The 118,385-nt window shown below is 42.5% G+C and overlaps 2 protein-coding genes and 1 non-coding gene across 4 annotated transcripts; 2 read left to right on the forward strand and 1 right to left on the reverse strand.

Annotated features, from left to right (window-relative positions):
- The first annotated feature begins 2,418 nt into the window (after positions 1-2,418).
- EXPH5 (exophilin 5) lies at positions 2,419-81,644 on the forward strand. Of its 2 annotated transcripts, XM_004585212.3 has the most exons (7): positions 2,419-2,757; positions 49,706-49,866; positions 52,891-53,053; positions 66,525-66,573; positions 68,068-68,070; positions 73,883-74,018; positions 76,387-81,644. In XM_004585212.3, exons 1-7 carry the CDS (start codon positions 2,639-2,641, stop codon positions 81,618-81,620), a joined length of 5,865 nt encoding a protein of 1,954 aa, XP_004585269.2. In that variant the 5' UTR covers positions 2,419-2,638; the 3' UTR covers positions 81,621-81,644. The 2 variants fall into 2 exon arrangements, with proteins under 2 accessions (XP_004585269.2, XP_058519930.1); XM_058663947.1 differs by lacking the exons at positions 2,419-2,757; positions 49,706-49,866; positions 52,891-53,053; positions 68,068-68,070 and adding an exon at positions 53,862-54,066.
- Positions 81,645-86,126: 4,482 nt separating this feature from the next.
- POGLUT3 (protein O-glucosyltransferase 3) lies at positions 86,127-108,089 on the forward strand. Its single transcript, XM_012926969.3, has 8 exons — positions 86,127-86,412; positions 95,335-95,532; positions 97,873-98,159; positions 100,682-100,898; positions 102,302-102,498; positions 104,310-104,504; positions 106,033-106,137; positions 107,459-108,089. Exons 1-8 carry the CDS (start codon positions 86,205-86,207, stop codon positions 107,582-107,584), a joined length of 1,533 nt encoding a protein of 510 aa, XP_012782423.2. The 5' UTR covers positions 86,127-86,204; the 3' UTR covers positions 107,585-108,089.
- On the reverse strand, positions 105,095-105,201 carry LOC118759556 (U6 spliceosomal RNA). The gene has a single exon (XR_009245379.1). It is a non-coding gene; the product is annotated as a U6 spliceosomal RNA (small nuclear RNA).
- Positions 108,090-118,385: the final 10,296 nt, after the last annotated feature.

A 118,385-nucleotide genomic window follows, 5' to 3' on the forward strand; every position in this document is an offset into this window, starting at 1 on the left:
CCAGCTCCGGCTCCTGACTCCAGCTTCCTGCTAATGAAAATCCTAAGAAGTAGCAGTGACCCCTGTTTTGGGCCTTTGAAGAATGACTCCCTAGAGTAGATATTCCTTTCTTTCCCCCTCTTTCCTGTCTTTCTCTCTCTAATCAAATAAAATTAACTTTTTGAATTTCTGAAAAACAAACCCTTTAATTGTGTCTTATTGCTTGCACAATGAAATCCAGATTGTTTAGCGTGGCAATCACAGTCACATTTTAGCCCTACTCATCATATGCCATATATGCTGGCCAGGGTATTCCTAATACTCTTTCTCATCATTGTCCCCCACAAGGAGCCTTTTCTAGAATTTTTGACGCATCACCTCCCTCATGAAATACTAATACCACAGGTGTGATGTGCATCTGTCTAGGTGTTGTGTATCTGTGTTCTATGCATACAAAGAGTGACATTTTGCACCTACTGAGAAGGTATGCTCCTACCAAAACAAATTACTTATTAAGTCCTAAATGTAGCCCTAGTTTTCCTACCTTCCAATTGTTGCTCCCCTCTGGTCATTGGTCAGAGTCCTCAATGGGCTATAAGATTCCCAGTGTGTGTTTTTGCTACTCTACAGTTTCCCCTTGCCTCCAAATAGACCCTACATCTCTTCTCACCACTTGTTACTCCCTCTTCTTGACATGTGATCTGTCCTGTGGCAACCTACACAGAGCATCCTCCCCCTAGCTTCACCTCACTGTGACTAACTTCCTGTCTGTGCTGCCACAGGATTGTCCTTATTCCTTACCATGTTCTTTTCGTTATATCATCTTTCCTCTATTGTGTTACCTCTTCCTAGGCTGTAAGCCTCCTAAAGACAAGGACCGTGTTGTTCACATTGCACAATGCCTTGATTTCATCATCACCTGCAGATCTTTGTTTGAAATCAATTCACTGATACACTGGAAACTTAAGAGATGTTGCCAGTGTCCATATGAAAAAGCCAATCATGTAGGCTGAATCAATGATCACACTGGGAAAATTGGATAGCATACACAAAACACAACCCCTAGCCATCGTCAACACAATTGATAAAGGAGCTCTATCTGTGGTACAGCATTGATGAGCAGAAATGGGTCCTGCTTCACATAAATAACAGATACTCACAGAATGCTATTTGAGTGGCCACTTGCCCAAACCTGCCCTAAATTATCATGATCACGACCAGGGCCATGAGGTCAAAACCTAGCTTTTATTCATTCATTAATTTCCATCATGTTTTTGTTACAGACGTGCCATGGAAAGAGATCCTATAGGTGGAGGCACCTCCTAATTGTTAGCAATCATCACCCTCACATGGGAAATGATGAAATTAAGCAACACTGCAGGAAAGTCCGTCTGACGAGTTATTTTTTTTTTATCTATTTTATTGTTTTGTTGTTGACAATCTTTACATAGTTAATTACAGTTAAAGGAAAAAGAAGGAAAAAAAAGAAAAAAAAAGGTTCAGGGGGATAGGGAAGTGGGTAATGCTATTATGTCCATATTGTTTCCATCATGTATCTGAGGTAAAGGGGGATATTGAGGGAGAAGCCCCACCCGGTTTCCCGCCCACTGACGAGTTATTTTATGTAGGGAGTGAACCCAGGAGAAATAACACATTTTCGGAAAACCCCTTGATAATTTTTCAAATGTGTATAAAGGAATGTCTTTGGAAATTTCCATGATAATTTGTTTCATCATGGAGTCACTGACTTTCTAGGAAAACCTGTCTGAAGCTTCATAAGATTAAATTTGCTATTGTCAGGAGATTAAGTATTTGAAAGTGTTACGTGTTTTACTTCTCTGATGCAGTCTGTCAAAATTATAAAATAGTACAGTAGATCTCTATTAGGTTTTCTATCATCCTGTGTCTAGGAATTGTCTTGTAAAATATAAATGGTGGTGGTGGGATTGTTTTCTAAAATTTGAGACTTTCGTGTAATAAAGGGTGTCTGAAGGATGGGAGACTTGGCAAATAATTCATTTCCAAGGATCTCCTAATTCCGTCGCTGTGGTCTGGTCAGTGTACAGACGTGGCAGTGTAATGCATTCCGCCCTTCCTGGTCTTCCTAGTAGGGCAATCCTTAAGGCAGTTCTAAGGCTCCTATTTGCAATTCTACTTCCTATTGGTTCTTAGTTATTGAAAGAGAGGATTAGTCGTGGATCTCTTTCCTCTTCACTCTTTCTAATAGTGAAGCTCAAGTTCTAAGAGCAAACAGCAACCGCCAAAGCAAATACTTCGGGGTCAGCACTCCAGCCTTGGTCTCACTTGGAGGCAAAGTTATGTACTGTGCAGGCTTGTTTGCTTAACCAGTCAGATGCCGGGGGGCGGGGCGCGGGGACCCGCCCCCCTTTGAAGGGGATTGGTTCCTGGCTCCCCTGAGTGGTTTATTTTGCTTCTCGGTTGGACGGGTTGAGAGAAACATATCATTAAGGTGTTGTCAAAATGAGCCCCGTCCGTGTGGGTTGTTTCCTAGGTTTGTAGTTTTAGATTTTCAAAGAGGCGGACTTCTAATTGGCTTTGGGACAAGTTCCTGATACTAGTCTTTTACACCTTGGAAAAAAATGCCGTCGTAACAAGAAGCGCCAAGCAGCTTAAGTGTAAGCCATACACAGTAAAGAAAATGACGAAAGTTCCTCAGGGAGTTGATTTGAGTTTCTTAAATGAGGAAGAAGCCAGGAAGATCCTTCAGGTGCTGGAAAGAAATGAGGAGCTGCAAAGGGCAGAGAAGGACAGGATCAGGTACAGAACAAATTCCTTTCTTCTCTCCCCTGGGCCTGGATCCAGGAAGGTCTCGGGTCGACGGATGCCCTGGAGCGGGTGGTGCGCGGCGCCGACGCGGGGAAGCCGCCCGAGGGCTCGGCCTCGCGAGGCTGTGGAGGTTGCACCTCAGGATGAGGAAACGTGCGTGGAGGATCTTCTCCAAGGTCGTTGCGAGGTTTGCTCGGCGCTGTCTCTGGGCGGCATCCCAGCCGCGCTCGGCTGCGCCTTCGGGGTCGCGCGGGCCGGGGGCGTTCCCGGCGCGTGGGTCGCGCGCGGCTGCTCGGCGCCAAGGCGGGCTGCAGGGGGCGCTGAGCGCGGTGGGCCGGCGGCGCTGCGCCCTGGGGCGGCTCGGGAGTCCGGGTGCCCGCACTCCTGCCTGACAGACACACATTTCCCTCAACCCAGGAGACGGTCGGGGGTGCCCCCTCACGGGCAGCTGGCTAAACGTCTTCGCAGCCCACAGGCGGGAACGTGAGGAATTCGTTAAGTAGGCTGTGGATGAGTAGGACTTGAACTGGGATGGCTGAGTGTTTGTGTGGTGCTGTGGGAAGGAAGTTTCTGTGGAATTTCACCCTTGACTTTGCTTTAAGGGTTGTTGGTGAGGGATATTTTACTAGAGGGGAGAGGAGGGAGGGGAAGTATGGAGGTAATTATCTGGGATATTAATAAAGCAGGTTTTCTGCGGGGTGTGGTGGGTGAATTGAGGGTACCCCTTCTCCTGTCTTGGAATCAGGCCTATCCAGTATCTTCCGTAGGTCACTGTGAAAGGAATTCTGGGTACCATTCAAAGGCCACAATGTATGGCACAGGTTGGAATTTAGAAAACCATTTAATTGATGATGAACTGCATGGTGATAGTAGTTTTGAGTTCCCAGATTCATGAAAAAGGGAGCTAAATTTATTTTGGAGAAAAAAAAAAACAGTTTGAAATCCATGCAGAGTTTGTTCAGAATTCAATTTCCTTGAACTTTTTGAACTCCCCTCAGATATTCCATTACAGTAAGAAGCTGGTTGTTCCAGGTGAATGTTATTGGATGTGACTTTTGTCTGACTAGGACGGGCCTTCGTAAGGATGCATTGTGTGACTGAGGAATTTGAGGGGAGGATTAAAAAATAAGGAGAGAAGGGCCTTAACACAAAGGCTGGGTTGGCTAATCCACCTCCAAGCTCCAGGATCTCATATGAGAGCCAATTCATGTTCCACTTCCCATTCAGCTCCCTGCCTGTGGCCTGGAAAAGCAGCGGTACATGACCCAAAGCTTTGGGACCCTGCACCCTGGCTCCTGGCTCCTGGCTTTGGGTCAGCTCAACTCTAGCCATTGTGGCCATTTGGGGAGTGATCCTGTGGGTTTAAGCTCTTTCTGTCTGTCTCTCCTCTCCATGTAGCTGCCTTTCCAATTAAGATAAATAAATCTTTTAAGTAAGATCACAATAAAGAGAAGAAGGGAAGCTTCCTTGTAGGATGATATCAGCTTGGCTTACCAGTGGCCTCTTAAGGGTAGTGATAGAAGTTAATTTCACACAAGGGGAATTTCACTTTTTGTATTTTATCTGTTGTTTGCCTTGCTTTGCTGTATCAGCTCATGGGGCCCACTTCAGTTTACCTTAGAGGGACTGGATCTACTGTCAGTGGCAAAGGCCCCTGGACGAGGTGTCATAAGGAAGGCTAGGAACACTGTGTGGTTTCATGGCCCTGAGATCTTAACTGAGGAGTCCACAGGAAAATCTCTAAGGCTAAGACAAAATCAACACTGTAGCCAACTGTTAAAAGTCATTTATTACTTAAATAATTTGAAAAACAGAGCCATGAAAATATGAAAGTCATGTAAAGGCAATAGATGCTCAGACCAAATGCCCAGAGCAGTGCTCACTAGTACTTTCCGTCAGAACAATTCCTGGCATCCATTATCAAATACCCGTATTTGGATAACGGCCTCTGGCATCGCTGTGCTTTCCTGCTGCAGGAGGCTCACGGGCATAGATTTCAGAAGCAGATACCAGCCTGCAGCAAGGGCCTGTTCCCTTGGCTGCCTCTTGGGCTCCTCCTCTCAGTGTGTATGATCATCATATTTTGCAAATCAAAGCCCAGGAATGTGACTGACAGCTCAAGAGTGTGGTTTCAGAGATAGTTTAGTAGCTTCCCTGAGAAACTCAGAAGGCTCTTGTGGTACGTTGAGGAGCAGCCCTCTTGGCAAGCACAAGAAGGGACCAAATAGGGAAGCCTGGAGAATTCACCAGTGAGAAACAACTGATGTGTCCGGTTGTATCCATGAACAGACTTGTGGCATCTACAAACAATTAAGAAGAAATATCCTAATATGTACAAGTGGAGACGTGCAGTGGCACGCAGGGCCACAGACGTCCAGGGGTGGATGTTGAAGAGTTCTGATGTTCTTTGAGGATGACAGTGGCTCCTGGGCACACAGAACTGGTCTCTGATCTGTCCTCATTTGTATCAGGCCTGTCTGGCTCCAGCTTTCTCAGAAAGTATTTGTATTCAATAGAATCATTACTGTTGCTAGTATATAGTTCATTTGAATTTTTAAGAAAAGCACCAAGATTTGGGCTGAGACTGTGGCATAGCGAGAGAAGCTTCTGCCTGTGACCCTGTCGTCCCATATGGACACAGTTCATGTCCTGGTTGTTCCACTTCCCATCCAGCTTCCTAGTTGTGGCCTGGGAAAGCTGCAGAGAATGGCTGAAGTCCTGGGGTACCTGCGCATTCGTGGGAGACCCAGAGAAGCTCCTGTCTTTGGACCAGCCCAGCTCTAGCCACTGCAGCCATCTGGGGAGTGAATCAGTGAAAGGATAATCTTTTTCTCTGTAACTCTTTCAAATAAAAAATTAAAAAAAAAACACTAAGGTTCAAATTGAGAAATAGATAAGAGATAGAAATAAATCTTCACATTAGAATTTATCAAACAGTGAATAAAACAGATGGGAAATGTTTCTACTCACAGTAGTAAATGAAGTTGAAGTAACCTCCAGATGCTACGTTGTCCCTTTAAAAATAACAGAAGAAAACTGTTGGAAGGTGTGGAATGAAATGAATGGTATCTGAATGTTCTTAGTGATGCTATGAATTGACTGCAAATCTCTGACTCTTGACCCACTTGTCTGGTACTTGGATGTTTCTCATTACTTAGGAGACTGAGGTGGGGGCGATGTCCACATCAGCGTTTATTCAGTGCTGCCCTTTCACATAATAATAGTAATTATTGTGGCAATAATAGCAGCTAATGTTTATTGAGTCTTTACTGTGGACAAGTGATGGGATAAGCATGTTATACAGACTTCATTAATCCTCCCAATAACCTTGTTAGACACATACTATAATTCACATTTCACAGAGAAAGAAAAAACTGACAAAGATAGAGGATCTTTGCCAAGTTAGACATCTGAGTCAGAACTCAAAACCTGGTCCATCTCAAAATGTCTTCTCATCACCATGGAGGAATTCTCACAGCTGTTCCTGCGGGGATATTATTTCAGCTTTTTACAGAAGAGAAGCTAGAATTTTGCAAGATTAAGGATCTTGCCCAAGGTCACACAGCTCATAAGGGCAAACTAGAATTTCAATCCTAGATTTACCTGTCTCTAAAACCTGCATACTTTCCATATATAGAAGGATGAGGATATTCAGAAAGTTTATGGCAAATGGAATGGAAAGACGTTTCTTTTGGTGCAAAATATTTTTAAGCCCATGCATAATTTTTACATGATTTGCTCATTTTCTGTAACCTTTTTAGCACTCTCATGTCCAAACATATACATGTGTATATTAAACTCATATACACATACTTGTAGATATATGTGTGTAATCTGAAAAGCCTCCTTTTTTTATGTCTTTGAAAACCTAAGATCTCTCCTCCCCCTTTCCTCGATGATTGGAACTCTGAATTAGAAAAGTTTGAAAGATTACACACGTATCACTCATCAGCTCACAAAAGAGATGCCAGTAAGCAAAAAAAATGTTTATTTGTCCTGTTGCACTGCACTTGCAGAGTGTAAGAAGTTGCAGTGCCTGACATAGTGAAGTTTGAAAATGGAGTGGCTACATCAGCTTTACTCAATGTCAAGATTGCTCAGGAGGGTTTTCAAGAATTTACTTGTTCCTGATAGATTTCCACTAGTGTCCTTGAGCTGTCACAGAGTTCTGAAGGGGACATTGTATATCAAAGTGATCAGTAGCCATTGGAAACAGTAGCATCTTGCAGAGATTAAAAATCAGATATCCAAACCTCCTGTCTTTCTTATGCTTTCTGCCAGGTTTCTCCTCTTCTTAGCCTGTAAAATGTGCCTTTAGCTAATAGCATGTCAAGAGGTTTCAAAGACATTATGATCTGGACTTGTATTATGTGCCAGACACAGTGCTGGCCCCGAGAATACAGCAGTGAATAAAGGGACTGCTCCAAAGAGCTTCAGTCCTTGGTGGTACAACCTTGTGAGATGAAGGAATGCCTAGAACAATGCCTGGGTTCTGTAGGCCTACTCAATAGGCTTGAGTGTTCTGCTGTAAAGTAAGATATTCGATTGACATCAGAATTTCTGAGGTGTCTGCACTTTCTAGTAACACATAGAATAGTTGATGCCTTCCTGGTGGGGGGAGAATCTTCTCTCACATGTGTTCTCCCTGTGGTTTTTCCGTCATCCGCAGTACACACAGGACTCTTGTAGGAACATACCGCCATAGCCCAAATTCAGGAAGCGATATTCTTTTGGGGCATTGTGACATTATACCTCTTTTAGCATTTAAACCCATATCTGAAATAATTTTAAAGTCTTTCATATGTTTTTTTAAAAAGATTTTTATCTATTTTTACTGTAAAGTCAGATAAACAGAGAGGAGAAACAGAGGAAGATCTTCTGATGATTCACTCCCCAAGTGACCGTAACGGATGGAAATGTGCCAGTCCAAAACCAGGAGCCTAGAACCTCTTCCAGGTCTCCCATGTGGGTGCAGGGTTCCAAGGCTTTGGGCCATCCTCCACTGCTTCCCCAGACCACAAGGAGGGAGCTGGATGGGAATTGGGGCTGCCACATGGAATAGGATCCCAGCGCGTGCAAGAAAAGGACTTTAGGCTACCATGCCAGGCCCTCATATCTGTTTTTTATCCTCATCCTAGACCTGATAAAACAATGCACTTTCATCTTATTTTTTGAGACTAATAAGAAAAACTATAATAATAACTAGTTTGTTGAGTACTTGCTGCGTAAATGATTAGCAGAATCTCATTTAACTCTCACAATGAACTGTTGAGTTAAAGGATATTTTCTTTCTCTTTTTTTCTTAAGATTTACTTATTTTTATTGAAAAAGCAGATTTACAAAAAGAATGAGATAGAAAGATCTTCCATCTGCTGGTTCACTCCGCAAGTGGCTGCAATGGCCAGAACTGAGCTAGTCTAAAACTAAGAACCAGGAGCTCCTTCTGGGTCTCCCATGTGGGTTCAGGGTCCCAAAGGCCTTGGGCCATCTCTGTTGCTTTCCCAGGCCACAAGCAGGGAGCTGGATGGGAAGTGGAGCAGCTGGGACATGAACTGGCACCCATTTGGGATGTCAGCACCTGGAGGTGGAGGATTAGCCAACAGAGCCAATGCATTGTCATGGTTTATCTTTCTTCCGCGGGGTGGGAGGGGTGGGGAAACAAAACAAAACAAAAAAGCTTACAGAGGATGGGTGCCTTTTTTGAGATGCTACTTCTATAGGCTTTAGGTTGCGTGTGTGTGAGGGGGTGGACATTGACACATAAACATTGTGCAGGACCACCTTCCACAGTACAAAACAGTTAAGGTCACATCTCTTGGGTGACTGTTTCAGCTGCAACATGACCAGGATAACATCTCTTCACTTTGAAATTCTTCCTATCTTCTTAGATCCTGAAAATAGAGGACATACAACTTTAAGTGGTTGTATGCTCCCTGTTAAGTGATTCTAAGTGGTTGATGCTGCTGTTAAGGACAAAAGCATAGTGGATATCTGGGAACAACCTGGAGTATCTACTCACATAAGATAAGTTTCTGGTGACTGTTTATATTTTAAAGATCCATCTATTAGGATACTAAAATGTTTATCTTTTGGGAGTGATACCAAGGGGTTTCAATCCTTTTTCTACTAGTGTATTATTATAGTTATCAGTTTTTTTTAAAGTAATGATCACTGTTTCTTTTGATCAGAAATATAAAATGTTTAACTATTTTTTATCATCATAAATATGTTTTAGAAAATAATCTCTTTTAAACGGATGCCTAAATGTTTTTGAACCATTGTTCTTTTCCTTATCACAATAACCTGTACATCGATAAATTGGTTCATTGTATACCAACCTTGGTTGTTGTGGGCAAGGATTATCTGTGGCAACCTCACACTTACAAGGTCCTCAACTCCTAGTTAAATGAAGCTTGAGTTACTGTTGTGTAGGGAATACATGCTAAGGGAAAGAAAGTTCTGGAGAACCATGTGAAGAACAAAAGATCAGATACTATCCTAATTAGCATGCCCAATGTTAAACCTGAGGTCCAGGAAGGTCCCAGGGAGCTCAGGCTCAGGTTAGTAAGGAATTGTTCCCTGCCCTGTGAACACACTCACTGAAGCAGGTGGCTCAGAGCCTTGCTGAAGCACTGACGCACACTGGGGATGCTCTCCTCCCGCTGGAGTCGGGTCTGGCTTTTTGCAGTTCTTTACTGCCCAGCTAAAGACACTCAGGAGACACAGGCTCACCCTCTTCTGCTCAGGAATGTGTCCTTATTGACAGTGCCAATGACCCCACTCAGAGGTTGCACTTCAGATATTAACTTGGCATACCACAGGAGCCAGCTTCCTCATTCTACTGTGCGGTAGGCTTTCTGATGACTGCTGTGATCCAATCCCTAGCCCCAACAAAAGGGGGTGATTTTTTTTATTGATTTCATATTTTGCCTTCTTTTCCACATAAAAACATGCATTTAACAGCAGTTGAAGGAGGAAAGGGGGTGAAGCAGAGTTCTCGCTCCACAGTGCCTGTCCTGCTCTCATCCCTGTGGCTTTATCTTTTCATAAATGTACAAATGAAAGCACAAATAATGATCTTTGTAGACCAGTCTCTGTGACTCAGAAAAAATACCTTTGAGATACATCCAAGTTGTTATATCCATAATTTATAACTTTATATCTCTGAGTGTATCAATAAGCCATGACTAATCCGCTGGCTTGAATTGTTTCCAGGTTTGGGTGGTATTGACTAGAGCTATTATAAATATCTGCATAGATTTTTGTGTGAATGTAAGGCTTTTTTAAAATTAGGAAATGAATGGCTTGATCACATTCTCAAATTTAGAAGGAACAGCCAAACCTTTTCTTCAGTGGTTATACCATTTTACATTTGTACCAGCAATATATGGAAGTTTCAGATTTCTGTCAGCTATTTGGGCAGCTGCAGCTTCCTGTTCACAGTGTGGATCTGATTTCTTACCTGATAATGACCTATTTATCAAATATGGTGCCTTCCTGAGGCTTCACATGATATTTTCTATTTTTTTATTGGTTTTCTTGTTTTCTTCAAGAGGTAAAGAAAGAGGTGGGATGGGAAAAGGAGAAAGAGAGAGAGAAAGAGAATGAATATCTCCCCTATGCTGGTTCAAATGCGCATGACAGCCAGGGCTGAGCCAGGCTGAAAGTCAGAGACCAGAACTCCATCCAGGTCTCCTGTATATGACGTGGAGCCTCAAGGATTTAAACTACTGCCTACAACCTCCAAAAGTGCACATTAGCAGGGAACTGAAATCAGGAGCAAAGGAGCTAGGACTCAACCGGGCTCTCTGATATGGGATCTGGGCATCCCAAGTGGCAGCTTTACCACTGGGCCAAATGTTCTCCCGTCTTTGGTTTCTGGAGAAGATTGCATAACAATGGTGTTACAGAGTCTCCTTTAAGTCTTTTGTAAAATTCTGTGGCATAGTGTGTTAAGCCTCTGCCTGTGGTACTGGCATCCCATGTGTATTCTGGCTGCTCCACTTCTCATCCAGCTTTCTACTTATAGTCTGGGAAAGTAGTGGAGGATGGCTCAAGTCCTTGGGACCTTGCACCATGTGGGAGACCTGGAAGAGGCTTCTGACTTCTGATTTAAAACAAGCCCAGTTGTGGCTGTTCTGACCATTTGGGGAAATGAACCAGCAGATGGAGGAACTTCTGTATCTCTCCTTTTCTAAAAATAAATCTTTAAAAATAACTAAATAGTCTGTAAAATTCACTGGGAAACTGCATGGAACTGGAAGTGAAGGGTTTTTGGTTTTGTTCTCTTTTTTGGAGTTTTTTTTTTTTTTAAAGAAAGTTTTAAACCCTGAATTCAATTGCTTTGGTAGATATAGGTTTTTTAAGCTTCTCATGATGGGTGGGTTTTATTTTTGAGAAATTAATCTATTTTATCTAAGCCTTCAAGTTATTTGCACAAAATTATTGCAGTAAGTTTATGGCAGAGTGCATTTAGTTAGACCTTGTGTTTGTGATTATTCTGATCATTTCTGTCATTTAAGTATTTTGTTTACTTGGGGCATTTACACTTAATGCACTTTTTTGGGTTTAAAGTTGTCATTTTATTTGTTTTGTTTATCTTTTTTTTTTTTTTAATCCATTTTCCCTCTCCTGCTGATGCACCTGGGAAAGCAGTAGAGGATTGCCAAAGCCCTTGGGCCTCTGCAGTCCTGTGGGAATTCTGGTTAGAGCTGATACTCCTGGCTTCAGCCTGGTCCAGCCCTGGCCATCAGAGCCATTTGGATAGTGAACTAGTGGACAGACATCGTACTCTGTGTCTCTCCTTATCTGTAACTCTTCTTTCAAATAGAGAAAGAAAGTCATCATTTAAAAAGATAGTTCAAGAAGAGGGAAGTCTATCAAACAGTCCTCTGTGTGAGCTCCATATCTGTAAAATTCAATCAGAAATATTCAAATAAAGATATTCACAGATAAAATTGCTTCTGTATTAAACATTTAGTACATTTACAATTTTTATTCCATAATAATCCATTATAATAATTATTTACACAGCATTCCCATTGTAGTAGGTGTAACAATTCATAAATAATTAAACCTATATAAGAGGATTTCCAGAGGACTTGAACACTTTTTTCATGTCTAACAACCTTTGGATTTCATTGTTTGAAAATTGTCTGTTTATGTCCTTTGCTTATATTTTAATTGGGTTGTTTGTTTTGCTGTTGTTAAGTTTCTGGTGTTGTTTGTAAATGCTGGATATTAGTACTCTATCTGTCAAGTGATTTGTGAATATTTTCTCCCATTCTGTTGGTTATCACTTCACTTCACTGACCGTTTCTCTTGCAGTACAGGTAATTTTTAGGTTGATGTAATCCTGTTTGCTTATTTTTGCTTTAATTGCTTGTGCTTTTGAGGTCCTCTCTGAGAAGTCTTTGCTCACTCCTCTATCTTTCGGGGTGTTTCCGAGGTTTTCCTCTAGTAACTTGTTGGTGTCAAGTTCTAGGTTTAGATCTTTGATCCACTTACAGTTGATTTTTGTATGAGATGAAAGGTAGGCATTTTGTTTCTTACTTTGGCAAGTGTATCTCCAATTTTCCCAAACACCGTTTATTAAAAAGACTATCTTTTCGCCTTGGGTTGAACTCGATCACTGGTCAAAAAATCAATTGACTATAGATATGAGTTTGCTGTGGCAAGAATGACCTATATATAGAAATCAATAAATAAACATTACTGGTGGAGATGCAGAGATAAAGGTACCCTACACTATTTTTTGGTACGAATGTAAACTAGTGTAACCGCTGTGGAAGTCATATGGAGATTACTCTGACAACTGGAAATAGGTCTACATATGACCCAGCCTTCCTACTTTTGGGAATATAGTCAAATGAAACGAAATCTACATATGAGGTATCTGCAACCCCTTGTTTATAGCAGTGCAATTTGTAATAGCTAAGAGATAGAAACAACCCAGATGCTTTCAACAGTTAAATGGATAAAGAAAATGTGGTGCATTTATTCCCTGGAGTATTATTCAGCCATAAAAAAAATGAATTCTTACATTGCAACAGAATGGACCTTGTTGGGAACCATTGTGCTTAATGAAATTAGTCAATTCCAAAAGGGCAAATAAAATGTTCTCTGTGATTTGCAACAGCTGATACACAGAACACACACACACATACACACACGCTTGCTCACACAAAATACAAGGGGGGATGATTCCTTATACATGAAAACCTGTATTGCAGGGGAAAATAAATAAACAAATAAATAAATAAATAAATAATATATATATATAAAGGTATACAAGGGGATTTGCATAGGTTGTATAGGATATATATGTATATGTATATAAAAGTTATATATATAGTTATAGATATTTAGTTTTATATATATCTATATATATATAGTTATATTACACACACCATTTTGTGTAAGGAATTTGAGCATCTTCAGAGTTTGTTATCTGCTGGAAGTTCTGAAACCAGATGGTGAGGGACAACTGCGCCTCTGCAGTTCGCCCTTTCAGTGGATTTTTCTCCATTCGGGGTGTTGTAAGATGCCTCCTGGGATTGCTTCCCTTCCATCTTAAGAACTTCCTTTACTCTTTTCCTGCAAAGGGTTGTTGCCAAAAATTTCTGTTTTTCTTCATGCAAGATCATCTTTGTTCCCTCTTCATTCCATAAGGATGTTTTCATAGAATTCAGGGTGGAAGTTTCCTTTCTCTTAGCACTTTGCAGTGGTGCCCTCATGAGCCACGCTCTGTGCTCTGCTTGGACTGTTCAGCCCCCTGGGGTGCCCCTTTCATTCAGCAGTCCTCTAATGGGAGAAGGAATGAGAGATAAAACAAAAGTTATATGCCACCCCCTCTCTGGGACCACGGCCCCTAGGGGAAGGTTCCTTTCTGTCGTGGTTACAGTGTAGATGGGCGCATGCTCCTGCTGCCCTGCTGCCAGGAAACCCTGTCCCAGTGCCTCAGTCCTGCATTAGAGAGCTTTTCTGAGGGCACTTTCCACTCACACCAGTGCAGCTGTAGGCTTTGACGGCCCTCTCTCCACACAAAGGCATAACAGGATAGATGAGGTTAACTGAGCTCTGCTTCAGTGGCCCTTTGTCTTCTTGCACACTTGCCTGCTGTTATTTGCTTGCCAGGCTCCTCAGACAAGTGCTTTGTGCACTTCTGTTCAGGCTTTATGGCTACATTCACTAGGAGAGATGGGGTAAAAGCATTTACTCTGTTATACCTAGAAGTAACGCTCCCTGCATTTACTTTTCCAAAAAATATATTTTTATTGAGGGGAAATTAGCAGAACACAAAAATATCTACTTTCTTAATGACGTAAGCTTCTGTTCAATTTTTACTATTTTCCTTTTTAAAAAAGATTTATTTATTTTTTATTGCCAAGTCACATATACAGAGAAGAGGAGAGACAGAGAGGAAGATCTTGCGTCAACGATTCACTCCCCAAGTGGCCGCAACGGTCGGTGTTGCGCCGGTCTGAAGCCAGGAGCCAGGAGTCAGGAGCCAGGAGCTTCCTCCAGGTCTCCCATGCAGGTGCAGGAACCCAAGGCTTTGGGCCGTCCTCCACTGCTTTCCCAGGCCATAAGCAGGGAGCTGGATGGGAAGCGGGACCGCCGGGATTAGAACTGGCGCGCAGATGGGATCCCACCTCTTTCAAGGCGAGGACTTTAGTCTCTAGGCCACCATGCCAGGCCCCCTACTTTCCTTTTATTTGAAACGTAGAGAGAAATCAGAAAGGTAGAGCTGTTATGCACTATTTTGCTCCCCAGATATTCAACACAGTCAGAACTGAACCTGACAAATTTCAAACTGAGTCTCTGACATGGGTGGTTGGGACCCGAGCACTTGGGCCCTCACCTGCTGCCTCCCAGGATATACGTTAATGGGAACCTGAATGGAAAGCAGAAGAACCACAACTCAAAACAGTGCATGTTGATATGGACACACTAAGCAGAGACTTAACTGCTGCACCAAACACCCAGCCCAGAATTATGCACTTTATAGTGCACAGTTTAGCGTATTCACAATGTTGTACAGTTGCTGTCTCTGTACCAAAGTGTTCTCATCATCTTGAAACAGAACTGATTAAATAGTCACTTCCCATTCCCATGTCCCTCTAACTGCTGCTGACAACCACTCATCTGCTTGTTGTCTCTGTGGATTTACCTATTCTAGCTATTTCTTACATGTAATCATTTCAACATAACATTTGTGTCTGGCTTCTAATTAGCATAACGTTTTTTGAGGGGCACCAACATTATAGCATAAAACAATACTTTGCTCTTTTTACGGCTGAATAATATTCAAATGTGTATATATACACATTTTATGTACACACACACACACACACATATATATATATACATGCAATTTGTTTATCTACTTATCTTTTGGTATATATTTGGCTGTTGTGAATAATACAGCTGTGAACATTTATCCACAAGTCTATGAATGCTTGTTCTCACTTTTTTTGAATCTATATCCAAGAATGGAATTTCTAGGACATTTGCTAATTCTTTTTAAATTTTTAAGGAATGGTCTACGTGTTTCCCTCACACCCACTTTTAACACAGTTGTGGTTAAACTGTCTACATTTTTGTCTGTTACTTATGTGGCATCATAACAAAAATAATTCCTTGCACCAGCCCAGTGTGGTAGTCTAGTGGCTAAAGTCCTTGCCTTGCATGTGCCAGGATCCTATATGGGCACCAGTTCATATCCTGGTAGCTCTGCTTCCCATCCAGCTCCCTGCTTGTGGCCTGGGAAAGCAGTGGAGGACAGCCCAGAGCCTTGGGACCCTGCACTCATGAGGGAGACCCAGAAGAAGATCCGGTCTCCTGGCTTCAGAGCAGTGTAGCTCTGGCTGTTGCAGCCGCTTAGGGAGTAAATCAACGGATGGAAGATCGTCCTCTCTGTCTCTCCTCTTCTCTGTATATCTGACTTTGCAATAAAAATAAAATAAATCTTTCAAAAAATAATCCCTTCAAATTAAGCACACCTATACAATCTTACTTTTGTGGTGACATACAACTCTATTGGATACATGACTGGTCTAACTAGTCCATTGTTTTAGCCACTTTTATTTCTCCTTATTCTATTTGTTTCTTATTAATGTGTTACATAACACTGTGAAAAAACTTTGTGTTTACATCATTAATTCAATTTTTATTTTAAAAATATATTTTTATTTTGAATTTGGAATTATGTGGTACAAATTCATATAGGCTGGGATCCCTTCCCCCCAGACTCTCACCCCCAGACAGATTTTTCCCATTTTACTACAATGGTGTAGTCCTTCTTAAGCAATCATAATTCTATCAGTGTTCTCCTAGGGTAAATTTCAGAAAAGTAGAATGATTTGCTTAACTAATATAAATATTTTGTGAATTCTTGATACATGGTATCAGTGTGGAGATTGTTTTACCATTCCCTTCCCATCAGTGGATGGTGAGTGCTATTAGTGAACTTTTAAAGAATTCTGTCCAGTCTGTATTTGATTTCATTTCTAAAACTGTAGTTACACTGAACTTTGAGTGAGCTGGATAGGAAGTGGAGCAGCCAGGATACGAACAGGCACCTGTATGCCAGCTGGCAGGTAGAGGATTAGCCAGTTAAGCTGTCACATTGGCTGTAAGCTGTAGCATCTTTTGGGCATAGACCCGAGAGTGGATATGCCCTGATTTATCTTGAAAGTAAAAGCTTTCCTGGATGCCCTACCTTCATGTATGTTGGCCAGAACCCTGTGCCTACCTGGGAGAAAGCAGAATGGTTCTAAAGTACTGATTGCGCTCCAGGCACTGGCATGTACACTGCTGTTCATAGCACAACCAGGATGGAAAAGAGCTGGGTGAGACATTCTAGAAGGCAACCAACACTGACACAATCATGGGGTGGCTTTTGTTCCTATTTTACTTAAATGTTTCCCTATACATTAAGAAATTTACTTATATACTTCATTGTGTATAATTTTTCAGTTTTTAGCTGGCATTTAGCTTCTATTTATTTGAAAAATAAGCTTTCTTCATTTTTATGGGGTAAAATGGAGTTTTTTAGTCATTTCCTTTAAAAAAATATTTTACTTGAAAGGCAGAGAAGTGGCAGATAAAAGCAGAAGGAGAAATGTTCCATTTACTGGTTAACTCCCCGAATGCCCACGACAGCCAAGGTGAAGTCAGGTGCCTGGAGGCAAGAACTCGGTCTGGGTCTTCCACGTGGATGGTAGCTATCTGAGTTATCAACTGTTGTCTCCTAAAGTCTATGTTAGCAGAAAACTGAAGTTAGGAGCAGAGCTGGGGTTCAAACCCAGAAACTTCAGTATGGGATGCTAGCATTCCAAGCAGCATCTTAGCTGCTAGATCAAATGCCTGCTGCACCTTTTGTTTTTAAGATTAGAAAGTTTTCACCTATAGGCTAGATTAAACTCACTTCTGATTTTCAGAATCTCTTCTAAACTCTGTAGCTTTTAAAAATTCATCCAGTATGTATTTTGTCTGTAAGTTGGGATACTTCTATAAATTATTTTTTTTCCCAAGCAGCTAGCTAATTGTCCTGGTACAATCTGCTCCTACTGTCTATAAAATGCAGTAACCACTCCCCTTATTTATTTCTGTTGCATCAATGGCCAGTGATGTACAATAACCTGCTCCCACCAACTGTGACTTTTTTCCATAGTTGCAGATATGCAAGGCAAGCCATGGTCTGAAAATATTAAAGGGAAAATCCCAGAAAATACCAATTCATAAGCTTTAAATAGTGTGCAATCCCAAGTAGCCTGATGAACTCTTGTGCTGTTCAGCTCCATCTCCCCTGGGTTGTGAATTATCCCTTTTCCATTGCATCCACAGCATATTAGCTTCCCATTAACCACCAGGTGTCCCTCTCATTTATCAGGTCAACTATGGTGCTGTGGTAGTGCAAGTGACCCTTATGTTATAACGTCACTCCATGGCATGCTGCCTGCACGTTCACCACATTTCACTCATCACATAGGCACCGTGTTAATTCACATCATTACAATATGATAATATTTTGAGGCAGATCATATTTATAAAATTTTTATTATAATACATTCATAATTATTCTATTTTGTTGTTAATATCTTACTGTCCCTAATTTGGTAAATTAAGCTTTATCATAAGCATAAATATATAGAAAAAAATATGTAGAATTTAGTACTGTCTACCATTTCTGGTATCCATTGGGAGTCATGGAATGCTTCCTCCATGAGTAAGGGAGACTACTCTGATTCCTTGACGGAAAAGACTGAAACAACCAAACTGTAATGACAAAAAGGAATTGGTGAGGCAACTTTCATGGAATTTCAAGGAAAAGGCTTTGTGTAGGGAATTGTGACTTCTAGGCCTTTCACAGTAGGCATAGTTAAAATATCACCTCTCAGGTTCTCCCCTCTTTCCATTTCCTGGGCCAAGTGGCAAACAGACCTACATTCTCATTTTGACGTCTCCATCAGGTGACTTGAATATCATTTCAGTCTGCTTTTACGGCAGGCAAACCCATGTGCTGGGTGTTGTGATACTTGGTTTTCATCCATGGTTCCGGTTCGTAATTCCCTTTCGGACAGGCTATAGAAGCTAGAATTCATCGAGGCAAGTTATCGAGATCCTGATCTACCAACCCACATGCTCCCACCACCTCAAAGCTGTTGACCATGAAAAAAATTGTCTCATTGTCCTTGAGCGATAGTTGATGTCTCTTTCCTCATGCCTGCAAGCAGAGAAGGCTGAAGAATCAGGACAGACCCTGCTGAGTACTCATCTCCAGTCTATAAAGCATCAGACAGATGACTTTAGTCCAATCACAATAGGACTATGCTTATGTGAGGGAGCCTCCATAAAAGCTTTGCTTGTGGCCTGGGAAAGCAGTGGAAGATGGTCCAAAGCCTTGGGACCCTGCACCTGTGTGAGATACCTAGAAGAAACTCATAGCTCCTGGCTTCAGATCAACTCAGCTCTGACTATTGCAGCCACTTGGGGAGTGAATCAGTGGACAGAAGGTCTTTCTGTCTCTCCTTCTCTCTGTAAATCTGATCTGCTAAAAACTAAAAAAAAAAAAAAAAAAAAAAAAAAAATCTGATCTGCCTTTCCAATAAAAGTAAATAAATTTAAAATAATAATAATAAATATTTGACACGCTCAAAAGGCTACTGGGCAGCTGTTGAACAGGAAGTTCCTGGAGGGCACATATGCTGGAAAAGAGAATGCAGGTTCAGAGGCCCTTCCCACACACGTGGCCTATACATCACTTCATTGTAATGTCCCCTTATAATAGACACATAAAGGAAATTAAGGCTCTCCCTGAGATCAGGAAGCTGCTTGAGCAAATGAGTTAAACACAAAAAGGGGTTATGGGAACTTGGATAGATCACAAGCACAGCTCATCGGGGGCTTGCAGCTGGCATCTAGAGATGGGGGCAGAGGAGTGGTCTTGGGGACTGAGCCCTTAGCTTGGGCCATCTAATGCTATCTGCAGGTGGAGAATTGAAGTTGAGCCTGCCAGCTGGGGAGGGAGATAAGATCACTGCTTTTGGCATCCCAGAAGTCTGGTTTATTGCTGTAGTGTGAGAACTAGGGAGATACTGTGAGTTTCTTCACCAGAGTTGCTCCAGGTTTTTAAAGTTGATTTCCTTTGAAGATTATTTAATCAGGCAGCTAAGCAACTAACAGGATTACTAGACAAGCATCCAGATAAGAAAGAAACTTCTCCTGGGGAGGTGAGCTGTCAGGGATTATTATCTGTGCTTCAGCGAGGGTCGTGCCAGGAAGCTATAAATGATCTGTATGTAAAACAGAATTCAATGCAGTGAATTGGTTACAAGGTGATTTAAAAAAAAAAAAAAAAAGGCAGAGAAATCCATCAGAGACAGTGTGGCATACCAGAGATTTTCAGCCCCGGGAAGTCTCTACCGCCCCTAGGCTGGGAGCAGTAGAGAGCTATTAACTGGCAGGAGGTGGGTGAGGAGCTGGGGAGAGCCCTCACTTGTGGCACTGTCCAATTCCATGCTAGTAACTGTTTAACATCAGCTTGCAACAATGCCAAATATTTACCAGTCTGCCCTTGTGAGCCGCACAAGTGAGCTCTAGCATACCACTAACTGGAGAGACTTAGAGGAACTATTGGTGTTACTCAAGGCAGTAGTCTGGGATATTGTGAGAGAAATCAGAACCCTGGCAGGTTCACTGGGGATTTAGTGATGTGGGAGAGACAGACATTTCCAGAAGTTATGAATGACACAGAGGAAGCAGGAGGAAAGCCCTGACTTTTCCCTTCCTCTCATCTTCTAATGTCCCATCAGTCCCTGGAAAAACTCTATTGAAAACCTCTGGCCAGTTTGAGCCTGGAACATGCCACCTGCAAAGGTCTCTCCCAGTAGCACAGAACAATGATAGCTTGTCTCCTTCTCTTTCCCTCCCATCCCTGCCATTCCCTAGAGTCTGTATTTCTCACTGTTCAGTCTTACATTGTCAAGGCTCTGCTTCTCTTTTGAAGATTCTCATGAATTTTCCTGTCCATGATCGATTTTCCGTGCCTTTTCTTTGGTCTTTTACCACTTCTCTCCTTGTTCTGCAACTGTTCAGAGTTGCCAGCTTCTGTAGTCTTGCTTCTATCTAGATATCTTCCTGGAAGGACAGGAATCAGACTCTGGGATGTGCACTGTCCTAGGTCTTCAGTAGGTGAGGACAAGTCTCACCTGGGGATCCTTTAGAAAGAGAGGATTTTGCAGAGATTAATGCTGGGCGAATTGGAATTTGAGGATGTGGGAAACCTAGAGGTCTCTAGAAACCAGCCTCTCATTCTGTTTTCCCCTGTTAGGATGACTGCCTACTTCCTGCTGCTGCATTCTTTTTTTTTTTTTTTACTTTTTTTTTTATTAATTATTATGCATTATGTGACAGTTTCATAGGCTCTGGGAATCCCCCCACCCCTCCCCACGCCCCTCCCCCCTGGTGGATTCCTCCACCTTGGTGCAGTATTACAGTTCAAATTCAATCAAGATTCTTTCCTTGCAAACATAAACCAAACATAGAGTCCAGCTACTTATTGTCCAGATGGGTTGAACAGTTTCTTGGGGAGACCATTTCTGGTCCAAAGTTAGAGCTGGTAGAATATCATCCCAGTCAATTAAGAGTCCCAATATAACATTAACAGCAATTTGTAACATTATGGAATTGACATGGTTTTGCGTAACCAGTATGTTAAAAAAAATAAAAAACAAGTTCTTAACCACAACTTATGATTTGCTCATTGACATTTCAATTTTTGTTTGTATACAGGACCGGCTGCTATATACCTTAAAATGGCTATAAGGTACCATTCAGCTGTCTCGTGTCTATTTCATTTTAGTATTTAGCCATTTGTTGTGTTGAAGTATAATTTTACTGATCTTGGCAGATTTTAGGATAATCTAGACTGGCTTGTAACTCTAACAAGACATTTGTCAACAATTAAGGTGCAGAAGATTTTTTTTGGGTGGGGTGGGGTGTGCAGGAAAGTCCCCAACACCACGGTGAAGAGTGACTAATCTTCGTGTCCCACCCAGCGAGGCAGGAGCAAATCCATGCCAGCTCTTTCCTGTCAGATTCCAAGCTCTACTTTTTGTTGTTTGTCTATTTATTTTAGATTTTTTTAGTTTGTATGATTGTTTGCTATGAGGGGTTTTCGGAGCGATCCTGATGGTCATTGCAAGGGAGGGTGGGGGTCCAGAGTTGGAGCCAGGCCCGGACCAGAGAAAGCTCTCCTCCCTGGTCCCGAAGGACGTTTATTGTTCTTCTGTTTCTGCGGACCGCTCAGGGCTTTGCTGCTGCATTCTTGAACTGCCTTATTCTCCCTGGCCCAGATTCTGATGGCCATCATGCAAGGCCTCTTAACATATGTCTAGCCAGCCTGCAAAGAGACTGCCCTATGAGCAGAGCTCCCAGGGGAAAACTTTCTAAGCCAGAACTATGGGCCATCTAACTCACATAATGTACTGTGGACACTGTAGGCACCAGGATCTCCCATCCAGGAGGAGTTGTGCACATGCTTTTTCTCGACTTGCTTTGCTTTCCTCTTAGTGTGCCCATGTGTGCAGTAGAGATAATCACACATTTGATGTCTGCCTGGTATCTGTAATCTGAGGCCACAGTCTATGCTGAGATGGAGGTCCTGAGCCATAGCTGAAATTACACCCCTTCCCCTGGGGAATTCTGGAAACTCCCAATGCCTGCCTCACCCCAAGACATTCCTGCCTAATTGCTCTGTGACCGGGTTGCAATTGATACTAAGGGATCCCATCCTGGCTACCTGGGCACTTGGGTCACTGGCTTGCACTGTGGCATCTATCCTATAGTCCACTGCTTGGCATGAGTTGGGGAAAGTGTGAGGTCCTGGCAAAGCACCATGGAGAAGCCTATGCCCAGCATCATGGAATGGACTTGACTGCTAGTACTTTCCCACTTTAAAATAGCTTGACAGGATCAAAGGCACCTTCTGCCCTGGAGCTGTTTAGTCTGGCAACTGGAAGACTCACTTCTTACTTTTTGTTTTTGTTTTGTTCTACTGCCCAGGCGAGTGTGGGTTGCCATTAACATAAATGCTGTAATACCCACAAGCTGATGAGGACTTGGCCTTGTGGATGGCTTTCTTTGAAGTCCACTGGAGTTGTAAGCACATTGGGTGGCTACCTTCAATGCCTGTTTTCATAATTACTTCAAGAATTTGATGCGAGGTCCTTGTCTTCCTTCTCAATGCCATAAGGGCATGTAAAATGACTCTTGGCGTTAGGCATATTTGAGGGTAGATCTAAGGTGCTGGCTGAATTACTACATTTGCATTTGGGCTTAGATTTGAAGCTCCTCAATGTCCCCAGTAGTACTAGTAGAGGGGATTTTGACAACAGACCTGTATTAATGTGTCAGGGAGTTGTGGCTACCTCTTTGCCATGTCTGTCCACTTCCCAGAGTCTCTTCCTCCTTAGGGACCTGTTTTCTCCTATTTTTAGCAATCCTCCTCCTCACCTCCCCAAAGCACATTCTGTTGTAGGTTCCACAGAAGGCAACTTGATAGGCCAATAAATTAGGTCATGGCTATCCACAGCTGTTTAATGGCTTGCACTGGCATCCTGGCAAAATCCTTTAAGAGATTTATGAGTAACATACTCCCTCCAGGGTAGCTGTCTCCACCTTCAAAGCCATACCAGACCCCACCCTCACCTGACTTTGCCCAACTCTTTGTACACCCGCTCTGAACAACGGCTCCAGCTTGCTTCCCAGCTTTCTTTCCACTTCCTTCATGTGTTAGCTTTAATTTTTTGTATGTATTCAAAGGGAAACACACAAATACACACACACAAACAAAGTTTGTGCCAATCCACTGACTCATATTTCAAATGCCCACAATGAACCAGGCCAAAGCTAAAAACTCAATCCAGGTTTCCCGCATGCATAGCAGGAACACAGCTAATAGCGCCATCGCCACTACACCCTGGAGTCTGCATTATCCGGAAGCTGAAGTCACAGGCGGAGCTGGGCATTGGAGGCAGGCACTCCAAAGAAGGACACAAAGTTAACTGGCACTTTGATATGCCTAAGTCATGTGTCATCTCTCTCATCATGTGTGAACCCCTCAGAGTCTTAAGGAAAGCTCACAGGAACAAAACAATTACATCAATGTGAATTTTGGGTTGAAAGTAATTTAATCTGTCTAACAACCAACTTACAAAACATTGTAAATGCCACAATTTCCAAGTAATGCTGCAAGAAAACAGCAGCTTTATCCCTGAAGGGGTAAATCTACTGTCCTGTTCCCAGCTTACCTGAGCTGCATGAGAGGCCGTTGGCACTCACAGGTGACAATCCCTGAAGATACATAATCTACACCTTCACCAGGCCTGGGTCCTTTTGAGAGATCAGCCAAGTTCTGGCTAATTCTTTGGCTTGGATCTGTCTTCCTTCCTGGAAGACAGGTAGTCATCAGGACCCTTTTTTTTTTTAAACTATAACTCAGCCAACCATGAAAATTAAGTGTCAGGATCAGCATTGCAATTTTGCCTTTCTCTCATGGAGCCACCAAGTATGACCAACTCCTCTTTTTCTAACATTTTGCAGCTTCCTTTGGGATCTATCCCTGCTGTAGTGTTTCATTGCATTGGGTTCTCTGTGGTCTCTAGAACAAGGACAGACTATACTGCATGGCATGATTCAACAACACTTCTGTCCAGAGCAAATATTCATCTACTTGGTTGAGATGTTGTTATGCCAGAGATGCAGAAGTACTGCCTAGAATCTTTCAGTGTAGTGAGGGAGATGCAGTTAAAAAGTCTATTCAGCATACTAGAGCAGATGATATGACAGGGACAAGAACGGAGGTCACTTAACCCATGTAAAGTCTCAGAGGATATTTGCTAAAGAAAGTGACAGATGAACTAAGGGTTTTTTTTTAAATATATATTTTTTTATCTACTTGAAAGGCATGTCTGCTGAAGGAGAGAGAGAGAGATCTTCCATCCACTGGCTCATTCCCCAGATGCCCACAACAGCAAGACTGGACCAAACAAAGGCCAGGAGCCAGGAACATAATCCAGGAGTTCCACCTGGTGGCAGGGGCCCAGCACTGAGTCATCACCTGCTGCCTTTCAGGGTGCATCAGCAGGACTGGAAGCAAAGGCTCCAGATTCATACTGTGACTCTGGTTTAAGTCCAGTCTGCTCACTTTATTATTTTTTTCAGTTCTTTTTTTGCATTTTTAAGTTATTATTTCCATGATATGGCTTTGTAGGTATAGGGATTCTCTTCTCCACTGCCTCTTCCTTCCCCCCTTCTCCCATACTCAGCATTTTATCCCTATTATAATAACAGTATAGTCCTTCAGGAACAGTCACAAGTCCAACATTCTGCTATCATGTCATTGTAGGTATAGACAATGGTAGAAAATCTGATATCATATCTGATATCATATCGTCAAGGTATATTTAACAGTTTCATTGGGAGTCCTCTTTTTAGACTGGATTAAAGATGCATACAGCAATCTATCTTCAATTCCTAGTCAGCATTATACATCTATGAAAATGTATGTATATACATGGTTACTTATGTATCCATTTGTTTTGTGTTTTGCATGAACTTTGTCTTATATCAGAAAAAAACATAAGGTATTTGTCCTTTTGGGATTGACTTATTTCACTGAACATAATGGTCTCTAGTTGGGACCATTTTTGTTGTGAATGGTAGAATTTTATTCTTTTTAGTGGCTGATTAGTATTTCATGGAGTAGATACACCAGTTTCTTTGTCCATTCTTTTTTCTTTCTTTTTAAAGATTTATTTGGTTTTATTGGAAAGGCAGATCAGATTTACAGAGAGGAGAGACAGAGAGAAAGATCTTCCATCTGCTAGTTCACTCCCCAAGTGGCCACAATGGTTAGAGCTAAGCTGATCCGAAGCCAGGAGCAAGTAGCTTCTTCCAGGCCTCCCACGTGAGTGCAGGGTACCAAGACTTTGGACCATCCTCTACTGTTTTTCCAGGCCACCAGCAGGGAGCTGGATGAGCAATGGAGCAACTGGGACATTAACCAGCATCCACATGGGATGCTGGAACTTGCAAGGTGGGGATTTAACCATTGGGCCGTTGCACTGGGCCCTATCCATTTCTCTTTTGATAAGCATTTGGGTTGTTCCTATGTCTTCGCCATTGTGGATTGTGCTGATATAAATACAGAACTGAAGGTCACTTTCTCACATGAAAATTTCACTTGCTTTGTATGTATTCCCAGTGGGATAGCTGCTTGAAATAGTAGGTAAATTTTTTCTTGTCAGCACTCTATACTGACTTCCATAGTTGCTACACTAACGTACATTCCCACCAACAGTGGAGTACGGTACCTTTCCCTTACATCCATGCCAAAAGGTGTTTTTAATAGATTTCCAAGTATAGGCCACTTTCACTGAAGTTAGATGCAACCTCAGTGTGGTTTTCATTTGTATTTCCCTGACAGCTAGGGAACCTAAGCATTTTTCATATGTCTATTAGACGTTTGAATTTATTCTTTTGAAAAATGTCTGCTCATTTTCTTTTCCTATTTCTTCATAGGGTTGTTTGTTTTGCTGTTGTTGAGTTCCTGAAGCTCTTTGTAAATCTTTTTTTTTTTAAAGATTTATTTATTTTATTACAAAGTCAGATATACAGAGAGGAGGAGAGACAGAGAGGAAGATCTTCCGTCCGATGATTCACTCCCCAAGTGAGCTGCAACGGGCCGGTATGCGCCAATCCGATGCCGGGAACCAGGAACCTCTTCCAGGTCTCCCACACGGGTGCAGTGTCCCAAAGCTTTGGGCCGTCCTCAACTGCTTTCCCAGGCCACAAGCAGGGAGCTGGATGGGAAGTGGAGCTGCTGGGATTAGAACCGGCGCCCATATGGGATCCCGGGGCATTCAAGGCGAGCACTTTAGCCGCTAGGCCACGCCGCCGGGCCCAGCTCTTTGTAAATCTTGACTGTTAGTCCCTATCTGTTGTGTAATGTGCAAAGATTTTCTCTCATTTGGTTGGTTGCTTCTTCACTTCATTGAGCATTTCTTTTGCTGTACAGAATCTTATTAGTTTGTTTAGTTCCATTTGTTTATTGTGGCTTTGACTGTCTGTGCTTTTTGGTGACTTTTCTAAGAATTTCTACAATGCCTGTACCTTACAGAGTGATTCCTATGTTTTCCTCCAATAGTGTAATGATTTCTTGGTATCATCATTGATCAATTTAGAGTTGATTTTTGTATAAAGTGACAGCTGAGGGGGTCTTGCTTCTTACTTCTGCAGGTTGATGTCTAATTGCCTCAGCAGCATTTGTTGAAGAGACCAGATTTTTCCCTGGGTTATTTTCAATTATATTGTTAATATCAGTTGGTTGTACATAGGTGGGCCCACTTTTGCAGTTTCTATTTTGTTCTACTGATCTTTGTTTCTGTACCAGTACCAGACTGTTTTGCTTACCACTGTCCTGTAGTATGTCCTATGATCTGGAATTGTAATTTCACCAGCTTTGTTTTTATTCTTCAGGTCTCTTGCACCTCCAGATGAGTTTTTGTATCATCTTTTCTGTTTCTGAGAAGAATGTTAGGATTTTGATTGTGATTGCATTGAATCTGTATAATACTTTCAATACTATAGATTTTGATGATGTTGATTCTGCCAGTCCAGGAACACAGTAAATTTGCACCACTTTAGATCCAGAACCCTGTTAATATGGCCCAAGTATTTTAATCCCTCTACCAAAGTAGGAGTCCTGGAAGAAGCTCCTGGTTCCTGGCTTTGGCCTGGCCCAGCTCCATGGCATTGATACAATTTTGGGAGTGAACCAGCAGATGTTTCTAACTGTTCCTTTTAAATAGATAGTTTCTGGGAAATGTGATACAGGCATCCCAAGTGGTCGGTCAGCACTCCTCCCACTAAACTAAATCTTGAAGGAGGCAAGGGATAAGCAGAAATGGGATGAATGCTCCAAGTAGAGTGAACACCATTCCATAAGGCAGGAGGATGAGTGTGGTGAGATTCGGGTGTTGTTGGCACTGGATATCACTAGAATAGTAAGTGTGAGCAAGACAAACAAGGGGGTTAAAGGCCTGTGTACCATCCTGAGGACCCTGGGGGTCTAGACAAAGCAGAAGGCAAGCGGAAGTTGTTCAGGGTAGTTAGGGCAGTAGTGACAACTTAGTTGCTTCTTGGGTGGGTGGAGAGCTCTGGATGCAGGGTGAAGCCTGAATTAAAGGAAGGCTGTAGTTAGAAGCTGACTGTGTTCTCTAAAGGTTGTGTGGGAACCTTGAATTCCACTGCAGAATGTGGTGAAGAGGAACCTAACAGGAGGTGATTAGCCCTTGCAGGCGAGTTACTGTTGCCATCATGGGCATGCATTTTCTAGACCGGTCTTGTTAGGGATTTGGGACCCTCTCGTTCTCTTACTTGCTTTTCACACTTTCTTGCTCTCCCTTCTTTTGTGTCAAGATTAGCACAATACGAAAGTCCTTCCAGGTCCTCCTAGACAGGTTCCAGGACCAGGAGAAATTAATTCGTTTATAAGTTACACAATCTGTTAGCGTAGATTTATTAGAACAACACAAAACAAACTAAAACAGAGGCTTTTGACTGGGGACAAACAAATGGTAAGATTCAAGAAACACTTTGAAAGTCAAATTAGCAGGACTTTGTGGCTGACTGATTGGAGGAGGCAGTAGCAAAGAGACTTGATATGGTGCTCATTTCCAGCTTTGTTGCATTGGATGTACTACTTACATCAACATTAGTGAGTCCCCTTGGACTGTGTTCTGTGAGTCCAGGGCCAGATAATATGAATTAGAAGGACATACACTTCTCCATCAGCTTTTACACACTCAGATACATTGTCTCTTGGTGACCATTACTTCTTAGCAATTGAGGTCAAGTTTTAAGCCTGGGACCAGGATTGGGGATGCAGGGAGCACTGGGCAGATTTCAAAACAGAATGCTGGCAAGGAAATTGGAATGTGTTCCCTAGCTCCAGATGGCCTGGTGAAGGACTTCTTGGGGAAAGATTGGAAGCAGCCACCTGATGGTAGAGGAGAGAACTGATTGGCCCATGGGAACCACACACCAGCAAGCCTGGCAAATAGCCTGCCAGACAGCAGGTGTCCTGTGAGCCAGAGGAACTGCAGGTGCTCTCATTTCCTCCATCAGCTTTGGACTTTTGTCAGCACTTTCATCTCTCTTCTAAGCAAAAACCTTTAAGGCCAACTGATCATGGAGATACCTACTCCGCATCTCAAAAATAAAAGCAAATAGCAAAACACAGCATTTCAAGGAGCTGTTTGTGCTCGCTGGAGCCTCAACAAGCTGACTTTTCAGAGCACCCTGCCTTTGGTACAAGTCAGTAGAGAGGCATTTCACCTTCAGTGAAGGGGGATCATCCCAGGGCACTGTGGATCTTGATCTTGAACCTTATCTGGAACCACCGAGGACAGAGGCAAAGCTAGCACTGTACTGTGTGCCCACCTGCACTCACCAGGTAAGCTCCGTGTACCGGAGAGGGCCCTGGAAGACCATCTGGCCTTCATATTCCAGCTGCTGGTTCAAAGCAACAAGGCTGTGAGCTATTATTTCCAGGGTGATTATAAAGGAAGGAGATACCCCTTTGCAGGCTTCTCATGATGTGAATGTACTTAAATAAATCCCAATATTTGGGAGTATTAATTTAATTTATACTAAATTTATACTAAGATAAGAGACAGATACTTTGAAGACCTACTGTTTTAATTTAAGGGCTGTGCAATTTGCTCTGGTAAATGCAAAGTGTAAGAGCCAGATATTTATAATCTATTTGGAAGGACTGGACATGGAAATTCAAATAATGTTCAAGGATGCATGACTAAGTGCCTGATGTGTGGCAAGGCAGGAGTGAAATCGGTTTTGAAATGAGAGAGTGATGGTTTCCTAGCCTTATTAAGAAAGTGTTTGTACAAGGGGGGCTTTGAAGTATAGAAGGGTGTGGATGCCAGGAAGGTGGAAAGGGGAGAATAACTTTTCAGTTACGGATTATTAACTCTTCCTTTGAACCTACTGTACAGAAACACACGCTAAGGCCGATTTTTGTGACTAATTTACAAGTTTTTATGTGGTATTAATCCTATCCTTTATGTTTTTAAAGCAAAAATCTTAGGTTTCCAGTATATAATCTATTAGGTATTACTTTGTATCACAAATATCTTGCAGATATCATCTTCCTTCAGTCAGTCCTACATTTCCTAGTGTCTGCATATCACCCTTACAAATTTTAATGCTTATCATTGTTGAATGAGACTCTTCCACTCAGAATGCCTTTTTACGACCGTTTAGCTAAGTGCCAACACTGAACCAATGAGACGAAGAATGTATAAAAAGACAAGCAAAATAGAAACTCGGAAGATGGCCCAGAAAGCACAGCAAAGAATTTGTAATGCTTGGCACATAGGATGTAGATGAGGGAGTGGTGGGAAATAAGTCAAAATAGGTAAGCATGGGCTGGTTGTGAAGAGTTGAGTTTTATAGGCGAGGAAAATGAGACACAGGAAAGTTATTTGATTAGCCAAGTAATAAAGGGATTAGAGCCTGCCCCTGATCATCTCCATCATCCAGACCCAACACCCACACGTAAGTGCAGCCAGTGACTTTTTGCTCCCACGCAAGTCTGGGGCTGGGAGAAGATGAAGATAGAGATACAGACTATCTATGACACCTTTGTCTGTACAATTAGGCTACATGATACCTCTCTTTGTAGTTATCCCTGCAATCTGAACAGAGACAAGAGCAAGAAGAAGCAAACAAAGAAAATTAGGCATAGTGAAGGCAGCATTCATAGTGAAGTCATCTGTGATAGGCTGGCATGGCCAAGCTGAAACCCCAGTTGGTGCTGTGTAGAGCAGCCTGTGAGCTATGTTCTAAAACAGATGCCAAGAGTTACCAGGTCTGCCATGATTCTGGCTCTTAGACCTTCACAAACCCAACATTTTCAATGATACCTGGGTTAAAATTGTAAGCAAGGGGACCAACATGGTGGTGTAGTAAGCTAATCCTCTACCCTGTGGTGCTGGCATCTCACATGGGCACTGGTTCATGTCCTGACTGCTCCACTTCTGATCCAGCTCTATGTTTATGACCTGGGAAAGCAGAGGAGGATGGCCCAAGTCCTTGGTCTCCTACACCCATGTGGGAGCCCCAGAAGAAACTTCTGGCTCCCAGCTTTGGATCAGTGCAGCTCTGGTTGTCGTGGCCATTTGGAGACTGAACCAGCCGATAGAAGACCTCTCTCTATTTCTCATTCTCTCTATATAAAATCTGTCTTTCAAATAAAAATAAACAAATCTTTAGAAAAATCATAAGCACAGATGTTGAGCGGTTAAGTCATAAAACTAAACATATCCAATAAACAAAGGAAATAATGTTCAAATTCTCTCGTAATCTCAGAAATGCCCCCCAGTAATCCAAATCTGCTTTTTGCCCGTCAGATTAGCAAAGGCCGAAAATTTTCTTAGCTAATAGTGGTAAGGAGGTGGGTAAAGAGAGCTTCATCGAGGCAAAAAAAAAATGGTACAGCCTTTCCACAGAATAATTTCGTGACATATTTCATAAATCATTAAAACATATTCATCCTTTGGCCTTAAAATTGCATTTCAGGAAAATTTCTTCTAAGATATTAATCAGAGATATGCATGATGCCTGTTATTAACTATGTTTATTTCAACATTATGATGAAAAATTAGGAATAATTCTTATCCAACAGATGGAATGAGATATACATGTGAGTCTCTCATACTATAAAGCTACAATGGGAGAATGTTGATGAAGCACAGCATTCTGACTACAATGCTAAATGGGCAACCAAAGCTACACAACAGTGTGTATAGTGGAAGAGCATTTTTAACAATGTGTATATGTGAAACTGGCATGTTGAGCAAGTAGGAGTAATAAAGTATGGGGATAATATGAAAGTACCTTTAGTTTTGTCTCCTACCATCTCTTTTAACTCCACTGGAGAAAAACAAGGGCAATCCGATGACTTTATGCTCACACAAGAGAATAGAAGTCCTTTGGTCCCTTTAAGACATAAAACACAGTCTTGTTTCAATGGGATAATTAGAACGTCTGGGCCCAGATTAATTCCAGCTTATTCAGAGGAAGCAGCTGCTTGGTCTTGTACAGTTGCCACTTGCTCAACGAGACGTCTGAAACAGCAAGGAGCAATTTGATCCTCTTTTTCCCCATTCATCTCTCCCTTGCTACACCAGTGGTGGTAGGTTTCGTTCATTCCAGGGTTCAGGTGGAGGGGAGCAGAGGCTTGGGTGTGAATGGGAGGTGTGTGCTGGAGCTCTTGAGCTTGGTTGGAATGTCACTGGGGGAAGGCCCTGGAGCTGCATGATTTCCTCTTGCAGCCCTTTGGAAAGCCCGCAGTAGACCTCTCTTTGCTTTCTGCTAGGAATCCAGTGATTCACTCACAATTGCTTTCTTGTAGGGTCTCTTTAACCCAGCTCTTTTTGCCATGAACTAAGAATACGCCATGCCTCCTCACCCTCTTTGTCCATGGAAAACACATGTAGTGTTTGCCCTTGGAACCCTGGAAGTGGGGATGGGTTGCCAGCAGGCTAATGCACTTAACCACAGGGGAATCTTCTTGCCTGCCCCTGGTCTCCCAAACTCAAACTTCCCAGGTGGGAGTTGGACACTGCTCTCTCTTCCCCCAACCCTGATGTGGAAACGTGATTTAGTTCTTCTAGTAGTACAGCCGAGCTCTCCATCTCCACTCATCTTGAACCAGTGTTACTAAGGGACTTAGCAGAGAGCTTTAGGTCTTGTTTTTGTCTATTTTAAGCTTTTTTTTTTTAAATGTTTAGTTTTTTGTTTGAAAGGTATGGTTATAGAAAAACAGGGAAAGACAAAGAGTTCTTCTCTCTTCTGATTTCCTCCCCAAATAGCCAAAACAGCCAGGGCTGGGCCAGGCTGAAGCCAGCACCAGGAGGTCAGGAGCTTCATCCGAGTCCCCCAGGGGCTCAAAGACTTGAGCCATCATCCACTGCCCCTCTAGGCAAATTAGCAGACAGCTGGACAAGAAGTGGAGCAGCCAGAACTCACACCAGCGCCTGCATGGAAGGCCAGCACTGCTAACAACATTTAACTCACATGCCACAACACCAGCATGGGGTTGGTTTGTTTTTATAAATTCTACCAAGTGAGTTTTCCTGGCTGATCTTCTCACAATGCACTTTGACATCAGGCATCTCTTGCTTTCCTTCCTCAGCTAAAACCAAGAGAGGCAGAGCCCCAGTCCTGTTTTCCCAGATTTTAAAATCCTAGGTTAACAAATGCTTGCACATCAGTGGTGGGGATTGTGAGTTACATTATTTCTTGAAGCTTTTCTGTAATTTCCAAGTCTTTTGCATTGAGTATACAATTATTTCATAGCCATTTTGTAGTGGCAAAACAAACTCAGCTTTGTTGACATTTGTAATTTCCTGCCCCTTATGCACACACTTCTCCACACTGCTTATGACTGGATGTTTGGTTAACGCTATTTCAGGTGACGAGGCACATCACTCGTGTGCGCAAGTCACGGATGACACTTCGTCACAGGGGTACACTGGGGAAGCAAGGAAACGTGGGACTCAACCTCAGCCCTTCACAGGCAACAGGTCAGAATAGTCTCATCAACTGAGCTGATAGTCACCAGCTTTGTGACTCCATTCCTTGGCTTCCCCATCGCCATGGGTGACATACTCCTTGTGATTTTTCTGTCTGCCCCAGTGTTTCTGCCTCTTCACTCTTCACAAGTCTTGTGGCTTCTGCTCAATGTCTTGTTCCTGTATGTCACACAGACTGTCACTTTAGCCTATCTTGCTTGTCCTCATGATTTCAAAACATGACAAGAAGAAAGAGGTAATTAAATTGTTAATCACTCTCTAAAACACAGCGTTACCACTGGGCAGCGTTCTTGCACATGTTTAGCATTTAGGTCAAGCATGATTTCCCAGTTTAGTTGGTTAAGGCCAAGAATAGCAAAGAACTTTGGATTCCTTTACTAAAAATACAGCAACTACCCATGAACACTTTATTGTGAGTGAGATAGGCTCCCCATACGTTATGAGCTTCCTGTGTGCCAGAGAAAAATTCTTTTTCCAGACAGATCCATGGCTTAATTCATTTGTTCTGTGGCTTAATTGAGTTCTATTTTGGGGTGTGAGTGAAGATAAGAGAGGTGCCAGAATGACTTAAATCAGGAAGCAGGGATCAGGAACAGATTTCTTTTTTTTTCCCCCAGATATTTATTTATTTATTTATTTATTTATGAATAGTCTTTTTTTTTTTTATTAGAAAGTCAGATACACAGAGAGGAAGATCTTCCATTTGTTGATTCACTTCCCAAGCGGCTGCAACTGCTGGAGCTGAGCTGATCCAAAGCCAGGAGCCAGGAGCCTCTTCTGGGTCTCCCACATGGGTGCAGGGTCCCAAGGCTTTGGAATGTCCTTGACTGCCTTCCCAGGCCACAAGCAGGGAGCTGGATGGGAAGATGGGCTTCTGGGATATGAACCAGTGCCCATATAGGATCCCAGCATGCTCAAGGCGAGGACTTCAGCTGCTAGGCTACTGTGCCAGGCTCTAACCCAGACATTTCTTAATCCTACCTAAAAGAAAACAGCTTTGCAAAAAGAGCCAAGTGATTCAAAACTAAATGGATAAAAGCTTTTAAAATCTGAAGTAATTGTTTATAAATACACCACACCCACATACGCATACCAGGTGAATAGTTCTTTTCATTTCCATTTTTCTTTTGTAGTGTTCATCTGGGATTGTGGCTTGCTTGTGCGGAGGTTTCTACTTATTTTTGAGAAATGTCTTATTGTTTCCCAGTTGAGTACAATTGTTCCATACCTATTCTTGATGCTCTGAGATATCGTCATTCAAAGTACATAATATTCTCTGAAGCCGCATTATCAATTGTCAAGTATAACAAAGCTTCATTTAAGCCTTTTCTACAAAAACTCAGTGAACTCTCATCATGAGGTGCACAATGCATTATGAAGAGTAATCACAGATTTTGTTCACTGTTGTGATTGAGAAAGAATTAATATACGAAAATCTGGAAGTTAAAGCATAGCAAATATTAAAAATACATAACAAAGTCAAGCTTCCATAAATATGCTACATAGTCTGAATAGACACCTAGAAGTGTCCCATCAGCATTGTTTAATCTCATTCCACCCCAGGTGCATATTTTATGAAAGATTCAGACTAGGAGTGCTTCTGAGGAGGATGTTTTAGTAAATTCTTGTTAAAACTAAAGACAATTTAATCGGGTCTTCTGAATGAGTTAGTATTATCAGGAAACCATATTTGCCAAGTAATAGCTCCATTATTTCATTTTGCACAAGGCTCCAAGGAGGAAATGTTCAAAGGAGACCCCTGGAAATGTGATTATGTAGGCTCTTTGAGTGAGGTGCGATGGCTTGTGGGGTCAAGTGGCTTGTCAATAAATGGAGATCAGATTTGGAAAAGACCAAAGCCATATACCTAACACGTACTTCAAGGACAGACACTTTTTGAACACATACTACAAACTGCTATCAACAGCCAGCTTTCTTTAACCCAGGTGTGACTTTTAGGAGCCACAGAGAATTTTCTTAGCATTCTGTGCCCTACAGCAAAGAATGGATAGTTTTCTGACGTCTGTCTTTCTTTCCTCCTGACTTGCATGTTTGATCAGTGTATATGGGTGGAACAGGAGGAGAGAGAGAAAGAGATTTCTTACATTCTTTCTGCAACAAGAAATTCTTTCAAACTGAGGTTAATTTCAGAATGTTATATAATGAAGTGATTTTCTGGGTTCTAAAGATTTCATGAAACAGAAGATGAATTAGTGAGTATGATTAATTGTAAGTTTAATCACAGTTTGACAAGTGAAAATAATGTAGATTTGTAAACTTTATGCCTGGGATTCAGAATGAGCTTATGAAGTATCATTTTCCTTTAACCTTGTCAGATTGGCTAGCCTCCTCTTTTTATGTTGTGTGGCAGGACAGCTTTGAGGATAAATATTAAATCATGTGACTCTAGGGAAAAACCATACTTTGCATTCTTATCAATGAAAGTAAATGAATGATACAGTAGATATTCTTGTATTCAGTTCCATATTGTTTCCTAACTCTTCCAGTCATGTAGAGAATGAGGACAGGATTTAAGATGTAGTTGTCATTGGAAAGAAGCCATGTCTAATATATTAAACAAGTTCAACATGTTAAGGTCATACAGTCTATGCATGAGAAGTTTGTAGGCTCTTACCCCCCTCGCCGGTGTGCTGACAACAGCCCTACAGGAGGCATTCTGTCCAGTTCCACAGCTCTGAGAAGCTTCCCTGTGCTTGTAGAATCCTAACAATCAACTTGTATTCACTTGCCTTACTATTGTCAGTGGAAGATGTCTGAATATCTGTACAAAGGCAAGGGGCTAGCAAGTGGTGTAGTGGGGTAAACTGCCACCTATGACACCAGCATCCTATACAGATGCTGGTTCAAGTCCTGGCAACTTTATTTCCTACTCAGCTCCCTGCTAATATGCCTAGGAAAAGCACCAGAAGATGGCCCAATTGCTTGGGCCCCAGACACGCCTGAAAGGAACCAGGATGGATCTCCTAGATGCTTGATTCAGTCGATCTCAGTTCTAGCTGCTGCAATCATTTAGGGATCTCTCTCCCAAACAAATAAATATACCAGAAGGTGGGATGCAAAAGCTAGAGACTCTCTTTTTAATCTCTTATATCATTTGTTGGTTTACTAAGCAAATATTTATGAATTGCTTGCTGTGTGTTCAGGGATTTTAACACTTGACTTAGGGATCTGAAAATCTGGTGATAGGACAACCAGCATGAAAAAAATGGTTAATACTCAGCTAAGGAGGGTTTTTCCAGGAAAATTTGGAATAATTCAGGCTGTGGGAAATAATCTGGAAATAACCATACTCATTCAACAAAAGGGGTCTGAATCAAGATAGAAACCTAGCTCTTCTCCTACCACTTTGCAACCTCTGGCAAGCTCATTCATTTAGGCCTTTTAATCAAAATATTTACAATGTTCTTAGTAAGTGTACAGACCAAACTGTGGCACCCAACAGTGCATTCAACACAGGTAAAGGCCTGTCCAGTGAGCCTTACCCAGCCTGCTCCTCCATCTTAACTCTGCTTTCCAGGCTATTAGTGAACACTGACAATGCACAGTTTAGTTTTCTCATAATCACACCATTGATTTAAGTGCAATGTAGAGATCCAAGAGAACTTGTGTTGGGCATAAGTCAAACAATAGATGTTTTTTTAATTTCTTTATAGGAAAAAGGTCTAATTGTTATTCTCTTTAATGCCATTGACCTCTGTTGTGTGGGGATAGTGATAACAATTTCCACCTCACTATTCCTTCTTTACCAACTTTATCACCATTGTGTGCATTTTCTAAATCCCAATTTGTATTGGTTGGGTAGGGAGTTAGCAAGGGTCAAAGCTGCTGAGAGGTTTCCAACAGTCTTTGCACCTTAGCCATGCACTATTAAAAAACCCCACCCTCTTCCATGCCAGTTAAGCACACTCCCTTTCCCATGATGCATTTCAGTGTCTCCTATCATTTGCATAATCATAAAGATCAGGGGCAGTGTTGAATAAGTCTAAATTTAATTCATCTTCTCAATATTGTAATTTTTACCTCAGTAAAGTGTGAGATAGCTACCTTTACAAAACTTCCTGTGAAGATTAAATGAGTTGTATGTGTAATGATATCTGACCCAGTATGAGTGCTGTGTAAATATTAGCTGTGGTTAGTTTTCCAGACTTCTCCCTATGCAAAAATTACATCTGTCACTTATGTCAGGGATTGATTTATTTGCTTCACAACGGTGGGATAAGTTTGTATAACTTATTCATTATTCCAAAAGCAGACCAAATATAAACTGGATGGACTGCAAGTCAGGAACCAAGCTGGGTACCGCAGGCATGTGAAGATGCAGATGGCACAGTTCCTCCTTGTCAAGGAGCAGATAGCTTCATTGCACCGAAAACAGGTACATGACAGGCAATTCAATGTGGTTTGGTAAACCTGGAGTTGATGCAGGGTGATTTTCAGGATGGTTCTGGTAGAAGGTATAATTGGATTCAAAGAGCTCAGATAAACTTACCAAGAGAAAAGTGCTGTGATGGCTGCAAGAAAACTTGAATCTAAATTCTAGACTTTTCAACAATACCTTCTTTAGGGTGACTGTTGACAAAGGGTTTCAGTTTTTGTTGTCTAAACCAGTGTGTCTATTATGCATCCTTGTTACTTAGATGATTTAGTGTGTCCTTCTGATATGAATTTGTGTGACATGAAAATAAACATCCATGAAGGATACAATGGTCAGTTTTTAAAACATCGGGAAGGCGGTCTTTTATCCTGCAGTGTGCGGTCTCCATCGCAGCTCTTTGAGGAATTTAAAGTGGGCTTTAGGGCTTTATTACCTAGTTTCCTGAAGGACGGTGTTGTGACTTTTCAGAGCTCTGAAATGTCATTGCTATTTCTTGCTTTAGTTTATCCCCTTTATCTGAGCTCCCTTCCTCCAGACTTCACTTCTCTCTGTGGCTTTTCACTCTACTCTTTTCAAAAGAATACAAGTGCCTCCCACCCATATACCTACTTACTTTTTCTAATTTTTTTCTTTTTTTTTTTTAATATTCATTTATTCATTAATTACATTGCATTACATGACACAATTTCATAGGTACTGGGATTCCCCCCCCCTTCACCCCAACCCTTCCCCCATCATGAATTCCTTCACCTTGATGCATAACCACAGCTCAAGTTCCGTTGAGATTCCCTAATTAAAAGTTTACACCATACAGAGTCCAGCATCCCACTTGTCCAGTTCAAGTTCAACGGCCTCTTAGGGAGGCCCTCTCAGGTTTGTAGGTACTTTTTCTAATTTTTAAAAAAAGATTTATTTTATTTTTATAGAAAAGTCAGATATACAGAGAGAAGGAGAGACAGATCTTCTGTCTGCTGATTCACTCCCGATCTGAAACCAGGAGCTGGGAGCTGGGAGCTGGGAGCCTCCTAACAGGGAGGGGCAAGAATTGGAAAAGTGGACCCAGCGCGGTAGCCTAGTGGCTAAAGTCCTCACCTTGCATGCGCCGGTTCTAATCCTGGTGGCCCTGCTTCCCATCCAACTCCCTGCTTGTGGCCTGGGAAGGCAGTCGAGGATGGCCAAAAGCCTTGGGTTCCTTCACCCATATGAGAGATCCTGAGGAAGTTCCTGGCTTCGGCTCAGCGCAGCTCTGGCCATTGTGATCACTTGGAGAATGAATCATCCGATGGAGTATCTTCCTCTCTGTCTCTCTTCCTCTCTGTATATCTGACTTTGCAATTAAAAAAAAAACAAAACAAACAAAAACAAAAGAGCAGAGGCCTCCCCTCCCTGTGCCCAGTACGGTTGTCTAGTGGCTAAAGCCTTGCATGTGCCAGGCTTCATTTCGGCTCAGCTCAGCCCACTGCGGCCACTGCAGGAGTGAACCAGTGGACTGAGGTCTATTTCCCCCTTCTACCTGTAAATCTGACTTTCCAATATAAATTAATAAATCCTTAAATAAGAAAAGCAGAAGGGAGAGGAGAGGCTAGGCTCTGATACAATAGAACTGCCATTGTGCCACAAGGCTTCTGTTGCCTTTTTTCTGTCTTTTCCTGGCTGAGAACTCTCAGTAGTTTCTCTGAACGAGGTCAGAACTGTATGTCTGGAAGCATTACCTTTTCTGGAGCAGGAACCTGAAAGAAGCCAACTAACCCTTCCTAGGCATGGGGAGTCACCTCTGGGACTTAAGGGATACATTATGTATTAGCCCTGAGCCTTAGGCTCAAGCTCTGACTCCGGACACGGTTCACGTCCAGTGCTTTCCATTTGTGTTTGTGTTGTAGTTGCTGGGCAATGGGAAACAAAAATACGTTTGAATGCCTGCATGGGAGGAAAAGTTCAACCTGATTGATCGCCTGTAGGTAGGGTCGCAAAATCCACACAATCAGTATAGGGGAAAATTTTTTTCACCGATTACTGAACCTGTGACACAAAGACAGTGCCAGGGTTGGTTTGGGTGATATTTGGCAAGAGGTTCTGGAAACCTAGAATAGGGGGTTGATAAGGATTAGGCTGCTTAGCTGCCTGGAAAGTAGTACAAGGTGTAATATGATGGTCATGTATAGAAAGACCAGAAGTGAAAAAAAAATGGTGTACAGAAGGCAAGGAAGTGAGAAAGGCAGAAGAAAAATCAGTGAGAAGACAAAAAAAGAGTCGAACAGTGCCAAGAGGAATTGATGCCCTCAGTAAGAAGACCTGATAAAAGAATATTTGGGATTTTGCTGACAAGAAAACAGAAGCTTCAATTTCTGTGTTTTCAGTCTTAGCAAACGTATTTCCTTTCAAATGTTGTAAAGTGGTTTTCTCTTCAGTTGTATTTTGGATTATCACTGCCACCTGTGTAACTGTTAAGTTTCTATCAATCACTTGCATTGCATATTAGTGAGGTTCCTATTCCCAGAGGCTGTGATAGAAAGGAGGGACTCAGAATCAGACACAGGAGTTCACATCCCAGTTCAAGGGCTGCTTGTTTCAAGGACCTGCAGGGTTATCAGACACACCCATATTGAATCCCATAAGTAGGAGGAGCTCAATAGCTGTTGTCATTATTTTTCATTGTTACAATTTCGCCTGAAGATAGGAAACTTGAGCAGATGATGTCTTCAATCCTCTTTCAGCTTCATGAGAGTTCTCAGTGATTTAAATGTTATGAAGAATGCTGAGTTTTCTTGGCCGTTGATTTATAAATCAAAAGATACCATCAATGTATTTTCATGTAATATCCAGTTTTATAATTGTACACTACAAACTGTTCTAAAACTTGAAGGATGAGGATAATATCTATGTTAGTCTGTGGGACAGCCATTTGCACAGATGGTTTGTGTGGGATCACTCATCTGCCTCCAGCAGTCTATGCTCAGCAGGGTCTTGTGGTCTAAGATGACTTCAGCCACATGTGTGCACAGTTGTGGTATCCCTCAGTTGGTGAGCCTGCCTCTGTGAATGATCTTGATTATAGACGTTATAAGCTGGAGGAGGGAAAGAATAGATAAGAAAGCTTATGTTAAACTGACAGCTTTGGACTAAACCAAGAAAGAAGAGGAAAAAAAAGACTCCATATTCCTTTCAGTGCATTGGAGGGTAGTCATCAGGCAGTGTGGTGTCCTACATACAGGGCCAGCCCGCTGAGAGGCCACATCACAACACTGCCCATCTTCGTGTTGTCCTGCCTTTCTTGACTATAGCTACTGTAGCATCAACTTCAGCAATTCATGCTTTCTTCTCCCCAAATTTTTGTTACAAATTACCCTGCCTTCTTTGTGGGCATTTTCAAATGCCATGTGACTGACAGCTAGGGCATCTGCCCCAAGGATCAGTCCTTTTGATTCTGGGAATCATCTGTAAGTACTGAATGGAAGAATCCTTTAGATTTCCGAGACTTAAGCAAGCACAAGGCCAGCCCAGATTCCAGGAGAGGTGAAAAGACCCTGCCTCTCCATGGGGGGAATGGCAACGTTAGCCTGTGGAGGAGAGTATCTTCTGGGATGAGGGGAATCGTACAGGCCTTCTTCAGTCCGTCCACCATATTGCCTAGCTCTCGGTTACAAACAGAAAAATAAAGCAAAGAATTAAGTATTGGGCCAAGATCGTCCAGCTGGAAGCAGTCACTCCTCCAGTTCTATCTGATGGTAACTCAAGAATGACACATGGTTTGATTAGAAGAGAGCAGATAAATGTGACTCAAAAAGAGGTGATGAAGAGACAGCTATCATTTACTAAGGGCATTCTAGATGGATAGTACATAATTAATTAGTCATGAAAATAAAGGTGAGGACAAAGACTCAGATTAAAGACAGAGAAGGTGACTAGCAAAGTTCAGCAAAGGTGCAATGGGGGAGCACCACGAATGGGGAGAGGTTAGGATCTAGAACTGAAGGCTGAATTAAGAAGGAAGAAATCCACTGAATTCAGGAGGTGAAACTCAGGGGAGTGATACGTCCAGACAGAGCTAGGTTGGAATCCAAACCAGAATTCCTGTGAAGGAAGAAAGGACATCTGGACTTGGAACAGATGGCTGGGCCCATGGCCTGGTTAGAAGAGACCTAATTTTGTTTAGTCAAGCTAGCCAGCCCGGGGGCGAAGGAAATTAAAAGTGTAGACAGTAGTCTCTTTTGATATGTTGAGTCAAACTGGACTAATTAAGCACGCAGGCTGCATCCTAGTCATTTGCCGGTTTGCGTGTCATTTTTACCCCAAGGTTCTTGTCTTTGTCTTCAATTGGACGGTATACTCTACCTGGCTGGCTGAGTATGTAGCAAACCTACATGTGTGAAGAAGAGCCTTTGCAGGCTGCTTATGAGCTTAGCTGGATTCCACTTGGTAACAAATATTCCTGTCAAATCGAGGCTACCTGTGAAGTAAAATACTATTCTCAAGATGCACAGACATCACTGTGCCCTCGCTTTTATCTTCAGAAGGTCTTTTACTATTGAACTTAGTTGATACATTATTTTATTCGTCTGAAAGGTAGAGCCACGGAAAGAGAAAGACATGGAGATCTTTGCTTCACTGGTTCACTTCCCATACAGCTAAAACAGCCTGGATAGGGCAAGGCGGAAGCCAGGAACCAGGAGCCTCTGCCAGGTCTCCCACATGGATGCACAGACCTGACACCCAAGTCATCTTCCTCCACTGAAAGGAGGGGAGCAGCCAGGACCCACACCAGTGCCTACATGGATGCCAGCACCAAAGGCATTGGCCTCAACCCCAACCCCCAGTGATATTTTCAGTAAATGAGTGAGGTAAACTCACTGATTTAAAAATCACTGTGTTCTTTTTCAATAGAAGAAGCTCAGTCAAGCATTATAAATATGCAAGTTGTTCTTTATAGTACACAGAGCGGTTGGGTGTGTAAGGTGAAGAAGACAAGGTGCAATGTTTAGATTCTCATAGCATAATTTCCCCTTTTCAGCCACTTACTTCACAGGCCGGAGCTGCTATTTTTTTCTTCCTTAGTAGTAGTAAGCACAGTGCCATTGAAAACCATCTGAATGTTGAGTTTTCTATCTCCTAACTGTATATTTTCTTTTTACTTATTTATTTTATTTTTATTGGACAGTCAGATATACAGAGAGGAGAGACAGAGAGGAAGATCTTCTGTCCGGTGAATCACTCCCCAAGTGACTGCAACGGCCGGTGCTGCGCTGATCCGAAGCCAGGAGCCAAGAGCTCTTCCAGGTCTCCCACACGGGTGCAGGGTCCCAAGTCTTTGGGCTGTCCTTGACTGCTTTCTCAGGCCACAAGCAGGGAGCTGGATGGAAGGTGGAGCTGCTGGGATTAGAACCGACAACCATATGGGATCCTGGCGCATGCAACGTGAGGACTTTAACCACTACGCTATCACGCCGGGCCCCTGACTGTATATTTTCACCTATTTTTCTGACGGCCACCCCAGGATCATTCTTAAAATGTGTCTGCTTTAAAAGCTTCCGAATTTCTTCAGAATCTTGTTCTCCACATGTATCTGCATATCACAGCTATCTTGATTTTATTTCTCACTGCCTCTGGGAAATAAAAATTAGTATTAAACATCCCTCCAGATTATGTTTTACCTACTCTAGCCTAAGCCAGATGATTTTATCAAAATGGGGAACCACACTGTGGCACAGTAGCAGCTTAAGCTGCCATCTGTGACTCAAGCATCCCCTGTGGGTGCTGGTTTGAGTCCCAGACTGCTCCATTTCCCATTCAGCTCCCTGCTAATAATGCACCTCAGAAAGCAGCAAAAGATGGCTCAGGTATTTGGACCCCTACATCCACATTATTGGGCTACAAAGATGAAGCTTCTGGCTCCTGGGCTCAACCTGGCCCACCCCTGGCAGTTCCAGCTATTTGAGAGTGAACCAACAAATGGAAGGGTGTGTGTGTGTGTGTTTCTCCTCCCTCTGTAACTCTGCCCTTCACATAAATCAACAGATCTTTAGAAAATAGCTTTAATCAAGCATTTAAAACGGATAAGAAAAATAGAGAATTGCTGTTTTTTTTATTAAACATGTCTCATGGTAATAAAAATGTCAGGCACTGATTTATACAAAGCATACTGTTGCCAAAACACAAAGTGTAATTGCTAAACAGACATATGGGAAAGTATTCAAACCGCACTATTTATCAAATGACGGTAGCATGTTTTATTAAACAAAGGAAAGAAAAAAATTTTAAAGAAGCATATTATTGACAGTAACAAACACTGCACCATGAGAAGCTTATGCCAGGAAAATAAAATTATATAGTTTTCCAGGAGGGCCTCATGATAGTCCTGCACATTACCAGCATGAATGGTCTTAGTAAAACCATTTTAGAAAGCATTTTGGTAATATGTATGTGGAATCACAAAAATGATTTGACTCTGACCCAATCCTGTAACATTGTCTTGTCAGGAAATGCACAGCAATGTTCGTTTCAGGAGTATTTTCAGGGAGAATGTCAATGTCCTGAATCAGAAGAAAAGTAGATTATGGAAAACATAGTAGCTTTAATTTTATGCAAGTACGTAAGGATTGCTCTGAAAAATAAGTGGCGCTAAAGATGATTTTGATAAAGTGTTCTGCTTTTAAGATAGTATGTACATGAATGATGGCCTTGTGACTACTGTTGAAGGACTATGCTGTTGTAATGATAAAAGGGGAATCAGTGGGCGGCAAGTGGGACTGCAGAGGGGAAATCTCTGATCCTGTGGAACTGTATCATAAAATTTTTTATTTAAAAAGATTGCATAGGCATGAACTCTGTGAATAGCATTTTCAAAATGAATTCTAAGTATTTAAAATTTTATTTTCATTTTATTGCAAAGACAAACACAAAACAGTAGAGACAGAGATCTCTCATCCACTAGTTTACTTTCCAAGTATCTACAGTAGTTGGTGCTGAGTCAGGCTGAAGCTGAGAATTCAGTGTGGATTTGCCATATGGGTAGCAGATACCCAAGCACTTGAGCCATCATCTGGTGCCTCTCCAGAATCACTTCACACTTGGCAGATATTGGCCGTCAGTTTTAGTCCCTGGGTCTCTCTGAACACACCGCTTTCCTCTTTCTCACCGCTTTCATCCTGGCCCAAGAAAATCATTCTGCATCCTACAAATATCTCGACCCTCATTGGAGTTTGTGTTCCACCTGCAGCTGGAAGAGCTTCTATAAAGATGAAGTCCAGGGCCCAGCACAGTGGCATAGCAGCTAAAGTCCTCGCCTTGAATGTGCTGGGATCCCATATCGGCCCCAGTTCTAATCCAGGCAGCCCCGCTTCCTACCCAGCTCCCTGCTTGTGGCCTGGGAAAGCAGTCGAGGACAGCCCAAAGCTTTGGGACCCTGCACCCATGTGAGAGACCCGGAAGAGACTCCTGGCTCCTGGCTCCTGGCTCCTGGCTTTGGATCAGCTCAACTCTGGCTGTTGCGATTACTTGGGGAGTGAATCATCAGAGGGATGATCTTCCTCTTTGTCTTTTTTCCTCTCTCTATATATCTGACTTTGCAATAAAAATAAATAAATCTTTTAAAAAAAGATGTAATCCATTCTAGGTACATCTTTGCTAGGCCGTCTGTGCTTTCTCACTGCTCATGGCTCAAGCACTGTAGGATTGACCTAACACTGGCTAGCCTAGTAGCTTGCTTCCTCCTCTCCATCCCTACTCTTAGGCCTGTCCTTTCTCATTTCCATTCCTTATTTCTTTCTTAAGCGTACTTGCTGCTCTAAAGCTGCTCCTCCTTTGTCTAGAAAGCTTTCCCACAGTACTTTGTGAGAGTAAATTATAAATATTATATTAGCCTTATATATAATATGTAAATATTACATGATAAAGCCATAATATTTATATTATATTATATTATATTATATTATATTATATTATATTATATTATATTATATTATATGGACAAGTATAAAATCAAGTATTGGGCCCAGAACAATAACTTAGTGGCTAAATTCTTACCTTGCATGAGCTGGGATCGCATATGGGCACTGCTTCACATCCCAGCTGCTCCACAACCCTCCTAGCTCCCTGCTTGTGGCCTGGAAAAGCAGCAGAGCACGGCCCAAAGCCTTGGGAAACCCAAAAGAAGCTCCTGGCTCCCAGCTTTGGATCCGGCTTAGCTCCTGCCATTCTGGCTACTTGTTGAGTGAACCAGCAAACGAAAGAACTTTCTCTCTCTCTCCTTCTCTCTGTAAATCTGCCTTTCCAACAATACAGATAAATATTTTTAAAATAACTTAGAAATTAAATTAAATTAGGCATTATAGGTATAGAATAAGTATATTAAAAAATGCCCACAACCAGCATTTTAAGTCTTCATCCCTCCAGCTCCATGTTATCACCTCTGGGAAATCTTCTGACCAAATCCCCTTCTTCCATTTTGTCACACCAATTACATGTTAGTGTTTGTTCCTCCCTGCTCCCCACCTCCTCCAACCCCACCCCTACACACCCTCCAACCCCACAAAATTTAAATTGCCTGAGCGCAGTGACTTGACTTAACTATTCTTAATAAATTAATTTATTTTATTACGCAATGATACAGCTCCAAAGGCTCCAGGAGTTCCCTTCCCCTCTCCCCAAATTCCCACTCTTCCCTACCCCCAATTTCCCCCATGTCATTACAATAGTATAGTCTTCACAATCAGTCGTAAGTCCATCATTCTACTATTTAAGTGTATCCTGACATTGTAGGCATGGACAATGGCAGACAGTCCAGCATCCTATTGTCAAGATGCATTCAACACAGTTACTATACATCCCTTACATGAAAAGCCATAAAACAAAACCACTTATTCACTATTTTTTCCAGGTTTCAAACATGTGTTAGATGAACAAATCAAATGTATTGCTGCTTGCCACCTCACATCTCTCTCCTGTTAGACTGTAAATTCCCCAGGCTGGAGCCATATTAGCTGTATTTCCTGTTGTACCCCATCAACTACACCATAGAAAACCTTCCATAAATGAATGCTGAAGAAGTTTTATCACACTTAGTTGAAAAATACAGGGGAAAAAAACACAGCAAAAAGGCAATGGTGGTAGGGTTAGAATTGTAAAAATATGAATACTTGGCCTGGCGTGGTAGTCTAGTAGCTAAAATCCTCACCTTGCGGTCACCAGGATACCATATGGGCGCCAGTTCCTTCCAGCTCCGTTTGTGGCCTGGGAAAGCAGTAAAGGACAGCCCAAAGCCTTGGGACCCTGCACCCATGTTGGAGACCTGGAGGAGGGTCCTGGCTCCTGGCTTCAGATTGGCTTGGCACCAGCCATTGCAGCCATTAGGGGAGTGAACCAGCAGATGGACAAATATTTATGTCTCGTTTTCTCTCTGTAAATCAGACTTTGCAATAAAAATAAATACACCTTTTTATTTTTTACAGTTTTAAAAAAGATTTATTTATTTTTATTACGAAGTCAGATATACAGAAAGGAGGAGAGACAGAGAGGAAGATCTTCCGTCCAATGAATCACTCCCCAAGTGACCCCAATGGCCATGCTGTGCCAAGCCAAAGCCAGGAGCCAGGAACCTCTTCCAGGTCTCCCACATGGGTGCAGGGTCCCAATGCATTGGGCCGTCCTCGACTGCTTTCCCAGGCCACAAGCAGGGAGCTGGATGGGAAGCGGGGCTGCCGGGATTAGAACCGGCAACCATATGGGATCCTGGCGCATCCAAGATGAGGACTTTAGCCACTAGGCCACCATGCCACGCCCAAAAATAAATGTTTAAAATATATATGTAATGGAACAATGACAATATAAATAGAAATCCACAGTTAAGCAAAAAGAAATAATAGTTGCACATATTATACTTTTTGAATAAACAGTTAAAAGACTAAACATAGAAATGGCACATAATTATTTATACTGTGAGCAACCAGATGTTTTGCCTTTTTTCCCTCCTGTATCTAAGTGGCTTCATCTTTTTTGCATCATCATAAACATAGAGAAAATGTTCTGTTTTGTTTCCTGCTTCATGTTCTGTCACATGCCTTTCCCCAGGAATCTACACTGCCCGCGTAATTACTACTTAGCAACCATGTTATGTTCAGTTAAATTAATGTACTTGAGGTGGGGTCATTGGTGAAAAATACATTTCCTACAACAGATTTTAAAATGTTTGAGTGTTCACAGGAGAGCATAAATCTCTGATGTCCTTGACCACAGGTGGAGAAAAACAGGTAGTGATGGGTGTGTGTTTAAGTGTGTTTAAGAAACAGGTAGTGATGGGTGTGGGTTTAACTGTGGAATGGGTGCTTGCGTTAGGATTACATGAATGGTGGTTTCTTTTCAAAGATTAAGTCTGTAGGGGAAATTAATAGGTTATGCTTATAGAGGGTGTTCCTAAGTCAGGTTGGTAGCATGAGCGTCCCTTGAAATAACATGGATGTTTTGAGATGTGGAAGAGGGCCGTGCTGGGGGTGGGCCTCAGGAAGTGAATGTGGCATACAAGCACAGACACTAGTAAGCACGTGTTACTGAATCGGAGCAGCCAGAATGGATCAGAAGCAGATCCTCAGGAATCTGAGTGTGTTCTCCACTTGACCTTAGCCAAAAGGTCGAGAAGCGATGAATGTGTTCTGTCACTAAGGGAAGCAGCAACAATGACAGGAGTGACCTGGTGTTAGGCTGACAAAAGAGGAAGCACCCATGCAAATTCTGTAAACAGAACACAGTTGTTACCTAATGTTCCACAAAATGCAAGCCTGGGCAGGATACCCTCTGGCTTCCTTCTTGAATGATTTTATAAATAGCAGTATCGTAGCCCCAAGCAGGAGCATGAGTTATAACCACATCAGTTCCTTACCTTTAACCCCAAATGTGCCACTTGGCAGCCTGCTCACAGCAAAAACAACTTGCCTAAAAAAAAAATCTCACAACCCTCAATGGTTTAACTTAGAACTTGAAGCAGCACTTTCTTTTGAAATAGAACTAAATAGAGAAGGCCAGGAGAGAAGGAAAAAATCACAAATGATGGGGTTTCAGATCTTGTATTCTGTAGGGGTAAGACAGACACTGGTGTGCTGGGTGACTTTTTCTGTCTATCTGAAATTACACTGTCCGTTACAATGCACAGCTCTGTGCCCATTCATGGATTTTCAGGTCTTCACCTCTAAAGAATTATGTTGTCCAAGAATTAACACTCAACAATTTTCTTTTATCTCTGACCAAATAAGGATTCTGTCTATGAAAGTCACCGTTGAATCCCCATTGCCTACACAGGCCTTCAATAAATGTTTAATTGCTTAACATTATTCAATAAATATTTAATGGGATAATGAGTAAGCAGATCAGAATATTCTAGTTTTAACATGTCATTCAACATCTTATCAACCTATTGGATTAATAAGTTGGTTTTTAGCACATTATTCAGTTGTCAACTATTAACTACTAGCAAACAACAACAAAAAAAACCTTAGGTTGTCATCATATTTAGAAAAATACATCTAGATTTATACTGATATGCAGTGCTGAAATTCTTATGAGTCATTTTTAAAAGCTAGATTTATTTATTTATTTATTTATTTATTTATTTATTTATTTATTTGAAAAGCACAGTTCAGAGAGAAAGAGACAGATCTTCTTTATGCTGGTTTCCTAGAAGAGCACAAAGCCAGGACTGGCCCAGGCCAAAACCAGCATCAGGAGCTACATCCTGCCCTCCCACATTGGTGCAGAGGCACAAATACTTAGGCCGTTTTCTGCAGCTTTCCTAGGTGCATTGGCAGGGAGCTGGATCAGAAGTTGAGCAGCCAGGACTTGAACTGGCACCCCTATGGGATGCCAGCACAGCAACTTAAACCACAGCTATGGTCCCAGAGTGAAATTTTTAAAGTTGGGACTGGCTGATCCACACCCTGTGTGCTGGCATCTCACACGGGATATCATGTCCCAGTTGCTCCATTTCCAATCCAGCTCTGTGCTTATGGCCTGAGAAAACAGTGGAGAATGGTCCAAGTTCTTGGGCCCCTACACCTATGTAGGAGACCCTGAAGAAACTCATGGCTCCTAGCTTTGTATGATTAGCTCAGCTCTGGTTGTTGCGGCCATCTGGGGAGTAAAACATCTGGGGAGTACAATGGAAGGCAGGTTCTCTCTCTCTTTCTCTCTATCTCTTCCCTCTTTCCCTGTATAATATCTGCCTCTCAAATAAAAATAAGTACAACTTTTTTTAAAAAAAGATTAAGTTGATACTGCATCTCCATTTGGTAAAATTTAGCTCTTCTCTTGACTTTGCCCTGGATGGGAATGAATTTCAAATTTGAAGAGTGCATTGATATGTTTTCTTTTCTTTCAGCAAACTTCAGAAGACAAAGAGGGATATCAGATGGCTTCAAGGAGTGACTGGTGAATGGTTTGAAGAGATTCAAAGGAAAAAGTTTTGTAATGAAACAGATGTTAGCCAAATGTTGAAACAACCACTTAAACACAGGTTAAGGAAGGAAATGGCAAAAAATGGTGAGAAAAATATATATATTGATTTTCTTTCTTTTCTTTTGTGGCATAGTATTGTATAAAAAGGTTCTATGGATCTCCAAATCAGCCAGTCCATAATTTAGGACTATTACATTTAGCATTGTTAAGGCACAAAAATTTTATAACACAGCATATACTTTTTTTTTATTAAGTTTATTCATTAATTACATTGTGTTGTAATTTCGTAGGAACTGGGATTCTCCCCACCCCTCCCCACACCCTCCCCACATGGTGGGTTCCTCCACCTTGTTGCTTAATCATAGTTCAAGTTCATTTGAGATTCCCTCTTTGCAAGCATATGCCGAGCATAGAGTCCATCATCTTATAGTCCAGTCAAGTCCAACTACTTATTGGGGAGACCCTCTCTGGTCTGATGGCAGAGCCAGCAGAGTATCATCCCGATCAAATAAAAGCACTAACATACCATCAGCAACAATTGACATCATATAATGATGAATTGACATACTATTGAGCAGCCAACATGTTAAAAAATAAATGCGATTTCTTAACCACATTCTGTGACCCCCCCATTCACATTTCAATTTTAGTTTATATATGATATATGACATAACATCTATAACATAACATGTTATACATAACATCATATCATCTTAAATTAAGGCAAACATGTGGTATCTAACCTTTTGGGATTGGCTCATTTCCCTTAGCATTATGGTTCAGCATATACTTTGAAAAGTGAACTGACAGGACTCGGAATCTAGTGGCTAAATCCTCGCCTTGCATTCTCCAGGATCCCATATGGGCGCTGGTTCGTATCCTGGCTGTTCCACTTCCCATCCAGCTCCCTGCTTGAGGCCTGGGAAAGCAGTTGAGGACAGCCCAAAGCCTTGGGACCCTGCACCCATGTGGGAGACCCAGAAGAGGTTACTGGCTCCTGACTTCAGATCAGCTCAGCCTTGGCTGTTGAGGCCACTTGGGGAGTGAACCAGTAGATGGACCTCCATCTGTGTGTCTGCCTTTTTAATAATAAAATAAAATAAATCTTTTTTTAAAAAGTAAACTGACATTTTATTGTAATGATGTCTGAGCAGTGTATTTTTTTTAGAATCAGACAGCTAAGCAACATAACATAGTGGTTAGGAACATAGTGATTTCAAGAAAGGCATGGGTTCAAATCTCCCTTCTGTCTGTCCATGTGGATCTGTTGGAGATATTTATTCTGAATCAATTTTGATTTTTTTCATTTTCAAATGAATATGATAGCTACCTCAAATGGTGATTATGAAATTTAAATAAAATTATATGTGTAAAGTCTTAAGGACCCAGCGCTGTGGCCTAGCGGCTAAAGTCCTCGCCTTGAGCACACCGGGATCCCATATGGGCGCCGGTTCTAATCCCGGCAGCTCCACTTCCCATCCAGCTCCCTGCTTGTGGCCTGGGAAAGCAGTGGAGGACGGCCCAAAGCTTTGGGACCCTTCACCCATGTGGGAGACCCGGAAGAGGTTCCTGGTTCTCGGCTTTGGATCGGTGCAGCACTGGCCGTTGCAGTCACTTAGGGAGTGATTCATTGGACGGAAGATCTTCCTCTCTGTCTCTCCTTCTCTCTGTATATCTGACTTTGTAATAAAAATAAATAAATCTTAAAAAATTATATGTGTAAAGTCTTAAGCCATAACACAGTGAGCTTTTGAATAAAAGGGATAGTGATGCAGGAGGAGGAGGACGCAGAAGAGTGAGGGGAGGGAGACAAGAGGAGAGGACAAGGAGAGGAGCTGGCACCCTCTCTGTCCCTTTGGTGAGCTCCACAAATGAGCTCTCATAAATACCTGTGGACAGCCTCTGTGACTACCAGCACCACTCAACTATTTTTATCTATAGGTGAGAATAGTTAAACCTACTTCCAGAGGTCTATTATGACAATAACAGTGCATTAGAAATTACAAAATGCAAAATTGGAGCTAAGTGTCTTTTGCACTGCTTTTTACACATGTTACTAACACAGGTAACATCATGAAACATGTAATGATATTTTTAAATTTACAAATTGGCAAATAGTCGCAACTCCCACAGTGAGTAAATCTGAACAGACTCACACTGAGAGTTTTAGGTTAATGCCATCCATACCATTAGTGACTTGACTTTGACCTTGGATTCCTCAATATTTATAGTCACTATGTCCAAAAGTATTATGGTGTGAGAATACTTCAAAATTTTTGTGGAAGAGAAGTAGAAGATAAGTTTGGGGCAGGCATTTGGTGAAGCAATGACGACACTTTCTCGGGGTGCCTACATCCCACACTGGAGTGGCTGGACTCTTGTCCTGACTCTTCTCTTGATTCCAGCTTCCTACTAACATACACTCTTTGGGCGACAGAAGACTCAGGTTTAGGTAACTGGGTCTCTGCCAGCCAGACTTAAAGGCCTGGATTGATTGCCTGCTCCCAGCTCCAGCCTCACCCAGCTCCAGCCCTTGTGGCCTTTTGGGGAGTGAACCAACGAATAGAGGCTCCCTATCTGTCTCTCTGTCTCTGCCTTTTAAATGAATAAAAATTATGAAATAAAAAGTTGATTTGGGTGCAAGAAATTTAAATCCATGCTTGTATCTTTTTTATATAAATATGTGTTTCTATTAACTTTTTGGAGTTATTTTGTATTTACCTAGGAATATAAAAGATTTCATTATTTATTTGAAAGGCGGGGTTATTAATAGAGAAAAGAATTGAGAGAGAGAGAGTGTAACAAACATCAGCTGGGTAATTCCCCAAATGGCCATCCGCACTAGCAAGGGTTGGTTCAGTCCAAAGCCAGGAGCCAAGGGCCTTTTCCAGGTCATGTGAGTGGCAGGGGCCCATGCATTTGGGCCATCCTGATCTGCTTTCCCAGGCACATTAACAGGCACTAAATCAGAAGAGGAACAGCTAAGACTGGACCCGGAGCTTATATGGAATGCGGACTCTGCAAGAGGTTTAACTTGCTGTGCCACAGTGCCACCAACCTCAAACCTGGGAAGGATTCACCGAGGCAAAATCTTTACTCTATTTTTAGATCCTTCGGAATTACAAACATCAAGATCTAAAAATGAAGCTAACCCCAAAAACCAAACATCTGTTGCTTCTCGGCTGAGCCTCCGGGCGTCCTTTGCATCCCTGTTCTCATTCAGAAAGTCTGGAAAAGAGAGTTTAAAGCCTCAGTCGCTGGGACAGAAAGGGTGAGTTAAACTGCGATCCTGTGACAGCTCCTTGGTTACATGACATCAGAAATCAGCAGCCTGTTTTGTGTTCAAAATGTGTAATGTTTGTTCTTAGGATTTCAGTTCAAGTGATAACAAAAGAGCCAGCAGTTAGCTAACAGGAAACTGCAACAGAGTCCCTAAAATCCTGTTTCCAGACAATAGCAGAGGTCCCTGGTGGTACGGTGGGCTAAAATGTTAGGAAATAGCTCCTGACCTCTTCCCTACCGCAAAAGAGCCCAAGTCTTGGCTGGGAGGACACATTTAAAGCCAAGCTATTCCTTTGGGGAGTGTGTGTGCCCCTAACTTAAGGAGAACTGGCGTGTAAAGAGTCCATGCGAGTCAATAAAAGATAAGCCATAGAGTGGAGGGGAAAAAAAAAGAACTCTTGAGACAGAGGGATCAAGGTACTGCTGTCGCCAGAAATGCTGAGAGCAGCCGTTGCCACGTGGTTGCCCTGAATCTACAGGTGAGGTGCAGGAGGGAAGCCACTGGAGCTGCAGCAGCATAGTTCCCAAGGATTTCCAGCCTGGAATTGTCAAAATCTGTCCATGTGGTCTCCTTATGTTGTTGGATTGTTTTGTGAAAAACAGAGCAAGGCTAGGCTAATGTGCACTTGAGCTGACTGCAAAATATTTTTGGCAAGTCTTCCCGGTTGCAAAGCTTCCCACCCCCTTAAGGTGTTGGCTTGGCACGTGATGTGTTCCGGGTGCCGTCAACCCATTAACAGTGCGTGGCTGCACGCTAAACGGGTGTTGGAGGTCGCGGTTGCTGAAAAACAAGAGGCAGCCGAGGTTGGTGAAGTGGGGGATGAGGCTCCTGGCTTAGCAGAGCCCGAACCTCCCCTCCTGGAGAGTAGAAGGAAGGCGTTTCACTCCTGGCCTTCACCTGAGGCTGCTTTTGTCTGATGAAATCACGGAGAGCTGAACAGAATGTAGGTTTGCGTGTCTACCTCTGCCAGAGTCCCATGCCAACAAAAACTGTGGGAGTAGGTGAGTCGCTTTTCTTTGTAAAAATGTTTGCAGTACCAGTACTTCTCTTATTTGTGGGATTGAAGATTGTGTTTTCTATGCTTGGAAAGTGCTGCTTTTAAGGAGGAAAGAAATATATCCAGTCTGTAGGACAGCTAATATTTGTGATATAATTTATATTGTAAGTGATTTCCTTTGAGGCAGAGATTTAAATAGCTAACAGTCGAACACTGTTAAACTGGGAAAAGTCGAGGGACCTGTTTAAATCTGTGGACAAGTTATTTCCAAGTTCATATTAGAAGTTACTATACAAGTGGGTCAAACAAGATAAAAGATCTATAATATTCATACTCAGTGTCATACATTTTGGTTACACATAAATTGGAGGAAAAAAAAAAAGAAAATTTGGAAAATTCTGCCTGGCAAGTTTCCTTCTTAGATACCAAAATGACATCTTGCTTTTAGCAAGGTGAACTGAAGTACACAACACGGAGTGCAGAAATCACATTACATCATTAAAGCGTGTGTGTATAGCGATTTTCAAAACTATTCACTTAATTCCATTTTAATTTCAAAACCGAAAAGGGGCTATCACCTTTACCCTCACATTACCATTGGTGTTTATAAATATTTATCGATTCTATTGGTGTAAAATATAAGGGCAGTATATTTTGGGCTCCTTGGAGACCTCAGAAGACAAAATGTTAAAACATGTCCTTTATTTTTAAATTTGAATGTGCCCTTTGGGCCTAAATCCTACCTGTGGAGGAAGCAGTATTTAAGGCAATGTTATCAACAATGAATCAGACATGCTGAGGGGACTTTCATCTCAGGAAAACTGGGCTTCCTCGGGCAGCTCTGATCTTCCAAAAACACAAAATCAACCTTCCAAGTCCATGCTCTACGCCAGGATCTGCTCCTTGCCAGCGAGCACACTGGGAGGGACCGCCGAAGGGCTTGGGAGTGCAGGGCGGCGGTCAGGTTCCTACTTGCTCAAGTCAACATGGGCTTGCTTGACTTTGTCACACTAGGTGCCCTGAAGAGCAGGGCAGCAGAGCAGGTTAGAAGATCTTTTGCAAAACGGAGGAAAACAATCAGCTCCTGCGTGCAAATGTCCATCTTCTATTCAGCCTTAAAAATACTTGACTGTCAGAGAAATCGTTTTCCTGTTTTTAAAAGTTAGCTTTGGGTTTAACTGAGCAGTGAGACTGAAGGAAATGGTCTTAATTTTACCAGATACATGTCTTCACCTTAAGGCCCAGACAATAAAAGCATTTGGTAACTTCTTGACACTCCAACTTTCTAAAATCAATGGATTCAAAAAAGCCATAGGAAGACAGCAGCCTCATGAATTTATTTTTGAAAGGGGCATAAAATATATTAACAATATGATTTATTCTTCCAAATTTATACATTCCCAAATTATAGCATTATAACTTAAGAAAATTTGTTTGAAAGTCAGAGTTATGGAGACAGAGAGACAGGGAAAGACACAGATCTTTCATCTTCTGGTTCACTCCCTAGATGGCCACATGGCCAAGGTTGGGCTATGCTGAAATCAAGAGCCAGGAGTTTCATCTGGGTCTCCATGTGTGTGGCAGGGTCACAAGTACTTGAGCCGTCTTGCTCTTTTTTCCTAGGCTATTAGCAGGAAGTTGGATCAGAAGTGGAGCAGTTTGGGACACAAACTAGCATCCACATGGAAGCTGGCATTACAGGCGGCTATATGCACTACAGCACAATGCCAGCTCCACTATGATAACATAATCACATTGTTAAGGATTGATCTGCCCCCAACCTCAGGAAGAAAGAAAAATATTTTCTGTTTGTGTTTTGATTTATTTGCTGTTAGCTAATAAATTCAAGAAAAGAATACATATATTGTATGCAGCTTTCCCCCAGAATTTTTCCATAAGTCCCATTTCTTCTCTTGTAATGAGGTGTCCAATGCTTATGACATAAGGTGATCAACCCACAACCATGGAATTTTAGTGACTGCATTATTTTGCAGCTTCCTTTCATACAGTTCAGCAAGTATCCAAGTGTGCAAGACAAAACCATGTTTGTCCCTGAGTGTTCCATTCTTGTCGTAAGCGCAAGCCCTTCCAGGACCCTTCCCCATTATGAACAAGTGATATGCATTGCTGTTCTCTGATCTATGCTCCTCCATTGGGCTCCACCATGAGATCACACTCTCAGGGAGCACTTATTCTGGCCACACACCTTCCCAAATCAAAGTGATACAACCACATGCTGCCTGTTTGTTCTCATGAAGTTTTTCCCCTCACTCTTTTCCTTGTGCTAGTTCCAAGGATTAAGGAAAGGTGAAGTACAAGGGAATCAGCTCAAAAGGCTCATGAATAGCATGTACAGTTCAGGTCACTTCTTCCCTGTGAGAATGCTCACAGGGCTCTCCATGCAGTGCTTTGCTCACCACAGGGTTGTGATGAGTAGCATGGCCGTCTTGGCATGAGTGTTTGCGTACCCACTACTCTGTTGCTGTAGGACGTGAAGAGCTTTGATGGCTCCACCAAGCTGCTCTTCAGACATGCCCATATTTGCCTGATCCACAGGGCGTTCACAGACTAGGTCATGCAACTGCATCTTCCCTTGCGTAAGCAAAAGAGCAAATACTATTTTGGAAATTTTAAACGGCAGTCTGTTTTTGTTTTTGTTTTCCGCGCTCGCTGTCTTTCTCTTCCATTTTTCCTTTCCTCTTTTCTAATTGATTCCTCTGCTTGGACTGGATGATGCAGGGATCTGAGACATCTAGGCTTGTGGGAAGTCTGAGTAAGCAGGCGCTTTCTTTGGCCAGCTCCTTCCGGGATCCCAGGTGTGGTGTCCACAGTTAGGCAGCTGGAAAGAAGTGAGATTAGGGGAGTGGCTTTGAGTTTCTCCCTGGGTGACCAATGATTTGCTTCCCAGGTGATCTGGTCGATCATTATTAGACTCTCATCAGTAGTTTTAAGATAATACCAGATAATCAGGCCTCAAGCTAGGGATTCAGTTTCAGAAAACATTAAGTAGGGCACAGCAGCTTGACTTACTTCATTTCCTGGATGCTCACTCAGGTTTGGGAACCACTTTAGCTTAGCTTATTCCTGTAATGATAGGGTTGTCAAAATTCTTAGAACGAGTGATAGTAGTCACAAGTGATAGCCACCCTTTCATGTATTTATGAAGCTTTTATCAAAGTTATTACCTTGAGTCCAATAATTTGTTTAGTGCTGGAGATAAAATAGTGAAAATGAAGCAAAGTCCTTTGTTGAGATTTTATAACCCAGTGAGGACTGCCAAATTCTTAGCTGCAGTCAGGCAAGAGGTAGAACATAGGATTCTAGGGAGGGCCAGTTGTTACTATTTATTACAGAAATTTCCTGTAAATGACAATCAGGAGTCTAGAGGAAGAGGTGTTCTGTAGACTTCACCTGTGATGTGGCCTGGCTGCCACCTGCGTAACAGATGAAAACACGGGTGGCTGCATTATGACATAGTTCATACAGTGTCCTTTTTTTTTTAAAGATTTATTTTTATTAGAAAGGCAGATATACAGATAAGAGGAGAGAGAGGGGAAGATCCGTCCAATGGTACACTCCACAAGCGGCCGCAACGGCTGGAACTGAGCCAATCCAAAGCCAGGAGCCTTTTCCGGGTCTCTCACGCGGGTGCAGGGTCCCAAGGCTTTCGGCCATCCTAGACTGCTTTCCCAGGCCACAAGCAGGGAGCTGGATGGGAAGTGGAGCTGCCGGGATTAGAACCGGCGCCCATATGTAATCCTGGTGCATTCAAGGCGAGGACTTTAACCGCTAAGCTATCATGCCGGGCTCTCATACAGTGTTCCTGTCAGGAGAACAAACAGGAGAACTTCACTCATACTAGAGAATCCTGAGGATTCTTGGAAGAGGAGAGCCAGTGTTTGGAATTAAGCTAAGCGATTAACAAGTCCAGAGGCTACACCATGCAAAAGGAATGACACAGCAAAAGTTGAGACTAGAGAAAGCAAGAATGATTCTACATCACTGAGATTTAATGACACAGTATAGGTAAGGACTGATAAGAGAAGGAGCAGAAGTTGGCAAGGCCAAAACACAGGAGCTTATGTATGCAGTGCAATACTAAAGAATTTGGATTTGATCCTGTGGACAGAGGCATGTAGTTAGTGATGCCTAAGGTTATATAACCGTTCTTTCCCTTATTATCTATGTATAACAGATAAAATCACCCACAACCTGCTGATCTGGACAAACATTAACATTTCTAAGTATTTCAAATTAGTGTACACGTGCATGAATTTTTTCCAATGAAGTTTTCAAGTGAAGAAATGATATAATCAGATTGTCAGTTCAGAAAGAACATTTGACCTCAGAGTTTCTAACCAAAGACAGTTTTGTCCCTAAGGATCATTTGACAATATTTGAAAATAGTTTTGATTTTTACAACCAAAAAGAGAGGAAAAATTGGCATCTGGTGGGCAGAGGTCAGCAATGCTGCTAAAGATATGGTCCAGTCATCTGACCAACACAATGAAGAAGTCTAACTGCCATGGCTGAGAAACTTGGCATCTGCTGTTACACAAGGAACACATTTGAGGGGACAAGCCAGAGTCAGAGAACAGGTAAGAGACTATTCAGACCATGTTCTACACAGTCTACAAAGGGTATAGAACCATTTTTCTGCCAAGTCCATTTAGATATCTGTAACACTACATATGAGTCACACAAAACTAGCACTTAAAAATTAGCCTGCTGCAGCGTTGTTTGATTTTGGGTACCGCTTGTGGTTATCTTGGCAGAGCCAGACCTAATGATTTTTGGGGCCTTATATGGCCTGTAGGCTGGACATTTTCCACCTCTGAAAGAGAGACTCAATGAAGAAAGCAAAGAAAATGGGTAGATTTGTACAGGATTTAGAATGGGAAATCACAGGTACCTGTAAGTTGGAAGTGGGGAGTGAAAAACAAGAAGACACAAACTTTCTGGTTGTGATATGCAGAACTACGCAGACAAACATAAAGGGTATAAAAGGAAGAGCAAGTGTAGCAAGGATAAAAATGAATGCATTCATTCACTAATTCAACAAAATCACTAGGAGAAGACCATGTGCAGCACCATGCATTCATTTATTCAACAAAAACTGCTTGGAGGACACTGTGGAGCACAAGCACAGAGACACAGTTCTTGACTTCATAGGCACTGGTTTTGTGAAGACAACAAAAAGGAAGTAATGGAACATAGAAGAATACTGCTAAGACAGAGAAAATGTGTATGCTGTGGGAGCAGTTAGGAGGGGGTACATATTTTTTTTTAAAGATTTTATTATTATTGGAAAGCCGGATATACAGAGAGGAGGAGAGACAGAGAGGAAGATCCTCCAACCGATGCTTCACTCCCCAAGTGAGCCGCAATGGGCCGGTGCGCGCCGATCCGATGCCAGGAACCAGGAACCTCCTCCAGGTCTCCCATGCGGGTGCAGGGTCCCACAGCCCTGGGCCGTCCTCAGCTGCCCTCCCAGGCCACAAGCAGGGAGCTGGATGGGAAGTGGAGCTGCCGGGACTAGAACCGGCACCCATATGGGATCCCGGGGCGTCCAAGGCGAAGACCCTAGCCACCAGGCCACACCGCCGGGTCCAGGGGGTACATATTTTACACTAAGTCTAGGGAGATGTCTGAGAGAAGATGACATGATGCTTCTCCAAGTGTGAGTTAGTCATCCAAAGAGATAGAAGAAAAGCAAAGAAACAATATGTGCAAAAGCCCAGAGGTCTATGAAGACCTCATAGCAGAAGAACTTCAGGAAGGTGAATGATGAGCCTGGAAAGTATGCGGAGATCACATGAGGCCTGATGCATACCGACAAGAATTCTAACTTCCACCTGAGAGCAAGTGAAAGTCTGCAGAGCTGTATATCACTCAGTGTCTACTGATCACTCTGGCCAGCTCTAGAGAATGGATCAGATTGGCACAAAACCTGAAGAAGGAAGGACAAGTAAGGGACTCTTGCAATAATATAATTGAAGAAATGATAAATGGTTTAACTAAAGTAAAGACAGGGAGAAGCGGAAATATGGTTGGATTTTGTTTTTCGTTTTGTTTTGTTTATGATATGTTTTTTGGTTTGTCAATTGATCCAATAAGAGGTTATAGAGGGAAGGCGAATGTGGGGGTCATGTTGGATATATAGGGTTCAGACTGTGGCTGTCCAGGGGGAGCTCCACAGTGAGTAAAGTATGCCTCATCAACAGTTGGAGGAATATCACTTAGGATTCTGGTGAGAAAATTTATATACTTTAGCCCTACCCTACCCTTAGATGAGAATTTCCAAATGGTGTCTTCAATAATGTGGAAAGAAAATAAAATCATAGGGCTGAACTTGCTGAATCTAAAGAACAAATACCTATGGAGGAATGGGGTATAGGGAAATGAGGCTTGAAGCGTGAGGGCCATCGGGCAGATGTGCCACATGGAAGTCTGTGTCAGGTGAATATTTTGGATAATACCTTATAAGGTTTTTAGACAGTAGCTTGATAAAATCAAAGTTACATTTCAAAGCTTCCTATTTGGTGGTGTGGAGATTGGAGAAGAATCCAGAAGAAAACCCTGTGGATGTTTAATATTAGGCTGAATTATTAGAAACAAAAAAGTAGGGATATCTCTAAGACATGGCATCAGTAGGTCTTGGGAGTAAATGTGGAAGACGGATATCTTTTTTCCTTTGAAATCGCTAAGGCCGGAGAACTTGTACCAGCATAGCTGATATGGCACTACGGTTGCTTGAATTCCCTCTACAAGGGAAAGTCATACCCATCAGAAACAACTTAGTTGGTAGGAGCCCCCTGCTAATTCACCTAAGAAAACAACAAAGATCGTCCAAATACTTGAGCCCCTTGGGAGACCTGGATGGGGCTCCTGGCTCCTGGGTCTGGTCTGGCTCAGTCCTGGTCATTGCAGTCATTTGGAGAGTGAACCTGCAGATGGAAAAATCTCTCTGTAAGTCTAGCTTTCTTTCTGTATCTCTGCTTTTCAATAAGTAAATACATTTTTGAAAGTTTATTTTTGATGCTGTATACAGTCGAGTAGGGTGGGAAGGATCAAGGATTAGGAGAAAGTGGGTGAGACCATTGTTTCCAAATTATCTTTTTCTTTTTCCTGTATCTGGGGGAAGGAGGGAGAGAAAGGAAAAAGCCACAGCCAGCCTCCCAGCCACCTCGGTACCCAGGAATGGAGAACAGCCACCCAATGTCATCCTAGGGTTCCAATATGGAGCATGCTCTGAGGGTTCTGCTCAAGTGGTTTTGATAGTTCTGAGATGCTGTCAATCTTGCCAATCCAAGGATAAGAAAATCCTTCCAAGGTCCATTGGCTGACATAGTCTACCTTACAGTCTCCATTTGCCCAGATATTTGCTGCCAACACTTGGCAATACAAACCAATTTGTTCTGCTCTCCTTCCTCTGCTATGGTACCAGATGTCCTCTGCAGGCCCCAATGGACTACTATATGCTCTGTGTGCATCTCTGCAGGCCCCAATGGACTACTATATGCTCCATGTGCATCTTAGAGCAATGGGTATGCCGTCCATTGCTCTAAGCCACTGAGGAGGCCCAGTTCTGACATATACACTCCACACTCAGACCACAGATCCTGCAGTTCTCCCTACGGTTTGAGTTCTGAGTCCAGCAGTTCAGTTGGAGGGATCCCCAAAGAAACCTCATCTGAAATGATCCCAGACCCATCTCTTGTGTGTGCTTGTCAGTACAGGGTTCAGCTCAGTCCATCACACACATCAGCCTACACGCACTGGTAGTTGCAATTGCTGGGTCAGTCCTGTCTCCAGCCCCATCTTTTAGTGTACCAGTGGTTGCTGTGGCCTAGCCCAATCCTGCCCCCCACACACTTGACCTTCATGTACACCAGTGGGAACTGAAGCCTAGTCATAGCTACCCCCAGTAACCCAAACCAGGCCCACCATGTGCAGCAGACTAATCCAGGCTGTCCCACATCCCATTCAGCTTTTTTACATGTCAATGGGCATTGGAGTTTAGCTCAACTGAACCAACTCCACTCTTCAGCCCACCCTTGTGCCAGCAGGTGCCACTGCTTATCTAGCCAGGCCCAGCCCCAAACTTTGTTCTCATGCTCACCAGTGGGAGCTGCAACCCATCAGAGAGGTACCCACAGTTTCCCTACAAGGCCCACTCCCAGTCCCGGATCTTGCACTTTCCAGGTGGTTCTGCAGTCCAGCTAGACAGAATGTGCCCCCAGTCCCAGAACTTGCCTGCTAATCAGCTAGTGCCATGACAAAGCCCAGCCACCCTGCGCTTACTCTGACTCATGTGTACACCAATGGGTGCACCCCTAACCTACTTCACATGCAGGACAACAGGTGTTGTGGCCCTGCCGGACCTAGTCTGCCCCCTGTCCCAGTTCTTGCACTCACCAGTGTGAGTGGTAGCCTAGCACGGGAGCCCCTGCTGCCCCCTTACCAGGTTTCTATTCCCCCTACACACACAGGTCTCACGTGTGCTGGTGGGTACCGCAGCCCAGTCTTTTAAGGCCTGCCTCAACTCGGCATTTGCCAGTGGGTGCTGCAGCCTGGCCTTGCCTGTCTTCCCCCAATTCCAGCTCATGCTGGAGGGTGCTGTAACCTAGGCCAGCCCGGCCAGCCCCCAGTCCCGGCCCTAATGTGAACTGGCTGATGTTGTGACCTGACCTGACCTATCATGTACCCCGTCTTGGTTCTCTCAAATCTTCTAGGTGTTACAAACTGGCCCAGCCTGGCCTATCCCCAGACCTGACCCACACTTAAACCAGCGAGTACTGAAACCTAACCTGGTTTGAGCTGCTCCCAGCCTTGGTTCTTGCACTCACTTGCTGGGACTGCATCCTAACAAAGGAATTTCCCAAGCTCCTCTGTCAGGTCTCCTTCCAATGGCAGATGCACACACTGGTAGGTCCTCAGCCCAGAATGACTTAGTCCACCCCCTGTCCTGGCAGGAACAGTGGTCTTATCCAATCAGTCCACACCAATTCTGGCTCTTTTAAAACAAAAGATTTATTTATTTTTATCAAAAGACAGATTTACATAGAGAAGGAAATACAGAGAGAAAGATCTTCTGTCTGCTGGTTCGCTCCCCAAGTGGTCCCAATGGCCTGAGCTGAACCGATAGAAAGCCAGGACCCAGGAGCTTCTGGGTTTCCCACATGGGTGCATGGATCCCAAGGCTTTAGGCCATCCTCTACTGCTTTCCCAGGCCACAAGCAGGGAGCTGGATGGGAAGTGGAACAGCCATGATACAAAGCAGCACCCATATGGGATCCTGGAGAATGCAAGGCAAGGATTTAACCACTAGGCCATCTTGCCAGGCCCACCCATTCTGGTTCTTAGTGTTGAGTGTTGTCACCTGGTGTATGCCCAGACACAGCACTCACATGACTCAGCAGGAACTGATACCTAGCTCAGCCAATCCTACGCCACCTTGGCTCTCCTGAGCACCAATGGGTGCTGGAGTACTAGCCCAATCCAGTACACCCCAAACCCAGTCCATATCCATGCCAAGGGACACTGCAGTCATATCTAGCCCAGATCGCCATCCCCATTCCAGCTTTCGCACTCACCAGTGGGAACCACAACCCAGCTAGGGCATCCCCTTAGCTCTCCAACCAGGCATTTTCCCAACTCAGGTCTCCCACTTGGGCAGGTGCATAAGTCTGACCCAGAAAGGTTCTCCGGATTCCCCCCCTCCAAACTGCTCAATCTCAGCCCCCTTGCTTACTTGCAATTACAGTGGCCTTGTCAATAGAAATTCCCCAGAAGTCATTCCTCATCTGCAATATACTCCATCAGCAGGCCTCCCTCCCATACATCCCCATCCCATATCCCCCTCTTTGAACCATCCACAGTACCAGTGCCAGGGAACACGTGGGTTCCCAAGCCCAGTCTGTGGTGGGGTGGCGTACTGCTCTTAAGTCCTGCCTGCCACCAGAGAGCCAAGATCATAGACAGGTTTTCAGGATTCAATAAATGTATACATAGAGAAGATCTGAAAATAAAAGAATCCACTCCAAAAGCTGAAGTCCAGTGTGCACCAGAATCTGAAACTTTGAGGGCTGAGAGGACATTGCAAATGGAAAATTCCACACCTAACCTCATGTGATAGGTAATGTCAGATCATAGCAACACAAAAGCATTGCCCTAGAGGTATGTGTATGAGATGTATTAGCAACACAGTCATGTCTAGACTTGAGTCCCATGCCTAAGATATCTTGTAATGTAAATGCAAAGATTCCAAAATTCGAAACATCTGAAATCTGGAATACTTCTGGTTCCAAGCACTTTGGATCAAGGCTATTCAACCTGTGTTTTGACTTGTAGCTGTTATTAGTAGAGGTAGTATTTTCGAATAATATGAAACAAATCCATGATATTAATTTTAATTTATTTGAAATTCGACATAAACTACTAAATACATAGAAGTAATTTTAAAATACAAAATCATTTGGCTCCATAGTTTTAAAAAATATTTGGTTATTCATCTGTTCATTTATTTGAAAGAGAAACAAAGACAGAGAGAAAGCGAGAGAAAGAGAGAGATTTTCCATCCAATGACTCCAAATGACTGGAATAAGTAGGACTGAGCCAGGCCAAAGTCAGGAGCCAGGAGCCAGGAGCTTGGAGCCAGGAGCCAGGAGCCAAGAGTCACATCTTCTACATGAATGGTAGAGTCCAAAATACCTAGCCATCTTTACTGCCTTCCCAAACACATTAATAGGAAGCTGGATTAAAAGTGGAGTGTCCAGGGCTCACACCAACGCACTGATATGGGAAGCCAGTATTGCGAGTGTCAGTTTAACCTGCTGTGTCACAAATCTATCCTGCCTGGCTTTATGATCAACTTGAATGAACAGTAAAACAGTAGGAATTTGAATGAAGGACAGCTGTACCTTATGACTTTTGACTGATCTGAGAATCCCAGTTCCTTGAATTCTTGATTCTCCTTGCTATTCTCTTAATGGAAAAAAACAGATTTTAGACAGGACTCTGAGTCATAATCAATACAATTTTGGTCTGGGGCAGAAAAAAAATTTGTTTTGGTTTGACATTCAGAGAGAACACCCATTAACATAGTATTATAGATTTAAAAGATTAAAATCTACCTTGGGCCTGGCGCAGTAACCTAGTGGCTAAAATCCTTGCTTTGCATGCACCGGGATTTCATGGGTACTGGTTCCTATCTAGCTCCCTGTTTGTGTCCTGGGAAGGCAGTCAAGGACAGCCCAAAACCTTGGGACCCTGCACCCATGTGGAAGACCGGAAGGAAGCTCCTGGCTCCTGGCTTCAGCTTGGCTCAGCTCCGGCCATTGCAGCCACTGAGAGTGAACCAGCAGACAGAAGACCTTCCTTCTTCTCTGTCTCTCCTCTCTCTATTTCTGGCTTTCCAATAAAAAATTAAAAGAATCTTTTTTAAAAAATCTACCTCAATTTCAGATATAGATCTTATAAGTTGTCCATTCTATCTGAATTTGAAAGAAGTAATGTAAACATAAAATCATTTGTTCACTTCCCAAATGTTTTATAATAAGTCAATCATCTTTACAAAACTAAATATCCTTATGCAAGTTTAATAGGGTTTACTTTCTAAACAATCCTCTTGTAGATTGTTAAGTCTGATCCTGACTTAATTACTCTTTAAAACAAACATAGATAGAAAGTATGCTTTCTATTTGCATCAGTGCACCATACTGGTTAAGAAAGAGGGCCCTAGGGCCAGGACTGTGATGTAATAGGTTAAGCAGAGGCCTGCAACTCCAGCATCCCATATAGGAACCTTTTCAAGCTCCAACTGTTCCACTTCTGATCGTTTCCTGCTAATGCACTTGTGAGAGCAGAAAAAGATGGCCTACTAACTGGGCCCCTGACAACCATGTGGGAAACCAGGATGGAACTCCTGGCTCTTGGTTTTGACCTGGCCCAACCGTAGCTTTTGCTGTCGTTTGATGAGTGAATCAGCAAATGGAAGATCCCTCTTACTCCCTCTCCCTCGCTTTCTCTCCTCTCCCTCTCTCTGTATAACTCTGCCTTCCAAATAAATAAATAAATCTTAATTTTTTTAAAAAGAGGACTCTATGATTAGAAAGGAGAAAAGAGAATAAGTTCTGATGGGTGTGTATAGTAGAGTTACTATACATAATGTATAGTGTGTATACATATACATACAATAGACAATGATAATGTTCTGTATATTTCAGTAATGCTAGAAGAAAGGTTTCTGAATGTTCTTAGAAAAAGAAATGATAAATGTTTGCATTAATAAACCTGTCCTGATTTGAACATAGTAAAATGCATATATATACATATGGCAATATCACATAATATTCCCATATCTTAAGCTATTAACACTTATTGGTAAACAGGCTAATTTTTCCCCTGGTAAAAAAGCATTAAGTTTTTCTTCAAAGAAATTGTTTGAAATTTTCTCCACAGGTGTGATGGCCGTCTAGAACCTCCTGTCTCTCTGAAGGGAACGTCTGTGGTGAGTAGCCAGGGAGTTGGAGGCTATGCCAAGAAACTCCATTGATGAAATCCCAAATGGGCTGCTATTTGAGTAGAGTTCCCATTGGTTCAGTCATAAACATACTGTGGAAGTTGAGATTTCTCCGGGAAGTACGAAATTTCCCAGTCGTGGTTGATTTCCAGGTGGCTTTGATACTGCAATGTGCAAATGGTAGGCTCTGCTAGGAAGGAGTAAGGCCACACCACCACTCCTGTGTAGTCCTAAAGGGTTGGGCAGTCACAGTCGCTTTGCAGGTGCATTAGCGAGCCCAGACTGGATGCTTTCTGAATGTGATCATTGTTTGCACTCCAAGAGGGAACCATTAAAGCACCAGATGCATGTGGCCACAGTAAGAGATGCACCCAACTAAAGGTTTAAGGGTAAACGTATGAGTGTGTTCATTGAAATTCAGGAGCTTTAAGCTTTCTGTTTCTGCTTATTCACTTTGGGTGTAGGCATGTCTCCAAACTTTCTGTGTAACATAAGTTTTGAAGATAAAAGGTAGAGTTTTGGAAGGAACTTAAGAATACAAGGAGGAGATGGACTTGTGAAAGTTAATGAAAGACCCCATTGTGAAACTGGAGGGGAAATCAGTGGAGTGTGGAGGGAACCTGGGGAAACCCCAGGGAAAACCCCAATGCCTATTAAACTGTGTCATAAAACAAAATAATTATAGTAAAGAATACAGGGAAGAGACATCTTCCATTGCCGGTGGCCTTGGTTCTAGTACCTATTTTTCTTTCCCTTTTCCCAAAAAGAATGGAATAGAATGCTCTCAGAGTTAATGTATACGTAACTTCTCTGTGTCAAAACCCAAAATGAGTCCTCTTGTCCTCTGAGAGCAATGCTGGCTCTCTCTAGATGATGACACTGAACCTGTATCTCTCTTGTCTGTGCTTCTGTCCAACTGTGACCCTGGCACCCACAGCTGTTACTCTTAAAGGCTGTTCACAGTCATCATCAGCTTTAATCCCTAGAGAAAAGTCGATGAGGTAGACACTCTTATTATCCATATTTTAAAGATGAAGAACTGATGTTTAGAGCTTTTAAAGATCACGATCAGTGCCATACTAGTAAATGGTCAAGTCATGATTAGAAAACCTTGGACTCTGAATTCCACAGCCAAGAGTGAATAATACTAATAGCTCATTAGCCTAAACCCAGTTTGCACATGGACCCCAGTGCTGCTTGCAGAGATTCTGCTTTGATAAACAATGGACTAAAACAGCACATCTTCCATGTGCAGCTGTGCCCAGAGCATAGAGCTTCTTCCAGGACACTTCTGTCCTCTTGAGTTTCCCATGGAAACGGAAATAGGTGAAACCTAAGAGAAGAAATACAAATGCCTAGAAACAATAAAACAGTAGTGCTAGTTTGGCATTCTCAGGATTTGAAAATCCAGCTTGTGGATTTATTGATGCTTTCTTGGATACTCTTGATTGCTGCTTGTATTACCCATTTAATGGCTCAGAGCAGGTGAGTCTCAAATGGAACAACTAGGCAAACAATGAAACTGAAGCCAGAGATTGCTGTTCTCAGTTAATAGCAGCAAGGATATTTCAGAAAATTCATGGAGAAAATGAATTAAAAGATAAGTTTACTGGGCCCGTCGGCGTGGCCTAGCGGCTAAAGTCCTCACCTTGAATGCCCCGGGATCCCATATGGGTGCCGGTTCTAATCCCGGCAGCCTAGCTTCCCATCCAGCTCCCTGCCTGTGGCCTGGGAAAGCAGTTGAGGACGGCTCAAAGCTTTGGGACCCTGCACCTGCGTGGGAGACCCGGAAGAGGTTCCAGGTTCCCGGCTTCGGATTGGCGCGCACCGGCCGTTGCGGCTCACTTGGGGAGTGAATCATCGGACGGAAGATCTTCCTCTCTGTCTCTCCTCCTCTCTGTATATCTGACTTTGTAACAAAATAAATAAATCTTTAAAAAAAAAAGATAAGTTTACGTTGGGGCAAAATCCATGCATGGTCTCCTAATAAAACACATTTTTTATGATTGTTTTGAAGACTTCTCTTAATAAAGAAAGTTGGGGAGAGACATTGTGGCCCAATGGGTTAAACTGCCATTTGGGTGACACACATCTCATAGCAAAGTCCCACCTTTGAATTCAGGCACCTCTGCTTCTGACTAGGTTTCTGCTATTGCATCATAGGAGGCAGCAGAGAATGGCTCAATGCTTGGGTTCCTTCCTCCCAGGTGGGAGACTAAGGTTAAGTTTTTGTATCCTGGCCTTGTAATAACCCTGGCTGTTGTAGATACTGGGAAGTGAACCAGCTGGTGGAAGTCTCTTTCTCTCTCCTCTCTCTCCCCCCTCCCTCCCTCCTTTCCTCTCTCTCTTGCTTTGTCCCTTCTTCCCTACCACCCTCCCTCCTTTTCAAGACAAAAAGTTTAAAAAAATTTTTTTTCAAAGTAGGACAGAGAAAATAATGAAAGTACTAAATAGAATTTTGTATGATTTGTAGGTTTTTTCACTATTTATTTATAAAGATCCTTACTCCCTTATCCCACAGAGAACTGGTAGTTAATCATGGGAGCTACAGGGATTCTTGCCAATGTTTGAGGCAATGAGTTTTCCATCACATAGTTGGCATCCTGATAGAAATGTTTTAAGGGAGAGCTAGGACTTTGTGTAAGATTGTGTTAGTGGATGACCTTCCACTCAGAACAAATGAAGCTATTGTTTAAACATTTGCATAATGTTTAAAAAAGCAAAAATTGTTAGAAAATAAAATTTTTAGAACTGTGGAGAACTTAGAGATCATGCAGCCCAGGATTTCTGTTAACTTCAGCACTACTGACTTTGTAGGTTATACTTCTCTGTTGGACAAAGGCTGCCCTGAATATTGTAGAGTGGGGTGTTAGTATCTGTAGATGTCTCCAGATATTGGAAAATAGTCCCTGGAGAACAAATGGTCTCCAGTGACAAACCATCTCCTTTCAGGTGCAGAATCCAATGTCAGCGTAGCCGCCATCTTTGAGAATAGAGGCAAAACTGATGGTCTCACAGCTGAACAAATTCCAGCTAAGCCTTGCCCTGTGACCCTAAGAACCCCTGCAGTTCCCACTTACGCGTTAGGCCTAGGTGAGCTCTCTGAGTCAGGGACAGTGTCACACTCACCTATGCATGCCTGCTGCCCAATCCAACCTGAGCACTCCACAACTGAAAGAATAAATCAATGGGTGAAGCCAGAGGTACATTGGAGGATGTGACCTGTGTAGAAAAACAGACACAGAACAAATTAAGGAACACCTTGAAAAATTAATTTGTTGACTTTACCAAGCCATTTGATAACATCAGTGAGCTTGGGTTTCAGCTCCAACAGCTGTTCTGCAGGTTTGGCTGCCTGAGGAGGCTCTCAATTATACTGAGGTTACTCTGTGGCAGAAGGCGTGTTTGTCTGGCCATGTCGGAATTGCAGACACTTATCGGTATGGTGAATTGGAGCTATGTAAAACTCCTCATTTTACTTAGCCCGTTTTTTATATTTTATTTATTTTCATCTACTTGAAAAGCAGGAAGAGAGACAGTAAAAGGTAGAGAGATTGAAAGATCTTCTGTTTTTTGGTTCCGTTCTCCTGATGCCTCAACAGCCATTGCTGAGGCATACCAAAGCCAGGAGCCTGGAATTGTATTAAGATCTCTCCTGTGGGTCGCAGGGGCCCAAGTATTTAAACCATCAGTTGTTGCTCCCTAGGAAGCATTAACAGAAAGCTGGATCGGAAATGGAGGTACTGGGACTCAAACCAGACACTCCAACATGCGCCACATGGGACTCAACTGGGGGTTTAATGCACTGTTGAACAATATTTACCCCTGCTTAGCCTATCTTAGGTACTATATTTGAGAGAGTAACCCAGGATTTGAGACTGCAGCCTCTTTTCTCATTGGCTCATTGGCTTACAGACATCAATAAGAGCCATCCTGGAATTCTCTATGACCACAAAAGAATACTAGTAGTTAACAATAAGGACTTTCTAACTAGACACTTGTGTTTTTGAATTACTAATCCACTTGATCCTCATGCCAACTAAAAGGTCAGTAATGTTGTTTCTATGGTTTTCTTTTCTTTTTCATTCTGCCAGCAAAGAAACTGAGGTACAGAGAGGTTAAGTAATCTGCCCAAAGCCAGTTAGTATTAACCGGCAGAGCCAGAATTGCAACCTATGTAGAGCCCATGTGTCTAGCCACTGCACTGAGCTGCTGCAATGTGATTTTGAAATAGATTTGTTCGTTTGAAAGGAAGAGTTATAGAGAAAGGAAGAGAGAAAAAAAGAGGAAAAGAGAGAGGGGGAGGGAGAGAAAGACCTTTAGTCCACTAAAACATTCTCTAAATGGCTGCAATGACTAGAGCTGGACCAGAATGAAGCCATGAATCAGGAGCTTCTTCCAAGTCTGCCACATAAATGCAACGGCCCAAAGATTTGAGCCATCTTCTGCTGTTTTCCCAGGCACATTAGCAGGGAGTTGAATCAGAAGTAGAGCAGCCAGAACTCAAACCAGTGCCCATACGAGATGCTGACACCACAGGCAGTGGCTTTACTTGCTACATCAACTGAACGTATCCCTAATGTGTTTCTCTCAGTTTTAATTCTGTAAATTTTCAGTATTTCAATTTCTGTTATAATCATATATATGAATTTCTTAAATTTTATTTTTTTACTTAATTGAAAGGCATAAACAGAGGAAGAGAGAGAGAGAGAAATCAATCCTTATCTGTTGTTCACTCCCTAGGATGTCCACAGTGGCCAGGGCTGGGACAAGCAGAAGCTAAAAACAATGAGCTTTTTCTGAGTGTCCCACGTGGGTAGCAGGGTCCTAAACACTTAGTCATCCTTTGCTGCTATTCCCAGGCTATTCCCAGGGAGCTCGATCAGAAGTGGAACAGCCGGGACATGAACAGGCACCCATTTGGGATGCCAGTGTTACAGACAACAGCTTTACCTGCCGTGCCACAAAGCCGGCCCCATATATGCCCTTAAATACTTTGGTTATATCATTAGTAATTCATAACTGCATGGAGAATATCATAAACTACAGGCAATGAAGGGCATGGAATATTTAAGTCAAGGCTTCTCTCTGTCTAGAAAGTTTACCATCTAGCTGAAATATGTACATTAATAAAATAATAACAAAAATATGTAACAGAAAAACCAGAATTGGGAACCAAGCATAAGAGTGTGAGTAAGTGGCCAATGTTACCGTACATATTATTCGTGGGACTTAAGTAAGACACTTACCTAATACCTGATTTTCTCATCTACAAAATGGGAATGACAAGCCCTATCTAATTTACAAATCTGTTTTAAGAATCCAATAAGAAAAGATATAAAAAGCATATGGTATTAATAGACATGTAATTCTGTTCAACCATGAGGAAAGAGAAAAAATACACAAAAATGTCTTGGAGAAGTCCAGAAGGAATGTGATTGTGCGAATAGTCTCCGATTTGATGTTAATCAGCTGCTTATATATGAGATACCATGCTAGATGCCCAAGATAAAAAAAGAGAACACTCTTTTCTTAATCATTTTAGAGCTCACTCTATTTCCACGGCCTCGATTGTATGTGTTTAAATGCTTGGTTTGCTAGATTGCAGAGGAGACTGAAACTTGTGGTGCTGGGAATACTGTGAACATCAACTCTGCCCAGCAAAGCAGGGGCAAGGCTCACAGAGATGGTGTTGTATCTGCCTGTCTGCCTGTCTGTCTGTCTGTCTATCTATCCATCCCTCTTGGATTCTGAAGGTTTGGTTGCCACCATTTTACTACCAAAACACATTTGAGCCTCATCCTGCAGGCAGTGACTGGGAATAGGCGTCAGCTTTTATTGCCTAGTAGTGAGATGGTGGGAAACTAACTCCCTTTACCACTACCACCGGAGAGCACGAAAACCAGGACAGGGGCAGGGGTGGCTGGACAGAAAGGCATCCGCCAGTATGTGTGTGGGCTGGATAGTAGGGTTGGTTGGGTTGAATTAGGCTTCAATGCCCACTGACAAGTACCAGAGCTAAATGGGAGGTGGGACAGACTGAACAAGTCTGTGGTACATTCTGGCAAGCATGGGAACCACGGTAAGGGGCAGGCCTGGTGGGGGTTATGGGAAATCACCCCAACCAGGCTGCAGCTCCCACTGGTTTGCGTGAGGACAATGTATGAAGTGGGTGGGATCGAGCTGAACTACAACACCCATCAGTTCGCATGGAAGACAGGGCTGGAAACAGAACTGACCCAGCAGTTGCAACCACCAACATGCGCAAAAGCTGATTGGGGCGATGGACTATGCCAGACCCCGTACTGGCAAGCACACACAAGAATCAGGTCTGGGATGGCCTCAGGCAAAGTTTCTTTGGAGATCCCTCCAACTGAACTGCTGATCTCAGAACACCAACCATGAAGAGACTATGTCAGCCAGTGGATTCTGAAGAGATTTCATCGTGCTCAGAAAGGGCCAGGGCAGCAGGGTTCTGGGGCTCTAAATGATCCCTGGATAGAAACACTGTTTTCTAAATCCATCAGTCATAAGTGCTGAGGTCTGCTATGAGCTTCAGCTCACAGGATCTTGAGAGAAGTGCAATGTTAGGAAATCTAAAATCTCAACTCGTTGTGTCTTTGGAGAGATCTCTCCACCCAGCACAAGTCAACAGGCGTCTCTGCTTAATGTGTGTTGTACAGTATGAACTTGCAGGAAACTTTGCAGAGAGAGGTTCAGTATCTTTCCTAATGAGTTAAAAATTAAAAAAAAAATCACTGCAGGGCAGCTGGCATAATGACATAGTTCGCTAATCCTCCACCATGGTGCTGGCATCCCATTTGGGTGACAGTTCATGTCCAGGCCACTCCACTTCTGACCCAGCTCCCTGCTAATGGCCTAGGAAAGTAGCAGAGAATGCTGCTCTTTGTTCCCCTGCACTCACATGAGAGATGCAGAAGAAGCTGCTGGCTCCCAGCTCTGACCATAGCAGCCATTTGGGAAGTGAACCAGCAGATAGAAAAATTTTTCTTTCTCCATTTGTCTCTTTCTCTGGAATTCTGACTTTCAAGTAAAATAAATACATCTTTCTTTAAAAATCATTGTAGGGTACATAGAAGACCGCCTTAAGTTGCAAATGGCAAAAACATGAAAAAAATATTTTAAGTTGAGAAAGAAAGAAAGAACAAGTTAGGAAAGTTGATTTGTAACCCTTAGACAAGGACTTTTAAGCTTGTGATGCTTTTGTGGGAAACATGTAAGTGTTCTGGCTCAAAGTTTAGAAGTAATATTTTGTGTTCTACTTTTAAATGAACAGGCAAAAATATTCAGTTCACCTCTGGAAAACCAACGTGTCAACAGCACATTTGGCCCCAAGCCAGCAGTCATGAGGGAGGGCAGTGGCGTTCCTCCTGCCTGGGATGCATCACTCCTGGAGAACGAGATTTTCCAAGGTAAGTCCTTGTATTAAATTGTCTTTGGAAATCCTGATACTTAGGGGAAACAAATGATAATTACAGTGTGGGTTAAAGTGCACAACACTCTTCAAACCCTATGATTCATTTTTGAAGTCCTCTTGTTTACCTTAGCTGAAGAACATACTGATATATACTGTTAACATAAAAATGAAAGAACTGTATCATTAAATGTAATCAGAGCAAATGGTCTAAGACCCAAGACTGATAGATGTTTGGAAGAGTAACAACGTTTAAAATTTAACCTCAGGTAAGAAGAAAATACATCCGTAGGAAACACATCCATAAGCTTTGCTATTTATATGAAGACTTTCTTTGTTCCTGATTAGGGCATAAATGCACTGTGATGAAATCTAATTGCTGTTCAAAGATTAACCTTGTGTATAGATAACAATAAAAACGGAAACAGTCTCTAGAAGTACCAATGAACATGTACCTTATTTTTATATAATCAAAGTTCACTTTTATGTGGGTTATTCTACTTCAAAACAAACATGACCATTGGAAAAGTTAAATCACCCATCCGCTTCACCTTAAGAAACTAAGCTTAGTTTGCCATGACAGTGACAGCCACTCGACCCATTAGTGTATGTCAGGTAAGGTAGCCAGTGAGAGTCAGTGCCAAGGACAGGCCCCTGGAGGCTTCCCTAGTGAGATGGCCACCAGGAAGAAAACCTCTGTCCTGAAACCAGATAAGACAAGAGCTCTCTGAAAATAAAGTCCAGAAGGAAAGCGGGAATTGCCTTGATGTCTTGTTTTGTGTTTTTAAAGATTTATGTTTTTACTTGTAAGACAGATTCACCCAGAGGAGAGACAAAGATCTTCCCTCTGCTCGTTTGCCCCCAAATGGCCAGAGCTGAGCTGATTTGAAGCTGGGAGTCAGTAGCTTTTTTTGGTTCTCCCATGTGGGATTAGGATCTTAAGGCTTTGGGCTATCCTTCACTGCTTTCCCAGGCTATAAATGAGGAGCTGTGTCCACATAGGATGCCAGTACCACAGGCAAAACTCTAGGCTGCCATGCCACAGCACTCTCCCCAGGCATTGTCTTGACTTTGAGAGATATAACTTTAAAAAAAAAGAAAGAAAGAAATTGTAAATAGGGGACTCTAAGGAACTTTGAGTACTTGATTCTGAGGTTTATTGGTTTGTTTGAAAGGCAGTTACAGAAGTAAATGGGAAAGACAGAGATAGGCCATCCTTGGATTATGCCCCAGATAGACACAAGAGCCAAGACTTTGCCAGGCTGAGCCAGCATGAAGCTGGGACCAGAAACTTCCATGTGGTCCAGGGACTTGGGCTATCTTACACTGCTTTGCTAAGCACATTAGCAGGGAGCTGGATCCGAAATGGAACAGCCAGAACTCAAATCAGCATCCATATGAGATGCCAGCGTGGCAGGCCATAGATCAACCCTTTGAATAACTTAAAATCCCATTACAGAAATATTAAGAAGTACTTGCCTCTGGTTAGGATTCTAGGTAATTTTACTTTTTTGGTATACATTGCTATATTTTCTATTCTAACTACATTTGCTTATGTAGTCAATCCAAGACTTTACAGGAAAAAAATGAAAGCAGCTTGAAAGGAAAACTGAGAAGCAAAGATATTTTGTTGCAAATGGTTTTTATATTAATTAATTTATTATTTTTAATAATGTCTTACAAATGTTTTAAAGACAGGTTTGCACTTACATAGTTTCTGTTCTCTTTTTAAAAGATTTATTTATCTGAAAGTCAGAGTTACACCGAGAGAGAGAAACAGAGAAAGAGAAAAATCTTCCATCTGCTGATTTACCTCCAAGATGACCGCAAGGCTGAGACGAGACAGGTTGAAACCTAAAGCTGCACTGACTAAAGATTATTTCCGGAACACTCCCAGAAAGTATAAATATTACAGCAACCTATTGACATGGAAGAAATAGAAAGACATAGCTAAATAACACCATGGTTATCTAATTATTTCACAATAGAACCAATACTTCAATATCTTATTAATTGCTGTGTAATACTATCCGTATCTTACCAAAGACACAATAAATTTAGATGTTCTGAAAGAGATCATGATTAAAAAATCAGTTAGGAAAATATATATATACTCATATGTATATCTTTAAGGCATTGTGGAAGAATTACTTTGAAAAACTATAATTTGAAAAATATGAAAGTAAATTTCTATTTTCTAAAAATCAGATTGCCTTTGAAACAAAATCAAAATCATCACATTTTTGATAATACAGAGGTAAAATACTTTAAAAAGGTCATATTGTCTTGAATAGGACCTTCAACAATTCAAGTTAACATTGAATTAAAAGCATATGCCAAAAAAATGATTTATATTCTCCTTTTAGTTTTAGATGACTTGGATAGCAAACTGGCTCAGGAACAATCTGCACACTCAGTCAACAACAGAACGCCCTTCAACTATGGACCAAGAACACAGTTCAACCATTCTCACCCCAGTGAGAACACACAGAGTAATGTCACAGGAAAGCACAAAAATCGCTATAATGAAACTTCCAACATGTCCATCTATGACATCCTAAGACCAGGAACTCCTAGAGAACGTTTTAAAACCTTTTCTCCTAGGACAAGGACGATTTATGATATGTACAGAACAAGGGAGCCCAGAATGTTAAAAGAGGATCGCCAACAAAAGAATACTTTTAGTAGCACTTCTCTGCATTTCGACGACAGGCAACAGTCAGCCTCACTAGCCCCAAGGCATTTCACAGCACGAAGCTTGCATTTTCCAGCCACAACTGAGAACAAGAGTGGTTTTCTACCACCATGCCACCAGCAGAGCCCAAAGCGAACACCTTTATCATCCATCATATGGAACACATCAGATTCTTCTAGAGATAAGCAGAACCAAGGAGAGTTCTTGGGGGCACCTTCCCCAATGGAAATTGACCCTGATGACCAGTATATAAATCCCAGGTGTTTCCAGGAGAATAGGAGATATGAATTGTGCCATTCACAGCAAGTTTGTCAAAGCATTGGTTTAAATGCTCCTATGGATACTGCAATGAGTCCTGACACATTTGAGAACTCGGAGAACATGCCATTCTACCATGAAGACAACCCATTTGCCAGGCCTTTCTTGAGCAATTCTTCTGGGCAAAGAAGAGAAAAGAAATTTGCACAGAGTTCTTTTTGGAGCCAACAGGCAGAGCATTCTGTATGGTATGATTTTCATCAAACCAGGCGATCATTCCATCCATCTGACAGAAACCTTGAAATCTTTTCCATTGAAGCTGCTGCTGCATCAGCTATGCATGGGCACACTGCCCTTTTTCAGCCCCGGGGATCACCTGGTTATGGAACAGATCTCTCTAGAGGCCAAGAAGGGGCCCATGCCTGGCAGCGTGATTTTCAGATGTCCTCTCTGGAGAACATGGAGGTATCACAAGGTATTGAGAACCAGTCTACATATTTCAGAGCATCAGATGTTTGCCACAAGACTGATCCAAACCATCCCAAAGACTCCTTTGGAATTGCTCAGACTCAGGCATCTCCATTCAAAACTTGCTTCCCCCAGATTTCTAATGTTAAAGGGAATTTTCAGAGTCCCCCATTTCAGAACCACACAGTCACTGTGCAGAAAATTATTCCCATTAAGCCTGTCTCTCTTCCGATAAGAAACCATGTGGAAATCAATGTAATCAACCAAGATTCAGTTGATTCTCCATTGGAAATCCAGGCCATGAATAATAAGAAAGACATGAATGACTCTATTTCAGAAGAAGATAAACAACTAAACAAGAAGGACCAGACAGACATGATAGGTGACATACCCCAACCTGTTTCACAGACAGCAAGCTGTAACCCTTTACCTGAGTTTCAAAATTCCCTCTGTCAGGAATCTGCCAAGAATGACAAGTTTTATTTCAATACCTCTCCCACTGTGAGTTCAGCAAAAGCACCCAGACTTGTTTCCAGGAAAGATACCATCAAAAATTATATAACAAATAAAATTCAAGCAGATGAACTTAATAAAGATAAGGGTTGCCCTGGGAAGGGAAAACTTGGCTCAGCAACTTGCCTACCATATTTCATTCAGGAAAGCAGAACACCATCATCGTTCCCTAACTCAAATCAAGTAAGTCATGAAGATAATTCAAGCAGTATTAAAAATAGCCACTGGAACTCTGGACCCACCGACAATTCACACACACCATCTCCAATGGAGCCTGTCATTCTAGATAGTGAAGGAGAACCATGTCCCACAACTGATGCTGCTGAGCACAGTGTCTCATGCCATTCTGCCCATCTGTCAGCAGGTGCACCACCAGATTCCTCCCCACCACGTAATTCTTTCTCTAATTCTCTGGTGATTCCTTCTACTACAGTGTCCACCAGGAGAAGACCTTCAGACAGAAGATATCTATCTCTGGGAGAAATAGAAGATAAAGACAAGGCCAGCCAGAACCAAAAGAATCTGTTTTCTGAAAGTTCTTTAGAAAACCAAAAGGATAATGATACTCACAGGCTGACAGATGATGACACAGTTGATACTGTCAAATATCACTCATACTCTTCTTTCCAGAATGGAAAGGGAAAAGGAAAAGTAAGACCCCGCATATCCTGTATTGAGAAGTTAAGTAAAGCAGAAAGATCAGCGCTTGCAAGTGACAGCAGTAGCCTCAGTGAGGAGAAGCGAAGAAATCTCAAAGCTTCTGAACTTGGCACAATTTACTGTACATTACCAAGAAAATCAGCCAGCACTACAGGAAATACCAGCCAGTCGGAAAGCAAGATAGTGGCGACTTCTATTAGGAATGGACCACTTCCATTTCAAATCAGAAATCATGTGGAAGCTCCAGCAGGGAAGCAGGCAGCCCATCAGTCCAGCGCCAGTTCTCCTGAGTCAGGGGATGAACATTCCCAAGTGGCTTCTGGCTCCATCCCAGCAGTAACTATAACCACAGAGAGGAAGACAAACATGAAAGCCCTTAGATCTGCTTCTGTGAGAAAAGGGCCACTTCCATTCCTCATCAGGAGAACTGTGTCGTGTCCTTCAGCAGAGCCATACAGCTCAACTGGAAGAGATGATGGGGAAAGATCATCAGACACGAGCGCTGCTGCAAGCCCTGGACCTTGGGGGAGGGTCGTGCACCCTCTCAAAAGTGACTCAGCCACCAGAGATTCTTTTTTAACCCAAGGATACCAGCAAAAGGAATCTCCTCACGAATGCATGGAAAAAGCTGATAAAATTGCTGCCTCCAGGACAAGTATACTTTCCCTTTCAAACAAAGACCCTTTATCTTTTCGTTCAGATGTGTCAGGAAATGACAGTGGGAAAATATTACATAAACTTAAGACGACTAGTTTGGTTTCCGTTTCTGGAGATGAAGATAATGTAAAGTGTCTTGAGGTGGTTTCAGTGTATTATACGCTTCCAAGGAAACCCAGCAAGAAGTTCTGTAGCCTCCTTCAACAGTATACACAAAATGCGGATTCTCTCATAGAATCACCTCATGCGGGTACCAAAACATTTCCTGATGCTTTAGGAAAAGACAAACTGTATTCTTCTACACACGAGTTACCGGGAAAACCATGTGAAGACCTACACTTGTTGGTTGACTCTGCTCAGAGCAACCACTGTCTTTCTCACTCCATTGAAAACATAACTGCCTCACAATCACCAAATGGGAGGTCTTCAGGACCTGTCTTACAAGAAGTGGCTTCCACAGAGGTAGCTGTTTCTCTAGAAGGATCTAAGACTCAGGAACTTTTTCCAGATAAATTAGCCAAAACATCTCTAGGTGATCTTGAAAGTAGGAAAGAAAGTGAGAAAAAATTGCAAAATGAAATCCTGCATATTTCATTGGTGCTTCAGGGAGAAACAGCTACAGAAGAAAAATCGGAAAATTGTCAACCGTCTGTTAATTCAGGTATCCAGAATCTCTCAGCCCATTCAGAGTATAAGGATGAAAATTCCCAAGCCAGAAAGAGTTCTGGGGAATGTACAGAAAGTGGTGTTATAGCCATCACATCCACTGGGAGTGCGACATGCCCACCAAAAGCACACACAGCTATAGATGATAGCCCCACTGGATCAGAGCCTAAGGAAGTCCGAGAGAACATCGGAATGGAACACCAAAACAGGACTGATAAAGCACTTCATGAGTCTGAAAGTCAAGCCTCTGCCCTTATACCAGCACTGAATAAGCTACAGCTTATTGAAGATGCTCGCTCTGATGAAACAGATACAAAAAAGGTGCGATCTGAATTGAGAGAATTACCTCCCAGGGGCCAGGAGATGAACCCAACAGAGAGCAGGCAGGCTGCCAAGGATCTGCAGAAGCCAACATGGACTCAACCTTTACTGCACGGAGGAAACAAAAGAAATAAAACCCAGGTGGATGATCTAGGAAAGGGAGGACAAAGATCTTCAGTGAAACATGCATTGGCAGACATGTCTAAAGCAAGTAGAAAATCTCCAGCTCAAGATTTAAGCCCCAGAAAAGATCTAGATGCCATCTCCCCCCAGAGTGTGAACAGATCTGCCTTTGGCCACTTGTTTATTGGCAGCCTGGAGTGCAACTCACTGTTGCCTGAACCCATTCCAAAGTCTACACACTCCACAGGTGAAGGCATGCTGAGCAAGGTTGGGCTGAACGTCAAGAAGTCTGAAAGCCCTCTCCAAGTTCCTGTAAAAGGGTGCAGAGATCAGAGGTCTAACAGCATTTCACAAGAACATCAGGATGAGTTTAATCAAAGTATCTCAGGATCACCCAAGTCAGAGAATACTAAAGAAGCAGCAGCAGCAGCTGTTCACTCTTTTCAAATAGAGTCAGGGTGCCTGGCCCAGCTCACCTCTTCCAGCCTCAGGGATCCAGGCTACTCCCTCCCACAGAGGACGCTGAGCCCTCCTTGTCCATTGGAGCCTGCCCAGAAACGGACAGCAAGCATCCCTCTGGCCAGCTGTCAGCGGCGACAAAGGAATCTTTCATCACCACAAGGGGGTCCTGAGCCACAACTCTATCGTTCCAAGAGTTTAAAAAGCATCAATGTGCATGGTGACGTGCTACACGAAAGTCATCCTGCAAAACTCAGAGAACGCCATTTCTCTGAAAACACCTCTCTTGACCATGCCCTGGGTTGTCTGACCCTTGGAAATGAGTTCTCTGTGAACCATGGGTACAATAGAAGATTCAAATCCGTTTCTGAACTTCCTTCCTGTGATGAAAATGAGAATTGGTCTTTGTATAGTGACAGAACAAAAGCAGGTCCCAGGTCCGCCAATTCTATCTCCAGGCCTATTGACTATGGGATTTTTGGGAAAGAACAACAGCTGGCTTTCTTAGAGAATGTGAAGAGGTCACTCACACAAGGTAGATTGTGGAAACCAAGTTTTCTTAAGAACCCTGGCTTCCTAAAAGATGATATAGTCAACTCTCCCAAACCATCAGATTCCTTAAGCTCAAATTCCCCTGATGGTCAGGTGCCAGGTGACTTGTCCCCCAGTGAGCCACTCAATATCTATGAGGAGGACCCAATGGATTCAGACTGTGACACTGACACAACCACAGATGATGAATACTATCTGGATGAAAACGACAAAGAATCAGAACTGTGAGACTTTTCTCGATTAGATACAAAGGTTTTTCACAGAAACCTTAATAGGACTCTAGTGTTAATCTGTGTGGCCATGAGAAGACAAGATATGAAAATATCTAGTCTGGGCAATATCTGCACTGAAATGACCCAAATTCCTTTTTTTTTTTTTTTTGCCTTCCACACCCTGTGTATTACTGAATTCCAGAACAATGAATTTCCGATTTGAGTGCTTCTCCCTTTGAATATGTTTTTGGCTTGCCTTCCTAAACTCATTTTAATTCATAACACAAGGTCAAATTTTGACTGGGACTTTACTCTCCCCCTAATTTTTAACATGTTCATTCTGATTTTTACACAGTATCACCAGCACATACAAATTTTATTAATCCTCTGGCACAACTGTCAAATCATATTTTTCCTTCCTGTCCACACTCTCTATTCATGATACTAGATGCAATATAGGGACCATAACAGTGGGGTAAACTTTCTTATCTGTGTGATTCATCAACATTTAGAAAGTTAGTGCGTTTTTTTCTCTCCCTTTAAAGCAAAGATGAAAGTTTTTCTAAGAGGATGTGGTTACATCCGTAGTGGAGCCCAGGAAGCACAGGAAGGTGCAGATGAGGACCTGAACTTCTCTTGACATTCGTAGGAGTTCCTCTAAAACAGTTTGGGAAGCGGGGAGGTGCAGAAGGGAGTAAGTGAATTATTGAGGATCGAGTTGTAATCAGCCAAGGACTTTCCCGCAGGCCACCTGACAATAGAGGCAGTGGCTTGGCAGTAGGATTTCTTGGGAAGGAATTAAAACTGACGGTCAGAAATAAGTAAAGTTTCTTTATGAGATGTAACCTACCTCTACAGCACCTCTTACTTGTTCTTCCAGTTTTCCCAGAAACACCAATTTCACTATTTTCTTTAAGAAAACAGTTGGATGGAGCACTTGTTTTCAGGGCATTTTTAGTCACAGCACAAAATGGGATGCCTAGCCAAACACCTAATGCTGTCAGTTCAGATCTGACTGTTGAGTCCACAGGCTCCTCTAAAGGATCAGCTACCAAGCCCTCAGGAAATTCTAACAGTTGCTCCAGGGGCAACTGTGTTTTTCTCAACTTATCAAGAATAAATCCCTTTGATAAATATTGACAAGTTAACTTTCCTAACTCTTTAGTTGCCATACAGAACATCTGGGGTTTCTCTCCTAATTCAGAACGAAGATCAGTAAATTGCAGAGAACCATGGAGAGCATGTAGTCATGATTCAACACCAGGGTGGTCAACCTAAATGAAGATTTTATCTCATTTGTTTTATGTTTGCTTCCTGACATCATGGACATCATGTCATCTTTCATTTTTCTCAACTATGCTGTTTCATTCATATAAATTAAGAATAATGATAGGTGTTGGTGAGGCATATAAAGATCTGGAACTGACAGAAATCCAAAAAATAGCTACTATATCATTATTATTATTCCCCTATGATCATTGCCTTGCCTAAAAACAAAATTCCAGAATGAGATTATCTTTCTCTAGGCAATTCAGAACTAATGAGCATGTGATAACGAAGATGCAAATATTCCTTACATGGACAACAGAATTTTCAGTAGACTGTTTCCACTCAAATTTGTAGGGTCTCTTAGTGTATTGGTCTCATCAATCTGCAGACAAGATTGCCCAAGAGTGTGGCACTAGTATCTGCATATCCGCTCTGCATCTAATGACTTTTTGCTGCATCATAACAAGGCGAAAGGGATCCCATGGCAAGACAGGGCAAGTGCTTAGCTGGAGTCTCTTCCTCTTGTGTCATCTGATGCTAACTATACTGTAAAACTTCCAGCTTCAAATACCCTGAGCTATGAATTGGGAGAGTAACTTTACAACATACTAATTTTGGGAGGACACAGACAATCTAGAACATGCAAAGAATACCTAATATTTTATTCTTTGTCTAATGTACATTCGTAAGTTCCATCTTTTTTCTATTTATCAAATTATTTAAACTTTTCATATGTAATATGTTTTTTCTATGTAATGTTAAAATATTCTGTTAATATTTAACATTAAAATTCTTGCTTTTTAAAATGATCAGCTTGCAAGTTCTATTTCGGTAGCTACTGTGAGTCAATAAGTATGCTGCAAAAAGTGAATGACGTTTCAATAAGTTTAGGCTACGTCACAGATCTTTTTAAGAGACACACAAGCCTTCTGTGCTCAAAATCTGCATTCTGAATTCAGAGGTAAGTGACGACTGGTACTCAGTTGCACTGTTTGTAGTTTTTGCTCGTTGGTCTGGCTCGAGAAACAAGAAAACTTATATATAGCACCTTCTAGAGTTTTATATTTTTATAAAACACTTCGTTAAAGAAGTGGCACAAATTTTAATGTATTTTAACATATAAATTGTTGATTTTTAAAGTTCATTTTTGGCATCTTTGTTGGTAGCCATTTGTATATCCACAACTTGTTTTCTGAAAGCTGTAATCATTGTTAAAATAACTATGTAAATGGAGCAAATCACAAGGAAATCAATGCTAGTAAGTACTATTAAGTTCTTTGTAAAATATCTGTTTGTTTAGATATCAGACTTTATAAGCATAGTTTTATATTACAATGTCCATTTCAAATTGAACTTGGGGCAGTTGTTTGGACTGTGGTTAAGCTAACAGTTAAGACACCCACATCCCATGTTGGAGTGCCTTGGGTTCAGTCCCTTTCTCTCTTAGCATATGTTCTTGGCTTGCCTGCTAATACAGACCATGGGAGATGGTAGTGATGGCTCAAGTCATTGGGTCCCTGTCACCCACATGGGAGACTGGCATTGATGATTGGACTTGACCCTACTGGGTCTGTTGCACCTCTGAGGGGAGTAACATGTGGTGAGAGCTCTTTCTCTTTCTCTCTCTCTCTCCACCTCTCAAATTAAAATAAATAAATAAAATAATGGAGCTTAAGTTTTAGAGATGTTTCTCTAAATAATTTACTCTTACATTATAAATACATTGATGTTACTAAAACTCCTACTGTTACTAGCAAAGCTTCTTTGTATAGGAAGAAAATTGGTGAAGATGGGTGCTAATGCTGACTATCCTTCATCGAAGGCCTGACTGCTGAATTTATTCTTAATAATGATGCTTCAGAATATTCTATTTAATATGCATTGTAAGTATGTACATATCTTACATGTGTGAATGTATTACCATTTTATACCTCTGTGTGACTGCCAATTCTGTGTTTCTGAAACAAAAAGCTGTTAGCACTTTCATTAAAACTTCGTCAAATAATCCTTTTATGTAGTTTCATATTTGTTCTCCAGGTATGAAATATGTTACAAGACTGTGTAAATTTAAAGTAATGCTTGTGTTACAATAAATGATTTAAATAGATGCACTATTTGATTTGGTTTTACTTATATTCTCAAAAGATGGTTTTCAGTCGTGAAAGTTTCAGGAAAAATATAAAGGGGAGGAAGGCAGAAGTATCCAAACCAATATTTCTGGTGGCCATTGAACGAGAGTTAACATACAGGTGGTTTTTAAGAACGCTGGCTTAACGTAAGCATTGTGGCACAGTCTGTTAAGCCAAAGCTGAGAAGGACGGAAGGTGGCACGGTGCCTGGTAGAGACTTGGGACTGAGGTCTGCCGAGAGGGTACAGAAATCCTATGTGGTTTCCAAAGTGAGTTCTCCTTGCACACTCTGCTTAGAATAACTAGCATTTCCCGCCAACTGGTTCAAGACATTAGCAGACACAAAAGAGAAAAAGCATTGAACAAAGTGTAAATGGAATAGTCAGGAAAGAGGGGCAGCCCGGCCTTTAGGTCCCGTCAGGCTATATTCCAGCATCCCCCTTCAGCTTCCCAGCAGTGGTTGAAGGCCAATGTCAACAATTCACATCCCTTCCCAGAGGTAGGTGCCGGCTTTGAGGGCAATCTCAGCTACCAGGCCTAGACAGGACTGCCATGCCACTCCGTCTGCTGCTGCCCCAGGGCCCACTTCTTTGACTTGGCCCAAACTGCTTGGAGGTTCAATAAGTTTGTTTAAAGAAGGGGGGAAGGGTGGCTGTGGGTTAAAAGGAGAAATGAGGAAAAGAGGAGTAGTGAAGGGAATCACTCCAGTCAGACTGAGCAGAGGAAACAACACAGAACACGGGCAGATGGCTTTGACTCTGCATCTTGTAAAGGCTTGTGATTCCTTGGGGAATGTGTTTCCCTTACACCCAGCCAAGTTCTTCCCACAAGAAGGGTTCTCTCTGCTCCCCAAACACTGACTACCAAGTCTGCGTCCTTTACCAAGACGCAGGCATTGTGGTTTACAGGAGGTGGGGACAGCCGTGGCAAACCCGCGGCCATGCGGGGAGCACCCAGGCACCCTCGGTCTCACGGGGAAAACACTCTCTCCACTCTTTTCCTCCTGGGGTCCAACGGGGCTGGCGAGAAGGAAGAGAAAGGCGCGTGCACGCCGGCCTGGCGCCTGCCCGAGCTCCCGCCTCCAGCCAGCGGGCGGAGGCGCACAGCTCCGGCCCGCCCCCGTGGGCCCCCGCCCCGGCCCGCGGCGCTCCCGGGCCCGCCTCGCCGCCACCGCGGAGTCGGAGCTCAGCGGCCCGGCAACCATGCGCCGCCTGCCCCGGGCCGCAGCTCTGCTGGTGCTGCAGCTCGCCCTGCTGGGAGCCGCGGCCGGGGCGCCCGAGGCGCTGGTGAGCGCGCCGCGGAGCCTGGTCTGGGGGCCCGGGCTGCAGGCGGCCGTCGTTCTGCCCGTCCGCTATTTCTACGTGCAGGCGGTCAACTCGGAGGGCCAGAACTTCACTCGCTCGCCCCCAGGTAGCGTCCAGCCGCTCGGGCCTCCCTAGCCCCGCTGCCCATTCCCCTGCGCGCGCCCTGCCGTCCGGGAACCGGCCCACGGCCTGCGTGGCGCCCTTCTCCCCGGGACCTGCCGTCCTCTCTGGGGTCTGCCCATGCTCTCTGCTCCTCCACCTCCCTTCCGGACACACGGGCAGGCGAGAGTCGCCACGAAAGTTTGTGAAATGAATGGATGACTCCGAGGGCCCGGCCACGTTCCCTAAGCCGATGGATGGGCCTGAGTGTTGCGATGGAAGCCTGTCCAGCTGCCTCTGGCTTCGGTCTCAACTGTGTGAGCCTGCAGGGCGTGCCTACCCGATGAGTCATAGAGTCCCAGAATCTCCCAGAATCGCAGGGGCCTGATGGGTTTGAAACAGGAATGCCAACATTTATGAAATGTCAGGAGGTAGGCCTGAAGGAGGCAGCTTTGTTTTCTTCTCAGTTTTTACTGGAGAAACTCAGTAGAAAGTCCCAGAACATTTCCTACACCCGAGGGTGGACCCTGTCCCGAATCCTTTTTACCAGGTCCGCCTCCCTTGTTGCTCACATCTTCACTTGCAGCTCCTTTCGTCTTGCCCTGCTGGTTTCAAGTTGTTGCCAGCCAGGATTGCTAATCTGTGTCTTACACTCAGGGCTCCAGCCAGCTGGCACCCTGTGTTATCAACGGACTATAAAGGAGTGACCCAGGGTCCCCTCATCTGAAGTTGGAGCAGGAGCAGGGAGGGGGTGAGCAGATGAGGCAAAGCAGAGAATCTAAGACACAAACATTCACTTTCCATGTTTAAAATTCCATTCATTCAAGAAATGGTGGTTGACTGGCTGTGTGTGGTGGGTATTCTGCTAGGGCTGTAAGAATGAAAATGCAGGACTTGCAATCAGTCGCAGAACTTGTGTTTAGGGCAGTGAAAGAGTAGAGGGGAGACGCGGAGGGGCTGCAAGGCTGGGAGGACTTGAAGAGCAGAGTTTGCTGGGCAAGTGTGCGGGGGGACACGCCAGGGTGCGCAACACACAGGTGTACGAAGCTGTAATGTTCCTGGGAAGGGTTCGTTTAATGATGCTAAGCGGACGCTGCTGGTGAGTTGTGGCAGAGATCTTCAAGGGCCTTGAATACCAAGCACAGGTTTTTAGTACTGGCTAATCGGTCCACCGGGGGGTCTTTGAGCTGGGGCGTAACAGAAATCATGCCTTCCTTAACCAAGTCAGTGGCAGTTGCTGTGTGATTGAGAATTTATATGTGATTGAATTGCCATTTCCAAAATCATCTCTGTCACTTTGATAACATGTCTATCAGTTAGACTCTAACTTGTTTGGTTTCATGGGCTTTGTTTGCTTTAGGATGGGATCATTGTGATGTAGTTGACCAATTTCAAAGTGTGTATTGGGATTGGGCAAACTTTCTTTGAAGGATCAGGTAATGAGTTCAAAAGTGTTCCTCATCTTTGGGTTTCCTCCCTTCCCATTCCAATATTTGGAAATGTAAAAAAGCTTTCTTGGCTCACAGGTTTTGCAAAAAAGCCAATGGGCTGCATCAGCCACAGTTTGCCTCAATTAAAAGCCGGATAACTGTCTCTGTCACTCTCTTTCTGACTCTGATTATCCAATAAATTTAAATAGGACAGGGGCGCTGGGCACAGCAGTTGAGACCCCACTAGGTGCTCCTGCATCTATATGATAGTGCTTCTGTTTGAACACCCACTCTGCATTCACTTCTAACTTCCTGATGCTGGGAAACCAAGAAAACAGCTAAGCACTTGGGTTCCTACCCCCCTCACAGGAATGCTGGGTTGAGTCCCAGGCACCGGGGTTTAGCCTGAGGCAGCCCTAGCTGTTAGAGTTATTTAGGGAGTGACCCAGCAAAGGAGCTCTTGTCTGTCTCCCTCTTTTTGTCTCTCTGACTTAAATGTGAAACACTGTACAATAAGGGACTCAAAGTTGTATTACATATGAACATGAACACATACATAGAATTTGGGGGGGGGGTGACAATCCACTTCCATGACAGTCCACTTCCAAACAGTGTATATTAAGTATCAACAAAAAGCAGTTGAGCTGCCCTTTGGGATGTCACTGTGACTCCATTTAATTCCAAACTCCAGCTCCAGATTACAGCTTTCTGCTAAAGCAGACCCTAGAGGGCAGAAACGGATGACTCAGGTAGCCAGTTCTTCCCACCCATGTGTGCCTCCCTTGCCTGAGTTTCCTGACCTGGCTCAAATCCTGGCCCAGACCTAGCCATTCCACGCTTTGGGGAAATGTACAGTAGATGAGAGCTCTTTCTTTATATGCCTCTTATATGAAAGAATAAGTTTTGGGGAATTTAATGCACAGCACTGTGAATATGCTTGATACTACTGAAATGTATACTTAAAGTGACTCAGTTGTTGAATTTCATGTACTTTTTTTTAACCACAATTTAAAATATTAAACAAAAATTTAAAATAACACATAAGATTAATAATGTCAGGCTAATCCTCTGCTTGTAACACTGGCATCCACCTGGAGAGTGATTCGTGTCCCATCTACTCTGCTTCCAAGCCAGCTCTCTGCTTTTGGTCTGGGAAAGCAGTGGAAGATGGCCCTAGACTTTGGCCCCCATACATCCATGTGGGAGACCTGGAAGAAGTTCATGGCTCCTGGCTTTGGATCAGCTCAGCTCTGACTGTTGTAGCCATTTGGGAAGTGAACCAGCAGATGGAAGGCCTTGCTCTCCTTGTTTCTCTGTAAAAATCTGCCTTGCAAATAAAAAGACATAAATCTTTAAAAATAAAGAAAAAGAACTGATTTCTATACTTATATGTGTTCTCACTGGTTACAGCAATAAATTAGGAATTTTTCCTTTTTCATATTCTTCTTTACTTCCCCCAGAAAATTTTTCTCCAAATTGATCCCAATGTTTTCCAAACCAGGAAAGAAAATTGTGAGAAAAGAATACTAGCGACTTACCAAGTTGCTAAAGACCTTTCAGACCACTGTACTTGCAGTCTCTTCACTTGTTTCCTTTCCGGGCACTTGATTCCTAGTGTGCAGTTACAAAGCTGCCGATGGTAACGGAAAGCTTACCCCACCAATTTCTTAGATTTTCTGTCCAGTTGGTACATCCTCACATCTTTCCTTCTTCAAGAACTAAATGAAACAGAATAAAGATTCATGATGTATAGATACCTTCTGCTTTCCCATCTTCTACCATCTTTCCAGCATAATCAGGGAGTTGTATCAGCAGCATGTGCAACTGGGACTCAAGCGTCTCTCATAAGGAATGCCAGGCGTCACATGGCGTGGCTTAACGTGCTCAGCCCCAATGCTGTCCCCACCATATCTGTATTTACTCTCACCACTGGCTGAACGTGAACATTTCCCCAAGTCTAGTTGATGCTGTTTTATTCCAAGAATCTAGAATGTTGTCTCGCAGTGGGACTGAGTAAGTACTGTAGATGAACAAGAAAGGACAGAAGGAGGGATGGTTGGAACATTTCAAGAAAGAAAATTATAAAAACTTGTTTTCTAGGGCCAGTGCAATGGTATAGCAAGCTTATCCTCCATTTGTGGCACCAGAATCTAAAGTAGGTGACAGAAATGGCTACTCCATTTCTGATCTAACTTCCTATAATGGCCTGGGAAAGTAGTAAGGATGACCCAAGTCCATGGACCACTGTATCACCATGGCAGACCTAAGAAAAAGCTCCTTGCTCTCAGTGTTGGATTGGCCCAGCACCAGTCATAGCAGCCACTTGGGTAGAGTGAACCAGCAGATGAAAGATCTCTCTCTGTCTCTCATTCTCTGTACTTTCAAGTCTTTGGGAAAAAAAATCCATATGGAAGTATGGAGGTCAATGTTGTAGCATAGCAGCAAGTAAAGCTGCCACCTGTAACACCAGCATCCTATATTGTCACTGGTTAAATTCCCAGCTGCTCTACTTCCAATCCAGCTCCCTGGTAATGACTTAAGAAAAACAGTGGGTGGCCTAGCTGCTAAAGTCCTCATCTTGCACATGCCGGGATCCCATATTTGCACCAGTTCATGTCCCAGCTGTTCCACTTCCCATCTGGCTCCCTGCTTGTGGCCTGGGAAAGCAGTCAAGGATGGCCCAAAGCCTTGGGACGCTGCACCCATGTGGGAAACCTGGAGGAAGTTCCTGGCTCCTGGCTTTGGATTGGCACAGCTCTTGCCTTTGTGGCCACTTGGGGAGTGAACCAGCAGACAGAAGATCTTTCTGTATCTCCTTCTCTATAAATCTGCTTTTCCAATTTTAAAAAAAAGTGAATCTTAAAAAAGAGAAAAAGTAAAGCAGTAGAGGATGGCTCAAGTGTTTGGGCCTCTGCCACCCATGTGGGAGACCCAAATGTTCCTGGCTTCACAGATGGAAGACCTCTCTCTTTTTGTTTCTTTCTCTTTGTCACTCTTTCAAATAAATAAATAAATATTGTTAAAAAGAAAGTACATATGGGGCCCACAGCATGGCCTAGCGGCTAAAGTCCTCACCTTGAAAGCCCTGGGATCCCATATGGGCGCCGGTTCTAATCCCGGCAGCTCCACTTCCCATCCAGCTCCCTGCTTGTGGCCTGGGAAAGCAGTTGAGGACGGCCCAATGCATTGGGACACTGCACCCGCCCGCGTGGGAGACCCGGAAGAGGTTCCAGGTTCCCTGCTTCGGATCAGCGCGCACCGGCCCGTTGCGACTCACATGGGGAGTGAATCATCGGAGGGAAGATCCTCCTCTCTGTCTCTCCTGCTCTGTGTATATCTGGCTGTAATAAAATGAATAAATCTTTAAAAAAAAAAAAAAAGAAGTACATATGATATAAGGGATGACCCAGTCTTTGGCCCATAATAGAGGTTAAAAAAGTAAACTTTTAGAAATGCCTTTGTTGTTTTCCACATTAGTAGTATTCAGGATTTGTGATGCTATGAATGTGACATGTCTGTATTGCCTTTTGTTTACACAATGACGGAATTCCCATATTTCTGTTCTTCCTAAGTGAAATTGGAATCTGTGGAGTAGAAAGCTCAAGCTGATTTTCAATTTTATTTAATTCTTTTGGCTCCCAGGGCTAATAAGAATTCACATTCCTTCCATTTGAAGTAATTTCATACTTTACTCTTCTCAATTATCTTTTGAAGATTATCTATTTAAAAGGCAGAACTAGAGAGAGAGAGCAATCATCCATTCACTGATTCACTCCCCAAGTGACCACAGCGCCCTGGCTAGTTGAAGCCAGGAGCTTCATCCAAATCTTCCAGGTGTATACGAGTGCTTCCAAGCTGCCTTCACAGGCATATTAGCAGGATGCTGGATTAGAAATGAAAGAACTGGGACTTGAACCAACACTTACATGGGATGCTGGTAGTAGCTTGATCCACCATGACTCTAATGCTGACCCCTTTACCTTTTTCTTGTATGCAGTTAGAATTGTTTGTTTCTGGGCCTGGCATGATAGCCCAGTGGCTAGAACGTTGCCTTGCATGTGCTAGAATGCATATAGATGCCAGTTAGTGTGCTGGCTGCTCCATTTCCCATCCAGCTCTTTGCTTGTGGAAAGCAGTAGAAGATGGTTCAAAGGCTTTTACGCTGCACCTGCATGGGATACCCGGAGGAAGCTCCTGGCTTCTGGCTTTGGATCAGGTCAGCTCCAGCCATTGTGGCCATGTGGGGAGTGAATGAGCAGATGGAAGACCTTTTTTTTTTTTAAGATTTTATTATTATTATTGGAAAGCCGGATATACAGAGAGGAGGAGAGACAGAAAGGAGGATCTTCCATCCGATGATTCACTCCCCAAGTGAGCGCAACTGCCGGTGCTGCGCTGATCCGAAGCCGGGAACCTGGAACCTCTTCCAAGTCTCCCACACGGGTGCAGGGTCCCAAAGCTTTGGGCCGTCCTCAACTGCTTTCCAGGCCACAAGCAGGGAGCTGGATGGGAAGCAGGGCCGCCGGGATTAGAACCGGTGCCCATATGGGATCCCGGGGCATTCAAGGCGAGAACTTTAGCTGCTAGGCCATGTCGCCGGGCCCAGATGGAAGATCCTTTCTCTACGTTATCTCCTTCTCTCTGTAAATCTGCTTTTCCAGTAAAAATAAGCAAATCTTTAAAAAATTGCTAATTTCTATTTCAGTACCAATAAATGTTATTTTGCATTGATTCTAACATTTAATTTTTGCAAATGATTAAAGAATACTATAAAAACAATAATAATTAGTATATGTATTTGTACCTTCAGTAGCTTTATTTTTTTTTTAAGATTTATTATTATTGGAAAGCCGGATATACAGAGAGGAGGAGAGACAGAGAGGAAGATCTTCCATCCAATGATTCACTCCCCAAGTGAGCCGCAACGGGCCGGTATGTGCCGATCCGATGCCGGGAACCTGGAACCTCTTCCGGGTCTCCCATGTGAGTGCAGGGTTCCAAGGCTTTGGGCTGTCCTCGGCTGCTTTCCCAGACCGTAAGCAGGGAGCTGGATGGGAAGTGGAGCTGCCGGGATTAGAACTGGCGCCCATATGGGATCCCGGTGTGTTCAAGGCGAGGACTTTAGCCACAGGCCACTGCACCGGGCCCATAAAATAAATTCTTATAAAAATAAAATAAAATGTATTTACTTACAAGTATAAAACTATACTTGTATATATAATAAAGCTACTGAAGGGCCTGGCGGCGTGGCTTTGCGGCTTAAGTCCTCGCCTTGAACACACCGGGATCCCATATGGGCGCCAGTTCTAATCCCGGCAGCTCCACTTCCCATCCAGCTCCCTGCTTATGGTCTGGGAAAGCAGCCGAGGACAGCCCAAAGCCTTGGAACCCTGCACCCACATGGGAGACCCGGAAGAGGTTCCAGGTTCCCGGCTTCGGACCGGCACAGCACCAGCTGTTGCGCTCACTTGGGGAGTGAATCATCGGATGGAAGATGTTCCTCTCTTCCTCTCCTCCTCTCTGTTTATCTCTGACTTTGTAATAAAAATAAATAAATCTTTAAGAAAAGAATTTATTTTATTTTATTTTGTTTTATTTCATTGGGAAGGCTGATATACTGAGAGAAGGAGAGACAGAAAGATCTTCCATCTGCTGTTCAATCCCCAGGTGGCTCCAAAGGCTGGAGCTGAGTCTATCTGAAGCCAGGAATTTTTTCCAGGTCTCTCACATGGGTACAAGGTCCCAAAGGTTTGGACTGCTTTCCTAGGCCACAAGCAGGGAGTTGGATGGGAAGTGGAGCATCCGGGATACGAACTTGAGCCCATATGGGATCCTGGAGAAAGCAAAGCGAGGATTTAGCTACTAGGCTATCGTGCCGGAACCAGTACATTTTAAAATACAACTTTTAGGTACTACCTCAGACAGAATTGCTTTACTGTGAGAAAGCAATGATGTAATTACCATTTTCAATCCTCAAATAATGAGGCATCTTTATAGGATTTTTTCTGAGTGTCCACTTCTTTCCAATACAAAGTTCAAATACTTAAAAAATAGTCTTTTCTCATACCTGGTTTATTTATTAAAATAATACTTTACAGAGAATAAGAAAATTTAACTAGGAGGCAAGAAGTTCTTTTTGGCTCTTTCCAGTTTGGAGAGGAAGCAATGGAAGTAACTTTCTAGTTTCCAGACCCCGCCCTCCTGATTTTCAGTCTGCTCTGACATGTAGCCTTTCAAACCCAAGTGGGAAATGATGCAAAGCAATAATTTGTGGGTTTTATAGGATTTCAATTTGACATTCAATTTTTATCTTTTTATAATATCCCCTATGTTTATTTTGTATTATCTTGGTTCTTTTATGTTAGAATGTTCTTCCATAATTTTATCATACTTTTTTCTGACATCATAAAATGTGTAACTTTGGTGCTTATTACTTAATGACAAGATATTAGCTACCACCTCCCTCTTACTAAACTGAAGAGGCTAGGAAACGTTTTCCTAAGCCAGGAGAAAAAATAGAATCCTTAAAGTTCAAAAGAAAGTAGAATCATATACTGATTGGGTTTGGAAACTAAGAATAGGAGACATAGCATTATTCGATTATTTTTAAAATTCTATTAAATAGGCTTAACTCATAATAATAGGATAGATGTGGCATGAAAGACGATTTTGGTCACAGCCTTCTATTTACTGGGACAGTGGGTTTCAGAGGATTCCCGGCGTGCTTAGCTTACCCTGTGATACGGAGCTTTCAATGTTATTCCCACTGTTTTCCATACCAAGTGCTGCAAAGCATATTCCTAGAGCACAGAAACACCAAACACTCAGTGTTGCTTCAAAGCCTGAATGAATCTGCTAATAGGAAAGGTGAGTTTGTGAAGAAGGAATTTTTTACCTGAGTCAAAAAGAATTCAAAGAATTTGGGAGTTGGAGGAGAATATCATATTGTAACTAATTCATTTCACGATAAAGAAATAGATTCAAGTAAATGCTGTTATTTTCCAAAGAAATGTAAATGTGTGTGTGTGTGTGTTTACATAGAGTCTGGTAATTATGATTTCTTTTTACCTAATGAAATGGGTTTAGAAATATAACTTCGAATTTGAACTTAAAAAGGTAGACATTTTCTCAGAAATTAGAGTTCTTAGATACTTAAATGCTATATAAAGAGAACTTGTATAGTTCACGAGGAGATAGGTGAATGCCATTGAAGACTTAGTCTTCGAGTTTATATTCAAGTTTATGGATTTTTCAACTACCTTGGCTTTAATGGTTTTTCAATGAATTGATTTTGTTCATTCAATAAGTCATTATTGACTTTATGAGTCAAATGTTGAGTCAGATCATTCATTTGAACACATGAGTCAGCTGCAGCTCCTACAAGTTGAAAAGATTTTATTTACCATTGATACTACCACAAAAAGTGACTTCTATACAGGGCATCTGTCCAATAATGTGACAATGATGAAATCATAGAGTTCTTTTTTTTTTTTTTTCAGGTGAAACGTTATTCAAAGTAGTAGTCAAATCTCTTTCTCCTAAAGATTTAGTCCGGATTCATGTCCCAAAGCCTTTGGACAGGAACGATGGAACATTTTTGATGAGATACAGAATGTATGAAACTGTCAGTGAAGGTCTAAGAATAGAGGTGCTTTATGATGGTGAACACGTGTCTCAGTCTCCTTACATTTTGAAAGGTAAGTGATTTTACAAGTTAGCTTTAGCTGTACGTCACAGGCCTTCCACAATGGTGTATGACGACCTTGAAGTCATGTGCCACAAAATAAACATGGTATACCTGGTTGGAGCTCAGTTTTTTACATTTATCTTTCAATTTTGAATTAACGTGGATATTTGTACAGTTTTACGGGATATGCTGCAATATTCCAGGACACACACAGTGTAAAGTGATCATAATAGACAGCATTTCCACGTCCTTGTCTTTCCACTGTTTGCAGGGTCAATGAGTGCTTCTCTAATTCTCTATGCAGTGTGGAATCTGTCATGAACCATGGTTACTACTGTTCTTCTCCCAGCTCTGTTCTGTACCCATTAATTAGCCAATCTCCTGGGCTCTCCCCAACCCTTCCCAACAGTTAGTAATTACTATATCAAAATCAGATCTAATACATACATACGTATTTGTATCTAACTATGATTTGTTTTAACTTCTACATGAGAGAAAATGTGTCTTCCTGTATCTTACTTCATTTAACATTACAATCCATCCATTTTGCTGCATATGCTAAGGTTTTGGTTTTTTTTTTTTTTTTGGTTTTGGTGTGTGTCTGTGTGTGTGTCTGAATTACATCACATTGTATAAGGATACCACATTTTCCTTATCTGGTCTTCCATTGATGAACACCTAGATTGATACCATGGCTAGACTATTGGAATAGTGCTGCCGTGAACACGGGAGTGCAGGTTCCTCTTTGATAAGCTGACTTCATTTCCTTTGCATATGTGTGGCCAGACGATATGGCTGGATCATGTATGTAGTGCACTGGTTGTGGTTTTCTGAGGAGCCCCACACTGCTGTCCACAGTGGCTGTACTCATTTGCTCCCGCAAGCAGTGTGTTGCATTTCCCTTGCCTCTGCATGCTTGCCAGCATTTGTTCTTTCGTGCAGTTTTGATAACAGTCATTCCAGCTGGAGTGAGATGATATCTCATTGTGGTTTTGGTTTGCATTTCCATGCTAGTTAGTGATACTGTCATTCTTTTCATATATTTGATAGCCATTTAGTATTTCCTCTTGTGGTAAGTATCTATTCAGATCTTGGGGGTTCTCTGTATGTGCAGATGTCTGTCCTAGAAATTATAGCTGACTTGATCCTTCAGCACTGAGTCCAGCTCTGCAAGTCAGTGAGACTGTCAGGTTCTGCCTTCTTTTCCACCCCACCCCCACTCCGGCCTGAAATTGCTTTAAATGGTAAACTGTGCCAACTCCAGGACTCACTTTCCTTGGTTTTCTCCTCTCGGCCTCATTGCCCTGTGTCCCGCATTGCTGCATGTCCTGTGTCTCAGCACTTGTTTCATGTATTCCATCTGTTGTTTTTATTTTTAGATAGGTCAGTCCCTGTTACTCACCTTGGTCTAAAATACAAATCCTCAAGAAAATGTCATGCTTTTTGATTTTTTTCTCGTGAAATATAGATATGTATTGCAACCAGTTATGAAATTCACATAATTTTTGTTTAGTTTTTTTTAATTGAATGTTCTGGTTGATCAGTTCAAGCTGCACTACCAGGACTCTCCCCAGCTGGCTGTGTACATTTCTTCTTTGAGATGTGCTGATGAAGGAGAGGCCGTCTGGATTTTTTGTTTTAAAGGGTACCATTCCTGCTGTTATAAAGCCTATTAATATATTCTCTTTTTCCTTATTGAAAGGCAAATTATTTTTTAAATGTTTATTTATTTTTAGTGGAAAGGCAGATTTACAGAGTGAAGGAAAAACATAGAGAGGAAGATCTTCCATTCACTGGTTCACTCACCAAGTGGCCACAGCAGCCAGAACTAAGCTGACCCAAAGCCAGGAACCAGGAGCTTCTTCTGGGTTTCCCACATGGGTGCAGGGTCCCAAGGCTTTGGGCTGTCCTCGACTGCTTTCCCAGGCCACAAGCAGGGAACTGGATAGGAAGTGGAACTGCCAGGACATGAACTGGCACCCATATGGGATTCCAGATGTGCAAGCCAAGGACTTTAGTCACAAGGCTACTGCGCCATGCCAAAATTATTTTATTTTCATCAATCGTATATATCTCACTAGAAATTAGTTTATCAGGCAACTGACTGAGAGTAGAATAGATGAGAACAGAGCATGTGCTATACTGGGTTGTCCATGGTGGTTTTCAAAAGTGGATAGTAGTCAGGACTGTACAACCCTGACCAAGATTTCTTTAGGGGAGTTTATCTGTATCTGGACAATCTTCGAACTGACCAAGAAGTCACCTCCCAATTCACATCAGGGACAAAAACAGCTCCCTGTGTCGTGGTGCTTGCTAATGAAACATGGTCTCCTGTGCCTTGTGCCCCTAGGACCAGTGTACCATGAATACTGTGAGTGTCCGGAGGAGGAGCCCCACGTCTGGCAGAAAACCCTTTCTTGTCCAACTGAGGAACCTCAGATTGCAAAGGATTTTGCTTCCTTCCCCAGCATCAATCTTCAGCAGATGCTAAATGAAATCCCTAAGAGGTTTGGGGATGAGAGGGGCGCCATTGTTCATTACACTATTCTGAATAATCGTATTTACCGGAGATCTTTAGGGAAATACACAGACTTCAAAATGTTCTCTGATGAGATTTTGCTGTCACTGGCAAGAAAGGTAAGAGGATAAATGAAGTGACCTCAACAGTTATATTGTTGAATTGTTTCATTATAACACTTAAATGTTCAGAATTATAATGGCACAAATATGAAAATGGAACTTCTTTGCTGTGATTTAAAAGAAGTGGCTTGAAAACCTCCCCCAGTAGCCAGGCCATAAGGTGCCCCTACCCTGAAGTCTCTGTCAGCTCTCATGTTACAGCCTCACAGGCACTTCTCTAAGTTTCCACTTTTAATACTCCTCCCGTTCACATTTCCCCCCTCTGCCATTCTTTTCTCCTCAAAATGATTTGACCGTAGAATATTTTCCTTCTTTTATTTTTTTTAAGATTGAGCTATTTAGTTGAAAGAAAGAGTTACACAGAGAGAGAGTTTTCATCTGCTGATTCACTCCACAAATGAATATAGCCACCAGGATTAGGCTAAGCAGAAGCCAGAGCTGCTTCTAGGTCCCCAACATGGGTTCAGGGACCAAGCACTTGGGCTGTCTTCTGCTGCTTTCCGAGGCCGTTAACAGAGTGCTAAATCAGAAGTGAAGCAACTGGGATTCAAACTGGTACCCATATGGGATGCCAGCATTGCAGGTGGTGGCTATACCCACTATGCTACAAAACCAGTCCCTCATTTTATCTCAAGTGCCTCTTGAAAATAGTGAGCATGACACATTTTATTGAAGGTTAGGGCAATAGGGATTATTTTGTACCCACACATACTTTATCTTTCTTCTATTTTATTTTTAATTTTATAATACAATTCCATAGGCTCTGGGATTTCACTTATCCCTTCCCCAAATTCCCTCCACCCGACTAATTTCCCTCATATTATTACAATACTATAGTCCTTCATGAGCAGTGGGAAGTACATCATTCTGCTATTTAAATGTATTCTGATTTTGTGGGTACACGCAATGCCAGACAGTCCAGCATCCTATTGTTGAGATATGTCCAACAGTTTCATTGGGAGTCCATCTTTGATTTGGAAGTAGAGATGCATACTGCATTGTATCTTCACATCTGGATATGATAGTCTCCATTGCACAGTTACTATACATTCCCTTAAATGCAAAGCCATAAAACAAAATCAACAACAGGAATAAAGTTAAAAAAATTACAATACCATGGAGTTAAATAACACACTACTGAATAACCAATGTGTTGATGAAGAAATGAAAAAGAAAACAAAAACCAACACATACTTAAACACAAATCCTAGCATTTGAAAAATAGGCATTTGGTGGAGCAGTTGAGACACTATTTAGGGTGCTCACATCCTATATTGAAGTATGTGGGATCAAGTCCCAGCTGCACCCCCATCCCTGCTTCCTGCTGTTGCATTCCCAGGAAGGCAGCAGTTGATGACCCAAGTCTTGGTTCCCTGCCTTGCACTTGGGAAGCCTAGATGAAATTCCTGGCTCCTGACTTTGACCTGGCCAAGCCCAAGCTTGTGCAGACATTTGAGGAGGGAACTAGTGAATGGGAGTTTCTATGTGTCTCTGTCCCTTTAAAATTCATAAACATTTTTTAAAGATGTGTTTGTTTTTATTGGAAAGGCAGATTTATATAGAGAGAAGGAGAAACAGAGTGGGAAAGACTTATTCACTGGTTTACTCCCCAAACGGGCGCAACAGCTGGAGCTAAGCTGATCCAAAGCCAGGAGCCAAGAACCTTCCCTGGGTCTCCCATTCACATGTGCAGTCCCAACGTTTTGGGCCATCCTCTACTGCTGTTTTTCTAGGACATGAAGAGGGTTTTGGAAGGGAAGTGGAACAACTGGGACACAAATCAGCACCCATATGGAATGCCGGTGCCTACAGGCAGACAATTAGCTAATTGAGCCATCATGCGGGTCTCAAAATTTTTTTAAAGTAAAAAGACATCCCTGTACTAGTGAGACTCAGTCATGCTTGCCTCTGAGAAGTACTGGCTGTCCTTGATCTTCTGGTCTTGACCTCTTACTAAATTCTTGGTTCCTCTGACTTTCAGACTCTCCGTATTTCTCAGTAACTTTCTCTGTCTCGTTATTCATCCCCTCCTTTCCCACCACTGTTGAACTCTAAGTTCCTTTCTTGTTCTGTTGAGGCAGAGTGGTCTTTCACCTAGAGAGACCATCAAGGACATTTTCTAAACCACAAGACAGTTTTCCTGATAGGAAGTTCCTGATACCATGTCCCAAGTTTCTGATATAACTTCTTCAGTCTCCTGAATGTGTGGCTGAGGTCCATTCTCAATTTAAATAACGGTCACCTTCGCCCTACTATCAGTTTGTGTTCTGAGCCTGGTTTTCACTGCTGTAATGCTTAACTGTAACTACCCCATAGTCAGCCGACACCTGGTTAAGTGAATTTGCCTTGAGCCATCCTCATCTCTGGTTCTCCAATACTTCTAGTGGTCGAGAAATATTCTCTTCTGTTTTCAGATGGTCAGTTCTATCAGAAATACTTGAAAAGCCAAATAACTGCCGTGTTTAGTACTGAAGAAGGAGGTCTTTTCAGCACTGAGGTTGACACTTTTGTTTGTTTAGGTCATCCTCCCAGACTTAGAATTTTATATCAATCTTGGCGATTGGCCCTTGGAGCATCGAAAAGTCAATGAAACCCCTGGCCCTGTACCAATCATTTCATGGTGTGGCTCCCAGGATTCAAGAGATGTTATCCTTCCAACCTATGACATTACCCATTCCACACTTGAAGCAATGAGGGGTGTTACAAATGATCTCCTCTCTCTTCAGGGAAATACAGGTATGTTAAGGCTAATCTTTAAGAAAAAGCACGGAGTCAGGAAAAGTATGGGGATTATCCAAACAGAGGAAATGTATATTAACTAAATAACCATTCTTATTTGCTAATCAAGAATAAAGGAAAACAGCACCCTAAAAAATCAAGGTTTTGTTTAGGAATTTTCTAGTCCAGGAATTAAAGATAATGCTGTTTGAAGTACTAATTCCCACACCTACTTTAACTGAGACTGTGTTGAGTTGATCACTTATAAGTACCATTTTAAAAATTTGTATTTGGTAAAGTTGTAACTGAATTCCAGTTCTACTGCCTTTATAATGCTGAGTGAGATGAACAAAAATTTTTTCGAGATGAAAGAATTTCTGAAGGTGATAAATGATACATGAATTTGAGAGAATGGTGATAATAGTGTAATTCAGATGTTATTGCTTCTAATGTTTTGTAAGGAATTCTCCCTTATCCTTTAGTTTCTGATTTCTAACCCCCCATTTGGTGACTTTACCCTTGTATTGCACAGCACACCTTTCAATTAACCGAACTCCCTGACTAGAACAAACCCTGCCTTATTTTTATAACGTATGGTTCAGTAGATTTATTTGGTAAAGATGATTAGGTATATTTTTTGTAAACTCTAAAGATAACATGAAGCTAAAACCAAGTTAATTTGATAACGGTGCATTTCTAAGCAGTGTCCTAGCACAGTAAAGTTGTAAGTCCCTCCAGTTTCTGTTTAGGATATGTTCTAAGGAACACATGACAGGCATTAACCAAGACGTCTGTCTGCAGCTTAATCAAAACACTTAATTAAATTAATTCTTCCAGATTGTTTCCCTTCCAGGAAAGATAAGATGTATTTTTCTTATATTGATCTATTAATCGTCTTTCCTACATTCAGAAATCTGAGCAGTGTTAAGTGCTAAAGATTGTGGGTGTTGCTGAGTTATACAGTTCTGTCTTGCCTCTTTGTCTAAGAATAAAGGCCTATTGCATGTTTAGTTTTGAAACACAGAAGGTGGGAGAAGCTGATGCCTTTGTGAATGGGACAGATCATTAAATCTCTTTTTGCTTTGAGTTTGGTCCAGTGTCATTTTGGATGTTTGTTGGTGGTGTACAACAGAAAGCACCAATTCTTATGTGAAGGCTCAGCAGTTGAGAAGTGGATGAAATCAGTGTATTAGTTAATACAGCAAATGAAAGGACTGTTTTTGAAAATCTAATCTTCAAAGTTATCTCAAGCAAATTAAGACCCAGTTCCATATATTTTAGAATCTGCTTTTGAAGATGAATTGTTGATTAAAAGGAGTTTAACATTTTAATTAGCAATGGTAGATAAAAGGTGGCTGTATTTATCATATAAATGTCAACTTCGTAATCATATATTTTCTTTTGTGGCCTCAAACTTCTAGGCCCTTCCTGGATCAATAAAACAGAGAAAGCTTTCTTCAGAGGTAGAGATAGCCGAGAGGAGAGGCTCCAGTTGGTACAGCTTTCCAAAGAGAATCCGCAGCTACTAGATGCAGGAATTACAGGATATTTCTTTTTCCAAGAGAAAGAAAAAGAGCTTGGAAAAGCCAAGTTGATAGGTTTCTTTGATTTCTTTAAGGTATGCCTTTCAGTCTTCCTGTTTGGTTATGAAGGGATAAATTTGTTTAAGTCTAAATTTCTCTTATCTTGTGAACTGACACATGCTTTTACATCTTCTTATCAGACACAGAAAGTTGTGATTTCCATTGTTGTTGTTGTTGTTGTTAACTTTGTCTATCATATAACTCATAAGTTTAGTGCTCAAAATATAGTACAAGGGTTAAGTTGGGCTTATTCTCTTGTTCTCTTTTTGAATTTGTTTTAATCAACTGGAAATGAAGTAATCTCAAATTTCTTTTGTTTATACAGTATAAACCCCACATCTGAAGCTAAGAGGTGGGACCAGGGCTTAGCTCCTGTCTCCGATCCTGCCCTGTTGATGGAGGCGGGACCGACTCTGGTCTCTAAACTGCCAGGGTCCTCAGAATGTTATCAGGACTTCAAAGGACACAGAAATAGAAATAATGTGATAAATTAGTTAAGAAATAATTAGTTACCAGATCTGGGAGAATATCCTCATAATTTCAATGTGACTTAATGTATTAAAAACAAGAGGTGTTAACAGACAATAGAGATCAATGCATTTCTGTGTTTACTAAGTTTCTTGATTGCAGAAGGGGAGGGAAGGTTAGTCAGACCTGCTTCATATTGCTACAACTGATTGAGGCTAATGCCTACAAAAGATGTTTTTGATATGTAAATAAAAGTTATTGATCCAGTAAATATACAAAGTGTGTACTCCACATTTCTGTCTCTTGACTCTAAAACTGTAAAATAAAGATAATGCCTTCTTCCTGTTTCACAGGTTGAAGATAAAGAACAAATGAAATAACATGTAAATGAAAATATGAATTATTATCACTATTCAATTTTAATTCTTAAAAGATTTATTCATTTTTATTGGGAAGGCAGATTTACAAAAAGAGGGAGAAACAGTGAGAAAGCTCTTCCATCTACTGGTTCACTCCCCAAATGGCCACAATAACCAGAGCTGCGCTTATCCAAAGCCAGGAGGCAGGGGCCTCTTCTGGGTCACCCTTGTGGGTGCAGAGTCCCAAGGCTTTGGACTGTGCTCAACTGCTTTCCCAGGACAGAAGCATGGAGCTGGATGGGGAGTGAAACAGCCAAGAGATGAACTGGCACCCACAGGGAAATCCGGGCACTTGCAAGGGGAGTATTAGCCAATCGAACCATCACTCCAGGCCCTTCATTTTAATAATTTTAACAGCCAGTTTGAATACCCGATGATAGAAATCTGGATTTCCCCATCAGTGACATAACTGAAGCGCACACTCATTTCTGATTGCTGAGATTATTTATCATCTTGTTTTTAAGTGTACTGTATCTTTTCTTTTTAAAAATTATTGTTATTATTTTCCATGATACAGTTTTACAAATACAGGTATTCCACCCTTCCCTTCCCATTTTTCCCTCCTCATCTTCCCCTCCCACTGTTTCCCCTCCCCTATCTATTATATCTATAGTTTCTATGTATCTATTATATCTATGTATCTATTATATCTATAGTAATATAGTCCTTTAGTAACAGTCACAAGTTTAACATTCTACTATTGAAGCACATCATGGCACTGTAGCTATAGGCGAAAGTAGAAAATCTAGTATCATGTGCATTATGTTTCTTAAAACCCATCCACTAAAGATTCCTTAGGATTTTAATGCAAAGAAAAAATGTGTTATAAAACTTTCAAACATGCAAGTTGGAAAGCAATCATAATTCCTTTGTGTTTAGTGTTACAGTATTGATGAGAATCCATGTGGAGCCAATGACTGCTAAAGTGTTGCTTGTTTTATGTTTGTTTACATCCTCAGTACAAGTATCAGGTGAATGTGGATGGGACTGTGGCTGCATACAGGTACCCCTATCTCATGCTGGGGGACAGCCTGGTTCTGAAGCAGGACTCACCGTATTATGAACATTTCTACATGGCGCTGAAGCCCTGGAAACATTATGTTCCTGTTAAAAGAAATCTTAGTGATGTACTAGAGAAAGTGAAATGGGCCAAGGTATGTATCCCGCAATTTTCATTTCTTTAGAGAGTAACAAATCTGCAAGTGTGAGTTATATGAGTTTCATCACTGCACAGATCAGTTTGACATAACGGAACCAAAGGAAGTATGAATGGTTTTGAAACTGTCAACATCAGACTCATTCTGTGTACTATTACAAGGTTTGAAATCTGCTGTGTTCTGGAATATAGATTTTCTAAATGAAGTACTATGCATGATTACACACACAAACAAGGACATATGAAATGCAAATTAGAGATTGAGAAGACTAGAGTGCAAGTGTCTCATGTACAGAAAACCCTTCACAAATATGGCTTGCCTTTTTTTTAGAAAAAGATAATGAAAAAAAAAAAACCACAGGATGTTAATGAATGCATGCTGTATCCTCTGTAAGAATCTCAAGTTTCCCATAAAATAATAAAAAGTATTAAAACTTTATTTTTTAATATAAAGCTATAAAATTTACCCTCTCATTTTAACACTTTATTCTAAGAAGCTGTACTTGGTTATGGAAATAACTAGATGCCTAAGGCAGATTTGATTCTGTACCTGGAATGGCTTTTCCTGTGGGCAGCCTGGCACAAAGTTCATCTTTTCCACAGATATAGTTTTTGCGTGTCATCCTTGCGCAGGGGCCATGCCAATCTTCTCTGTATCATTCCAATTTTAGTATATGTGCTGCCGAAGCGAGCACTTCCACAAATATAGTTAAGCACCTTGTCTGTTTCTGATACTGGAAGACTAGCCCTTTGGTGCTAATGACTAGATTTTTTAATTACAACAAAGATAGCCTTTTGTAACTACCATGTTATAACAATGTTCTGACTCTAAATCCTTAAATATTTTGTGTATTTGAATGGCAGAGTTACAGTGAGAGGAAGAGACAGAAAGTCTTTGATCTACCAGTTCACTCCCCAAATGGCCATAACAGCCTGGGAGGGGCCAGGTCAAAACCAGAAGCCAGGAGCTTCTTCCAAGTCCCCCACATACGTGGCAGGGCCCCAAGTGCCTGGGCCATCAGCTGCTGATTTTCCCAGGCCTTGGTAAGGAGTGGGCTTGGAAATGAAGCAGTAGTGACTCCAGCAGGTACCCATTGCAGGTGGCAGCCTAACTCACTAGGCCAAGTCTCCAGGCCCTTGTAAAGGATTTTGAATTGTTAGAACAGATTCATTCTGTTCTCAAGTGGGCAAGGCTAGGCTGGAGGGATGGGAGAAGAACTGCAAGCTTGCTTGCTGGCAGGTTAGGAAGAGCCGAGATCATCACATCAGAGGCTGCATGGGACTGCTGCACCAGGTGCAGAGGAAGGTTACTGCAACTGTGGAATTGGGCCCCAGCTGCGTGACCACGTCTCTAACAGGGATGCTTATGGTGGCACTGTGTTTTCCTAACTTCATTCTTGTTTTATTTCCATTATGTTCCAAGTCTCATACTGTGCATGCTCAACCCTGGGCTCACACTCACCCCTGGATTTCTTTGTGGGTTACAACAGTGATTTTCATTCAGGGTTTTAAAAAACCTTTTTTAGGAAAATGATGAAGAAGCCGAGAAGATTGCCAAAGCAGGGCAGTTGACGGCCAGAGAACTGCTCCAACCACACAGGCTTTACTGCTACTATTACAGCGTCCTACAGGTCAGTGGAGAACGTGCATCCACCTGATCAGGTGCCCGCAGACCTCGCGTGGGGTCTGATTCTTCCCGAACGGTTCAGGGTCATCCGGTAGCACTGTTGCACAACCAGCCACAGCAAAGATAGGACTGTTGTGAATCCCTTGTGGCCTGTTTTTCAGTCTACAGTATTATGAAAAACAGTGCTTGAAGCCCTTAGGAACGTGGAATAGAAGCTTCTCCCATGCTGACATGGCTCGCTCTGTTCAATGCCTTGTGGGTGTTTTATGCAGATGTTCTGTGAATGTCAGTATTATTCCTCACCTGGAAAGTGAGAAAATTGAACTAGTTAGAGGTCATGAAGTTCGCTTTGCTGAAAAATCTCCTTCTTGTTGCTTAAAATTCATTGCTGTCAGAGTAAAGTGTGAAAAGCAAAATACTTGGTGTCTACCTAAAGCAATCAAACATGAAAAATGCTGTAACTGTTTTAACAGCTTGTGCCAAATCTACAGGATGCTGGGGACCATAACTTGAAGTAACTGCTTTGTAGTTCATTCAGTAAGATCTTGCTAGAAAGGCAAAAAAAGAAAAAGAAAATACGCATTGAGTTGGAAAAATACATTTTCTCATGTGCCCGTGGCTTCTACCCTCTCCCAGAAAAATAAAAGGATAAATTATACCATTTACTATGAGCAGCTCCTGTTTCCTCTGTCCGTCCAGCTTTGATTTTAATAAGAATCTTTCTGTAAAATATTTTTGGCTCACCTCTTTGTGTCAACATTTTCTTGGGTTTGGCACCACACCAGGAATGGGCCACTATAACGTGCACAGAGCCCATGAATGAAATATCTGATTTGTAGGAATGTCTCTGTCCATGCCTTGGGTGGGACAACATGTCAAACAAAGGCCTATCACCATTGTTAAATATGTGCAGCCGCCGGCCTCCCCGGGAGACTTGTCTAGTCCTCTGGCTTAACTTTGAGAAGCTTATCATCTCTCTGCCGGTTTGTGTATCCTGCAAAGCCAATCATCCATTTAACAAGTGGAGCAAATCCTGAGAGCTGCTGTTGGTTTCAGGCATGAACTTTAGGCCCGGCCAGCCTGTTTTAGGGAAGCCCACGAACACATAAAATTGTGTACTGGGGTCACTTGCTAGATTCTCGAACGTGGCAGAAGAGTTTATGACTACTCAACTTCAAATGGCACGCAAATGGAATAAGCCACTTGGTTTGAGTCTGAAACAACACAGGAACTAGAAAAGATGGCAGTGACTGAAGTGGAGGTATGGGGCAGTAGGCACTGAAGTGTGGACTAATCTTTCCATTGCCTTCAAATACACATTTCAGGAATATGCCAAGCGCCAGTCCAGCAAACCCAAAGTACGTGAGGGAATGGAACCTGTGCCTCAGCCAGATGATGACATGTCCCTCTGCCACTGCCACAGGAAAAAGCCCTTCAGAGAAGAGCTGTAGTCAGCCCACGTTCGGCGTCCTGTGTACATCAGCTCTAACAAGCCCTGGGATGGACACCAAGCTGTGAAGGACAGCAGTACACAAGACGTCACCCAGTGGCCATAATGCGGCTGCGCATGGCAGTATTTGAGCAGCTATTACCAAATATCTTTGAATATTAATTTGTTTTAGGTAAACATTGCTTTTCTCAGCATCATGGTTTTTCTGAACAGAAAGCCTGAGGACTGTAGCAGATAGAGTCCTGCCCAACTGTAAACCGCGTCTGAGTCCGTTTTTACCACATGTGTTAGTTTCCTCCCATTCTTTGCCCACTTTGTGCCACTTCCATTTATGACAAGAAAGTATTTGTTTGGAAGCCCCCTCCACAGCGCTGCTGCGCATGCTCTCCCCTCTTAGAAGCTGCTTTTGGCATTCAGTAATCATGGCCTGTCAGCAGGTGTTTAAGACAGCAGTGAAGCACCGCCACACTGGAGGAGGGGCTTTGGCTGCTCAGCTTCCAATCCAGCTTCCTGCTATTGCAGGTCCTCGGGAGCAGCAGGTGGGGTGGGTCCTTGGTCTCCGTCACCCTTGTGGGGGATCTGGATTGGGCTCCGGTTTCCTGGCTTCAGCCTAGCCCAGCCCCATTTGTAGCTGACGTTTAGGAAGTTGGAGAGTGAACCAGTACCTGAGATATTTTCGCTGCTTCTCTCCCTCCTCACACCTCCCCATCTCCCTCCCTTTGGCTTTTCAAATAAAATGCAAATAATAAAATTCTTAAACATGGACACTAACTTCCTCTTGGAAGGTCCAAGAAAAGTAATTTACAGAAGATGGTGACTGGTATTAAGGGTGGTGTGGAGATAGTGGTGGAATGTGGTTTTAAAGTGCAGCTTGTATCTTTCTGTTACCCAAGGCCTGCGTCAAAACAAAGGAAAAACTACCTTAAGCTACTAATTTCTACATTACCTGAGTTATACACATTAAAGACAACATAGTTATTAGTTAGTGTACAAGGGTACCTCAAAAGATTCTTGGAAATGGATTTAAAAGGTAAATTTATTTTGGTGGCAAATATTTTGAAATCCATACACACAACATCTTAAAAATTCATATTATAGGGCCCAGCACCGTGGTCTAGTGGCTAAAGTCCTCGCCTTGACTGCGCCGGGATCCCGTATGGGCACCGGTTCTACTCCCGGCTGCTCTACTTCCCATCCAGCTCCCTGCTTGTGGCCTGGGAAAGCAGTCGAGGACGGCCCAAAGCCTTTGGACCCTGCACCTGTGTGGGAGACCAGGAAGAGGTTCCAGGTTCCTGGCTTTAGATTGGCTCAGCTCCAGCCATTGTAGTCACTTGGGGAGTGAATCATCAGACAGAAGATATTTCTCTCTGACTCTCCTTCTCTCTGTATATCTGACTTTACAATTAAAAAAATAAAAATCTTTTTAAAAAAATCCATATTATAAAAAAATTATGCATGAATTTCAAAGCCTTTCAGCACCAAAGTAAATTTACTTTTTAAGCCCATTTTTCTATGAACTTTTGGAAGTACTCTCACACAGGACACCCTATGGGCAATATTTAAGGCCTAGATTTCAAGCTCTGACTTCTGACTCAGTCTGCCTGCTATGTAGACCATTGGGAGGAGAAATTTGCAGCCGGAGAATTGGTACTGTTTTCATCCTAAGAAACCCCTGTTCTGCGTAACTGCTGGCACGCCTGTCTCCCCTAACTTTGCTGTGTGACGAAGAATGTCGGAGTGCTGGTTCTGTGAAAGCTGATAGAGCACTCACCGTGTGCCCGATATTTATGTAAATCAGCACCATGGCTTCCAAAACGGACTTCGCAGGAAATTTTGATTTTGCTTTTTATTACTTTTTATTGCTCCCAACTCCAGGAATGAATACTGTAACAGAACACCTTGCATTTCAAGGAGTTCCTGGAGATCCTTCCTATTTAATTGTACACTGGGGTCCCCATGCGGTGCCTAGTGGCTAAGGTCCTTGCCTTGCATGTGCCAGGATCCCATATGGGCGCCAGTTCTAATCCTGGCAGCCCTGCTTCCCATCCAGCTCCCTGCTTGTGGCCTGGGAAAGCAGTTGAGGACGGCCCACAGCCTTGAGACCCTGCACCCATGTGGGAGACTCAGAAGAGGCTGCTGGCTCCTGGATTCAGATCAGCGCAGCTCCAGCTGTTGCGGCCACTTGGGAAATGACTCAGTTTTTTGGAAGGTCTTCCTTTGTATCTCTCCTCATCTCTGTGTATCTGCCTTTCCAATAAAAATAATCTTTAAAAAAAATTGTACACTGGCAGGCAGTTTACATTCTTATACCTAGAGCCTAACTTATTCATATACTAAAAATTCACATTCCTTATAAAACATCAACTTCATATCTTTAGCAAAAGCTTTACTTACTTACTAATTTCCATAAGTATCTTTTATTTCTGTCAAATGGGTTTCCTTCGTGGCACTAAGAGCACATATGTTGTGAAACTGTATGGAAAAATAAAAATGTATCCAAGAAGTTGGAAATTTGGAAGAAAGATGAAGAAAAAGGCATTTTCACTTTTTGTCATAAGCATTTCTATGATATTTAAATTGTTTTTACTATAAGAATGAATCAAATTGTAAAAGAAAAATGCCAAGCTTGGAAAAATGCACAAAGGATATAATTAGGAAATGAGAACAGGTATTTATATTTTTCATTATGCTCTTTTTAAATCTGTTGTGTCTTTTATTTTATATCATGGGACATATGTATACTTTTTAAATTAAGTAAATTTTATTTTAAAAAAGTTTAAAAGGATACTTTTTATTGTTTTATTATAAAAGGTATTTTATTTTTAAAGAAAATGTCACCACTCTAACCTTCGTGTTTCCATCACAAAATTGATCTAATTTTCTTTTTGATTATGTCTTCATGAATAAATGAACCAAAACCTGTATTACCACCACTCCATCCAAAATGGGTAGAAAAACCATCCTTTTGGTGATGAGGTATGTTTGACTTAAATTACTTAAGAAAAGAACTATCCAAACTCCAGCATAGAAATTCCTCTTTAAAATTTTTTATTGGAAAGACAGATCTACAGAGAGAAGGAGAGACAGAGAGGGAAAGATCTTCTGTCTGCTGATTGATTCCACAAAAGGCCACAGTGACTAGAGTGAGCCGATCTGAAGCAAGGAGCTTCCTCCAGATCTCCCTTGTGGGCACAGGGCCCCAAGGGCTTTTGACCATCCTCCAATGTTTTCTCAGGCTACAAGCAGGGAGCTGGATTTCAAGTGGAGCAGCCAGGACATGAACCGGTACCCCTATGAGATGCCAGTACTTATTGGTGGGAATAGGCCAGTGAGCTATCATGAAACCCCTCTTTGTGCTCAGAGGCAGAGTCCCCCTTTCCCACCTCGGCTGCCTCTCCCTGCCTTCTACCTCTGGTGGAGCCCCTGTGGAAACTGGGCTCGTAGCAGACTCTTCTAGGATGAGCCCTCTCAACAGAGACAAGGGGCAGAGGAAGCTATCAATGAGGCTGAAACATTTCCTCCTGGACACACGCCGGTAAGAGATTCACATTTCTTTATTCTATAGGAAGAAAGCAAATCCTGGAAGTGGGCTGGAGGTGGCTTGATAGGGAAGACACAGTAGATAGATAGGAGGATGTAACAGCCAGAAGTCAGGGGAAGAGAGGAAGAAAGAGGAAGAGTATTTTCGTGAAATGCCCATTCTGTTCTACCTGAAATCAGGTGTACGTGTTGAATATTCTTTATCCAAAGTACTTGGAAACAGTAGTGTTTCAGATTTCAGAAGTTTGCAAATTTTGGAATATTTGTAAAGACTACCAGCTGGGCATTTCTGATATGAAAATCTGAGGGCCTGGCGCAATAGCATAATGGTTAAGGTCCTCGCCTTGAACATGCCGGGATCCCATATGGGCGCCGGTTCTAATCCTGGCAGTTCCACTTCCCATCCAGCTCCCTGCTTGTGGCCTGGGAAAGTCATCGGGGACGGCCCAATGCCTTTGGACCCTGCACCCATGTGGGAGACCTGGAAGAAGTTCCTGGCTCCTGGCTTCGGATAGGCGCAGCACCAGCCATTGCAGCCACAAGGAAAGTGAATCATTGGACGGAAGATCTTCCTCTCTGTCTCTCCTCCTCTCTGTTCATCTGACTTTCCAATAAAAATAAATAAATCTTGTAAAAAAAAAAAAAGAAAATCTGAAACACACCAAAATCTGAAACTTTAATCATGTTGGTACTAAAGAGGTTCCAGATTTTAAAGCATTTCGGTTTGGTGTTTTCATGTTAGGAACGTTCAACTTGTATTTCCATAATGCTAACCGCCCGTTAGCATCAATCCTCCACATGTCCTTACAGCCACCAGCTGCAAGTGTGAGCCACAACACATGTCCCAATTGTGAGCAGCTGGCTGACTTCAGGGCTTCCCACGGCCCTCTTGAGAATTTGTTGACCCACTGGAAGAACTCAAAAACCCTGGAGAGTTCTATACAGGTGCTCCTCCACTTACAAAAGTGCCAGTCCTGCTAAATCCTTTATAAGTTAGAAATATTGCAATTTCAAATGCATTTTATACACTCACTTACTGACCATCACAGCTGAGCAACACAGGACACTGTGGAGTGTAGATTTTCTCCCTTGGTATTCACATGGCTTACTTGGCAGCTGCAACTCGCCACTTCCCAGCACAGGGCGGTCTGCTAGAGCATCCTGCTAACCCCGGGGTGGAAAAAAAATCAAAATTCAAAGTACAGTTTCTACTGAGCGCATATTGCTTTCACGCCATTGCAAAGGCAGACAATCTTATACTGAAGCATCGTAAGTTGGTAAATATCTGTACTTGATGACAATTTTAATTTGGATAACACGCAGCTGAGATCTGGAATGATGTGGTAAACTCCATGCAGTTTTCCTTGGGCCTCATCAGTACTCAGCACCCCTCTAAGTACATCACTGTATCCAGCTGCCAGGAAGTTCTAGTGAGCCTCGGTGTCCAGAATGTCCTAGAAATCTCATTCCACAGACACCACCTGTCATCTGATTGATCTCCAGCTCCTGGAGGCAGGCTGTTGAAAAACCCAACTCTGATCTCATGCTTGGACTTCCAGACGGACAACTCCATTCTGCTGCTCCGCAGAAGCACACCACAGAAGTCCAGCAACACTGCAACAAACACACTTCTACTGGAAAACTCTAAGGGTTTCTGAAGCTCTGTGCATAGAATGAGAGTCCTTAAAGACCAGAGTTTTTATAACACAAAACAACCCTCAGGGCTTGGGAGCTGAGGACCCTGCAACCATGAGGCTTGATGTCAGGGTACGAAGTGGTAATACAAGCACTACCCCCACTCCCGAAGGTGTGTGACAAACACCTGAGCCTTTCTGTAAAAATAAGTGTTAACCAACTCCCTTCTAATTTATCAGGACATGTCGTGGGTTGGGAGAGTATTTTAAGGTAAGCTTTCCTCTGTGGTTTCAAGGGTTGTTATCTTTAAACTCAGGAACGAGTTCTAAGCTTTAGAGACAATGAATGGGTTTGAGAAACATACAAGTTGTTTCTCCATATCCTATCCCATTTGCTGAATCTTGCTGTCACCAGTGATCAAACCCACCTGCTGGGGCTGGCATGGTGATACAGTGGGTTACCCCGCAGCTTAGATAACAGCCTCACCCATCGGAGTGCCAGTTCAAGTCCGAGTTGGTCTGCTTCGATTCCAATATCCTGATACTGTGCCTGGGGAAACAGTGGAAGCTTGTCCAACTGCTTGGGTCCCTCCCACCCAGGTAGGAGACCTCAATGGAAACATAAAAAAAGAGAGAGAGGAAGAAGGAGGGAGGAAGGAAGAAAGAAAGGAAAAAAGGGAGGAAATAAAAATGCTACCAATTGCTAGCACTGCTAGCACTAAGATGCCCTGTTCCCTGGGAAGAAACTAAATGAATCCCACAAGGAAAATGTCTTGGCCACTGCCCCATGCTCTTACCATGGAAAGTTAGCACAATTCATCAAGTGACTCCCTGACTGGGAATAGTTCAGAATGACAGGAAGACTTGTAAAACTTCTGTTCTGGTTGCCACAATCAAAATTGTCTGTTCCTGCTGTTAAATAAAATTTATAGGAAGTCGTGAATATGGACTGGGTATCTATACTGGGTAAGCCCGCCAGTGACTGAGCTGCTCTTGGTTCCAGAGGGCCTGCAGCCAATTAGCTGATCAAGGTGTAAACAATTAGCTAAGGCAGCTGTAACAAGCCACTGGTTGACTCAGCTGTAGCCAAGGAAGGTATTTTCTAGCCCTCACTTCTGTTTTTCTACAAATGCAGTCAGACGAGGGCTAGTTAGTGCTCTCAGAACCTCCTTTAGTTGTGAGAGGCGTCTGCTTTGTAAAGCTTCCCTGTTTCACTTTGTTCAAATAAGCCTTACTGAGAAGAGTTAGCCTACGGAGTTTCTGTTTTCACCATTCCGGGAGCCGGGTGGCTGCAGGATCTGACACAGACCTCCGATGACTCCTCGGAAGCCCCAGGTAACCAGGCCTCAGTACTCACTGAGCCTGCCTTCTCGCCGTTTTCTTGCGTGTCTGGGGCTGGTGAGCCAATGTTGTCTTGGCCTCCAAAACTCCACAGGTTTGTGCTTTGAGCTGAACTGTGTAAGCAAGATATTGGGTCAAGCTTGGGCTTGAAAAGTTGTGACAGAAGCAGGACTGTGAAGTTTCAGGTGTCTGACCTGGTCAGTCTGAAGTTGAAGTAGGTAAAGTAGGAAGAGGGGCTGTCCTGGAGGGAAGTCTGGCTCAAATGGTTCTTGTGACAACTGGTTGGTCTTAGAGGAGTAAGTGCCTTCAACTTAGTGTACTGCAGCAGCATTTTACAGGGTGCTGCTTCCTGAACTTGAGTGGGCAGCTTGGAGCTGCTGGAGCATACGTGTGACCTGTGAAGTAGGTCAATAGGAGGAGAGTATGTGGAGTCTTTTTCTGGGACCTAACGTCTTGGTGTCACACTGTGATGAAGTAAAGCGGTAGATACTGTTGGAATATCTGGGTCTTCCTGAGATGCGTGAAATATAGAACCTGCCTTATTAAAATGATATGGATTGGAAAGACAAAATCACAGAGGCGGGGTTTGGGAGGGAGAAAGGGAGGGAGAGGGGGAGACAGAGAATCTTCTGTTTGCTGATTCACTGATTAACTCCCTAAATGGCTGCCATGGCTAGGGATGAACCAGGCCAAAGCCAGGAGCTTGCTTGCTTGCTTGATTGATGTGCTTTGAAAGTCAGGACGAAGCAGAAGGAGGGAGGGAGGGAGGGAGGAAAAAGAGAGAGATCTTGTATTTGCTGGTTTGTTTCCCAAATGGCCTTAGCAGCCAGGATAAAACCAGGAGCCTTCCTCAGCTCTCCTGAGTCAGGACAGGGGCCTAAACACTTGGAGGATCCTACACTGCTCCAGCGGACTGATTCTCGTTGTGGGAGGCTTCCTAACTACCTTTGCTGGGAGCATGCCATTAGACATTCTGAGAACAGCTTCTCACTGCTTTCAAGAACATGTGGAAATTGTCTAGGTTAACTGCAAGACACAGCTGAACAAAATTACAAGTCGTTTGAGGCTGATACACTGTGGCGCTAGAGATCCTGGACAGTTTCTGTGTAACATGTTCTACTAGGGCCACAGAAGTAATAGCAAAGAAGGTAGATGTAGGGCTTTTTCCCCTTATGGAGTATTCTAGAGGAAATAAATGTATACTATAACATAATGATATTCTGTTGGCTTTTTTAGTATTGTGGGGAAGAAAAAGGATTGTTCACTCATTCGTATTTGTAAATAGGAGAGTGGTTCACTGCGTCCCATTTTACTTGCCGTTTAGTAAAACAAAACATACAGTTGATTTTACAGCTCAGTATTTGATGTTCACTAAGTTCTAGTGGACCATCTTATTTTTAGTCATGTGAGGAAATTGGGTGTATTGGATCTCAGACACAAAAAGGGTTCTATTGCAGGGAAACATGTTTCTAGAGTGACTTGGTGATCATTCATAAGATGTTAATATAAAGCAAATCAGGACTGTGTCCTTTGAAAGCGCTCAGTAGAAATTAAGGTTACTAAGCTAAAATTCCAATACATGTAATTAAGAGAAAATAACTCCTTATGCAGGAAACTTAAATTGTTTTGGGTGAAGGTATAGGCTTTAAAAGATATTTCTCCAGAAGAAAAAAAACTTGGACTGAAGTTGAACAGCAAGTTCCAAAATGAGGGAAAATCGTTGGACAAGTCTTTCTAAGAATCGCACGTTAGCTGGACACAGAGGTAAGCAGAACTGCGGTTCGTTTCCCCGCGTTGAGACAACAGGGTTTTCTTGGGGAATTGACCTGCACTTAAAGCAGAATAGAGCTTTGAGGTCCTTGTGGTTCTTCAGGAGACCTTACACAGCTCCTAGGGCAGCTGGACTTCTTCTGGTTCTGTGGCTTTCTGTATTGGCGTTTTAATTTTTGATTGTCCTTTTGAATAACTAATTTTGCAGTGACGTATGGTCTTAAAAGTCTTGAACTTCTGATATGCCGGACAAACTTCCCTGAATCAAAGTCTAGATAGAATCTTTTAACTTAACTGGATTTGGGTTGTTCCAGAAAAGACTCTGGAACACGTGAAAGACATTTGACTAACTAGGTATATTTGCTAGGTTGAGTAATATGGCAAGCATTGTGAAATGATGTTTCATATTTGAGCTCTGTTTCTATAGATGCGTTTATGTCTTCTGGAAATCATGAAAAATTCAGAAATCTCTTTTGGTGTGTTTGGTTATACTTTTTAGGTTTCTGAAGATGTATGCAGTTTCTTGAGGTAGCAAGATTCCTTGTTAATTACTAGTTATAATGAACTTTGATTTTATTTGTCATAATTCTGTTACAGAGTGAATGTCTTAATTCTTTGCTAAAATGTTTAGCAAATAGCTACAAAGATTTTTGCGCTAGAGAATGCTCATGGAAAGAGCAAGTACAGGTTTGGATGGCTTTGAGATCATGTCATTGAAGCCAAGCCACATATGGTGGGGCAGGAACTAACTGAATACTACAGAAATGATGATGCAGACTTGCAAGCCAGCCCAATCAATGGTGAAACTTAAGAACTAAAAATGAAAATGGAATTGCTTTAGATGGCTTGTTGATTAATGCTCAGAAAACTGCTCTTAACCCTGATTATGGGTGCTACACCAAACTGTACTCAAAACCACACTTCAGTAAAACTCATGGGCCTGCAACCTTTTTAAAAAAATATTTTTATTTCAAAGATCTTCCATCCTCTGGTTCACTCCCCAAATGGCTGCTGTATGGATTGATCGAACAGAGAACAAGAAGATGCTTAACAGAGAAATGATTTTTATTCATCTACACTGCGGCCATCATCCACACTTTCAGGATGACACACTTTATTGAGCATACAGACTTGTATACCCCAAAAGAACACAGCTGTCTCACAAAAGCTTTCATTAATCCTTATCTTATGTGAAGCTAGCAATTCTTAGTTTTACTAACGTAAGAAAAATTACTCTAAAAAAGTAAGGGAGAAGAGATTAACACAGCATCTTGGTATGCTTTGGTCTTTTATGCTCAAGGAAAGCATAAGAAGAGACAGTGTTAAGGCCAGGGATGCTTTCTTCCATTATTTGTTACCAGAGGGAGACACAAAGGAGAGATGGCACTGGGGATTTCGGTCTGCCACTTGGTGTTCCAAGGTTAGAACAAGCCCAAGCTCCCTGGTCCTTTGATTCACTTGGCTCCTTCAGTGACTGGGTCTGGGCCAGGCTGAAATCGGAAGCCAGAAGCTTCTTCAGGTCTTCCAGTTGGGTATAGGGGACTAAGCATCCTCCACTGCTTTCCCAGGTCATAAGCAGGGAGCTGAATTGGAAGTGGGGCAGCCTGAATTCTAACCAATGTCCTTATGGAACACCGGTATCACAGGCTGAGGCTTAGCCTAATATGCCACAGCACAAGCCTGCGATCTGTAATCTTGGATCCATAACTAAATACAAGGGAGCCGCTGTGGGCTCCTAGTACACCTGCTAGAGGCTTGAAGGTAAAGCTTCCCCAAAAGGCAGCACCTTGGGACCAGATTTCCCTAAGGCGTCAGAGTAAGACTGCCATGATGGAAGTGTTACTCTTAATTCTTCTTTGAACCTACCATTTTTGCTTGACAAGATAAAACTAGTAGCTAAACTTGCAGCAACTAGATCTTACTGCCTTGTTTTAACTGAATCAGGTTATGGAGTGCTAGGTTATTAGCTAAGCATAGAGGAGTTTACACAGTAACTAATACTTGTAACTGCATATGGATAAATATATTAGGTATTGAGGAGATTCCACTACTCCTTGCCCCCTAAAATTTTTGACAACAGGGTGTTTAAAACTGAACAGCTCCTTGTCAACTCTCTTTGACCAGTTTGCTTTGTGGAGAACTTGGCTTAGATGCATCTTCCACATTCCTGGTATTGCTTACCAAGTCCTCAAAAGAGCAGTTTACGCTGGTAAGCAGCATTCCTTCCACAGATGTCCATTCCGCAAATGTCTACACACACCATCTGTCAACTGGTAATTGGTCTCTCTCTAGCTGGAATGACAAGAACTTAAACACATGAATGTAAGAACAATGTGCACCGTGGCTGGGTCAACACTGGAGACCCGGATGCATGGTGACCTACAGTGTCACTGATGCGAACTCACTTGGGGGACATGGCTCAGAATGGAAACTTGTTCAACAAACTCTGGGAGGCAAGGCAGTCACACTGGGCACCGCCACTGGACTCAACAGAACAAACCAGTAGCGTTCAAATGT

This window comes from Ochotona princeps, chromosome 4 (genome assembly GCF_030435755.1).
Source record: "Ochotona princeps isolate mOchPri1 chromosome 4, mOchPri1.hap1, whole genome shotgun sequence".
Taxonomy (NCBI): domain Eukaryota; kingdom Metazoa; phylum Chordata; class Mammalia; order Lagomorpha; family Ochotonidae; genus Ochotona; species Ochotona princeps.

Coding starts and splice junctions, on each gene's coding strand:
- EXPH5 (XM_004585212.3), top strand. CDS start 2,639: ATGACGAAAGTTCCTCAGGGAGTTGATTTGAGTTTCTTAAATGAGGAA. Junction 2,758..49,705: donor GCAGAGAAGGACAGGATCAG/GTACAGAACAAA, acceptor CTTTTCTTTCAG/CAAACTTCAGAAGACAAAGA. Junction 53,054..66,524: donor CAGTCGCTGGGACAGAAAGG/GTGAGTTAAACT, acceptor TTTTCTCCACAG/GTGTGATGGCCGTCTAGAAC.
- POGLUT3 (XM_012926969.3), top strand. CDS start 86,205: ATGCGCCGCCTGCCCCGGGCCGCAGCTCTGCTGGTGCTGCAGCTCGCC. Junction 98,160..100,681: donor TGCTGTCACTGGCAAGAAAG/GTAAGAGGATAA, acceptor TTGTTTGTTTAG/GTCATCCTCCCAGACTTAGA. Junction 104,505..106,032: donor AGAAAGTGAAATGGGCCAAG/GTATGTATCCCG, acceptor AACCTTTTTTAG/GAAAATGATGAAGAAGCCGA.